Source organism: Cyprinus carpio, chromosome B22 (genome assembly GCF_018340385.1).
Source record: "Cyprinus carpio isolate SPL01 chromosome B22, ASM1834038v1, whole genome shotgun sequence".
In the NCBI taxonomy this organism is placed as follows: domain Eukaryota; kingdom Metazoa; phylum Chordata; class Actinopteri; order Cypriniformes; family Cyprinidae; genus Cyprinus; species Cyprinus carpio.
Window position 1 is genome coordinate 30,139,267 of NC_056618.1, and position 144,179 is coordinate 30,283,445.

Consider the following 144,179-nt stretch of genomic DNA (forward strand, 5'->3'; position numbering starts at 1 on the left):
TTATACAAGTTTAGAAAGAGAGATTTTAATTTTCTTAAGTAGCTAAAGCAAACACACAACTTTATGAGATACAAGATAAAGAACTAAAGACAGAGTATGATAAAACACACATTAAGTGCACATACATTTGTCCAGATCAGTAAGCAATTTTAAGAAAACTGTATATTAAGATATACTTCAGATCATCTCACATTTATTCGAACCAAAATCTACATTCAAACCATATGGGACCAAAGTTTTTAATGTGGGTTTTATCATGCATAACGTATGTATGTATTATTTGACAAAATACTTGAGTGAGTGTGCAGTTCAACGCTTTTTACTTAGAGACATACATGCCTATTATAAATGTGTATTTTGTGTGTTCACATCATAGACGGAAAAAAAAAAAAAAAAAAAAAAAAAAAAATTTCGCACATTTGTGATTATCCACTCTAATGTTGCTCCAGAAACCATGTAGAGTATGTTTAAATGCAAAACAGGGTCTTACCAGTAGAAGCCATGTCACGCAAGCTAAAGACAGACAACAAGATAAAAATAAAAATGTAATTAATTTTAAAAGTGAGTGAGACAATACAATCAACAACAATAACTTTAGCAGATTATTTAACATACCTCAATTCGTATCGCTTCAAGAAGGTCTGCTGCTATCATACATATAGATATGGTCTGCTGTTCTGATATACAGTATGACTAGGCTCATATACTAATATACAGCCTCCCCCTACTGGACGCATGAGGAACAACAGGGGCGTAAAACTGCTTGGGGCATATATCTGCCGGCCCCAGGTCTGCAGCCTCCCCCTACTCACAATCAGTGGCAGTTTGGTACGCTATTTGTCATTAAGACCACTAGATGGCCACATTCTACACCACCAGTAATAACCAAAGCAGCCAAAACAGGAACTAAACACAAGGAGGACGTAAAAAGATGTGATGTGGTCACATTAAATTTGTATCTGAAAATCAAATCCTTAAAATGACTTTATAATTAGGTCAAGATGAGAAAGACTCAGATTTCGTTTAAAACAATTATTATGTCAGAATTGACCAGTATAAACAACAGAAATCAGAGCATTTATATGCAAGAACAAATTATAGTCCAGTTAATACACACAGAGAGCATAATACTTTCAATGCACAAAACAATTTAAAACACTTTTTTTTTCTTTTGAGGTGAAGAAAATGTAAGAGCTGCGACTCAGTGATTAAAAGTAAGTGAGCTAATCTTGTTGGCACATCCTGCCTTGAGGTGAGACTTTTGTGGTTTTGTAGCAAACTATTCCAAACTAATTTATTAATAACTGAGCACAAAATATGCATTAAGAAAAAAAAAATAAATAAACTAAATTGCAACTCCATATTCAAGTGCTTTTATAATAATTTCAAAGAGTGGCATCACACACACAAAGCTGTCATGGTGACCAGATTACAAAGTAATTTCCTGTAAAAGCAACTCTGAATTTATTTTTGCTGCGATAACATATCAATGAACATGTCTGGTTGAAAATGCATTACAAACACTTTTATACAATCTTTTACAAAGTATGCTATTAAGTAACATGAAATAATGGCTACTCAGAAATGGCTACTCATGCCCCGTTTGTAAACAGACAGCTGTTGAGTGTTAAATTAACTACGCAAGCATTTCTTATTTAGTAAATCCAATAAAATTTGCAGTTATATTCTAAAATGTATGTTGGGCTTCTTTTCTATGTAAATTAAACCCAGTGACCCTTATAGCTGAAACTGGGACATTATTTTTTGCCATTTTGTCAGGACACTGGGACACCTCCCAAAAGGGACATCAGGTCAGCGTATTCAGGATCTATCAGTTGAAGCTGCAGAAGGTCAGTTTCTTTGTCGTTGTGGGTGTTTTATACTGTGACCAGCCCTAAGAATGCTAAGAAAAAAAAAAAAACAGAATCTCAACACATTAAGAACAACTTAATCAATGCTACTGCAGTTCATTTAATGGTAATAAGGTAGAACTCCAACTCACCTTTGAACCCAATTACCAGAACAACACTGATCAGACCAAATATGACAGTAACAGTCTGCCACAATGTCGGCTCTGTAGGCTGCACCACTACAGTGTGATTCTGACACTCTGAAGGTTGAGTTGGGACTGTAAAGAAAATAGAAATCTATACAGTCATGGCCGAAAATATCGGCACCCTTGGTAAATATGATCAAAGAAGCCAGTGAAAATGAAACTGCATTGTTAATCCTTCTGATCTTTTATTTAAAAAACAAAAACCAAACAAAAAAACACAAAAATCTAACCTTTCATTGGATAATAAGAATTTAAAATGGGGGGAAATATCATTATGAAATGAATGTATTTCTCAAATACTCGTTGGACACAATTAATTGGCACCCCTAGAAATCCTTATGAGTAAAATATTTCAGAAGTATATTCCCATTCATATTCACAATTTTGAGCACTCCAGGGTGATTATGAACATGAAATTATCCATCCAAGGCTTCCTGTTTCACAGAAATATAAATAGGAGGGAAAACAAAGCCCAAATTCTCTTAATCGTCCATCACAATGAGAAAAAAAAAAAAAAAACAAAGAATATATTTCTGATGTGTAGCAAAAGATAATTGAGCTTCACAATTTAGTGAAGTGGCTTTAAGAAAAGAGTTAGAGCAGTGAAAATTCCCATTTCCACCATCAGGGCAATAAATAAGAATTTCCAATCAACAAATTTTTTTATAAATCTGCGTGGAAGAGGACGCGTGTCTATATCGTCCTAATGTGCGGTGAGGAGGAGAGTTTGAGTAGCTAAAGACTCTCCAAGGATCACAGCTGGAGAATTGCAGAAAAAAGTTGAGTCTCTGGTTAGAAAACCTTTAAAAAAATTGTCAAACAGCACCTACATCAACACATGTTGTTTAGGAGGGTTTCAAGAAAAATTATCATAGCTCATCCTAAAACAAACTCCAGCATATTCAGTTATCAGACACGACTGGAACTTCAAATGGGACTGGCTTCTATGGTCAGAAGAAACTAAAGAAATTGCTTTTTAGCAGCAAACACTCAAGATGGGTTTGGTTTACACAGGGATAAAAAGTACCCCATGTGTACAATGAAAAATACTGCTGTATTTTTTGATGTTGTGGGCCTATATTTCTGCTGGCAGGTCCTGGACATCTTGTTTAGATACATGGCATCATGGATTCTATCAAGTACCGACAGATAAAAAAAAATAAATAATAATAAGTGACTGACTCTGTTAGAAATCTTATAATGGGCCATGTTTGGATCTTCCAACCGTACAATAATCCAAACACAAACCTCAAAAACAACACAAAAATGGGTCACTGAGCACAAAACCAAGCTTCTGCTACAGCCATTCCAGTCCTCTGACCTGAACCCTACAGAAAATGAGTGAAGTGAACTGAAGAGAAGAAGCACCAACATGGAGCTGGGAATCTGAAGGGTCTGGAGTGATTCTGGATGAAGGAATGGTCTCTGATCTCTTGTCAGGTGTTCTCTAACCTCATCAGGCATTATAGGAGAACATGCAGAGCTGTTAAACTGTCAAATGGAGGTTTCAAAAAGTATTGAATAAAAGGGTACCGTTAATTGTGGCCAATGTGTATTAGAGAAAAAAATTTATTTCATAATGATATTTCCCCCCATATTAAATTCTTATTATCCAATGAAAGGTTAGATTTTTGTGATTTTTTTAAAATAAAAGATCAGAAGGATTAACAATGCAGATTAATTTTCACAGCCTTCTTTGATCATATTTACCAAGGGTGCCAATATTTTCGGCCATGACTGTACAAATGCAGGTGTATTTGTATATTAGTGTAAGCAATTGCTTTTTTGAGGAAATGGCTGAAGTATCACTCACCAAGGATCTGTGTGGTCCAGTCAAGTCTAGTGCTGTTGCTGAAATGTTTAGTTCTGTCTATGTTTGTATTGTAATAAACTCCTAACTCATCAATACTGACATTATTTATGAACAGATTATGTTTAGGCTGCACTGAATATTTCTGTCTGAATCTATTATTGAAGTAAAATGTTGCTGGTGGGTTTGAAAGGAGCGTAATATCAGAACCGGAGGATCTGGTAAATTTAGTACAAACCATGTCACCTCCTTTAAGTCAAGACCACAGTTTATGGTCACACTTTGACCCAAATCTGTTATCTGATTTGTTAAAATCTCTGCAACTTGACACCATGTTAGTAGATCTGTGAGAAAAAGAAGTATTTCAGTTAAAATGACTAAAATGTTAACCATCAAAAATCCATTTATTCATAACACATATGCATATGAATTTTTTTTTGTAAATACCACTCACAGAGCTGAAGCGGTAAGATCTTCAACATGATGCAGTCTTGCTTCACACTGCTTTTGGGTTAAAACCGATAAGAGAGGTCTTTTAGCCACAACAAGCAGAGGAAGTCAAAGACAGCAGTATAAAAATAACTATTCCTGGCAGCATGGCTCTCTAAAGAACTTTTCAGTTATTTTTGTGAAGTGACGAGCCAAACAAGAAACTTCTGTGCAGTGGAAAAGTTTTCACTGGGGTGGTACATGTAACATAGTGATATCAAGATAGTAAGAGGAAGACGAGGATGAGGAAGCACAGTTGTCTCAGATAAGATTAGAGTGGGACAGAACATTATTCCTGCCTGTTATAGGGTCAGTTTTCTGATGGGGGTCAACATTTAACACTGTCAATTCAAAAATAAATGGTATGTTTATCATTACAGTGTGGGTGTATAGCTGACAGATGTGGGTTTGAGGTCAGTTTTGCCTTTTTCCAATACAAACAGCATCTGGAGGAAATACAAAATCTGTTCCAATCATCCCAAACGTACTTAGCCACTGTCCACCACTGGAAAGATGTAGTCACTGAATGCATGTTCTGCCAAAGAAGCAATAAATGATCCACAGTTTAGCCCAGACCAGACATATAAAGTAACACAAAAGATTGATTCTTATCTCCATTTCCTTTGCTGATCCCGCTCCCTTCTCTCCACCCAGTGCTTTCCTGTCATCTCTCTACTGTCCTGTCTCAATAAAAAGCCTATAAAAATAACGTAAAAATAAAAGATATTAATATTTTACTAACTATTGAGGAAATATCATAACATCACCCAGGTGCATCATATGATTTATACATAAATGTATAAAGTGCTTTTAAAAAACACACACAATGCAATCCATATATACACATATATCATTTCATACCTGTATTTATTTGTTTTTAATTTCAGATTTTTCATAATTGTTATTTAACAACAGTAGGTATTTCAATTGTAAGTAGGCTAACATATAATGGCTAATAAGGCACACATCTTTGTCACTCTTAAGCAAAGAGCTACACAAAACAGAAGTTTTAACACTCCACAGTGATTGAGACCCAAGTAAACAGTATGTTTTAACGTGTTCTGTGAGTAGTGCAAAAACCAAACATATCTGTACACAAGTATCTCCATATACTGCAGCAGAAGCATTCCCTCTACAGGGGTGTTGAAAAGTTCAATCTGCTCAAAACAGGAAATATAAAATTGCAAACCCAATATAAATTGTATAAAACAAATAACTCCATGAATGAAACCAAGGTACACGGTAAAATTAGAGTCCACTTCTCTGTCACATACACATTCAGTAAAAAACAAGTGTTGATTCTTGAGCACTGCAGACAGAAGACAAGATTCAGCCTGAGACTCATGATCTCCACAGCAATGCACCCATCATGTGTTATTTATCTACAGATCATTCAAAAACTGTAAGTTGTTGTATATGTAAAAATTATAAATGGTTTAATATTAAATTACATATAATACTATAAAACATGCAAATTAACATAAAATATATTAAATCAATCTATATAATACTCGTACGTAAGGTCTTACTGGACCTAAGTCTTTATCACCTTTTTGTGATACATCCAAAATACTCATTCTTCTGCCAGCCAAAAGATACAGGCCACTGTCATTTCTAGGCTGGACTGTTGCACTGCTCTTCTGGCTTCCAACATGTGCTATTTAACCTCTAACAAATGATCCAGAATGCATCAGTGCGACTGGGCTTCAACAAGCCCAAAATGACTACACCTCTCTTAAATCTCTATGCACCCTCCTGCTTCCATTCGCTCTTACGAGTTTACAAGCCCTCCAGATGTGAACAAGAGGCCAGAGAGGCACAAAATCATTTGTAAGTCACACGCTATTTCTGTTTCTTTTCTTTTAGTGTGTGTGTGTGTGTGTGTGTGTGTGTGTGTGTGTGATTTAATGGTCATCTATAGATGAGTTCTGGCAATGTTGTCTGGACAGTAGTTCCTGAAGTGGTTTTCTAATTTAGCACCTCTATTATCATGATGGTTATCAGCACAATTCACATTACATAGTTGTCGTCGTTGTTGTTGTTGTTTTAATTGCTAAGACCAGTTTCTCAATACATAGGTCACTTTCCCAAAACTCTTCACACAGTGAGTGCAGTCCATGTGGCCTAAACTTTGCATTATTTATCATTGCTTTGGCACAGAGAAAACATTCAGCGACTACAACTTTCCAATTACAAGAATTCCTTTCTGATACAAAATCAGAGCAACTTGCATGTTTACATATTCATTTTACAGTAAAACTTAAGGTCAAAACTTAACATATTTGAATAAAACAGCAATCTGACAGCAATAAAAAAAATCTATAATAGAGAAAATGTTGTATAATGTTTTTAGATCATTATTTTATGAGGTGGCAAACTTTGCTAGTGCTATGAAAAAAGGATTTGATTTGAAACAAGAAGTATGAAGTGTTTTTGTAGTTTTAGTGAATCTGAATGTGAAATTAGCTGCTGTGCCAAACTGAAATGTTTTGTTGCTTAGGAGAAGTGTCTGGGGAATTTTGAAAAAGTGTCTCAAGTATTGTGAAATGTGTCCTAGGAGTGGTAAAATATTTTTTTTACTTTCCACATCACATCACATGAGGCCTGGGACTGGTTCACATTAAAACAATTTCACAGGCTTTTGTATACTTTTGTACACCTCAAAATACTGTAACACAAGTAGCAGAACTCATCATTGGCTTCTACCTCCACCACAGTAGGTCACCTATAAGAGAGAGCTTTTACTTGTCAGTGCTTGCTGGCATTTGTAAGACTGTGGATATAGTTTTGATGGGTTCAGTAGATTAATGAGAGTGAGCACAACAATAAATTAATATGTTAGGGTGCTTTTAATTGTTTATGATTGATGTGTTCAGATGATGTCGAGTACAGGAACTGGGAAGTTAATGATGACAGTAACCCCTTAAAAACACGCTGTGGCAGAGTTCTGTAAAACAGAACAGCATTTAATTAGAGGCTGTCACTTAATTAAAATATGAAGTACATGTTAATTAAGACTGTTGAATGAACTTACAACCAATGAAAATATAATGCCAATACACAGAACAGAAATGATCATAACAGTCACATCTGGTCTTGGTTTTGTTCCTCCATTTAATCTTTCTAATCTCTCTGGAAGACAAAAAAAAAATTAAAGATGGGAGAAAAAAACAATAAAACATGAGTGTATCCCTTTAAAATGTCTAAAATATAATAATAAAAAATAAATAAAACATGAATGCATCCCTTTAAAATGTCTATGCAAAACAACAAAGGTTTTCTCTCTTGATTACTGATTCCTCCATGATGTAACACTTGTATTTTCCATTATCAGTGTGTTGAAGATTGTTGAGTTTGATGGAGAAGTTTCCGCTCAGATACTCCTCAGGAAAGCTTTCAGTTCCGTTCTTGTACTCTGGATCCTGTCCTTCCACAGAGACTTGACCATTAATAATCTCATACACATTCTTGCCGTTGTGTCTCCACAGCACTTCTATGTCTTGAATTTTAATCGGATGTTCTTCAGAAGAACAAGGTAAAACAGCAGATTCTCCAATAAATCCCTCAATAGTCTCCTGCAAAGACACTGAAAACAGAAGTTATAAAAAAAAAGAAAAGAAAAGAAAAAGAAAAGCAGTTTAGCAAACTCAAAAGGTAAAAAGTCTCCTGCAAAGACACTGAATAATTTTAGCACTCACCTTCATTTGTTAAAAGAAACACAGGCAGGAAATAAAATAACCACCACCTGTAAACAAAGAAATAGTTGACATTTCCTTTAGCAACAAGAAATTTCTCCTACTGAGCTTCATCATAAACATATGCAGCGAAGTACACGCACTTTTTCTCAAACTCTCTATAGGTGCAGTCACATAAGCAAAATTTCACAGGCAAAAACTGATTAATTTCCCCTTATAATGTAGCGATGCATGAAGTACAGCGCACAATGAAGTAACTTTCAAACCAAGCAGCTTTCAACTGATCGGCGAGGTTACTCCCAGAGGTGGATATAGTACAAAAATATTTTACTCAAGTAAAAGTACCATTACATTAATGAAATTTTACTTAAGTACAAGTAAAAGTACCAGTCTAAAAATCTACTCAAGTAAAAATAAAAAGTAACTCATTTAAAATTTACTCAGTTCCATTTTAACAGTGGGAGGTAGGAAAAAATGGGACAGGCCAAGGGTGTCACACTCAGTTCCTGGAGGGCCACAGCCACACACAGTTTAGATATAACCCTAATTAAACACATCTGATCCAGCTAATCTAATCATTTAGGCTTATTTGAAAACTATATGGTATGTTGATTAATTCAGGGACACAACACAATCATGTTGCTCAGAGACGCAAAACTGTGCTAGGGTGGCTGTGTTTGGAATTATTTTTGTTGTCGAAATAGAGCAAAAACAGGCAATATGGTGTCTAAAATGAAGTCTCTTACTTAACTTCCTGTTTATTGAACTGTAGTTATTAAAAAAAAAAAAAAAATTGTAATCATGCTGATTTTTGGAGAAAAAATGGCACTCTTCGTATGATATCGATTTACTATATGAAATTATATAAATATATACATTTTCTTTTTTTGTGTATATATAATGATATTGACATATTGATATTGTGTATATATATTGATATTGATTTACTATATGGAATGATATAAATATATACATTTTCTGCCCCTATATGAAATTTTGTGATCATTCTGAATGCATTTTAACAGACTGAATCACGCAGTGAAAGAACGCTCTAAATGCACGCACACTAGTCTGATCTACTAGACTTCAGGCACTCTGTAGAAGTGTTTTGTTTGGTTTTTGGCAAAATGCTGATAATGTCAAATTGATATATATCACAAAAGACAATATATATATATATCACAAACCCTGCACCACTGTCTTTTTGGCTAATTTGTGCAAAACCTTTTGCTAAACTGTCAAAGCTTCATTTTAACCACCAATTCAACGATGCAAGTATTTTCTTTACCTATACATGCTTGTGAAGGGTTGATGTCAAGTTTTTATAAGCTGCTAGTTTGGTCTCCCTAGGCAAACACAGCTTACACTGCCTAATAGAGCATTGGCTGTTGATTTAATTTATTTCGTTTTAGTTTTAAGCAGAATACAAGGGGGTTTTGTTTTCAGCTGGGTCTGCACCATAATGCCTGTCTTGTCCGTCTGCATCTTTCTTGTGATTTTAGCACCAGTTTGCTCTCCTACCCATTATTTAGTAGTTTCCAGGGATGTTATTATTATTTATTTTTTTTATATTTATTTTTTTTTTAAAAGTTTTTATTTTAATTTTAGAAATTACTTTAAAAAGTAGAAGGACACAAAAAAGCTACTCAGTTACAGTAACGCAAGTAGATGTAATTCGTTACTTTCCACCTCTGGTGACTCCACATGACAAATTTTAACATAAGTAAAATTTGCATGTGGAAGAAACATACTCTGTTAGTGATGTAACCTCAGTTCCCTGAGATACTGGAATGAGTTCTGCGTCTTGGTAAAAGACACTATGGGAAAAAGCCTTTTTTCTCCTTAACTGAAACCTTTTTTCAATCGCGCAGTGTAACTGCATGGCCATTGGTTCATACAATGTATTAAAAACAAACCAATGGCTCAGCAGCAGAGCTGCACGAGCCTATGGGGAGGAAGCCCGCCAGAATGAGCGAGGCCATCTGGATATATAAGCGGGCACTTTGCCAGGATCCTCAGGTTACTTTGACTGAAGTGACGACTGAGTTGTGCAGCTACATAGCACAGCTAGCAACACAGTACGTGTTCCCATATCTCAGGGAACCAAGGTTACATTAGTGACTGAGTATCTTCCCTATCGATACTTCACTCATACTGCGTCTTGCTAAAAGATGCTATGGGAATCCAGTACAATCACACCGTGCTATGGTAGAGGAATGACTTCATAATAAAACCTCTTTGAGCATCTAATGCCCATAGGGAAGTATAACTATATTCTCCAAGGCTAAAATGGGCTAAACTCACAGAGGTCACGCCTGAAGAGCATGAGTGTGTTACGGTCAAGGACTCTCTGTCAGATAGGGGTGTAATGATTCATCGATATGGATCTATACATCGATACGATGTCTGACGATACGATGCATCGATGCCACACGTAAAATATCGATATCTGTAATATATTTTCACATACACACATTTCACATAATGTCTGTCTATGCATTACAGCCAACGAGTGCATTCTCGCTGAAACTCAGGGATCAAGACTCTGTATTAGGACTGCTCAAATGCACAAGAAGCTCGGGATTGTTTGTGGAACAGTCGAGCACTGTGTGAGAAGTTTTCAGCGCACACATCTGAAGCGCGTGCACGCACACAGACAGCCGCACCACGCAAATACTAAATTGAGCTCTCTTCTGCTTTTTTGTGCATGGATGAAGAAATACAGACAAAATTACATCAAAATGTGCATTTTGACGAATATCCTAGTAAACACAGTCGTTTAGTCATATGTCTAAGTGTAAACAGTTCAGAAAGAAAAGGCATGTGTATATTAAATCCGTGCTTGGTTCTTAAAGTGAAAGCAAACTAATAAAATCTAATGCTGTCAAAGAAAAATACAAGTGCTCACTGCTCCTGACTAAACCTTTTTAAAATCAAAAATGATTAATCTATATTTAATTTGAAGACTATGCAGTTATTTTACATTTGATTACTACATTACTGTACTATACCTTAAAATTTATTTTAGACTGAGCTGAAAACCTGAAAAGCAGTTTATTTAACTGTTTTAAAGTGTATTGTATTGTATTTATTTTCTGCTATTGCTCTTATTTTGGTTACCTGTAGGAAAGATTTTTATGACTGAGCCCATAGTAGCAGCCAGAATTGTTTTTCCAATTATTTATTTTCTGTATTATAAAAAAAAAAATAAAAAAAAATGTGTAGGCCTATTTTTTTGTTGTGAATGTCCCAATTGAGGTACACAATGTGAAAATTTCAGATAAATGTTCATGTTATATATTTTGGTTGCATTTGTGAGTTAATAAAATGTAGATGGTTGTTTAAAATAGATGTATATTATCAAAATATAGATATATCAATCGATATACTTCTGTATCGAATCGAATCGTAATCATATTGTAGAATTTTTTGAGGTATCGCAAGTATCGTATCGCTGGGTATGAGAATTGCTATTGAATCGTATTGTGACAAACCCTCCGATTTACACCCCTACTGTCAGAACTGTTTTGCATAACGCAAGTGTGTACACACTTAAGCAGAAAGGAACCTGGCCTGCAAGGCCGGGATGTCCAGGTTATAAAACCTAGCAAATGCGGACGGCAAGGCCCACTGCACAGATTTCTGTAATGGACACACCGCTAGACCATGCCCAAGACGAGGCAATGCCTCTGGTGGAATTGGTTTCAGGATGACCTTGGAGTCATTGGGGCCCAAATTCCAAGTAGACAGGGCTAACGGAAAGCGCCTGCAGGTCTCCTATTCGCTTTACCGATACTAGTGCTAAAAGCAGAGCAGACTTTAGCAACAGTGACCGAAGGTTAGTAGACTGTAGCCGCTCGTAGTGGGCAGATCCCATGCAGGGACAGTAAGGGGGCAAGGCAGATTCAACCTCCTGTCCCCTCTCAAGAAGCGGACAACCAAATTGTTCCTGCCCACCGATTGGCCCGCTATGTGTGAGAGGCTGTTTTGGCTGCTATAGACCTTGAGCATGGAAGGCGAATGACCCTTGCTCTTGCAGGAAGGACAATATCAGAGATATGTCTCAGGACGTTGGGTCTGCGCCACGGGCTGTACACCAGGCGGAGAAGACAGACCATTTAAGGCCATAGAGTTGTCTCGTAGATGGTGCTTTAGCCTGAGAGATTGTATTAAGTATGCTCTCGGGGAGGTCCACAGACTCCCAATGAGAGGCCAAAGGTGCAGAGCCCACAGCTCTGGCTGGGGGTGACATATCGTTCTGTTCGCCTGACAGAGGAAGTCCCATCTCAGGTGAATGGGCCACGGGTCTGCTGAGAGCAAAGGAGTTAGTTGGTCCAGTAAAGGAGCCAGTCATGGGCCAACGCATGAGAGTTGTCTTCTGAGGCGAAGAGGTCGATCTCTGCCTTGCCGAAGATCTCCCAGATTCCTTGAACCGTTTGTGGGAGGAGCATCCACTCTTCTGAGGGGACCTTGCTCCAAGATAGCATGACTCCTTCTTGGGTCAACCTGCCCAGCACAGTGGAGATGTTATGGCTGGTTATTTGGACTTTTTACCAGAAGGTCGCAGGTTCAAGTCTCGGTGCTGGCAGGAGTTGTAGGTGGGAGGGAGTGAATGAACAGCGCTCTCTTCCACCCTCATTACCCATGGCTGAAGTGCCCTTGAGCAAGGCACTGAACCCCCAGTTGCGCTCCCCGGGCGCTGGACCTATAGCTGCCCACTGCTCCGGGTGTGTGTTCACGGTGTGTTCACTTCTCACTGCTGTGTGTGTGCACTTGGATGGGTTAAATGCAGAGCACCAATTTCGAGTATGGGTTACCATACTTGACAAATGTCACGACTTTCACTTTTCATGTCTAGTTTTTGTTTCAACCTGCCCGGCACATGCCATGGCAACAAGATGCAGTAAGAGTGAAGTATTGATAGGGAACTGAAACTTCTGATCACACAAATTCCTTTTGAAATTATAAGAATTCACTCATGGAATTTTGCAAGCAATAAGAAAGCAAACTTAATAATAAGTAGCATTCACAATCCATGTTTTGTAACACCAATTGCTTTGCAATCATGTTTTGTAATACCTTTAGATTTGTCCAGTAATTGCCAACCTGGTTGGTAAATGCCTACACAGATTTCATGAAATATGGCAACACAAACCTTAAATGTCACGAAGTTTGGTCATGTGAAGTGCAAGAAAAAACATATATTTTATGTTATTTGATGTTTTAGGTTTGTGTTGATTTGATGCAGTATGTTAAGGAGTATGCTTATCAATATTAAGGCTTGATTGACAGGTTGATTTCATGCTAATTTTAGTGTGCTTTTTAGAGAGCCTTCCTTATTAAAACTTCTTAAGTATTTAATAATATCATATGATACAAGTGATATTATAAAGTAAATATATTTTTTTTTCTCAAATTGAATAATTGACATTTATATGTGCATACATACATTTGTTAAAATATGCTTTGTAAAATGTACATTAGCTGGCCTATGTAGAAACATCAAACTTTACCTTCTGAGATTTCCAGAAGTCCATGTTGACAGTGAATTACTGTTTTTAACACCAGATGTACACGTTCAACTTCCAAAACCAGATGACGTGGTTTATTTAGAAGCAATCACCTATAGTTTTATAAAAGTAAAACAAATTCATTACACATTCTTCCAAAACAATGAATGAAGCAGCTCACAGCAACAAATACATGGATGTAAAATTAAGCTTTTTGTATTAAATCAAGGTTACTCACCACAAACAAGCCAAGTATGTACAGTAAAAGATGTTAGCATTAATATTGATCTCATCATGCACAGCTATTATGTTGGGGACAGCAAACAGGTTCTGATCCAGTTAGTTTTTCTAAATAAAAGCATCAAGTATTACAAATATAACACTGCATTTAGCCAATGCAAGCAACACAATGAACAATGAACAATGAACTTTTTTTTTCACTTTTCACTTTCACTTTCAAATACATTACACAATTATATTATGCTTTGTAAGTTCACAGTAAATACATTTACATGCATATCCTGTGTTAGTTAAAATTTAATGCACAACTGTCTGCATGTGTTTTCTGCATCTATATAGTACCCACTTTTATTTTGAAAAACGTTTTACACATTCAATTTCACTTTCCCTAGCAACACAACATGAAATATAAATGCCTTGCTTGTGCTAAGGATAAAATTCACTCTTCTGACATTTACAAGACAGGGGTTATCTGCCAGGGTTATTATCCAATTTAGATAAATGTATAGAGTGGTCAGCGGGGTAGAGTTGAAATCAGTTGTAAACAATGAAGAATCCTATTGTATCAGATGCTGTCAAACTCAATGCCACATGTGACATTAATTTTGGGTAAATTATTTTCAGGTGTGTCTTGTTTCATATCTTTAAATGTTCCACTACAGAATAGAAAATTATCAGTAGTGTGTAACAAAGAACAGGAATTATATAGGAGCATATATTTTAAAACATTTTAACATTTGAAATTAGCTGGTTAGGCTACTTTACAGCATTAAAGAAGAGTGTTTATGTTTCATCTGTAGCTACTAAGGTACATGACATGGGTTAAACAAATCTACTTTTTGTCTTTATAAACGAATTGTGAAAAAAAATAGCCTACATTTCTACATGACTGTTTTTTTGTGTGGCAGCCTAATATAAAGCAAAGTGTTCCAAGCGTAGGACTGGCCTACCTTTCATTATCTATATCAAGCATTTAAAATATATACAGCATATACAATATATTAAATTAAAACATATTTAGCCTATTATAAAAAAAAAGCAAGGAATTACAATTGTTCAACTTGGTATTTAAAAAATCGCCATTTTGAAAACAAGACGTTTCGCACAGATCCAAGACTTTTCGGGGGCTGAAGGGCGTCATCTGTTTAAACAGAACGCCCCAAAGATGATGTGACGTCGTTAAGTTAGTTGAACCGATAATATTAACCTGTGAAAAAAGCTTAGTATTCTTCAGGTCGTCTTGGTCGTTTAAAAGATATCTTTTGCACGTGTAGGTTACTATATCATTCGCTTCATAAAACAAAGGGCATGCACAATGATCTCTTCCTTTTCCTATGCATAATTTATGCTTCATATGAGAATAAAATACAAATCCCAGCAATGATATAAAGAATGCGACAAACCTTGAAACGAGATGAGTTATCCACTTCTCAAAAGTGAAAGTAGTTTCTCCTCAGCCGCTCCCGAAGTTCACATGCCTTGATGTGGGATTTTCCAGTGAGCATTTATATAAATAGCATATACACGCAATCGTGCCCAGGGTATTGTGTTTTATTTATTTATTTTTTATATATATTTTTTCCGGCCAATCCCCTCCTCATTTTCATGTGAATGTTCAACGCAGAAACCTAGATTTTTCTATCCGTTGCCCATGTGTAGTCTGTGTAGGCTGTCAGTTTATCACTTATTATATGTATCTACATATCCATACATATTCATACACTTTTTTAAAACACACAATTCAATACTTCAGTCACTTCTTAGGAGCTCAGCTTGGTATAATAGTTGTAACAGTTGCAACATGGCTTTCTTCAATCAACAATGAGATAGAGTGATGACATTTATAATGCACATACCCAAGATGGTGATTTTAGTTACATTGTTCCGCCATTAGATGGCGACAAGAGTCAGCACTTCAGTAAAGACTTTTACATTGAGAAATAAACGCTTTTGTAAATGGAAGTTATTTTTACTTTCAACAACAATTGACGCAGCTAACAAATGCACCGAGCAGCGCTGTCGTCAGAAATCATCCTTAATGAATGGATATTTGACGATACATCAAAGATAACGCTTTCCTCAGTGGACATTCAAACTTATGTTTATTGTATGCATGTAGGAGACTGAGATGCTTTATCAGATGCAGGTAATCACAGTCGTTCAGTCGATCTCTCTCTTATAATACAGTGTTTTATTACTCTACATAATACAGCAAGCTTTTTACTACACTAATTTTATAAGATTTTTTTGAAGCAGGTATACGTTAATTTTTTAATGGTTCTACTCAGATGTTTTGGAATTAGTAACAAAGGCTTGGGGTCAGCTTTTTAACTGCGAACTTTAGATTTGAATCTGTGGCAGAAGGAAGTAGTTTTGCACAAAAGAGGGCTTTTAAAGACACTCCGTTGTTGTTTCTAATTTATTTACACACTCGTGCCGTCGAACTGATGTATAAATGCAATATCACACTACACACTCGTGATGTGGAAATTTTGTAAATCAGCCTGCGGCCTCGAATCACAGCCGTGCCAATATAGATTGATGCAAAAAAACAAGGAGTGTAATATTGCTCATATATACATATATATATATTAGGGGTTGAAAGAATTCTGATTTTTTTAAAGTCAACTTTTATGTGATGAAATTAGAGTCAAAGTCGACTATTGCTGATGATGTCATTAATGAACAAAGTCTGGAGCTGTGACAAATACCTTGTGCACAGCTATAGCATATGACACGGCACTGCCCACATTGCTATTGCTCTAACAGCTCATTTTTAACAGTTCTTTTGTCTTTGAGTCATTATATTTGTCACAGATTTCAGCTCGTTCTAAATCAGATACAGATAAATTAGCACAGTAGAGATTACATTCATATAAATGCATTAGTGAGAACGATTACGTGTGTGAATTAATTCTACCTCTCTACTAGTAGTGAAGCTGTGGGATTTAGTAAAGCAATATTTTCTAGAACTTTTCAGTTTCTAAGCTATTTTATTGAGAATTTACAGACCAGTGTTTGACAATGCATTTCCGCACTGAATGATTCTGTGCGCGCAGTCTTCGCGTGATGTACGAGCTACTGTCTGTAATGTGTGTGTGTTACAGTGCAGCAGCGCATTAGATTAGAACGGTGATTAATTTACCTTACAATAAGCTGTTTAAAATGTGCATTCTCCCATAGAACGGCGATTAATTTACCTTATAATCTCACATGTCTTGTGGAGCGCTTTCATTTAGTTGTCATTTTAACTGTTTGGAAACGGAGCGTAAATGGCGAAGTCCTTCAAAGATTTCTTATCCTGTTGCGCCCTCTATAGGACCAGCAAGTCCAAGTGAAGCTTAAAGCATCATGGCAGAGCACTGAAGTCGACTAGTCGGTGCAACCCCTAATATATGAAGAGTTTATTTGCAAAAACAGATAAACGCCACTTTCAAAAAATAAAAAAGAGCTGATTGCCATGCATGCGTGATTTGAACCCTAAACGCTTTGTCAAAAAAGCCGGTTTTGTCCACTTTCAAGGCATCGTTTTACTGCAGAAGCCGACAAGTGCCCTTGTTGTTTTTGAACAGAAGCCGACATGTCTATTTTAGCAAATCAACACACTGTATTCAGGTCAGGTGACAAGGCTACTTTCACTTTGAAAAGACGTGCTAGCTGAGAGGAGTTTCATCAAACCTGACTAAAAGTGATCGAGGATGGGCGTAATAGGATAATAAAAGCTGCTATGTTTTCACAGAACTTTGCGAAAGCAGTGTGTTACAGTGGTGAGGAAAAAGCTCTGTGTATTACGTGAAATCAGAACCATACAGTCTATGATCACAACAACTTTTGTCAGGCATCTACATTGTCATGTGAGGAGATTACAAAGATTAAATGTTTTTCTTTTTTACTCTGAAACATGAAATGTGGAGTTATCTGCTTTTGCAAAAAAAATAATTACTGTTGGAGTTACAGCCCCCGCCCCCCCCAAATCCAGAATCCAGAAGAAATTCAGAAACCAAGAGGTCACAAAAGAAAACATGAAATGTGGAGTTATCTGCTTTTGCCAAAATGAATTAGTTTAGTTAATTTTGGTGTTAAAGAAACGCTGGGTTGTTTTTTCAACCCAAATGCTGGGTTGAGACCACTGGGTAGCACATTGGGTTATTTTAACCCAAGTTTGGGTTGAAAATTGGTCTCGATTATAACCCAGCGGCTCTGGGTTGGGAACGCGGACGTGAAAGAGAGCATGCACGTCACGTTAAAATCGTACGTCTCCAGTGCGAGAAGCCGCCATTTTCTCAGCGTGAAAGAAGCGAGAAGCCAGTGAAAGACATTATGGTAAGTAAAGATTCAAAATGTAAAATTATCGTTTGGTAAGTAAAGATTCAAATATTTTGAGGTTTCATGAAAGGCGGAAATAAAAGAGCTTATATTGAAAAATATGCGGACACGGTTTTCGCCTCAGAAACGGAGGTCTTAACGGCTTCTTTTACTGAACGGAAGAGGTAACGTTACTTTTAATATAACGTCCGTGAGTGTCTTATGTCATTTACATTAGATTTTACAATATCTGCACTTTTTGAGGTGTTAATAGATGGTTATGGTTATGGTTACACTCATGGTAATTTGTTATCTTATTTTTTGTGGTTAAACTGAATGTACTTTAGTTTCCTAAAAGAAACGGTGTTATGTAATAAAAAAATATATTATTATATAGGCTGTTGAAGTGGTAATTGTTAAAAGTATGTTTTACATGTAATATTTCAGACTTGTTGAACTTGTGTCTTCATTGTGTCCGTGCCGGTAGTTAAGGACACAGAAGCCTGCTTGTGTGAGGAGGAGGTGGTGTTCTCAGCTTCTTCTGAGGAGAGGGAAAGACCGGTTTAAGGCAAGTAACATTAAACCTCATTATTCCACCATGTTATCATGATGTCATGTTATGTTTTTTTTTTACTAAGGCTAAAAGAATGTTTGTATTTGTAGATGCTGAAAGCCAGAGACAAGATGACTTCATTCTTTTGAGACTGTTGTGAGTTATTTTTAGAAAATAAATGTTTCCGTTGTTTCCTGCCTGTTTGCTTCACATTTTGATGCAACTATATTATGATTACATGGTCATATTTTTAACTATAGATGTCCCTTTTTTCTTTGCAGAACTCAAACTAACTTTGGAGTTAAGGACACAGAAGCCTGCTTGTGTGAGGAGGAAGCGATTTTCTCAGCTTCTTCAGAAGAGAGGGAAAGTTAAAGGCAAGTGAACTTCATAATTTCATGTTATCAGTTTTTTTTTATTATTATTTTAAAGAGTAAAATTAATTATTTTAAAGAGTAAAATAATGTTTGTTTTTTGTTTTTGTAGATGTTGAAAGCCAGAGACATAGGTGAGCATCATTCTTTTGAGATTTATGAAAGTTATTTTTAGAAAATAAATGTTTCTGTTGTCTCCTGCCTGTTTACTTCACATTTTGATGCAACAACAGTGTGATTACGTGGTCATATTTCATGAAAACCATTGATGTCTGTGTTTTTCATTGCAGAACTCAAACCAACTTTGGAGTTGTCTGATTTGGAGAGTCATCATTCTTGGTCTTCCCTCTTAAAGGAATAGTTCACACAAAAAAATTATTTACATGCCCTCATGTTATTCCAAACCTATACGACTTTTGTCTGTCTTTACAACACATGGATATATTTTTCATTTTCTCATAATTTTTTGTTAATCCATTGAGAGTCTAGATACATAATCGGTATTTTCAAGCCTCATAAATGCAGAGTTATTGTAGAAGTAATCCATTCCGATATTTATATATGATTAAATCTTAATTATATGATAGTGAACATGTATGTTCAAAAGAAAATATTGGTCTCCCAGACTTACAATGAAAGACAAAAATTAAGAGAATATTAAATATATTTATTTGTGTTCCAAAAATTAGCAGAGTTTGTATGGGTCTGGAACAACATGGGGAGAGTAAATTATGACCATTTATATTTTTTGGTGAACTAACCCTTTGAAGAGCAGCCCTCCACGTACATGAAAATGTGTGAGGTATGTGAATGTCATGTCTGTTTTAATGTTTCAGTAAAGAAGTAGCTTTCTAAAAGCAATATATTTATTCAAACAATATCACATGCCCTCACACTAGTGCTGCCATTATACCATTCTAGAGCACTGTGGTAGACAGAGACATTAAACAACCACACAAAGTGTTGAAACTTTAAAACAGATTATTTACTGATCCTTACTGATGTGAATACACCTCTACCTGAAAATGGATAATTTAATTAAATCAAATGTTTTTCTTTTTTTAGGCCACTGATGAAGAGCAGGCGGTGACTGGGATGAATGCTGGTCAAAGAGGAGAATGTCCTTTCCCCCAAACTGATGCAACAGTGGTTTTAAAGGAGGACGCTGCCCTGGATGATGTAGAAGATGTCACATGCTGTGCTGATGGGGCTTCTTCATGACTACATCAATTATGCTAAAGAGATCATGAAAGTTGACAGTGATGCGTGATCTATTTTCATGGACTATGAAACAAACTGTAAGTGTATTATTTGTAAAAACAAAATGTTAAATGCTTGTTCTGTGTTGATGAGTAGTAATCGAGTTTACACTGTCATTCATACACATGCTCACATTAGTTCACACACTTGCGTCTGTTAAATGTTATAATATCAGTGTTAATGTTGTGGTTTATTTGTGTACTGTACTGTCATGCCAGAATAGTTTGTAAAGAACTTAACTAATTGTACAATTATTGTATAGTGTTTTTGTATATTTTTATACAATATAAAAAAAAATTACCAAAAAAGGCAAATTTGATCTTAAAAGATATATTCAACAAATGTTCAATGCTTTATCAACTTTGTAGCAGTTAATGCCATCATTTTCTGCATTTCTTCTTACATGCATGTTACATTTTGACTGTTTTTAATAAATATTTACCTTTTGATAGTTATTATTTGTGTGTAAATGTGATTTTTAAACTGAACAAGATTTGTAGGTTTAATGCCTAGCTTAATTTGGGTTAATTTTAGCCTAGCAATGTAGTAATTTTAAACCATTAAAAAAGCAACTCAGCATGCTGGGTTAAACATAATAACCCAACTGGGTTTGTCCCTTTTTGACCCAGTGAACATCAAGGCTCGTCTCAGTTTTGCCAGAAAACATCTTGACGATCCCCAAGACTTTTGGGAAAATACTATGTGTACTGACGAGACAAAAGTTGAACTTTTTGGAAGGTGTGTGTCCCATTATGTCAGGCGTAAAAGTAACACCGCATTTTTAGAAAAAGAACATCATCCCATCAGTAAAATATGGTGATGGTAGTGTGATGGTCTGGGGCTGTTTTGCTGCTTCAGGACCTGGAAGACTTGCTGTGATAAATGGAAACCATGAATTCTGCTGTTTACCAAAAAATCCTGAAGGAGAATGTCCGGCCATCTGATCGTGACCTCAAGCTGAAGCAAACTTGGGTTCTGCAGCAGGACAACGATCCAAAACACACCAGCAATCCACCTCTGAATGTCTGAAGAAAAACAAAATGAAGAATTTGGAGTGGCCTAGTCAAAGTCCTGACCTGAATCCTATTGAGATGCTGTGGCATGACCTTAAAAAGGCGGTTCATGCTCGAAAACCCTCCAATGTGCCTGAATTACAACAATTCTGCATAGATGAGTGGACCAAAATTCCTCCACAGCGCTGTAACAGGCTCATTGCAAGTTATCGCAAATGCTTGATTGCAGTTGTTGCTGCTAAGGGTGGCTCAACCAGTTATTAGGTTTAGGGGGTAAACACTTCTTCACACAGGGGCATGTAGTTTTGGATTTTTTTTTACCTTAATTATAAAAACCTTCATTTAAAAACTGCATGTTGTGTTTACTTGTGTTATATTTTACTAGTATTTGAATTTGTTTGATGATCTGAAACATTAAAGTGTAACAAACATGCAAAAAATATAAGAAATCAGGAAGGGGGCCTACACTTTTTCACACCACTGTATCTGCTTTTGCTATAAAACAAACTTTTAATATGTAAAAAATATATACTTTGAATGAATTTTAATTTTGTAAGTTACCTGTATTTAAGTTATTATTACTTAATCAAAACAATCCAACGGCAGTTTGATTGATATTACTTGGAATGCGCAATAAAAAAAAAAATGATTTCTGAAAAACAAATTTAAAAAAGCACTTCTTCCCTTCTATTTCTCCCTCCCTGTTTACAGTTTATACACCTATATCTCCTTGAATATTACAGAACTAATTTGTTATTCATTTGACTTCTTTCCTTGCAAATGCACCTGACTTTCTTCTTGAAAGAATTGCTTCTTCTTCTTCTTCTTCTTCTTCTTCTTCCTTCTTCTTCTTCTTCTTCTTTGACCGTTTGCAATATTGCCATCTGCTGGACTGTTGTCCAACTTACTTAAAAATTGATTTACTTGACAATTTAGTCTTGATTTTGACTTCCTCTGCTTGGTGTGGCTAAGAGTCCTCCTAAAAAAGACCCGAGGTCTGCTTTCATCTAAACAGCAGCGTGAACCAAGCCCGCATCATGTTGAAGATCTTAGAGCTCCACCTCTGTGAGTTTATTAATGAAAATCTTTTCATACATTTGTTATAATGAATAAATATATTTTTTGTTCTTGTTTGAATGAAAATTCTAAGCAAAATACTCCTAATTATTTTTCTCGTAGATCTGCTTATATGGTGTCAAACTGCAGAGACTTTAACAGATCAACTAACAGATTTGGGTCAAAATGTGACTATAAACTGTGATACTGATGCAAAGGAGGTCACATGGTTTTTGCTGAATTTACCAGATCCTCCAGTTGTGATATTACAATCATTCTTAAACCCACCAAAAACATTTTACTACAAAAAAACCTTCAGGCTCAAATATTCAGTGCAACCTAAACATTGTCTTTTCATAAATAACATCACTATTAATGAGTTAGGAGTTTATTATTGCATGAACACAGAAACAGATGAAAAATTCAGCAACGGCACCAGACTTGTGGTGGGTGTTTACTATTACACCACGAGGTAGGGATTAGATGTTAATAGTGTTTAAGTTGTTTAGTGATGCTTATTCTGTTTTTTTATATGCTGAGCACATGTTTTTACAGACCCTAAACCTGCAGAGTTAACACAGTGCCGGAATCGCACTGTAGTGTTGCAAACTGAGCAGAAAACATGGATGATTCTTCTTGCTCTAATATTTTGCATGATCAGTGTATTTCTGATCATTGGGATGATAGGTGAGTTGCTTTCTGAACTTATTAAATGTACAGTAGCATAACTCCTTCTTTAAAAATATGATGCTATTTTTCAGAAGGTCAATTAAGTTCTTATTTTATAATTTTTTTAAGCAATCCCGAGACTGTTAAAAGTTTCATCCGATGGAAGCGACCAAAATCCACAATGACATATGGACCTACAGTAGTTTCAAGTTACAGATCTTAGGGTGACCAGTGTCCCAACTCTCTTAAAATTGTAAATGGCCTGCTCTGGTCTTTTCCCTTTAACCTTTTTATATCCTCGTTGTCCCATGTCTTGTATTAGGAAAAAAGGTGCTTCTCTGCCATTAAATTTAGAGGCATTAAGTGCCATAAAGTTTGCGCATAGAAAGCACAGGCTACTGGTTTCTAGGTAACTCTCTGTGTTAAGTATTTCCTTTAATAATGAGCTTAAATGATAAAATGTTTATCGATAGTTTTAAGAAATGACGAACGTGATGTATTGTAATGTTTTTTTTTTTACCAGTCATATATAATTTATATAATATATATAATTGAGTTAATTAGTCAAAGAAAGTCTCTGAGCAGCTTTTGGGAATCCTCAAATTTGGTTGTCATGAAACTTAATGCATCTGTCGTCATAATAAAATTACTTGCATATATGGAGTTGCATTTTATTTTATGTTTCATCATGGAAATTTTGTTCAATTATTTGTTGAAATAACTAAACTATGTATGTCTGCACTTTCACTATGTCCGTACTTGCATTTTGTCTGTACTTTCTTCTGCACTGGTAGCTCCTGTCATCAAGTCAGATTCCTTGTGTGTAAACAAACATGGTAATAAAGCTCCTTCTGACTAAACGTCTAAATTCACTTGTAAATTTGCAGTTGAAATTTCAAGCAAGACTCATCATTTCCTGTGGTTTTAGACCAACATAGTAATTCAGAGACTTTATGGATTGTTTACTTCATTTTTATTACACCACATGAATATGTACAGGTCTAGTTCAAGTGGTGAAAATATATCTTTTGCTGTGTATCTTAAACTTAACAGTGCCTGTGTAACAATATATGAACTGTTTTTTGTGCTTAACTACAATGCTGGATTTTCACAAATGTTTCTTTGTGGCCACTGATGGTATATATACTCTGGGTTGGAAATCATATTATAGATCAACACAACAAATATTATGGGCCCTATCATACACCTCGCGCAATGCGGGCGATGCATGTGTTTTTTTGCTAGTTTCAGCCGATGCAGTTGCCTTTTATGTATTGTATAAATAGCAAATGCATTTGACTCTATTTGTGCACCCATGGGCGTGCTGGTCTGAAAACGAGATGTGTTCAGGCGCATTGCTGGTGCATTGCTATATTGAGGCAACTGAAATAGACTGCACCATAGACCAACAAAAACCTGCTGCTCCGGGTGTGTGTTCACTGCTGTGTGTGTGCACTTTGGATGGGTTAAATGCAGAGCACGAATTCTGAGTATGGGTCACCATACTTGGCTGTATGTCACATCACTTTCACTTTTTACTTTCCCATGGGTTAGCACAGGCATTACTTCCTAAGGTAATCTGGAAGTGATACGGGAGGACTACGTAACTTCCTTCATTGAGAAACTTAACTCCATATGTGCTGACGTTTCTCTGTGTCTCCCTCTCCCCTCAGAAAAGCCTACTCACCCCTTTGTTTCAGGACAGAGTATGTTGATAAAAAGCCTGAAGCCGACGAAGGTGGGAGAACCGAGATATCTTGGACCAGTCATTGTGATCACAGTAACCAGGACAGGAGTTCTGATAGATGATCAACCCCAGTGGATACACGCCTCAAGTCTGAAGCATTATCCTACAGGAGAGCAGGCAAGCTCCAATTCAAAATAGAATCTTGAACGGGGATTCACCTTACTGCCTAGCAGGGAGGAAAAGGCACTGATTAAGCTGAGGAAGGAACTACCTCTGATAGTGAGGTGGGGGTTATCCAAGGCAAAGAAGATAGATGGCCCATTGAGTTTTACTCAGTGTACGATTGCTGAAGCAGTTGCAGACTTCAGTGGAAACATTGTATGTTTGGCTCAGACTTGGTTGGAAGAAAAACCAAACCTGCAGCATATAATACTGCAAAGGGTATACCCAAATGGAACTACATTTTGGCTGTTCACTATAAAATACAGGGTTTTCTAAGCATACAGAAGTGAAATATATTGGGATCCCAAAAACGAAATGATCTAATGAAAAGCATTAGCCAGTCTGGGATTACCGGCTAAAAACTTTGTTTTTGGGAAAGCTTCTAAAATATAGACAGACCCACCAGAAAATGTGATAGATGCGTGGGCATTTTTCCAAACTAGAATAGCGCGAAGACCTCCAAATACTGCTTTAGTAAATATAGTAAATCCCAAGGAGGCACACCAAAAAGGAGCATTAATTATATATAGAATAGATAGAGTCAAAAAATCAATAGTTGAAGCGCACTATAAGTTCTTATGCCAAGAAGAATAGAAGGGAATCAGAAGCCATGGCATCCATTTAGATGATGTTGTGGTTGTAATTTTCTAAAGGGAAGTGGAAAAAGTGAGCCAGAATGACACAACACCTCAAAAAAGGGAATTATCCGAGTCAGAGAGAAGTGAAGAAAAAAAAGATAATTGAAAAGGTCAGCTTCCTCAGTTTAATCAGTGCCTTTTCCTCCCTGCTAGGCAGTAAGGTGAATCAGATGTCTAAAAACTCAGCATCCTAAACAATATACCTGTTATGACAGTCATAGTCATGTGTCATTTGGGCACAAACTATTTTTCATCTCAAGTCAGTGATTAAAGTAAGTGTGTAATGGAAAATTACAGGTAAAAATCGAAAAAGCTTACAATGGATCAAATTTATGATGTGGAAAAGCATATACATTGCGTGCATAATTTTTAGGCTAGTCAATATTCTGATCATATTTTTTAAGCACTTTTACCAATTCCCAACCCGCATCAATCACTATTAATTTTGTTTACAATCAAATATCTTATAATTACAGTATATAATAAACAAGAACTGGAAGTGAAAAACACTCACTGTTGCTCCAGAAGGAAACAATGCATTAAGGGGGTGAAAACCTTTGACCAGAATGAAGATGTGTACATTTATAATATTTTGCCAAAAAAAAGGTGTATGTAAACTTTTGACCTTGCGCGTGTGTGTGTGTGTGTGTGTGTGTGTGTGTGTATATGTGTGTGTGTATATATATGTGTGTGTGTATATACAGTATGTGTGTGTTATGTATGTATGTCTGTCCACATTTATTTTATTTTTATTTTATTTTTTAGAGACAATGAAAGGAGGGAACTGTCTTTAAGCTGTGGAGTCAGACAGAAGGCTCGCATTTACCTCAAAAACGGCATTGCAGAGGACTCTATTACAACTAGAACCAATTCAAGCACAAAATGGTGATGCACATTTATAAGAACTTTCCCTGTGATATAAAATTTTCCTGTGGTAACTTTTCAGATTATTCTCATTTTCATTCATTCACTTTCATTAGTGAATTTTATGTTTATTCTCATTTTCATTGTGTAGCACTGGTTTAAGCTTAGTGATTATGTACCGTAAGCATAAATTTGCTTGTTTGGCAAAAATTATCAAAAGGAAATAAAAAAAATGCACAGTGGCACATCTTTGTAGCTTGTTTATTGAGGATGCAGGACAACCAGCTAGCAGTTCTATTATGAATATTGTTTTAATACAGTGTTTAGTACTAGGGATGGGTAAAAAACATTGATATCTCGATATTAATTGATTCTCATTTTTACTACAAACAAAGTCTCAGATTTCAAATTCTCTCTATTGTATTGCAGTATTCAAACAATAAATGCTGTTTTGGCACTGTTAAATGTGGAGTGACAGATCGCTGTAGCACCTCAGTTCAACAGACACGCAGCGCAAAGCGCTATATATATTCAAAAGAATCGATATTGAATCGAATCGAATCACAAACTTGTGAATACGAATTGAATCGAATCGTAAAATTTGTCAAAACCCAGCCCTATTCAGTACAGTAACTGTCTATACATCTAAATCAGTACTTTAAACTTTTTGTTGTCTAAGAACTTTGTATATCAACTATTTAATTGTGATATTTAATTATGCATTATGTAAGATTCTCGCAATCATTGCTTTAGTGGTATTCATCATTTCTGCTTAAATACAGTCATATTCTACTTATATGATTTGTATTATCTGGGAAATGTACAAATACTGTGGAATATGGACATTACTCTTTTTATTTGTAACAAATATACATGCATTTTCTGTAAAGCTGTTCTGAAATATGTATTGTGAAAAGCACTATACAAATAAACTAATTGTATTTGAATTCTAGATATGTATACAACTTATTTGTGAGTGTGTGTGTGTGTGTGTGTGTGTGTGAAAAGCCCGTACAAGCCATAATTCATTCTGGCATTTTTACACACTTACATTCTCCTTACACATACATATATTCTTGCTTTCACACACATACATTCTCCTTTCACATACATATATTTCTACTCTCTCACACGCACATACATTCTCCTTTCACATACATACATTAGTACTCGCACAAACATACATTCTACTTTCACTTACATGCATTTCTACTCTCTCACACACACTTACATTCTCCTTTCACATACATACATTTTTTTGCTTTCACACACATGCATTCTACTTTTACATACATATATTTCTACCTTTTTTTTGGTATCCATTACTTCCTGTTTAAGCAGGAAGTCACTCTCAGACCAGGAAATACATGTGCAAGACTTGCTCAGCTCTTCCTCACAATTTTACAGTGATGCTATTCAAAGTCATCCTGTTTTTTTTCAAGTACATATTTTTACAAGTTTTTAACTTTAACTTACAGTTGTGTAACCTTTGTGTTCTACAGATCTGTGTTATGATACTGATTTTGTTCGTATTGACAGGGCTTAACGCTAAGGAAGTTTTCTACTGGTCTGGTTCGGCCAGTGGTTTAAATCTTTTACTTGCCCAGGCAAAACTTTCACAGGCCTTGCCACAATCAAATCAATCAATAAATCAATAAATATATAATTTTTTAGTATTGTTTTAATTGTTGACTGTAACATTGTATTGTAATAAATAATAAGCATTTTGCACAAATAGGTACAATAGTTCAAAGATAAAACTGAAATGAACCATGCTTTTTCAGGTCTTTCAGGTAGGTCTAACTCTATTCTAGTTAAGGATGCACTGATCAGGATTTTTCGAGACCGATTCCAATTGCCGACTTTATTTATTTGTTTTACAATCAAATGAGCCGATTCCCATACTTGTTGCCAATTTATTTAGTTCTTATTACTTTTATTATTATTATTACATTTATTAAATGTTTATTTTGCTCTGTTACTGGCCAAACTAACCTTGAACAAACAAACAAACCAAAAATATATGCAACATGAAACAACTGCACAAAACAAAAACATCAGACAGGCTGAATGAATATTTTATTATTACTCTTTATTATTATTAGTTTTATATTACCTTAATTACATGTATGTCTGCACTATGTTTGTACTTTCTGTACTGGAAGGTCCTGACACCAAGACGAATTCCTTCTGTGTGTAAACACACTTGGCAATAAAGCTCTTTCTGATTCTGATGAAAATCCAAATTCAGTCTCTGACAGCAGGTGGCGCTTATAGAACACTAGCGTTACCTGAGTTATTGCTGAACGCAGCGATGCGATAATTAACACTCCTTTAATGTGTATTTAACGACGGTAGGAGGGAAAAGGAAATTGCCATCGAAGCTTTTCGGAAGACTTTCAGTTCTCATCAGAAATACATCCATATTCACCCCACCCTTATTCCATAATTATGATTGTCTTTTAGTATTTCTATGAATTTGTTCTGTCTGGTAGGCTATAGTATTTTCTCTGCTTGCGCGACTATTCTCTCCTCTTTGTGTCCGTCTTCAGTGCAAAGATAAATATATCATGATGATCACTAAGTTTGTGTTAGCAAATTGCATCCTGTCAGGAATAACCTGCCAGCGCTGTTTTTTAACCTGGTCATTTTTGATTACAGGTCAGTTATGCTGGCGTTGCCAGATATTGAAAAAAAAAAAAAAATTTAAAAATTTATAAAAATAAATAAACCGCAATGAGTCCAAATCTTGAGTTATGAAATTAATATAAAGACTATCGCTGTCCCTAACTTGCAAAGTCCCACTTTATTCACTTCCCAAATTAAGTGAAAAAAAAAAAAAAACATAGACGCTTATGATGCGTATATCTGGCAACACGACTGAGGCTGAGCCCGCGTCCTCAATCACAACTCGCGCAAGGGACGAGGCCATGTAACCTTTTCACGGTGATAATGTTTATTTATTTTTAAAAACCCAGATAGCTTGCTGCAATACTTCTGCGGCCGCCTCATCTACCTCAGCCATGTTGATCAAGATCCCGGTGACCCTTGATCGCGCCTAACCTGCCTTCTGTTTCCACTGTACTCTCTCTCACACATACATACATTCTTCTCTTACATACATATATTTTCTTCAGACATACATACATACATACATTCTATATATGTATGTATATATATATATATATATATATATATGTGTGTGTGTGTGTGTGTGTGTGTGTGTGTAAAAGTTAATGTATGTGTGTGAAAGCAAAAATATATGTATGTGAAAGGAGAATGTGATAGGAGATAAGAGTAGAAATGTATACAGGTGTAAGGAGAATGTAAGTGTGTCAAAGCAAAAAATATATGAATGTGAAAGGAGAATGTAAGTGTGTGTGTGAGAGTGCCAGAATGAATTATGGCTTGTACGGCCCCTCATACAGGTGTGATGTCCTTTCTTTAAAACAGCATCCACAATCCATATACAGTAGTACCATTACTTTATGCAATTAGAAATAATTGTCTTTATGATTGCTTTATATATCTTTATATATCTTTATATATCTGTTTTATTTTTGTTTTCAACTGTATGTGTTGTTTTGAATTAAAATGCTTCAAATGAAAGAGGAATGAAATGCCTCAAATGTTTTGGTTATGCAGTGTGCGAGAATGATGAGATCTGATGTTAGCTGAAGTTTCAGTAGGTCAACACATGCATACACAGACGATATTTAATATGGTGACACCATCCTCAAATGTTGTGTAGTTTGGTCATGCAATGCACAAGAACTTTGAGATTTAATGTTAGTTGATATTTCAGGTTTGTGTCAACATATTTGATGTATGCTGTGTATGCATGCACTGACCAATGTTTTGGTTTGATTCAAGAGTGAATCTTTAATCTGTTCAATTTAAATATAAACTAAATATGCAAGGTCCCTTACAACAGGAACATCATATTTTTGGGGTCCCTGAGCATAAAATTATTTGAATTATTATGTACAGTAAACATTTTTTTTTTAAATAACGGAAATATATATATATATATATATATATATTATATATATATATATATATATATATTATATATATATACATCATTCCACAAATCTGACTTGTGATGTAGACTAGAATCATAAATCACACCATGTTTGTTTATTTAGGGCAGAGGAGAACTGGGCCCAAAATGAGCCTGCTTTATCTCCATAGACTGTAGTCATTTACTCACCCTCAAGTTGCTCCAGGTTTGGAATTTTCATTTTTGGGTGAACCATTCCTTTAGCGAAGGTTTTATTTATTTTTAGTAGTTTTTTAAATATGATTAATAGTTTTTCCCCAATGTGGTTTTTGTTGTTGTAAATAGTTGTTTATTGTGCTAATTACGTTGTCATAGCTCTAAACAGTTTCTCTTTTCCTTCTTTCCCTAAGACCAGACCTCTGCAGGATAAAGCTGAATGTGGCAGCACTGAACAGTTTTTTAATGGTTTTGGGCTGAGCAGGGAGGCCCTGACAGTGCTGCAGGATCTTCTGAGAAGTGAACGGCAACAGTGATGGGTGCCACGATCCAGACCCTGCTGTTTCTCTTCTGTCTGCCAGCGGTACATCATACAGAGGGTTTGACATGTGCCTCGTTCCACTGTCCACCGCATTGTCCTTCGAGTCTCTGAGGGGGTGCTGGCCATTCACCAAGAGATTGACCTCCTGAAGACCCCAGAACACATGGAGGCAGGGCCGGGCTCAGAACTGATGTTTTTCTGATGTTAAACCTAAGCTATGTTGTAAATGGTTGTAAAAAGTACTTTCAGTAATGTATTTAACTGTTTGTTTTAATGTGTAAAAAAAATATTTACAGGACAAAAACAATATTTATATTTTGTTTTTGTGATTATAATTTTAATTTGAATTAATAAAAATTTAAATATGTACATAATTACTATTTGCACATGTGAATATGGAAAACAAAAATACAAAATGTACAGAAAGTAATGGAAAACAAAAATAAATAAATTACACACACAAAAAAGAATAATGTATACAACTTATGCATTTAATTTTTAACTTGCATCACAAAAATAAACTACAGAAATTAGGTTGTTTCATTGACAAGATGATATTTTAAAAATATATTGAAAAACTGTAAGGGAAGGGAAAGACCATTGCATTATATAGGGTTGTCTTATTGTCTGTGGGCTTAATGTTAAAAAAAAACCCTGGCTTTTAACACTTTCACTAGGTATTTGAGTAAATGAAAATACTTATATTTCAATGTGATTTCATCCACAGAACTCTCACCCACCATGTGTTCTTTGAATATAAACACCGTAGTCTTCTGTGCGCAAGTGATTCTGGGATATGGTAGGGTGCGAAGTGTCCATAAGATGGGTAATGGGAAATGAAGGGCGCATTTGAAGTCACTTTCGAAATTCATCAGACTTCGTCGCGCCGCGGTGACACATTTGGACTTCAAATGCGGTCTTTGGAGTGCGCATTCTGAGGCCCTGTCCCAAATGGCACACTCCGGACTTCCTCAGAGTCCACACTTTGGTGACGTCATGTAGTGCAGACCTATAGGGCCCTTGGCGTGAGTCCACGAGAGCACATTGAGAGGTATTTTTGGGACAGACTCGATCGTCACGCTGGAAATAACGGTCTGGTTGTTTTTTGACAGGAGCTGCAGGTTCGGGGAATATGCTGCCTATGTTCCATTTGAAGTAAGATTACAATTTTAACACATAACAAACATGTGCGTGAGTTTCAGATGAATTTACAGGTTTAAATATAAATACTAGGTTTACATATGACTCAGTAAAGCCCTGACATTCGGTTCTATTTATTTAACGAATCATAATGCGATCGTATTATTATATTTGAGATATCAACCACTGATCAATGACCATAATGTTTGTATAAACTGTAGGTAACAACTGGTAAAATGTACACCTAGGTCATAAAAACCGTAATGATACCTACACTTAAATATTTTCTTCTCAGCCATGTCATCAATTGCTCTTGAGCAAAATCTCCTCCCATCTGTTGTCTGATTGGCATTTCGCAAGGATTCCTGGGCCCTCATTTATCAATGGTGCGTACGGACAGATTTGTGCGTAGTGAGTGCGTAAGAACAGTTTCACGCAAAGTGTGGGATTCACCAAGTTGTACTTATACGTAGAAATGTGTGTAAATATAAGCACACCTCTGAGCATGCTTACGCAGATAATCTAGTGGTAGAATAGCGACACTACACATAAAAAGCATTTAAGAGTGTCACAGTAAGCATTAAGCAATCCACATATGTCCTGTGTTTCCTTTAAAACACTCAATTTATAATTTGTTTAGTTTTAAACACGATGCTTAATTGGTGTCAAACCCTATAAAAGACAGATGTGAAATATATTTGTCTCAGTGCAATGGCTTATCTTGCGTTATTGGAAGACTTGGCAAACAATGTGCTCCGCAGAGAGCGCGTTTTCCAAGATCGCGCTGATCTGCTTGGCGAGAGCACAGAGTGGCTTCTAAGTAGGTACCGCTTTCCCAAAAATGTACTGCTGGATTTGTGTCGTGATTTAGGACCAGTGTTGGAGAGAGAAACAAATCGCATGAAAGCCATTACCGTGCACATCCAACTCCTGTTCACCCTTGGATTTTTAGCTACTGGCACATTTCAGCGTGAGGTTGGAGACATATGTGGTATATCCCAGCCATCAGTGAGTAGGATCATGCCGGCAGTGTTGGATGCAATTATTTCCTTGGCCCCAACCTACATCCAGTTCCCTTATCGAAATCCTCAACAAGCCGCAATAAAACGTGACTTTCATGCCATTGCTAGATTCCCAAACATAATTGGAGCTATAGACTGCACCCACATCGCCATAAAAGCACCATCAACCAACGAATTTAATTATGTAAATAGAAAAGGGTTTCATTCTGTTAACGTGCAAATAATTTGTGATGCAAATTTGTTGTTATTAAACGTCGTTGCGTGGTGGCCTGGAGGAACACACGACTCGTTCGTTCTGCAGAATAGCTCTGTGGGTGTGCGTCTCCAAGAAGGCGCTGTTGAGGATGGCTGGCTCATTGGTGAACCGTTTGATTTGAATCAATACATTCGTTATGTTGCTGAGTTGATCCTTTAGGTCATTAATGGATTTTGTTGTTTCCTCTTGATTTTGTAGCACCGCCTCACTCAGCACTCTTGGCGCACGGCACATGGAAGGGGCAATGGATGGGCCCGGCTCCTCAAGTTCCTCAGGCACAACGGGTGTCGCTATTAAGGAAACACATGTTCACATTAATTTAATTGAGTTTTTATCCTATGAATGATTTCATTAAAAGTTTACAAATTGAAATAAAAATGTATGCAAACACAATATCCTATTCCAGTTGGTTTATTTTACCTTCACTTTGGGTGTTAGATGGCCCGGTTTGTTCTGTCGCAAGAGCATCAGTGTCACCGTCCTTAGTAATCCCGGACAGAGCCGTGTCTCCAATGATGCAGGCTATGCGGTTGTCCAATGGGGAAAGTTCCGTTGTTGTCTGTCCTCCTCCAGTTGCGGACATTTCTCGTCTGTGTGCTGTGACATGTTTTTAGCCAATACTTTAATATCAAACCATTTTTTTTTAATTTCTGGGACAGTTCTCTCCTCAGACCCAACGGAATTAACTGCATTGGTGACATTCTCCCATGCAGCATTTTTTCTTTTATTTGTAATTCCTCCTGCAGTGAATGAACTAAACCATATCTGTTGGTTGGATTCAACTTCATTTACAAGTATCTCTAACTCTGTGTTTGTGAAGTTCCTCTTCTTTGCTCTCTTTGCCATTATTGCAGTGAGGAAAAAAAAAACACAATCACGTAATTTTTAAAGGGAAGTGTTGTCACCATATATGGTTAATTGGAGGCGTTTCCGAATGCTAATGACCATGAATGTGAATGAGCATGGTACTTACGCACATGTGGTATTTATCAACAATGATTGCTTACTCATGTGCGTAAGAACTGCGTGCGCACGTTTGATAAATGCGGATTTTCTTGTACTTAGGCACATTCTAAATTTCATTCGTTGGACAAAATATAGAACCTTTTCTACGCACTGTTGATAAATGAGGGCCCTGGGTAGTTAAAGTGTGCGGAGCCTGCATCTATGTGGGCTTCGCGGAAGACCGCTTCAAGGGTACAAAGGGGGCTGAGCACACTTCAGAGTGTTAAAATGCTGAATGGGACGGCCTACGGACTCGTAGACTCGGTGAGCACGAGCAATTTAAGTCCACAAGACCGAAACTCCACATGAAGTGTGCCATTTGGGACTGGGCCTGACTTTGGGACAGCTTAGGTCATGACGCTGTGACGCAATCGCACTTCACATCTGCACTTCGGAGTCCACACACTTCAGTTTGGGACAGCCTTCGTCGCGCCGCTGTAACGCATTCGCACTTCAAATGCGCCCTCCAGAGTCCATGCACTTAACTTTGGGACACAGCTAATGTGTGCAGAGCGTGCCGTCGCCATCTTGGCAGCGCATCACCGCGCGTCAATCCCGGATAATCGAAAATGGGCAAAAAGTTGGGAGCTAGTTGCTGAAGCCACGCCCACCTAGCTCGATGGCGGTGACAGCAGCAGCAATCCACCTGTCACTCAAGTGGCCACACCATTAATTATGCAGAACTTTAAGGCTTAAAATAATTTATACAGATGAGTTATTAAAAAAAATTAACCCTCTCACAGTTTTCATGAAAGCAAAATTAGCTATATAGACCAAAATCATTTTTTTTGTACCAGGCTGTAAAAAGGTTTTTTTTTTTTTTTTTTTTTTTTTTTTTTGCTGTAAAATTGGGCATTTTAACATGGAGAGTCTATGGGATTGACTGCCTTTTGGAGCCAGCCTCTACTCGATTAATTGCAGTTTTAGTCACTTCCTTGTTGGCTTCAGAGAGAGAGCGGGAGGTTGCTGCTTGTTTATCTCGAGGCTTTTTCTAGAAGTTTTCCTCTCAACTCTTTTCAATACAGTGTACAATGTGGCCATCTAGTGTTCATGATAATGTATAGCACGTACAGTACCAAACTGCCTTTGGTTTCACTTTCACTTTCGAGACACTTTCAGTATTCAGTAATATTCAATTTGAGGCAAAGCTACTTTTAAACAATCTGCATTGTATAAAGCACGAGCTATATAAATAAAGCTGACTCAGCTTGTTTTTAATTACTTCTATAGTCATTTTGTTTAGTAAATCAAAAATGTTTGTGAAATTTTTTTCAATATTGTACAAAAGCACTGTATTATAATTTATAATTCAATCAAAAATGTTTGTGAAATGATTTCCAGTATTGTACAAAAGCACTGTATTCTAATTTCTAATGTACCTCATAAAAGGGTTGGATATGCCTGATATTTATTTTCCTTTTACCAGGATATAAATGCTTATTAAATATATGCCGAATTGTAAAGTGCACATGAGTTAGCCTATATTGAAACAAAAAAAAAGTTACCTGAAATGAGATTTCCAGATGAGATTCTTTTGTAGTCTGCCATGCTGACAACAACAAAGTACTTTTTGTAACAGCAGCTGTACATTCCCAGACAAATCTTCAATCTCTCAAATAGTCCATCTGCTAGCAATCCTCTTCTGTAAAAGTAAATGCATGCACATCATGAAAACATTTTATTCATTACTCACTCTTACCAAACAAACTTTTCACAAACACAAAGTGATATTCATTTTCAAAATCTGAGAATTCCCAGCGAGACTATGCTCTCATGGCCTCAGACATGGATGTAGATGGAAACTCTGTACTTCCCCTGCATTTTTTCACTGGAAAAGTGTGTTTGTTATTGTAATGAATCAATCAAATCAATGTAACACCATGGTTTTACAACTATTCAGCCCTAGAATTTGTTGTATTATGTTTTGACTTTAGATATTCAGACATATTTTTTTTTTTTTTTTTTTGTCAAAGCGATTTGTCTTTTCTTTTGTTTTGTGGCTCAACTACAGTAATCTCGCTCTTTCTGACTTTTATTTTCACCGATATGTTATTAAAACTCTTCAAATTAGAGTAGATTATTAAAGAAAATGTTATAAACAGTTTGAAAAGGAAGTAAAAATGTTTCTCAAACCTAAACGACACTCAAATAAATTACATTAAATGTTTACTACATGTTATTGTTCTACTGATATAAGATCTTCTTACCATGAAATGCTTGTCAGTTCAGTTTGCAATAGTTTGAGTGACGTCATTTTTTACCTAAACCATTGATTTTTGAATGGAATATTGTATGATGGATTGGATAGAATAGAATGAAATTTAGTTTGGATGTTCTTTCTGCTTCACTTATTTATTGAATTAAGAAGACTTTGAAATGTAACGAAATAGTAGTTATACTATTTTTCCTTTTTGGAGCTTGACAGCTCTGCTCACAGCCCAAAAATTGATCTGTTATGTCATATGAAATATCGGGCCACATTTCAGGTTTGGAATGAGACACTGGGTGTATAATGTATACAAGTTTTCATTTTAGGTGAACTGGCTCTTTAACTGTCTGCCTCTGTTTAAGCACAGACCTGACAAGAACACAACGAAATGGTTGCAGTTCATGGACACTGGTCCTGTCTTGTCGAAAACAACAAATTAAAGTTGTAAATTATTAAAGAACACTATATATTGTAAATAAATAAATAAATAAATAAATGGATGATGGTAATGTTAATTTGAAATGTATTAATTAAAGTTTTAAGTTTTTAATAGAATGCAAAAAAATCACTTTTATAAGGTGTTTGAACACAGTTGTGTGACCGCAGTGTGTGAAAACAACCAGCCTATAATGGTAAAAATCCACCCACTCATTGTTTTATCATTTGAAAAAAAATCATAGTCTCTCCACACGAGCAGTTCCAGGTTTCTCACAACTTTGATGACATAGTCGGTGAAAGTCCCGCCCATTTGTGACGCTCTCTGCCCTATTAGCATATACACAGCCCTGAGTGAAAAGCAGCGGTCCTCCATTACTGTTCTCTTGCTGTAGCTGCTGGAGGTACAATATCAGAGCCAAAGCACCATTAAAAGTGTCTTGTGTTGGGATGCACCACCAAACATCAGTGTTGGGAAGGTTACAGGTATTCCGTAACAGAATACAGAATACATGCCCAAAAATGTAATTTGTAACGTATTGCGTTACGTTACTCAGATTGAATACTCAAATTCTGAATACTTGGATTACTTCCACATTGAATTGCATTTTAGAAGTGTAGGAATGCGGCCATCAAATCCTGCTTACTAAACAGGCCTATTTCTGGTGTGTTTTTCTGTTCCAACTGGCTGAATGTTTTAGGCCCAAGTCTCCCTGAAAGTGCAACATTTTTAAATTTGCTGTAGAGGAACAAAGACTATGAGGGTGTTTATGCAAAAGATGAACATAACATAGGGTGAAAAACTTTTTTTCTAACATTTGCAGTAGGCATTGTAAGGTGTTGATTTTATATGAATGTCAGGTGAAAAAAAGACAACTGGTTTTACAATAATGAGATTGCCAATTTACATGCTTTAAAAAAGCCTGTGAACCTAAAGACCAATATGTTTTGAGCCACCTACCTACATATTTGACCCACCTACTCTACACTCCAGTAAAGTCGGTTGTATCGCAGCAGGAGAGCCTGCTCAAAGTTTTTATCTGTCATTTTGTTACAATGTGGAGTGAAAATAAGTCCTACCTGGCTAAAAAGCCGCTCGACAGGAGCACTTGATGGCAGAGTAGTATTGTACTTTAAGAAGAGGTCTCTGATCATTGGATACATCTTCAATGAAGCCAATGACTTGTCTGGATCCTGGAGATACCTCTGCACCTCTTCCTCCGCTGATGAACTTGTCATCTGTGTTGTCTCAAAAGTGAAGAAGTTTTCATCATCTTCTGGATCACCTCCAACTGCGGCATTTCCAGTGGTGCCGGCATCCTCAGAAGGCTCTTTATGAAGAAGACAAGACTCTTGGACCATTGCTGTTTTCATGGCTCCCCTCTCTTCATCAGCAAGCCACCACAGTCGAAACTTTGGGATGGTGGAAGCCGCCATCCTTGCCTCATGGGAGGCCAACACCTGCCCAAATCGAGTGTCAATGGCTTTTATAACAGCTGAGAGGATGTGGGCTGAGAACTGCACTTGGGTCAACTTTTCAGCTAACTTGGCTTTTAGGCTGAGAATGGTGGGAACTATGTATCCAAAGTAACAGTTCTTTTCTCCCTGGAGCAGGTTGATTGAGGGTTTCAGTATGGCTGTGTACTCTTTTAGAAACATTGTTTCTTGAGGATGCAGTTTGGCCAATTTCAGCTGGTCACAGATTCCATTGAGCTGACTCTCAGTGAGACTCATCAACTTCTCGATTGCATGATACTCTGAGCTCCACCTAGTCACTGAAGGTACCAAACATCTCATTTGGGCAATTTCCTCAATTGAATCAGCAGCACCTGATGAGCGATGAGCCTTATTCCAGATTGCAGCACATTTAGACATTGCACTTCTGTATAATTTTCGAGAAACACCCTGTGAGGCAGCTTTGTCAAGATCAGTTGTGGCAATAAGATTCAAGGTATGCGCGGCACATCGATGGTGAGGTGGCAAAAAAAAGTTTAGCTCCTCTTCCTCTTGCTCTTCCTGAAGAACTGCAGAGACATCAGCAAACTGCACATCATCTGTGCTATCCATCTCATCATCCTTTTCACAGCCTCCATATTCATTGAATGCCTTAACGAAATTGCTACCATTGTCAGTGACTGTGGCACTGACTTTGCCTTGGATCTGGAATTCTGCATGAATCTGACTAACTTTGGCAGCAATGACATCATAGGTATGACGGCCCCTTATCCTTTCACATGCCAACGCAGCAGACTTTCGATCTAATGTCTCTGGCTCAATCCAATGACACGTGATTCCCATGAAACTCCTATGATGAGCCGTCCATATATCTGCTGTTGTGCACACGGTTTGAACATCCTGAAGAGTTTCAGTAATTGCCTTCTTCATATTTTGAGATCCCCTTTCAATGCGCTGCATCAATGTTTTTTTGCACATGTGTGTCCTACCCCCACTAATTCCTGCAATCATCTCACGGAATGAGGCATTCTCCACTAAAGAAAAGGGCTGCACATCTGCAATTATGAACTCAAGAACCAAGGAGTTTACTTTACTTTGGGTGATTACTGAGGTGCTGCTGAGTGTTGCTTGTTTGAGAGGAGGTGGGGTGGGCATGGCACTTCCTTCACCACCATCATCTGATGCCATTTCTGCTCTAGACTGCAAGACACTGGAATGCTTCCTCTAAAATAAAGAAAGACACAAAGAGCACAAATTAATAACACTGAAATTGTTTTAGCACTATCCTGAACCCATGTTGCTAGCCAAGTGGTATGAGTATGCTATATTTACTTATTTATTAAATCCATGATTTTTTTTGATGAAACGTTGATTAAAATTAAGATAAAATTAATAGAAAACGAAATTCACTTTACAGAAAGCCTTTGTGCTTTCTGTTTGAGGTCTCTGTGAAAATTTTAAAGCAGTCTTTTACTGCTGAAACACCTCATATGTGCCACTCACAAGTATAATAAGGGTCGTTCCTTACCATTAATGCTTGGAAAACACACACACATTTCCATCAATTAATAATAATTAATTGCAGTGGCGCAGCGCAGTGGCTGGGATAAAGTACATAAACCTACCAACGTCCGTTGCCATGGTTTTTGGAATGATTTTACTTATCGCGAGAGGAAAAAAATGAAGTTTTAGTCGGTTAATGGAAACACCGTCATTTCAAAATAGTTTTTTGTCGACATTTAGAAAAAAAAAATCGCAAAAGTTTTGCGCAAATCTGTAATGGACACGCAGTTCGTCGATATGAGTGTCATCGTGATTTCGGTTTCATATCACATTGCATATCGTTACAGACCTGGTAGCTACCTGATACAACTATAAAATAGCAATGTGACCAGTAAAACTACAGCAGACGACTAAACCTGGCTAATTTAAAGAAAAAAATTACTTACTTTAAGATGCTTCTTCAGGTTGGAAGTGGAGTCTTTGGACGCTGAAAGGAGGTTGGTTGCTGGTAAGCAGAGGTTGCATTGCACAGATATATTTCGTTCTCCCTCTTTTTTTAGTGTGAAATGCTGTTTAAATTTCCAAGATATAAATGCATTCTTGCCCTGGCTCTGTTGTTTCGGCTCCATCTCTACCTGTGGCTGAGCTCCCGCTGCTCCTCTTCCGACTCCATGTGACTGATCACGCAAACCGCACATTTTTTCGTTTTTATATTGGGGCTTCTGGGAAATGCATGAAGTTGCCTTAATTTATTTTAATTTTTTTTTATATATATATAAACGTTATTTAGAGATTGTGAAACAGAGAAGTATCCTCATGTAATCCATTGATTTCAACAATGTAACTGTATTCTAAATACCAACTATTTAAATTGTAACTGTAACGGAATACAGTTACTCATAATTTGTATTCTGAATACGTAACGCCGGTACATGTATTCCGTTACTCCCCAACACTGTTCACGAAATGCCTTTCTCAGCCTCTGCAAATCCCCTCTAAGGATTGCTATTTCCTTCACACATCTGTTTTCTTTTGGCTGAGCATATGTTTTAACCTTCAGCTCTATCTTTCCATAGCAATCAGCACCCATGCTCCAAATAATGGAAGCCATAGCCTTGAGCTTCTTCCCCACATCTCCTGCCAAAGATATTTCCAGCACCTCATCCACATCATGATCAAACTTCTCCCACTCCATCCTTCCCCCTGCAGCAGGCCAATTCACCAGTTCCTTTTGGACCACTCCTACTCCTATATCCTGTCCAGGTTGTCTAATGCCATGTGTACCCTCCGCTTCTGCTTGGTGCTTCATGTCCTCTGACATATCAATGATGCTGTTCCTGCTCCCATCTTCATCATGTGCCTGGAGATTCTGGGGACTGTGGTTTGCCTCCTGCCCCGGCCTCTCCTCCGTCTCAGCAGGTTTCCCTGTGTGTTGCACATTATGTTCAGGTTGCAAGCACTTCATCTTTTTGTGCCTATCATTTTTATGTATACTCCCACATCTGCAGACCCGAGATAAATCTTTAGCTGTTCCATAGTCGATTGTTCATCATAAGTGGTCATAACAGTAGTCTGTCATATAGGCCGATCATCCTCCCTCACTCTCGCTCGGCCCTGGGGGTATCTTGTAATGTACCTTTCCATAGCGATTAGCAATGGGTTCTTCCTCGCGGAGGTTGTGCTTCAACCTGCCAAGCATCCACACCCCAGCTTTGGGCTTTGTGATTAGCAGTGGGTTCCTCCTCGCGGTCAACCATTATTCCTCGGTCGCCAACTTGTCTTTCCAAGTAGTCACTGGGTCAACCCAGAAAAAAAGATATTGTGATGAGTCGGCTGCCTCCCCCTAATTATTATTGTCACCCCGTCCCTTAATCACCACCCTTCACCAGGCTCCCGACAGGAGGGGGTGTGTGAGAGAGGAGGGGCGATGGAACAGCCAGGGCTGGCGGCATGTGAGGAGGCACACCTGATGCAAATGGAGCCTTATCACCGCTGCACTTTAAATGCCGAGCGCGCCTCTCCTCGGGAGACCGGTCTCTTAAGCCGAGCGCGCCTCTCCTCGGGAGACCGGTCTAGGAAGGGTGCAAAGAGGGACTCCCACACACCGGAGACGTGAGCTGCCGGCCCCGCAGTCCGGACAAGAACTGCACCCGTAACACGGCCGTCGGGCCAGGATGCCAGACCATCTAGTCCCTTCAAGCGCCGCAGCCAGCGAGATGGATGCAGCCGCTGGAAGAAGCCGCCGCCCCTCACGCCCCGGACCGAAGAGGGGGCGCGTACGGCCGCCGGACTCCGCCCCTTACCTGTACCCTTCCTTCCAGAACACTACCTGCCCGTCACATACCCCGCAGCACGACGAGGACACCAGATACCCTGTTTATTTTGGACACTTTTATTTACTCTTTTGGGTATATTTGTTTATAAAAGCCTCACCGAGGCCTGACGCCACACCCACTGTGTCTGTCATTTGCTCCTCCCGCCACAATATGCAAAATACGATGAGGCCATTGCAACTGACCCACCTTTACAGGTACTTAGCCCTGCACCAACTGTGAGCCAGTTGCATCGCTTCTCTTCTCCTTCTCTCTTCCTTTTAAGCACCAGGTCAAAGAGTTGGTAGTTACAGCTGGTCATCAGATGGGCACCCCCCTTCATTGTTTCACCGATTTAAGCCCAAGACACCTCGGGAAGGCTCGACAGCAGATTCAGCATCCTGGATCTACCCCTGCTGACCACCACCAACTCTATGTATTTGTTCGCCCTTCAATAGGTTGGCTGTGCCACAGCACTTCGCGCTGCATCCAGATCCACTGAGTTGCTGTTTCAGCCTGTTCGGTAACCTTGCCTATAAGCTGTTTCCTGGCCATCCCTTCAATACCCAGCTGCCCAAGGGTTCTCCAGAGTGACTGCCCAGCAAAACCTCTGCAGCCAAACTCTACTGGTAAATTCCAGGCCTTCCATTATTTTTGTTGGCTCTCAAGGATATGTCTTGATATTTCTTGCGCTTATCCTCATGAGCCTCCTCCATCCTTTCTTCCCATGGTATTGTTAACTCTATAAGCACCACCTGTTTTGTGCCTCTAGACCAGAGGACAATATCTGGTCTGAGGCTGGTGTGTGCTATCTTCTCTGGGAATTTTAGCCACTTCTTCAGATCGGTCTGCATCTCCCAGTAATTTGCTGAGGCCAAGACCCCTCTACTCCTCCATCCTGCTGCAGTGCTCTCTCCTGTCCTGACGAACTGAATAAAGTGGTGCCCACTGGAGAGTTTATCCTTCTTCCTTTCCTGTTCCACAACATCTGCCTACTGAGACAGGATCTTATCATTACGCCACTTGCTTGTCTTCCTTGAGTGCCTGGTCTGTGTTGGCTTGAGTGGGTATGTTAATGAGGAGTGTTTTCGTTAATTAAAGGTTCTTATTTTTAATCACACTGGAAGTTTTCACACTTTTTCAAGGTCATATTGAAAATTCACGTTAAACATTTCAATGGCAACATACAGCTTGGTTGTGCTATGGGCGTCCCGAGTTCGAATCCTGGCTGGAGGACCCTTCCCAATCCAGCCCTCGTCTCTCTTCCGCTCTCTTCCTGTCAGCTCTAAACTATCCTATCACAACAAATAAATGCAAAAATAAATAAAAAAAGAAAAACGATAAAAAAGAAAGAAATAATAAAAATTCAAAGCTTGAAAACATTTAATGGTTACAATCAAGCATTTGTATTAATTTGTATTTGTATTGTGTTTATTTAGAGTAGGGGTTGGCACACAACAAACAAACAGAAGCACGTATGGCATGTGTTTTATCACGGGTGACTGAAGACAAAGAGAAGAGTTACATTCAACACTTAATGCCAAAGCTTATTAATTTATGCCAAAGCTTAACTTTAAAGCACAGGAGTTTTTTTTTTTTTTTTTTGATCAAGTAAATAAGAAAAATCCAGGGTGCCATATATTCATATTTAAAAGGACATAGGTTGCAGATTTAATTATATTATTTATATATTATTAAATCTATTATTTCAAATAATTTCAAATAATAATAATAACAACAATCAGCTATATGGGGAGGCTGCAGACCTGGAGCCGGTAGATATAGCCCCAAGCACTTTTACACCCCAAGCAGTTTTACGCCCCGTTGTAAATAATGCGTCCAGTAGGGGGAGAAGGAAATATGGCAAAAAAACACTATATGGGGAGGCTGCAGACCTATGACCTACTGTAAAATGTATTATTTATATTTATTTATAAACTGTTTTTATATACAGGAGACTGACTGATATATGATGTTGTGAATTTATATTAAGTCACAAGCATTTGTTTCTTACCAGAGGCACCCCAAATCTTTTCGAATACTTTGTCATAAGTCTGTTTAGATTTCATCTCAGATGAAAGCCTCTCTAGGAGGTCACTTTTTGAGCCAATGGCATCAATACTACATTCCTTGCACAGTTTCCTTATCACCGATACCTAAAATCAAATCAAAATACAGTTGCAACAAAAATACTTACATGCTACTTAGCCAAAGAAACACTTCACACTAGTCACAAAAATTAGGAATGAAATCAATTTGACCTTTTTCTCATTTTTAAGGTTATCTTCAGAGACAGTTATTTTGCAAAGCTCAGCTTCTTTGGGTTGGTGGATTTTTTGGAACTCTGAGTTAAGGCATTGACTGGACTTGCCTGTATTTCTTCCAATCCATGGTGCCCAATAGTGGTAATTGAGGTGGACAGTGAAGGGACTGTCAATCTGTTCTCAAATAACAACAGAAAAAGCAAAATGTTGAAAAAAGATTGTAAATAGCATACCAAATGTCAACAAGAAGAGGCACATTAAAGCAAGAGAATTACTTTTTACAAAGCCACAACCAATCATTTGCAGGGCCAGTTTATCCCAAAAGTCATCCATATCCATGTGTCCATTGAAATCCTTTGGTGGTAGTTTGATGTCACTCACTAACAACATACAGAAAGGAAAAATATTAATAAGACGACCTGTATAATAGAGAAAATTAGGTGCAAGCCTCCTGTGGCTAAATATGCACAAGCATGGTCTAATCACCCAGAATTATTTGTATTATTTGCTCAAAGCACATAATTTCAATTTGGTCTATGCCAACACACTTACTTGACATGTTGAATACTCCTTTTCTGTGGAGATCCATGATGACAATGGGTGGATGATCCCCACATGTCACACAAGAGTATTCATACTCGTGACCTGTGAGTGCCTCAAAATCTGGAGATGGCATGGAGCACTGTTTTGGCTGGAGGAAACTGTTCCCCTATAGTGACCTCCAGACACTGAACCACTCTCCCGACAGCAGTGTGGGCCTATGATTTAAGATAACACAAACAATAATTGCTATCCACTTCTTGAAAAACCTTGCAAAGCATTACTTTTACTAGAGGTAATGGTAAATTATTTAAGATAGCCTAACCTGTAGCATGTTTCGAAGATGTAGGCATAAAGGGAGGTCAAGAATGACACTGTCATTAAAATTATGCAGGCCATCTTTCCACTCTTGATACCTGTAATGGATTCCAAATTGGTGGCAACGTCTGAAAAGTACCATGTTAAAAAACTAAGCCATACTACAATACCATTTAGGACATATTCAGAACTGATGTCATTATGTATTTTATAGATCCTATTGGAACAAAATTACTTACCATGGATAATTCTTGTATTTTTTATTTAAGAATTTTGGCCTTTGATGTGATGAGCAGAGGGTCTGATAAAGGTACATTTCACGCACATCTGTGGCAGAACATCTCATCGGGAATGAGGCTGGTTGGGTATGTGCTTGACCTGGCACAAGGACAATGCTAGGAGTTCTGCTTTACATCATATGTGACCATTATTCTTCCAAGTTGGATATAATATGATGCATGTGGCTCATACACTGAAATGCAACTCTTTAAAGATGGCATTGTCGCCTTTGTAGCTACAGACAAGGGTTTGTTGTCTTGAGTGGCCAAGCTTTGTCTTTGTAGGCAATCTCTCTTTCTTTCACTGCCGAACCATTTTAGCCTGACCATTTCTGTCAGGGTACTTTCTGAAAGAGAAGGATCATCAGCAAAAGGACCCACAATAGTCTAGTGACCTGACCCGCTGGATGGCATTTGTAATGGCTTAGTCCACTCCTCCTGGCTAAGTCGATCTCAACTTGACAGGATGGCAACTCACATCTTACATTCTGCTCCGCTCCCCAGATTTTGTACACCAACATGGATCAGAACACTCGAAGAAAGAAAAAATGTTTCTGGACTGCATAGACAACCGAGCCAAATCAGGAATGGTGGGTAATTTTCGGGCAGTCTTGCAGCCCTTTCAAGGTGGGCCACAAAGTTGTCACGTCAGATTTTTATTGAGGAACAATATACACAATGGTAGTGTAATTATGACACACAACCTAGACCACACCGGTAGGTTGTATAATTTGAAAGAAAAAAGAAAAACAAAACAAAAATCACTCATTTTCTTGCATTCCTACTTCATGTGATCAGCTTAATGTTTCAGAAAAAGACAATGCACAACTTATTTGTTAAACTTTTTATGCAACGTGCCCTGACAATGTTGACATTGCTTTATTTGAGTAAACTAAAAACATCATCAAATCATGCATCCATTTAACATTAACATTCATTACACAACATTTTTAGAAAAAAAAAAATCAATTCATAAATGATGCTACCTTCATGGACGACTGCCCTAGAGAAAAGTGAAGCTGAAGATGAGTTTGTACTTTATTTTTCTTTGAGGACTTGAAAAAATCAGAAGTACAGAAAGGACAGTGAAATAGGGAACAGCAGGAGCTGCATCTGTTAAGCGCAGGTAAGTTGCAACCCTTTCTGTATAGATATTATTTTCCCCTGAAGAGAGAACGAGATGGGTGTTTTTAATTTATACAAGTTTAGAAAGAGAAGTTTTAATTTTTTTTAAGTAGCTAAAGCAAACACACAACTTTATGAGATACAAGATAAAGAACTAAAGACAGAGTATGATAAAACACACATTAAGTGCACATACATTTGTCCCAGATCAGTAAGCTATTTTAAAGAAAACCTGTATATTAAGATATACTTTAGATCATCTCACAACAACTCAAACCAAAATCTACATTCAAACCATATGGGACCAAAGTTTTTAATGTGGGTTTTATCATGCATAACGTATGTATGTATTATTTTTGAAAAATTGAGGTGAGTGAGTGTGCAGTTCAACGCTTTTTACTTAGAGACATACATGCCTATTATAAATGTGTATTTTTGTGTGTTCACATCATAGACTGTCCTGTAAAAAAATAAAAATAAAAATCACACATTTGTGATTATCCACTCTAATGTTGCTCCAGAAACCATGTGGAGTATGTTTAAATGCAAAACAGGGTCTTACCAGAAGAAGCCATGTCACGCAAGCTAAAGACAGACAACAAGAGATAAAAATAAAAATGTAATTAATTTTAAAAGTGAGTGAGACAATACAATCAACAACAATAACTTTAGCAGATTATTTAACATACCTCAATTCGTATCGCTTCAAGAAGGTCTGCTGCTATCATACATATAGATATGGTCTGCTGTTCTGATATATGACTAGGATCATATACTAATATACAGCCTCCCCCTACTGGACGCATGAGGAACAACAGGGGCGTAAAATTGCTTGGGGCGTATATCTACTGGCTCCAGGTCTGCAGCCTCCCCCTACTCACAATCAGTGACAGTTTGGTACGCTATATGTCATTAAGACCACTAGATGGCCACATTCTACACCACCAGTAATAACCAAAGCAGCCAAAACAGGAACTAAAAACAAGAAGGACGTTAAAAAGATGTGTGTGGTCACATTAAATTTGTATCTGATAATCAAATCCTTAAAATGACTTTATAATTAGGTCAAGATGAGAAAGAAGACTTAATACTTTAAGAGAGTCGTTTAAAACTATTATTTTGTCAGAATTGACCTGTATAAACAACAGAAATCAGAGCATTTATATGCAAGAACAAATTATAGTCCAGTTAATACACACAGAGAGCATAATACTTTCAATCAATTTAAAACACTTTTTTTTTTCTTTTGGGGTGAAGAAAATGTAAGAGCTGCGACTCAGTGATTAAAAGTAAGTGAGCTAATCTTGTTGGCACATCGTGCCTTGAGGTGAGACTTTTGTGGTTTTGTGGCAAACTATTCCAAACTAATTTATTAATAACTGAGCACAAAATATGCATTAAGAAAAAATAAATAAATAAACTAAATTGCAACTCCATATTCAAGTGCTTTTATTATAATTTCAAAGAGTGGCATCACACACACAAAGCTGTCATGGTGACCAGATTACAAAGTAATTTCCTGTAAAAGCAGCTCTGAATTTATTTTTGCTGCGATAACATAACAATGAACACGACTGGTTGAAAATGCATTACAAACACTTTTATACAATCTTTTACAAAGTATGCTATTAAGTAACATGAAATAATGGCTACTCAGAAATGGCTACACTGTTCGTAAACAGACAGCTGTTGAGTGTTAAGTTAACTAAGCAAGCATTTCTTATTCAGTAAATCCAATAAAATTTGCAGTTATATTCTAAAATGTATGTTGGGCTTCTGTTCCATGTAAATTAAACCCAGTGACCCTTATAGCTGAAACTGGGACATTATTTTTTGCCATTTTGTCAGGACACTGGGACACTTCCCAAAAGGGACATCAGGTCAGCGTATTCAGGATCTATCAGTTGAAGCTGCAGAAGGTCAGTTTCTTTGTCGTTGTGGGTGTTTGATACTGTGACCAGCAAAAAACAGGCCTAAGAATGCTAAGAAAAAAAAAAAAAAGAATCTCAACACATTAAGAACAACTTAATCAATGCTACTGCAGTTCATTTAATGGTATAAGGTAGAACTACAACTCACCTTTGAACCCAATTACCAGAACAACAACACTGATCAGACCAAATATGACAGTAACAGTCTGCCACAATGTCGGCTCTGTAGGCTGCACCACTACAGTGTGATTCTGACACTCTGAAGGTTGAGTTGGGTCTGTAAAGAAAATAGAAATATATACAGTCATGGCCGAAAATATCGGCACCCTTGGTAAATATGATCAAAGAAGGCTGTGAAAATGAAACTGCATTGTTAATCCTTCTGATCTTTTATTTAAAAAAAAAAAAGTTAATCCTACCTTTCATTGGATAATTAGAATTTTAAAATGGGGGGAAATATCATTATGAAATGAATGTATTTCTCAAATACTCGTTGGACACAATTAATTGGCACCCCTAGAAATCCTTATGAGTAAAATATCTCAGAAGTATATTCCCATTCATATTCACAATTTTGAGCACTCCAGACATGACTGGAACTTCAAATGGGACTGGCTTCTATGGTCGGATTGAAACTAAAAAAATTAGCTTTTTAGCAGCAAACACTAAAGATGGGTTTGGTGAACACAGGGACAAAAAGTACCCCATGTGTACAATGAAATATACTGCTGTATTTTTGATGTTGTGGGCCTATATTTCTGCTGGAGGTCCTGGACATCTTGTTTAGATACATGGCATCATGGATTCTATCAAGTACCAACAGATAAAAATAAATAAATAAGTGACTGACTCTGTTAGAAATCTTATAATGGGCCACGTTTGGATCTCCCAACCGTACAATAATCCAAACACAAACCTCAAAAACAACACAAAAATGGGTCACTGAGCACAAAACCAAGCTTCTGCTATAGCCATTCCAGTCCTCTGACCTGAATGCTACAGAAAATGAGTGTTGAACTGAAGAGAAGAAGCACCAACATGGAGCTGGGAATCTAAAGAGTCTGGAGTGATTCTGGATGAAGGCATGGTCTCTGATCTCTTGTCAGGTGTTCTCTAACCTCATCAGGCATTATAGGAGAACATGCAGAGCTGTTAACCTGGCAAATGGAGGTTTCAAAAAGTATTGAATTAAAGGGTGCCGTTAATTGTGGCCAATGTGTATTAAAGAAAAACATTTATTTCATAATGATATTTCCCCCCATTTTAAATTCTTATTATCCAATGAAAGGTTAGATTTTTGTGATTTTTTTTTTAAATAAAAGATCAGAAGGATTAACAATGCAGATTAATTTTCACAGCCTTCTTTGATCATATTTACCAAGGGTGCTATATTTTCGGCCATGACTGTACAAATGCAGGTGTATTTGTATATTAGTGTAAGCAATTGCTTTTTTGAGGAAATGGCTGAAGTATCACTCACCAAGGATCCGTGTGGTCCGATCAAGTCTGGTGCTGTTGCTGAATTGTGCAGTTCTGTCTATGTTGGTACAGTAATAAACTCCTAACTCATCAATACTGACATTATTTATGAAACAGATTATGTTTAGGCTGCACTGAATATTTCTGTCTGAATCTATTATTGAAGTAAAATGTTGCTGGTGGGTTTGAAAAGGAGCGTAATATCAGAACCGGAGGATCTGGTAAATTTAGGTACAAACCATGTCACCTCCTTTAAGTCAAGACCACAGTTTATGGTCACACTTTGACCCAAATCTGTTATCTGATTTGTTAAAATCTCTGCAACTTGACACCATGTTAGTAGATCTGTGAGAAAAAGAAGTATTTCAATTAAAATGACTAAAATGTTAACCATCAAAAATCCATTTATTCATAACACATACAGGTCCTTCTCAAAAAATTAGCATATTGTGATAAAAGTTCATTATTTTACATAATGTAATGATAAAAATTAAACTTTCATATATTTTAGATTCATTGCACACCACCTGAAATATTTCAGGTCTTTTATTGTTTTAATACTGATGATTTTGGAATACAGCTCATGAAAACCCAAAATTCCTATCTCAAAAATATATTTCATTCGACCAATAAAAGAAAAGTGTTTTTTAATACAAAAAAAGTCAACCTTCAAATAATTATGTTCAGTTATGCACTCAATACTTGGTTGGGAATCCTTTTGCAGTAATGACTGCTTCAATGCGGCGTGGCATGGAGGCAATCAGCCTGTGTGCACTGCTGAGGTGTTATGGAGGCCCAGGATGCTTCGATAGCAGCCTTAAGCTCATCCAGAGTGTTGGGTCTTGCGTCTCTCAACTTTCTCTTCACAATATCCCACAGATTCTCTATGGGGTTCAGGTCAGGAGAGTTGGCAGTTCAATTGAGCACAGTAATACCATGGTCAGTAAACCATTTACCAGTGGTTTTGGCACTGTGAGCAGGTGCCAGGTCGTGCTGAAAAACGAAATCTTCATCTCCATAAAGCTTTTCAGCAGATGGAAGCATGAAGTGCTCCAAAATCTCCTGATAGCTAGCTGCATTGACCCTACCCTTGATAAAACACAGTGGACCAACACCAGCAGCTGACATGGCACCCCAGACCATCACTGACTGTGGGTACTTGACACTGGACTTCAGGCATTTTGGCATTTCCTTCTCCCCAGTCTTCCTCCAGACTCTGGCACCTTGATTTCCGAATGACATGCAAAATTGCTTTCATCCGAAAAAAAGTACTTTTGGACCACTGAGCAACAGTCCAGTGCTGCTTCTCTGTAGCCCAGGTCAGGCGCTTCTGCTGCTGTTTCTGCTTCTGGTTCAAAAGCACACGCCTGTGCACGGTGGCTCTGGATGTTTCTACTCCAGACTCAGGTCCACTGCTTCCGCAGGTCCCCCAAGGTCTGGAATCGGTCCTTCTCCACAATCTTCCTCAGGGTCCGGTCACCTCTTCTCGCTGTGCAGCATTTTTTGCCACACTTTTTCCTTCCCACAGACTTCCGCACTGAGGTGCCTTGATACAGCACTCTGGGAACAGCCTATTCATTCAGAAATTTCTTTCTGTGTCTTACCCTCTCGCTTGAGGGTGTCAATGATGGCCTTCTGGACAGCAGTCAGGTCGGCAGTCTTACCCATGATTGCGGTTTTTGAGTAGTGAACCAGGCTGGGAGTTTTAAAAGCCTCAGGAATCTTTTGCAGGTGTTTAGAGTTAATTAGTTGATTCAGATGATTAGGTTAATAGCTCGTTTAGAGAACCTTTTTTATGATATGCTAATTTTTTGAGATAGGAATTTTGGGTTTTCATGAGCTGTATTCCAAAATCATCAGTGTTAAAACAATAAAAGACCTGAAATATTTCAGTTGGTGTGCAATGAATCTAAAATATATGAAAGTTTAATTTTTATCATTACATTATGGAAAATAATGAACTTTTTCACAATATGCTAATTTTTTGAGAAGGACCTGTATGCATATGAAAAGATTTTTGTAATTTAATTTTTATGATTTGAATATGTAAGATATTGAACATGATGCAGTTTTGCTTCACACTGCTTTTGGGTTAAAACCGATAAGAGAGGTCTTTTAGCCACAACAAGCAGAGGAAGTCAAAGGACAGCAGTATGTAAATGACAGTTGTTGGCAGCATGGCTCTCTAAAGAACCTTTCAGTTATTTTTGAGATGAGCCAAACAAGAAACTAAAGAAACTTTTGTGCAGTGGAAAAGCTTTCACTGGGGTGGTACATGTAACACAGCGATATCAAAATAGTAAGAGGAAGACGAGGATGAGGAAGCACAGTTGTCTCAGATAAGATTAGAGTGGGACAGAACATTATTCCTGCCTGTTATATGGTCAGTTCTTTTATGGGGTCAACATTTAACACTGTCAATTCAAAAATAAATGGTATGTTTATCATTACAGTGTGGGTGTACAGCTGACAGATGTGGGTTTAAGGTCAGTTTTGCCTTTTTCCAATAGAAAAAGCATCTGGAGGAAATACAAAATCTGTTGCAATCATCCCAAACATACTTAGCCACTGTCCACCACTGGAAAGATGTAGTCACTGAATGCATGTTCTGCCAAAGAAGCAATAAATGATCCACAGTTTAGCCCAGACCAGATATATAAAGTAACACAAAAGTTTGATTCTTATCTCCATTTCCTTTGCTGATCCCGCTCCCTTCTCTCCACCCAGTGCTTTCCTGTCATCTCTTTACTGTCCTGTCTCAATAAAAAGCCTATGAAAATAATGTAAAAATAAAAGATATTAATATTTTACTAACTATTGAGGCAATATCATAACATCTCCCAGATGCATCATATGATTAATACATAAATTTATAAAGTGCTTTTAAAAACACACACAATGCAATCCATATATACACAGATGTCATTTCATACCTGTATTTATTTGTTTTTAATTTCAGATTTTTCATAATTGTTATTTAACAACAGTAGGTATTTCAATTGTTAGTAACATAATGGCTAATAAGGCACACATCTTTGTCACTCTTTAGCAAAGAGCTACACACAAAACAGAAGTTTTAACACTCCACAGTGATTGAGACCCAAGTAAATAGTGTGTTTTAACGTGTGTTCTGTGAGTAGTGCAAAAACCAAACATATCTGTACACAAGCATCTCCATTTACTGCAGCATAAGCATTCCCTCTACAGGGGCGTTGAAAAGTTCACTCTGCTCAAAACAGGAAATATAAAATTGCAAACCCAATATAAATTTGATAAAAATGAATAACACCATGAATGAAACCAAGGTACACGGTAAAATTAGAGTCCACTTCTCTGTCACATACACATTCAGTAAAAAACAAGTGTTGATTCTTGAGCACTGCAGACAGAAGACAAGATTCAGCCTGAGACTCATGATCTCCACAGCAATGCACCCATTATGTGTTATTTATCAACAGATCATTCAAAAACTGTAAGTTGTTGTATATGTAAACATTTTAAATATTTAATATCAAATTACATATAATACTGTAAAACATGCAAATTACCATAAAATATATTGTTTAAAAAAATCTGTATAATACTCTTATATAAAGTCTTATTGGACCAAAGTCTTAATCACCAAAATACTCATTCTTCTGCCAGCCAAAAGATACAGGCCACTGTCATTTCTAGGCTGGACTATTGCACTGCTCTTCTGGCTTCCAACATGTGCTATTTAACCTCTAACAAATGATCCAGAATGCATCAGTGCGACTGGGCTTCAACGAGCCCAAAACGACCACACTTGGAATAAAACAGCAATTTGACAGCAGAGAAATTTTACAAAAGAAAATTATATAATGATTTAAGATCATTATTTTATGAGGTGACAATCTTTGCTAGTGTTATGGAAGAACGATTTGATTTGAGACAAGAAAATATGAAGTGTTTTATAGTTTTTTAGTGCAATTTTGAATGTGAAATTGGCTGTTGTGCCAAGATGAAAATGTTGATTAGGAGAAATGGTGGAGAGGTTTGGGAAATGGGTCCTAGCAAAATAATTTTTACTTTCTACAGCACATCACATGAGGCCTGGGACTGGTTCACATTAAAACATTTTCACAGTCTTTCCTATGATTAAACTGTATAATTTTGTTATTTTAAAATTATAAAACAAATCTCACAATACTTCTCATCATACCTCCACCACAGTAGGTCCTCTATAGAGAGAGCTTTTACATTGTCAATGCATGCTTGTATTTGCACCACTGTCAAAAAAGTTTAGATGGGCTCAGTAGATTAATGAGGGTGAAGACAAGAAGATGACGTCAAGTCATAGGAAGTGATGTCAAAAACTCCTTAGAAAGACACTGTGGCAGAGGTTTGTAAAACAATGTTTCAACATTTAACTAGAGGCTGTTACTTAATATGAAATAAATGTTGATTATACTGTTATGTTGATGAATGAACTTACAGCCAATGAAAATATAATGCCAGTGCATAGAACGGAAATGAACATTACAATCATCTCTGGTTTTGGTTTTGTTCCTTCGCTGGGGATTTGTATTGCTTGTCTCTCTGGAAGACAAGAGGATTTACAAAAGATGGGGAAAAAATAAAACATGAGTGCATCCCTTTATTAAGTCTATGCTAAAGAACACAGGCTGGAATGTAAACATTCTGGTCATTCATTTGGTTTTACACACCTTGAGTCGAAAGCTCAACACTCTTGATTACTGATTCCTCCATGATGTAGCACTTGTATAGTCCTGCATCAGTGTGTTGAAGATTGTTGAGCTTGATGGAGAAGTTCCCTCTCAGATACTCCTCGGGGAAGCTTTCAGTTCTGTCCCTGTACTCGGGATCTTGTTTTTCCACAGAGACTTGACCTTTAATAATCTCATACACATTCTGGTCTTTGTGACTCCAGCGCACTCTGATGTCTTGAATTTTAATCAGAGGTTCTTTAGAAGAACAATTTAAAACAGCAGAACCTCCAATAAAACCCACAACAGTCTCCTGCAGAGACACTGAAAAAAAAAAAATAATAAATAAATAAATAATAATAATAATAAATAATTATATATATATATATATATAGTTCACAAAATGTAGAAATTTGCTTCTGAAATAACATTTATTTTAGCATTTACCTTCATTTGTTAAGAGAAACACAGGCAGGAAATAAAATAACCACCACCTTTAAACAGAAATAATTGAAATATTCCTTTAGAAACAAGAAATGTCTCCTACTAAGCTGCATCACAAAAATATGCAGTGAGGTACATGCATTATTTCTCATCCTCTCTAAAGGTTTCACAGGCAAAAAAAAAATAATCTTCCCTTCTGAATAATGTAGCGATGTATGAAGTACAGCTCAGAGAGAAGTACATTTCAAACCAAGCAGCTTTCAACTGATCGGAAATGTGTTTCTACATGACAAACTTTAACATAAGTGAAATTTGCATGTAGAAGAAACTGAAACTTCAGATGGCACAAATCCCTTCTGAAATGATGGGAATTCACTCATGGAATTTTGCAAGCAAAGGCGAATATGAAAGTAAACTTAATAATAAGTAGCATTCACAATCCATGTTTTGTAACAGTTGTTTTGTCCAGGCTCAGCAAATGCATACACAGATTTCATGAAACATGGCAACACAAACCTTAAATGTCATGAACATGTGAAGTGCAAGAAATTGTATGTTATTTGATGTTTTAGGTTTGTGTTGATTTGATGTAGTATGTTAATGAGTGCACTGATTTATATTAAGGCTTAAACTTCAATTATTCATACAAAGGAAGGAATCATGTTGCTTCAGAAATATACAAGTTGAGTTTTATGAAATAATTCCATGCTACTAGTAGTGTGCTTTTTAGAGACCCTTTCTAGTTTTGTTGACTTCTTAATAAGGATTTAATCATAATAAATATCATATGATACAACTTGATATTATGAAGTAAATATATTTTGTCTCAAATTGAATAATTGACATTTATATTTGCATAAATACATTTGTTAAAATATGCTTTGTAAAATGTACATTAGCTGGCCTATGTAGAAACATCAAACTTTACCTTCTGAGATTTCCAGATTCACATAAGTCCATGTTGACAGTGAATTACTGTTTTTAACACCAGATGTACACGTTCAACTTCCAAAACCAGATGACGTGGTTTATTTAGAAGCAATCACCTATAGTTTTATAAAAGTAAATGCTGGAATAATAAAAAGCAAATTCATTACACATTCTTTCAATACAATGAAGCAACTCGCAGCAACAAATACATGGATGTAAAATTAAGCTTTTTGTATTAAATCAAGGTTACTCACCACAAACAAGCCAAGTATGTACAGTAAAACATGTTATCATTCATATTGATCTCATCATGCACAGCTATTATGTTGGGGACAGCAAATAGCTTCTGTTCCAGTTAGTTTTTCTAAATAAAAGCATCAAGTATTACAAATATAACACTGCATTTAGCCAATGCAAGCAACACAATGAACAAATACATTACACAATTATATTATGCTTTGTAAGTTCACAGTACATACATTTACATGCATATCCTGTGTTAGTTAAAATTTAATGCACAACTGTCTGCATGTGTTTTCTTCATCTATATAGTACCCACTTTTATTTTGAAAAACGTTTCACACATTCAATTTCACTTTCCCCAGCAACACAACATGAAATATAAATGCCTTGCTTGTACTAAGGATAAAATTCACTCTTCTGACTTTTACAAGACAGGGGTTATCTGCCAGGGTTATCATCCAATTTAGATAAATGTATAGAGTGGTCAGCGGGGTAGAGTTGAAATCAGTTGTAAATAATGAAGAATCCTATTGTATCAGATGCTGTCAAACTCAATGTGACATTAATTTTGGGTTTAAAGTGTTAATAACTTTCAGGAGTGTCTTGTTTCGTGTCTTTAAATGTTCTGCTACGGAATAGAAAATTATCAGTAGTGTGTAACAAAGAACAGGAATTATATAGGAGCATATATTTTAAAACATTTTAACATTTGAAATTAGCTGGTTAGGCTACTTACAGCATTAAAGAAGAGTGTTTATGTTTCATCTGTAGCTACTAAGGTACATGACATGGGTTAAACAAATCTACTTTTTGCCTTTATAAACTAATTGTGAAAAAAAAATAGCCCACATTTCTACATCACTGGTTTTTTTTTTGTGTGGCAGCCTAATATAAAGCAAAGTGTTCCAAGTGTAGGACTGGCCTACCTTTCATGATCTAAATCAAGCATTTAAAATATATACAGCATATACAATATATTAAGTTAAAACATATTTAGCCTATTATAAAAAAAGCAAGGAATTACAATTGTTCAACTTTGTATTTAAAAAATCGCCATTTTGAAAACAAGACATGTCACGTTTCGCACAGATCCAAGACTTTTCGGGGGCTGAAGGGCATCATCTGTTTAAACAGAACGCCCCAAAGATGATGTGATGTCGTTAAGTTAGTTGAACCGATAATATTAACCTGTGAAAAAAAGCTGCCTTAGTATTCTTCAGGTCGTCTTGGTCGTTTAAAAGATATCATTTGCACGTGTAGGTTAGTATATCATTCGCTTCATAAAACAAAGGGCATGCACAATGATCTCTTCCTTTTCCTATGCATAATTTATGCTTCATATGAGAATAAAATACAAATCCCAGCAATGATATAAAGAATGCGACAAACCTTCAGTGAAACGAGATGAGTTATCCGCTTCTCAAAAGTGAAAGTAGTTTCTCCTCAGCCGCTCCCGAAGTTCACATGCCTTGATGTGGGATTTTCCAGTGAGCATTTATATAAATAGCATATACACGCAATCGTGCCAAGGGTATTATGTTTTATTTTTTTATTTTGTTTTTTGTTTTGTTTTTTTCGGCCAATCCCCTCCTCATTTTCATGTGAATGTTCAACGCAGAAACCTAGATTCTTCTATCCTTTGCCCATGTGTAGGCTGTGTAGGCTGTCAGTTTATCACTTATAAATATATCAAATATTATATGTATCTACATATCCATACATATAAAAAAAATGTAAAACACACAATTCAATACTTCAATCGCTTCTTAGGAGCTCAGCTTGGTATAATAGTTGTAACAGTTGCAACACGGCTTTCTTCAATCAACAATGAGATAGAGTGATGATATTTATACTGCACATACCCAAGATGATTTTAGTTAGGTGACAAATAAAAACTTGACACTTGAAAAATGGTGTCACAACACTTAAAATATAGTTTTATTATTTTAGTATTTTTAAAGAAAAAAAGTTTAGCTCACCTACATTGTTCTGCTATTATATGGCGACAAGAGACTGTTTTTTTAAGAATCAGCACTTCAGTAAAGACTTTTACATTGAGAAATAAACGCTTTTGTAAATGGACAATTGGCGCAGCTAACAAATGCACTGAGCAGTGCTGTCATCAGAAATCAGCCTTGATGAAACAAAGATACATCAAAGATAACGCTGTCCTCAGTGGACATTCAAACTTATGTTTATTGTATGCATGTAGGAGACTGAGATGCTTTATTAGATGCAGGTAATCACAGTCGCTCAGTCCATCTCTCTCTCATAATACTTTATTACTCTATAATACAGCAAGCTTTTACTACACTAATACAATAAGCTTTTAATGAAGCAACTCAACGTTCCATTGTTACTAGTTCTAAAGTGACGTATTGGAATTAGTAACAAAGGCTTGGGCTCTGCCAAACTTTAGATTTGAATCTATGGCGGAAGGAAGTACTGTAGTTTTGCACAAAAGAGAGCTTTTAAAGACACTCGGTTGTTGTTTCTAATTTATTTACACACTCGTGCCATCGAACTGATGTATAAACACAATATGACACTTGTAGATGTGAGATATGGCTGTATATCGGCACGATGTGATTACCTATGGAACTCAGTCTGCGGCCTCGGATCACAGCTGTGCCTATATATATATATATATATATATATATATATATATATATATATATATATATATAAGATTTTTTTAACGTCATCTTTTATGTGATGAAATTAGAGTCAAAGTCAACTAGTTGCTGATGACGTCATTAATGAACAAGTAAGTCTGGAGCAGTGACAAACACCTTGTGCACAGCTATAGTATATGACACAGCACTGCCCACATTGCTATTGCTCCTATAACAGCTCATTTTTAACAGTTCTTTTGTCTTTGAGTCATTATATTTGTCACAGATTTCAGCTCGTTCTAAATCAGATACAGATAAACTATCACAGTAGAGATTACATTCATATAAATGCATTAGTGAGAGCGATTGCGTGTGTGAATTAATTCTACCTCTCTACTAGTAGTGAAGCTGTGGGATTTAGTTAAGCAATATTTTCTAGAACTTTTCAGTTTCTAAGCTATTTTATTGAGAAATCACAGAACAGTGCTGACAATACATTTCCGCACTGAATGATTCTTTTGTGGCAGTCTTCAGTTTGTGTGTGTGTTTGTGTCAGTAATATGTGTGTGTTACAGTGCAGCAGTGCATTTGATTAAAACAGCAATTAACTTACCTTACAATAAGCTGTTTAAAATGTGCATTCTCCCGTTCAATTTCGAGCATCCAGTAATATAATCTCACATGTCTTGTGGAGCGCTTTCAGTGTATGCATTTATTTGTCATTTTAACTGTTTGGAAACGGAGCGTAAATGGGGAAGTCCTTCAAAGATTTCTTATCCTGTTGCGCCCTCTATAGGCCCAGCAACTAGTCGACGTGAAGCTTAAAACGTCATGGCAGAGCATTGAAGTCGACTAGTCGATTAGTCGGCGCAACCCCAAATATTATATATATATATATATATATATGAAGAGTTTATTTGCAAAAACCGATAAACGCCACTTTCAAAAAATAAAAATAAGCTGATTGCCATGCATGCGCGATTTGAACCCTGAACATGTATTGTCAAAAAAGCCGGTTTTGTCCACTTTCAAGGCATCGCTTTACTGCAGAAGCCGACAAGTGCCCTTGTTGTTTTTGAACAGAAGCCGACATGTCTATTTTAGCAAATCAATGCGCTGTATTCAGGTCAGGTGACAAGGCTACTTTCACTTTGAAAAGACGTGCTAGCTGAGAGGCATTTTATCAGAGCTGACTAAAAGTGATTAAGGACAGATAATTTCAATGAACCTGTCTTCTACGGGGCGTAATAGGAAAATAGAAACTGCTATGTTTTCACGGAACTTTGCGAAAGCAGTGTGTTACAGTGGTGAGGAAAAAGCTCTGTGGGTCGCGTGAAATCACAACCATACAGTCTATGATCACAACAACAACTTTTGTCAGGCATCTACATTGTCATCTGAGGAGATTACAAAGATTAAATGTGTTTTTGTTTTTTTATTAACTCTGAAACATGAAATGTGGAGTTATCTGCTTTTGCTATAAAACAAACGTTTAATATGTAAAAAATATATACTTTAAATGAACTTTAATTTTGTAAATTACCTGTATTTAAGTTATTATTACTTAATCAAAACAATCCATCTGCAGTTTGATTGATATTACTTGGAATGCGCAATAAAAAATTGTTAGCGGTTTTTGCAAATTAACTCTTCATATATATTAAAATGGGTTAATGAAATGTTCAAAATGCACTAAAGAGCACTTCATCTCTTCTATTTCTCCCTCCCTCTTTACAGTTTACATCTCCTTGAATATTACAGAACTCATTTGTTGTTCATTTGACTTCTTTCCTTGCAAATGCACCTGACTTCCTTCTTCTTCTTCTTCTTCTTTGACCGTTTGCAATATTGCCATCTGCTGGACTGTTGTCCAACTTACTTGAAAATTGATTTACTTGACAATTTAGTCTTGACTTTGACTTCCTCTGCTTGGTGTGGCTAAGAGTCCTCCTAAAAAAGACCCGAGGTCTGGTTTCATCTAAAAAGCAGCGTGAACCAAGCGCGCATCATGTTGAAGATCGTAGAGCTCCACCTCTGTGAGTTTATTAATGAAAATCTTTTCTTACATGTGTTATAATGAATATTTTTTTTGTTTTTGTTTTTGTTTTTTTGTTCGTTTGAATGAAAATTCTAAGCAAAATACTCCTAATTATTTTTCTCTTAGATCTGCTTATATGGTGTCAAACTGCAGAGACTTTAACAGATCAACTAACAGATTTGGGTCAAAATGTGACTATAAACTGTGATATTGATGCAAAGGAGGTCACATGGTTTTTGCTGAATTTACCAGATCCTCCGGTTGTGATATTGCACTCATTCTTAAACCCACCAACAACATTTTACTACAAAAAAACCTTCAGGCTCAAATATTCAGTGCAACCTAAACATTGTCTTTTAATAAATAACACCACTATTAATGATTTAGGAGTTTATTATTGCATGAACGCAAAAACAGATGTAAAATTCAGCAACGGCACCAGACTTCACATCAGCGTACACACTGGTGAGTGATACTACTTCAGTTATGTGTTTATATTAATGTATACACTGCCTATATATATATATATATATATATATATATATAACTGTATATATATATACACACACACAGAGATATATATTTGAGCACATGTTTTTACAGACCCTAAACCTGCAGATCGCACTGTAGTGTTGCAAACTGAGCAGAAAACATGGATGATTCTTCTTGCTCTAATATTTTGCATGATCAGTGTATTTCTGATCATTGGGATGATAGGTGAGTTGCTTTCAGAACTTATTAAATGTACAGTAGCATAACTCCTTCTTTAAAATATGATGCTATTTTTCAGAAGGTCAATTAAGTTCTTATTTTATAATTTTTTTTAAGCAATCCTGAGACTGTTTAAAGTTTCATCCGATGGAAGTGACCAAGATCCACAATGACATATGGACCTACAGTAGTTTCAAGTTACAGATCTTGGGGTGAATAGTGTATGAAATATCTTAAAATTGTAAATGGCCTGCTCTGGTCTTTTCCCTTTAACCTTTTTATATCCTCATTGTCCCATGTCTTGTATTGGGGGAAAAAAGGTGCTTCTCTGCCATTAAATTTAGAGGCATTAAGTGCCATAAAGTTTGCGCATAGAAAGCACAGGCTACTGGTTTCTAGGTAACTCTCTGTGTTGAGTATTTCTTTTAATAATGAGCTTAAATGATAAAATGTTTATCGATAGTTTTAAGAAATGAGGAACGTGATGTATTGTAACGTTTTTTAACCAGTCATATATAATATATATAATATATATAATTGAGTTAATTAGTCAAAGAAAGTCTCTGAGCAGCTTTTGGGAATCCTCAAATTTGGTTGTCATGAAACTTAATGCATCTGTCATCATAATAAATTTACTTGCATATATGGAGTTGCATTTTATTTTATGTTTCATCATGGAAATTTTGTTCAATTATTTGTTGAAATAACTAAACTATGTATGTCTGCACTTTCACTATGTCCGTAATTGCATTTTGTCTGTACTTTCTTCTGCACTGGAAGCTCCTGTCATCAAGTCAGATTCCTTGTGTGTAAACAAACATGGTAATAAAGCTCCTTCTGACTAAACGTCTAAATTCACTTGTAAATTTGCAGTTGAAATTTCCTGTGGTTTTAGACCAACATAGTAATTCAGAGACTTTATGGATTGTTTACTTCATTTTTATTACACCACATGAATATGTACAGGTCTAGTTCAAGTGGTGAAAATTTATCTTTTGTGTATCTTAAACTTAACAGTGCCTGTGTAACAATATATGAACTGTTTTTTGTGCTTAACTACAATGCTGGATTTTCACAAATGTTTCTTTCTGGCCACAGATGGGATATATACACCTGGGTTGGAAATCATATTATAGATCAACACAACAAATATTATGGGCCTTATCATACACCTCGCGCAATGCGGGCGATGCATGTGTTTTTTGCTAGTTTCAGCCGATGCAGTTGTCATTTACATGTTGTATAAATAGCAAATGCATTTGACTCTATTTGTGCGCCCATGGGCGTGCTGGTCTGAAAACGAGATGTGTTCAGGCGCATTGCTGGTGCGTTGCTATATTGAGGCAACTGAAATAGACTGCACCATAGACCAACAAAAACCTGGTCTAAAGTCAGTGGCGCAGTAGTTTTATTTATTTTTTGTTGTTGTTGTTATTTAAAGTGCGCGTTAGTATAGGCGGTGTCCACAGCGTGCGTACACTCTGCTTATTACACAAACAGGGGTGCACAGCAGCACACAGACATGCCAAATATTACAAATTAAAGGATTGCAATGTAAAAGATTATTATTGTCTAGGCTACATTTATATAAAAATGCCTACATGTCATAATGTATAGTCATTGCATGTATCAGAATTAGGCTATTATCTCTGGAGACACGCTCTGTCTCTGTGCTTGCAAATTCCGCCGTGTAAATAACAAATGCGCCATGGCACGAGTGCAACTGGCTCTTAAAGGGAACAGGAGATGAGACTTTGATTGGTTTATTGCACGTTATGCCCAAAACACCCATTACTCATTAAGAATCGAGACAACCCTTTTAGACCATGCGCGCCGACTGTGTTTCCCATCATTAAAATAGCAAAAGTGGATTTGGATAATTTAGACAATTTGGACAATTCAGTTTAGTGGGAAAAAAAAAATAAAAATCTATGCCTATATAGCCAAAGCGCTTAGAACAGGGGTGTCAAACTCAGTTATTGGAGGGCCAGAGCCCTGCAGAGTTTAGATTCAACCCTAATTAATCAAGTCCTTCAGGCTCATTTGAAAACTACATGGTATGTTTGTTGAAGCAGGGTTGGAACAAAACTCTGCAGGGCTCCGGCCCTCCAGGAATTGAGTTGGCACCCCTGGCTTAGAAGTTCCACTTAAAGCAACACTATGTAAATTTTGGCACTCTAGCGTTAATAAACAGAACTGCATGCAGTCCGCGGAAGAAGATTCAAGTTTATGTCTATGGCGATTTGGGCAGGTAACCATATTTTTTTTAGTTATTAGTGGTGGTTTGTGTTAATATGCTGTAGTGGTGAAAAGATAATGGCTTATTTTGTATGTAAATTATTGATTTTTGTTGATGTAAAGTGGTGGTTTGGTAGATGAATTTATGATGTACTCACATTATATGCATTTTGCAAATTTTGAACACAAATTCTTTAAAGAAGAGCACAGAATACAGTAGGTGGACAACCAGAATGGGTTATACCGCTGCGGCGTCAACTGCAAGTCAGTCATGTGTTAAAATCATTCACGAAACTGCCGCCAGGTGGCGCAAAGACGGATTCCAAACTGGTTTGTAAACGGAGATGAAAGAATGAAGTAAAACAACAATAACATTATAAAATAACATTGTAACATCCTTAAAAACCATTAGAAAATTTTCAGTGAGTTAATTTCAAGATGTGGGACAGTCTTAGGCTACAGTAAAAGCATCAGAAATTAAAAGAAAGACCTTTACACAAAGGCTCTCATGTATGCTATTGTTATTTAACAGTCATTACATATATATATTTATATACATATACACACATATGGATTAAAAGCTAAATGTTTTAATTTCGGTTCATTCTTGGTAAAAAATAAATATGCAGAGCTAAACGAGAACGGCCCAGCATTTAGAAATAATTCTTATTAACTCTGCTATTATTCTTGATTTTTTCAAACTGCTAACACTTTGCATTTTTGAATTATGCCTTTACTGTGTGACCAAAAATTGAGTATCATCTGTTACAGCTCTTTGACCACGCTGGAGCCTCACGCGCACAGATTCACTGGAAACAGCAGTCATTCACCGAGCCATCCGGCGAGAGCAGCGGTCCACTTTGGCATATTTTTGCTAATTATGATTTTTTTTCGTCAATATTGAAACACGCGTGAACTACAAAGCCTATAGTTAAGCTTCAAATGGGCAACATCACGAATATGGAAACGTTTGGATTTGTCCCAAATGAAAGAGCTAAGCCCAACCTTACCTTATGTTTCCTTTAAATTATTATATATTTCTTTATTTTATTTTTATAGCTAAGCCTATATTATTATTACTATACTGCAATTATATTTATCCATTAGAATTATATATTTTTAATTCTTGTTCTGTCCTGATAATTAAATTTAAAGGATTTGTTGTAAAGTGAAGGGAACTAAAAATATCCTGCTGGTACATTATAACATTATTAGGCCTGCCATTATTATTTCTGAATGTAATAAAATGGGGGTTGTTTTAATAAATCTCTTTTGCATTAAATAATAAAGATATAAAGCAGGTTAAGTTAAATATTATTGTACAAATAATTATAAAATGCTATAGACAGCGAATAAAATTGGAAGTTTCACATTTTGCATGTGCATTACAAAGTAATTTTTTTTTTTTTTACATGCAATTATCCAAAATAAAACCAAACAAGATTTGTAATGAAGATAGAATATGTAGACAAATAAGAATAAATGCTGCGCATCGCACCCAGCATCATGCGCGCCACGCAAATCTTGCACTGATATTTTAAGGAATATGATATACACCTGCATTTAAAAGCGGCTGCATTTAAAATTGTATGAAAGCAAGTAAAGAAGGCTCCCTTTAAAATCGCTGAAGTTGTCAATTAATGAAGTTGTTTTTTTACATCGTGTGCATTTTGTTGATTATAATGAGAGAACTTGAGTTTAAATGTGAGGACGTTTTATTAATCAGTCCATTCTTTAGAGTTTCAATGATTTAGTGTAACAGGGACAACAGAATAAGAGTTTAGTGTATTTTACCCAGCAGAGGTTAAATAAGGCCTAGGTTTGGCTCTAGGAGGATTTAAATGAGAAGTTTGGGCCAAATTTAAATTCAAGCAATTAACAGTTGGCAATTTTATTGCAAAGACTCAAAAAACTTTGAGTGAACAATTCTTCACAATGTACATGAAATCACAATTGTCTGGTTTCCACTCAACAAGAATGTGAAGTCAAGGAATAAAATAAAACAAAACAAAGTCTCAATAGTCTTTCTGGATCCCTTGTGTGTATGTGTATGTGTAAAATACTCAAATGTCCATTGTTTATAAAGGCCTCTTTGTGTTTTCTGTGTATGTGCTTAGCTCCCAGTTCGGATCCGTGTTGAATCACAATGATTCTTTTGAATCGTAGATCAGGGTCTGGCTCGCCGTTCAAAGGTCAATCACTCAAACAGACTCAGCATGCAAAAAAAAAACATTCTGCACAAAACAATGCAGTCACATTAAACATTTCTAAATGTCAACAATTTCTACACCGACATTTACTATCAGCTGCACAAAATGTCTGTGAGTACAATTGTTTATCTAACATGTAAACACACAAGTGCACATAAGCACTCTTAAACACATAAAAGTGCTTAAATATACAAAATATATTGCTGTACAACACCTTTTTTTTCCATTTGTTGCATTTACATACTTGTTTAACCAATACAGTTAAACTAACGTTGTACACAAATTAATTAACTCTATGCCAATTTGACCTTTTAAACATACAAAAATACTTTCTAAAACATCATATATAACTCTGGTTGGTTTTTTAGGACATATAAAGAGAAAGACGAATGTCAATTTGAATGTCAAAGTAATGCATAAACAAGCAAAACTCACCAGAGTTCTCATAAAAGAAAAACCAGTAATCAAAAGCATTGACCGGTGTTTTTTTCCTCAGTAACAGGATGAATTAGCAACCTAAATGATTAATAACATTCTTTATAAAAAAAAAAATACCCATAAAAACGAAGAAAAATATCGAAATTGAATCATTTGTGCAATCTCATGTTAACCTCGTGCGTGCATGTTCATCTGGCTTCTTCGTCTGAATTCAATATCAATCAACTCTCAACATGCCGCGGAGTTAACCTCTAGTGGTTAATCACAGTACTGCACCAAAGATACCAGTTTATTTTTGTAGTATACGAATCAAAAGTAGTTAAAAATAAATTTACTGTAGAACTAAAAAATAAAGAAAATATGAATGTACAATTCAAAGGGGTTACATCCTCCCCTCCTGAACCTGCAAGTGTCTCTGCATGCAGTGTACCTATAAAATCACTGAACTATCAGGGGTCAGAATCCTAACCTCAGGGAAATCATCTGACTGAAGGGCTTGTGTGAAGGCTTTGTTTAAACCACTTAACAGGGATTACATAACTAACACTAAGGGGTTTCCTAATTATGTGTAACTTAGCTCCCTGATTCTGGTAGAACGTCTGGACTCTGGCTCAGGTATTTCCTGCACAGGGGTATTTCCATTTCTTTCCACATTCTCCTCAATCAGTATTTAACTGTCATCGTCCTCTTTCCTCATTCCATCTCTTTTTCCCTCAACAGGTTCCATCCTATTCATGATCAAATCCTCAGTACACTCATCATCATTGACATCAACAACCTCGGGATCCAGTTCCTTGACAGGTGAGTTTCCCACATTCTCTTCCAAGATGTCCTCTGGTAAGTTTGTTTCTCCCTTTTCAGATAAAGCTGCTTCTTCCTAGTCTTCTTTATACCCAGTTTGATCACAGCAGATTCGAAACCTCGACCCTGATCGCTGTGCAGGCATTAGTTACTCCAAAGTGCTTTAGCAACTGTCCTTGCTTTTTGATCAGCTGTTGGAATTGCTACAGCATATAATGATCAGTGATCACTAAAATGTTCTTAGTACCTTTACCATCTGGCTCAAGAGAAAGTTAGTCCATGCAGACTAGTTCTAAAGGTCAACTGGTCTCGATGTTAACAAGGGGAGATGTTTTTTCCGCTTTTGCCTTCCTTCTGATACACCTCTCACAGGTACTGACCTTGGTTTCGACATCCAATGACATCCTTGGCCAATAGAAACGTGTATGAACTAAATCCAAAGTCCACTCCACTCCCATATGACCTACTGAGTCATGCAAAGCCTCTAAGACAACTGCTTTATACTTCTGTGGTAGAACTAACTGATAGAAGGGCTCTCCTCTATTCATATGCTTCCTGTAAAGGACTCCATCAAGAACTACAAGTTGGTCAATCAGTCAAAGCATAAGTTGGACTTCTCGGGTTTCTTCCTGTCTGACACGGTAAGAAAGAAATTTTCCAGTGTTCAAGAGGTGAGTCACTCTGCTATTGACAGGATAATTTGCTTGCTCTGCAGCCCAATCATGCTGCGACATCCTGGGAAGGGTGCTGGAACCAGGAAGAAATTCAGCTTGGGAGAATTCAACTGGGATGGCGTTAGCATCAATGGCAAGACATTCCAGAGCAACAGGTAAATTGGCATCTTTGTCTGCCACAGTGCTTCTGTACAGTTGATGCTTTTGACAAACCGCTCCCACTGCTTCCTCAGGAAAATAAATTATATTTTCTTCATCCAGAAACCGGGAGATGAACTGACTAATGCAGTCATCTTCAACCTGGGAACTGTTATCGGTGTCTACTTGATTATGTGTCGCCTGGAGAGACCATCAGCATCTTGATTTTTCTTTCCAGCTCTGTATTGGATGCTGAAGTTGAAAGTAGACAGGGCCGCAAGCCACCGGTGTCCTGCAGCGTCAAACTTGGCAGATGTTAAGGTATATGTGAGGGGGTTATTATCAGTCATGATGGTGTGTTAGGGGGTTTTTGTATGTTATTAAGACTTATCCGTCACTAGTCATAGAATTTGTCTGTTATAGTGATTGTGTTTGTGTTTTCGTTTTTCACAGTTTGACAACCCTCTGCTGGCAAATGAAATCACCCTCATGTGACCATCTTATTCCTGGTACAAGGCAGCGCCAAGACCATGGAGACTAGCATCTGTATGTAAGATGTACAGCAGTTTTGGATTTGCAAATCCCAACACCGGGGCTGTGGTCAACTTCTGAATTAGTGCCTGGAATGCGGTGTCACACTCAGGCGTCCATCTACCACCAAAAGGTTTCTTGAAATCAGAATTGGAGACAGGCTTAAAACCCTTTGCATTCCTTCGAGGTGGACAATGGCCAACTGTTAGTGCATTTAATGGTTTGGCAATTTTGGAGTAGTCTCTTGCAAACCTCCTATAATACCCAGTGAAACCCAAAAAGGACTTCAGCTCACTGATATTTGTCAGCTTTGGCCAGGTGGTGAGTGCAGAGATTTTCTCAGGGTCTGTTTCTATGCCTTTCTCCGAAATATGTCCCAGATAATTCACAGAATTCATGAAAAAGTGGCATTTCCTTGGAGATAGTTTTAGACCAAACTCTTTCAGCTGGTTCAGGACTTTCATGAGGCGCTCTTCGTGTTACTCCAGGCTTTTCGAGAAAATGATGAGATTGTCGAGGAAGACATGGATTTCTTTAAGATGCAAGGTGCCCATGCACTTTTCCATGACACTCTGAAATTTACTAGGCGCATTAGTCACTCCCTGCGGCATCCTATTAAATTCCCAGAATCCCATAGGTGTTACGAATGCCGTCTTAAACTTATCTTCCTCTTCAACCTCCACCTGACAGTAACCTGACTTAAGATCCATGACAGAAAACCATTTGGATCCTGTCAATGCAGAAAACTTTCCTCAGTGTTAGGCAGTGCGTAGGCATCCTTGATTGTCTGATTATTTAGTTTTCTGTAGTCTATGCACAGGTGGATAGCACCGTTCTTCTTCTTTACGATGACTACTGGCGAAGCGAATGGGCTTTCCGACTCACAAATTATGTTTGCATCTTTAAGCTCCTGGAGATGAAGCCTGACAGCTTCATAATCTGAGGGATGGATGGGCCTCACTCTCTGTTTAAAAGGAGTTGGATCTGAAAGCCGAATTCTGTGCTTGACAGCTGAAGTGTGCCCATAGTCAAGGTCACCCATTGCAAATACTTCAGAAATGGAGTTGAGCTTTGTTGTAATTCTATCTGTCCACTCTTCAGAAAGAGAGGAGTCTGTGAAGTCAAATGTGATCTTATTTTCAGGATTTGTAGAACATACTGCATTGCAGCCGACTTTAGTAGTGGAAGACACAACACTTGGCTTTTCCTATTTAGCTGAGGTATTCCTTAATGAGGACAGAGTTGATGGAACATAGAGCTCAGCTAAACAACAGTTAGCTGGAAGTGTGATTTCGTGTGTTGTTTCATTCTGGAGGATAATGGGGACTTTAAATGAGGTCCATCTGGGACTGGTCAGGACGTAGCTGCACAAAAGCAGACCACCAGGGAGCCTGGAGTGAGTGGATGGCTCTACTACAAGTGGAGCATCAGCAACCGTTGCCACATTCCTAGCATACCCATCCAGGACCATCTTTTGACCTGCTGGAATGGTGACACATTTCTGACCCTGTAGTTTGACTTGGCCCACTTTACCATTGCTTTGTCCCAGGATATATCTGCGCAACAAAATTTTCAAAAGGGGTACATGTTGGAATTTGTCCTTGGGAGCAGCATAACTGTTGTCATTTGCAACACAAGATTTAAACAATGTGTCAAGGGTGTTTGTACCAACCAGTACTGGGACTTCAGCATTGAACTTGTAGTCAGGTATGACAAGGTCAAGGGTGGAAACAGTTTCCGCTTTTCCAGCAATTTTCTCTGGGAAATGTATCCTAACTTCACACATGTGCTTAAATATACACAAAAACACCTTTTTTCCCATTTGTTGCATTTGCATACTCATAGATGATGCAATCATTTAACCAACTCCAACTCTATGCCAATTTGACCTTTTAAACATACAAAAATACTTTCTAAAACATAATATATAACTCTGCTTGGTTTTTTAGGACATATAAAGAGAAAGATGAATGTCAATTTGAATGTCAAAGTAATGCATAAACAAGCAAAACTCACATAAACACGAGTTCTCGTAAAAGAAAAACCAGTAATCAAAAGCATTGACCGGTGTTTTTTTCCTCAGTAACAGGATGAATTAGCAACCTAAACGATTAATAACATTCTTTATAAAAGAATATACACATAAAAATGAAGAAAAATATCGACATTGAATCATTTGTGCAATCTCATGCTAACCTCGTGCGTGCATGTTCAGCTGGCTTCGTCTGAATTCAATATAAATCGACTCTCAACATGCCGCGGAGTTAACCTCTAGTGGTTAATCACAATACTGCACCAAAGATACCAGTTTCTTTTTGTATTATGCGGATAATTTTTAGTTTTAAATTATTTTTGTGTTTGTCTAAAATTTTGAGAAAATATGAATCTACAATTCAAAGGGGTTACATTAGCTAAATCGTGCAGGTTTAATTTATTCGTTTCTTGTTTTACTTAGGCCTAAATAATGGGAGAGAAATTATACAGTGCATTACATTTGACTAAAATAAAGGAAATAATTCATATAACATGCAACAATTTCTTAATCAGTGTACAGACAGATATCTTTTTCCCAAGAAGTTATCTGTCAAAATAAAGGACAGGTAACAAAATAACAAAGTAGTGCGTTACAAAAATGCCTGCTGTTTTATTAAAGAAATTTTTAAATATAAATTAAAAATGTATTTGTGACAAATATAGGCCTAATATGTGAGAATATTGACATTTTGCATATAAATCCATGTAGCTTAGCTCACTAAAATAGGCTACCACTTTTAATGTTTCGATGCAAAGTAAACCACCATTTCTTTAGGATAATGTAACACATAATTCATATTATATAAATAATACTGCACACCTATTAAATGTGTCAAATCTAAAATATGGTGTAATACTTTGTAGCTTAGAGAAAATATAAGCACAGGTGCTTGACATTTATCCTGCTTAAATTTGTTCTAAGAAATGCACATAACTTCATAAGTACTAAAATTTCATCTGTGAATATTCAATAGTGTTTTTCTTTCATTTTCCCCGACTGCAGGCGTCAAATGTAACACATTGGTGAGGCAAAGCTGATGGCTATTTGCGAAAATGTGGTTTGATGCGCTTGTTTGATAACTTGTGGCTAAAGCGCCACTCAGCGGACAAATGCTGCAAATGCACTTTGCAGACGCGGCAGCGGCGGCACTCGCGGCGGCAAAAAGCTCATTTTGGTTGGTCACCTACTGTAGTTCTCAAGTTGTGTTGCCTCTGACTTACTGAAATTAATATTGTAGGCCAGAAAACTGCTGAAACTAACAATTCCAGCTCAGACAATAGCATATAGTTGCCATGTAAGTGACAGGATATGATTAGTTTCTCTAGTTTGAATGCCCTTTAATTTGTTGACCCTTTCTAAATACTGCCAAAGGTTCCAGTGCCACCCTTCAGATCAAATCGAGAAAAATAATCCATTTGTGAGGACATTTTCATGTGATCCACAGTTTTACAGTTTCAGTAATTTGACTAGTCAATCATTTGGTTTTTATATACCTTCAGTCTGAAAATCAAAAAAGTAACAGATTTGCTATAGTGGTACAAAGATAATAGCGGACTACCAAAGACTGAAACAAAGGTCTAATTATACACAGAGGAACAGAATAAAAAACACGTGATGGCAAGAAAACAAACTCTAACAAAATTTAGAAACCAAGGAAACCAATGCAGAATTTGAAACTGCATGCTAGAATACCACATGGCAGAAATAGTAAGAATATGCTAATATCCAACTAAACCACAGGAGATGTGACAATAGAAAAGAATAATAGGCTGTCAAGATAAGGCCTTAAAGTGATAGGCATTCCAAAAAGCTGCTTCATGAGTCTTTAATATATATATATATATATATATATATATATATATATATATATATATATTCACTTTCCAAGTCATGTGATTTCAGGAAACGGGGTTGTTACCATTTCAAACATTTAGTTTTTGGAACATTTAAAAATTCAGAGGATAGCCGGTAGATGTCATTTATGGTGCCTAGGAGGTGACATTTGTATATATAAATATATACACTCACCGGCCACTTTATTAGGTACACCTATTCAATCGCTTGGTAACACAAATTGCTAATCAGCCAATCACATGGCAGCAACTCAATGCATTTAGGCATCTAGACGTGGTGAAGACGACTTGCTGAAGTTCAAACCGAGCATCAGAATGGGGAAGAAAGGGGATTTGAAGTGACTTTAAACGTTGAACAGTTGTTGGTGCCAGATGGGCTGGTCTGAGTATTTCAAAAACTGCTGATCTACTGGGATTTTCACACACAACCATCTCTAGGATGCAGTGTGCAGTGTTGTATGCTGCTTATTTAGACAAGTGTATAAGACTATTATTATGTAGAGTCTTAGGTGTTTTAGGTGTTGCAGTCAAGCCACAATAGGGCAGACAGAGTTATATTGTTGTTGTCATTTAGTTTCTCTGGCACTCCGCTTTCCAAAACATGAAATATGAGATTAATACTTATACCAGGCAGGAGATTATCTATTGGCTGTTGGCCAAATTATTTTAAGCAGGCAGAATAAAGCAAGCAACTTGACTTCCTCTTCATTTGGTTAAAATTAGCTTAAATGGTCTGAGGTTAAGTTTTATCTCCAAATAGGTGTGAAATAAACAAAACTGCATCATGCAGCTCTGTGAGTTTATTATTTCATGATATCTTTTTAAACTTCAAATCATTTATGATGTTGTAAAATCAGAAAGCTCTATAATTTTGTTAGATGCATGATTTTTTTCTTCTTGTAGATATGCTCATATGCTGTCAAGCTGCAAGGACTTTTTACAAATCAGCTAACAGATTTAGACTGTGAACTTGACCTAAAAATGGTGACATGGCGGTTGAATCCATCAGATCCTCCAGTTCTGATATTACACTTATTCTCAAACCCACCAACAGCGTTTTACTTTAATAACATTTTCAATCAGTTTTCAAACAGAAGTATTCAGTGCCGTCTAAACATCATCTGTTCATAAATAATGTCACTATCGATGAGTTAGTAGTTTATTACTGTACAAACATAGACAGAACTGCACAATTCAGAAGCGGCACCAGAATACACATCATTGGTGAGTGAACCTTTAGTTATTGCTTCATAAGAATGTCATACTTCAGAAATTTGGAGTAGAAGAGATTTCTTAATGCTTTTGAAATAAGTTATTTTAAATTGCAATAAGAATTCATAATATTACTGTTTCCTTGTATTTTGGTAAGCATAAGACACATTTCAAAACTTTAAAAAATCTTAATTATTTATTAATTTTTAAAATGTTTTGTGTTTTTAACGTCACACATATTTGTTTATTTGCTAATTTTGTTTTGTTATTCTGTTGTGTTTTTTTATGAATGTTTAAATTCAGTACTGTCTGTCACTGCAATTACAGTAACAGCTATCACTGCATTTCATTTACAGCTCTAATGCAGACCACATGGCCAGATCTTATAGTAATATTGTGTCTGATGAGTGCTCTTATGCTCATTGCTGTGATATGTGAGTTGGTTTTCTTAAAACCAAAAAAAAATATTTTGTTCCTTTCCAGTAAGTTAAATTGTTCTTAAATTAATTTTATTTGATAATTTTGTTGATTTTTCCTTAGCATTCTTGGGCCTATAAAAGTTTTTTGCTAATGGAAGTAACAAACACCTCGACCTTATGAGCCTTGAATAACCCGAAGACTCGACACCAGCACTGATACATTATGTGCAAGTGTGATTAATGTGAGTTATTCATTTCTAAATGAGTTTTGCCGCTTTCTTAACTCTTAACCACAATGTGTGAAGCCAATGTGTTAATAGTTAAGTGTTAGTAATTAATGCTAATTCTGGTTGGCCCATCGCTCTTTCATTATATTGAGGTAAAAGTTTTCACATTGGGTAAATATATACATTTTCCTGAATCATACAACTGCAACCAGATATAATAAATACATTTGATGTATGTTTTTTGTTTTTTTTTCTAAAAACTTGTTAAATTATGCAGTATCTCTTTCAACAAATATTCAATACAAAAATATGTGACACCTTTCTTTATAAATAAAACTGAGACAAGCTCAGTAAAATGTTTAACAAATAATATATGTGACTCCTTTCTTTATAAATAAAACTTTTTATGGTTAAGTGATGTATGAATTAATATTCTATGTTTTAATTTCTTTTATAACCAACAAGGGGTTACATGAATGAATTGTTTAAAAGTCTAATTGACGTAGGTACAAAATATTTCCTAAAGGGGACCTATTATGCCCCTTTTCACAAGATGTAAAATAAGTCTTTTCACCCCTTTGAACACTTTTGTTTTCCTCCTTGAAAAAAGCCATCATGGCAGCCAAGGAGATCATGATTGCACTGATAAGTCTACCGTGCAAAAACGCAAAACAGGTTTTTTATTTATTTATTTATATTTAATTTAATGATCTTCAGTCTTCACGGACCTTCACAGGGTTTAACCAGACAGTTACACGAGTTCCACCAATCAGATGCATCACTGTGGGATTGTTCAGGATTGAGGGTAATGAAGTACTTATCCAAGACATCGCGAATAAAAGGCATTTATCTCAAAATAAGGTCAGTGCCCCATGAACTTTTGGCGTTTATATGAGCATATACAATCACTTAGTACAGCCGTAGCTGGATTTAAGTCTGCCATGTATGGTTAAATTTTTATGGCTTTTAGGTCAGTTGTCAATGGAGAAATTGTATTGAATTCTTACTTCCAGAAATTTTGTTGCTAAATTTAGCAACTTTTCAGACTACCCTAGCAACTTTTTCTTCCAAAAGCACCTAGCAACAAATTTAGCTATTTTTTTTTTTATTTATTTGGCAACTTTTAGCAACTTTTGATAAGTGACTCAAATGATAAAAAGGCACAATTTACTATTTAAATTACACAAAAAGAGGAAACCAAAGATGTCTAGCAGTACACACATCACAGGAATTAAGTTAGCTGCTATTTGTAATTGTTTAATTTAATAGTAATAATAATAATAGTTGAATACTGTTATTGTTCATTTATGAGACACTTTGGTAGTAGCTTGTACCTGCAACTGTTGATGAGTTAGTTACTAAGTCATCAACAATCGCAGAATGTTTTTCAATTCACCACCTAACCGTTAGTACACTGTAAGAAAAATATGTAGAAAAATGGAAAAGGTGGCAGTAATTTTTCAGGACATTATCCATTGTCCGTTGTAACCCTGTAACTCGAAAACACAAAATACAATGGGTAATTAAGAATGCAGGTAAACAAAAAAAAAAAAAAAAAAAACTGTGAAAAAATCAACACAGAAAATTCCTTCATATTAACATAGTAGATTTTGCATTATTTTTAACAGACTTTTCTTAGAGTGTAGCATACTAACTAACTAACACACTGTTTAAAAGTATAATTGTTCAGAATGTGTAGTTTTACTTGTTTACTAGCTAATAATAAAAAAAACCTTAAATTGTAATTGTTCAAAAATGTGTATGTTTTCGATAATTCAATGTATTTAAAAATAGTTCTTTATATTTTAATATTATATTGTGCATTTATATTGTTACGAACTAATCTAAATTAACACATTTTAATATTATATTGTGGTTTTTGCTGAGATTTGGATTACATAATGACGTCATCCCGCAATGACATCACAACATCATTTAGCAACTTTTAGCAACAAATCAACCTTCCTTTAGAAACTTCCCCTGAAAATTAGTTGGCAGCACTGGCCTTTGCATTGCCAACAAAACAGATGTTTGATGCAGTTTCGTTTACCGTCTGCAGTTCTGAATCATGACCGGAATCTTTTATATCTGGGACCGCTCCATCTTTCAGTATCAAATGATGTGCAAATACAGCGTCGAACTGGGCCTTGTTTAACGTTCATTAACAAACACAAAATTCTGTTGCTGCCCCAGGAAAAAAACAAACTGTATCCCGTTTACATAACGCTGCATTCTTTAGGAAGCTGAACAAAGTTATCTTTCCCTTACAACCAAAAACACACTTCTTTGGACACATTCTTCCCAAGCAAGTCCCGGGAAGCGCTGCCGCCGGATGTAGCACGTTGATCATGGGAGCGATCTCGCTCTGGTCGATGCGTGCGCGGGCGTGTTTTTCCGGGAGAAATGCCCATATAAGGAGTTCCACCCTCGTCTACGTCATGAAGAACCACGACTGAAAAAAACTCTGAAACTTGTACAAACCCAGAAGTAAGATTTTTGGCACAGAAATACTCCGTCATATGTCCAAATAGTTTTTTTTTACACTTTGTCCATGCTTAGCATGAGAATACAACTCTTTAAACAGTGTAAACAACTCTGAATCCATGAAACAGCATTGACCCTTTAACTATTATTCCAGCATGTCTTGATCTATACAATATTCATTATTTCTATAAAGATATCTTATCTAACATTGTGTCGAATCAGTGGCTCGGAGCTTGTTTCAAACTCACCAAAAGTCTCATGATTTTAGCAAATGATGATGTCACAATATTTAGAGGGTTAGTTTGCTTTGATCTGGGAACCCAAACAGGTGTGTAATAGTTTTAACTGATCTCAGGCCAGTTTTCTAGCTTAAATTCATTTAAAATTAATTTAATTCATTTTATTACTTATGTGTATATAATACAAATAGGTGAAGGATAATTGCTTAACCGACCTATTTTGTCAAGCCCTGCTTAATACGCAATACATTTAGAGAACCTTCATATTTAATATTATGTAGGCTAATTATTTCTAATGATTATTACTTATTATTATAATCATTTAATTATTTAGCTAGTTGTATTATTATTTGACTACATCATATATTTTTTGCAGCGTTTATTTGTAAAAGTGTCATTACACATGTAGGGATTGAGTTTTCAGTGCAGTACATCACTTTGAGCAGCAGCTGCCGCCAGCATCGATATAGTTTCGAGAGATTCGAAACAGTGAATCATTTTGAGAAGCAATTGATTCATTTGATTAGTGGTTTAGAATGGATTAATTTTTTTAATTAAGTTTAATTTCTTTTTTTTTTATTGTGTGTTTATTCATTTAGTGTGTGGATCTTTTAAAACTGTATTCTCCATTAAAAAAATAAAAAAATAAATAAAAAATCATAAAAATTCTACAGATAGGGTGCTTTTTATTTCATTTCACAGAGTGAGTGCGTTTTGATTTTTATGAAGTTGAACTACACTGTAAAAAATGCTGGGTTAAATTCAACCCAACACTGGGTAAATGTGGTGAAACCCAGCGATTGAGTTGTTTTTGACCCAGCAGTTAAACATTTAACTCAACCGTTTGTTGAAAAGAACACAATGGCTGCGTTTGTCCATATTTAACCCAGCATTGTAAGAGTGTAATTTATTTATTTATAAGTTATTGAGGTGACAATTTGGGGAAAATCTTCAGGCTAGATCAAGGCTATTTCTATTTTTGTTATTGTGATGTAATATATATGTGTGTTATGGTTCTGATTATGATCAAATGGAATAAAACACTAGCCTGCACGTGTGGAGCAAGCCTGTCTTTTACTTCCTCTTGATTGTGGTAAAAATCACTACATTTCTAGGTAAAGTTTCATCTCTGAATCCTGTGAAACAAACAAGACTGAATCATGCTTCATGATATCATCAAGTTTTTTAATATCATGAAGATCATGTTCCTTCTTTTCAGTAAGTTTACTGTCCATTGTAATTTTCTTATAATGACAGAAATGAGGATTTATGATGTGTTCACAGCACAAAAGTTTCAAATCTGTATTGTTTTTTTTCCTGACAGATCTGCTCATATTAGATTTGAGTAAAAATGTCACCATATTGTTTTTTTTTGTTGTAGATGTGCTGATGTTTGTTTTTGGTTAAAATGTATCCTCCAGTTGTGTTATTTCTTGTTGTTAAGGAGCTGATGTTTGGTGTTTTACTTAATAATAATTCAAACAGAAATATTCAGTGCAGTCTAAACATAATCTGTTCATAAATAATGTCAGTATTGATGAGTTAGGAGTTTATTACTGTACAAACATAGACAGAACTGCACAATTCAGCAGTGGCACCAGAATACACATCATTGGTGAGTGAAACTTTAGTTATTGATTCATAAGAATATAATACTATATACATATTTACACTATCAATCAAATGTTTGGAATAGAAGAGATTTCTTAATGCTTTTGAAAAAAGTTTTTTTTTAATTGAAATAATTCATAATATTACTGTTTTCCTGTATTTTTGCATTTCAGAATCTTAGTTATTAATCAATTTTGTTGATTTCTTAGCATTCTTGGGCCTCAATTACCACCATTTTAAAAATAGTTTCTGTATGGAGTAGATCATAAATGATGTGACTGTAGATATTAGTTGCTGATAACTGTCTGTGTCCCATATTAAAAACTATCTACTTAACATGAAGCCGTCACTGACATTGTACAATATATAATCATAAGTGTTTCCTCTCGCTGTATTTTCAGTTATATTCAGTACATAGACTGACACATCGAGCCATTTTATGATTCAGGGATGAATGAGGGAAGATGTGATATTTCATTTAAAATATTGAATGAGTGTTGTTGTGATATTTTATTTTTTTTATAAATTATATTATTTTTAAAAATTAGGTTTTTTTTTAAGACAATAACCCTCAGTTTCACAGACAAGGCTTAAGTCTAGTCCCAGACTAAAATATAAATCTGAGCTGTTTGAACTGAAAGAAACTTGCACTGACGGATCTTAAAACATATCAGTGCCTAAAAATTACTTAAATGTCCTAATTGAACTATTGCCTAATCCTGGCTTAGTCTAAACCCTGTCTGTGAAACCAGGCCTAAGATTTGTTTTAAAGATTTTGTGATCCTGTCTTTTCAAATATTTTATTGTTCTTTCACTTTAATTTGTCAGTGATGTGATTTACTTTTGAGTTGTTTAATGTTGACGATTTTCATCAGATTTAATTTTTCTTCTTTTGATATTTTCGCATCTTTTTTTTTGTTTTTCATATTTTTTAATATTTGTTTGGGGAAAATAAATACAATATTATTTTATAATTTATATTATATTTTATTCATGTTTTTATTTTTTATTTTTGAATCTGATTTCAATTATATAATAAAATTATATTTCTATATATCCAACTCTTTTTGTTTCTTTTGAAATGTTTTATATATTTCCGGCTCTAACATATAGTTCTGCTGCGCTGCTGGCATCCCGAATTTGAATCCCGGCTCATGGATCTTTCCTGATCCCTCCCTCCCTCCCTCCCTCCCTAAAATCTCTCCCTCTCTCTCTCTCTCTCTCTCTCTCTCTCGAATCTGCTTCAATTCAAACACAAACCAGCTGACATTCATTTATGACGACATCAGGTGACGAGAAGCACCTGCTGGGTTGATATTGCAGTGAATATATAGAGTAGTTCTCCAGCTCCTCCTCCTTTATCCAGGCTTGGGATGCTGTGATTTATGTAGAAACCCCTGTGACAGAGTTCTGTAACACATTCATCATTACAATGTTTCATTTGAGGCTGTTACTTAATTACAATGTGAAGTACATGTTTATTATGACTGATGAATGAACTTACAGCCAATGAAGATATAATACCAATAAACAGAATGGAAATGATCATAACAGTCATCTCTGGTCTTGGTTTTGTGCCTTCGCTGGGGATTTGCTTTTCTGATTTCTCTGGAAGACAAAAGATTTACAGTTTTGGAGGAAAAACACAAGAAAACATAAGTGCATCCTTTCATAATGTCTACGCAAAAGAAAACAGGCTGAAATATAAACTGTTTTAGTCGTGTGGTTTTACTCACCTTTAATTAAAAGCTCAACACTCCTGAATACAACTGATTCCTTCTTCATGAAGATGTAGCATCCGTATAGTCCTGCATCAGTGTGTTGAAGATTGTAGAGTTTGATGGAGAAGTTTCCTCTCTTATACTCCTCGGGGAAGCTTTCAACTCTGTTCTTGTACTGTTGATCCTGTTCTTCCACAGAGCCATTACCATTAATAATCTCATACACATTCAGGCTGTACTTGTTTCTCCAGAGCACTCTGATGTCTTGAATTGTAATCAGAGGTTCTTCAGAAGAACAGTTTAAAACAGCAGATCCTCCAATAAATCCCTCAACAGTCTCCTGCAGAGACACTGAAAACAGAGAGAAGTTATGAAAAAAATAAAAATAAAATAAAAGTATGCTCTACAAATAATTGTTCATTTTAGTACTTACCTTCACTTGCTGTTACAAACACAGGCAGAAAAAAAAAAATACTCCATCTGTGTAAACAGAAACAAATGATTTTATCAACAGAAACATCCACTGAAATAAATGCATAATATCTCTGAGATTAACGCTTTAGTTTAGTGAGGACGTCATGAGATTAAAAACAAAACTTTGTCACAGGTGTAGCACCGCCACATAAGGAGATGTTTGTTTATTTATTTATTTATTTTTATTTATAGCTGCAGTTACCAACTGCAATGTTCTGTCAGTTATTTGTTGATTGTTTTCTCCCTGTGTACTGTGTTCTCCCCAGAACTATAGTATCGCGAGATTCAACTCGCGTCCCGTGGTCACGTGATGTGTCGTCATCCAAACCGGAAGTGGGAAGTTTGTTTTTCTTTAGAATGCCGGTGTTCTACAAGTATGTGGGTAGTTTTTTTTTATTTATGTTTATTTTTTTATACTTTTTGATATCGGCGTCGCTCACAAGTCTTTTTCTTTCCGATGATTGGTTTTCTGTCGTCTTGGCTGTGTTTTCCCTGTGGGCTATTATGACATCTTCTTGGGGAGTATTTATATTTTTTCCCTTTTTGATTTTTTTGTATGGAATACTTGCCTGAAGATCATTAGGGATGGTTTAGGCTTTTTTTTGATCAAGACATTTTAATTACCACAATAAATTCATGCGCTAATTGAAATGTCCATGTTTTCTGTTAGTGTTGTTACATTTATACAGTCTGCCTGGTTCTGGGACGAGGTGTTTATAACAAGAGCACTAGTCAACACGATATTTAATATGGTGACACGATCCTCAGATGTTGTGAAGTTTGGTCATGCAGTGTGTGAGAACTATGAGATTTGATCTTAGTTGATGTTTCAGGTTTGTGTCACCATGTCTGATCTCGTCAGTGTATGCAGGCCAGGATTGGCTAATTGGGAGCACCGGGAGAAGTTTTTGAGAACCCCACTGGCATGACAAGATACTATAGAAGAACCATTTTTGGCTCCGCAAAGAACCATTCAGTCCATCTGAACCATCTCTTTCTTACCTTTTTATAATCTGAAGAACCTTCTTTCGCCAGAAACCACCTTTTGTGAAACAGAAAGGTTCTTCAGATGTTAAAGGTTCTTTATGGAACCATTTAGACAAAAAGGTTCTTCTATGACATCATGAAGCACCAATATTTTTAAGAGTGTACCTGAGGGAAGACGTCTTTCACTATTGTAAGTTAATGCTGTTAAATAGAGAGAGAGAAATAAATAAATAAATAACTTCTACTGTATTCTTAAATTTCGACCTCATTATATTGAAGTACAAATCCAAGCACCAGAGGTAGCCCACACTCTCTAAGTTTTCTAGAAAGCAGAAAGACAGAGTGCTGAAAAGGCCAGTATATAAAAACACAATGAATTACAAGTCTGTAGAGAGCAGTGCACTACTGCAGACTTATATACTGAGGGTGTAATTACATTATTTTAATAGCCACAGTCAGTCGTGACCTAAAGTGGGCCGGTGTAAGGCATGAAGCACCAGGGCTGTGTGTATGCATGCATTGATCAATGCGTCGGTTTGATTCAAGAGTGAAAAAGGTTTACACTTCAGTCTGTTCATCTTACATATAAACTAAACATGTACTGTATTAAGTAAAGGTCTCTTACAACAAGATCATCAAATTATTTGAAAACTATTCATGTACAGTAAACAAAGAATATTTTTGAAATATCTGAAATATAAATAATAATAATATCATAACACAAATCTGTCTTGTGATGTAGACTGGAATCATAAATCACAGCATGTTTGTTTATTTAGGCCAGAGGAGAACTCCATCCAGAATAAGGCTGGTTTATCTCAGGCTTTTCTGGAAGTTTCCTCTCATCTGTTTGATACAGTGTGTCATCTAGTGTTCATAACAATGTACAGCACGTACCAGACTGCCACTGGTTTCACTTTCATATTCAGTATTCAGTCATATTCTGTTTGACGGCAAAGCTGCTTTTAAACAATCAGCATCGTATATAGCACTATAAATAAACGTGACTTTAATTGCTTCTACAGTCATTAACTTTGGTCAATAAAAAATTATTTGAAATTATTTCCAGGATTATACAAAAGCACTGTATTCCAATTGTACCTAATAAAAAGCTTGGCTACGCCCGACATGCCAGAATATAAATGCTCATCCTCTAAAAAAATATATGTAAAAGTCGTAAAGTGTACATGAGTTAGCCTACTGTTTATAAATATATATACATATATATACCTGATGAGATTTCCAGATGAGATTCTTTTGTAGATTTCCATGAGGACAACATCAAATTACTGTTTGTAATATCAGACGTTCATTCCCAGACTAATCTTCAAACTCTCAAAGCAGTAAAGTCCACCTGCTAGCAATCCTCTTCAGTTCTGTGGAAGTAAATACATGATGAGTACATCATGAAAATTATCTGATTCTTTGCTCACTCTTACCAAACAATTAAACTATTCACAAATACAAAGAGAAATTCATTTTCAAAAGCTGCCAATTCCCAGAGACACAATGCTCTCATGACCTCAGATATGGACATAGACAAAAACTCATCCCCTGCACTTTTTCATTGTACAAGTGTGATCACATAGAGCTTTTCATGGAACGATGAGTATATATATAAATCTAGATTTAAAATTCAATCTATACATAATCTGTCTATACAGTATGTGCTCATACCCAAGCTTTATTCAACATCCAGAGATGTCACAATGAGTTAAAGAGATAGCTCACCCAAAAATGAAAATTACCCCATGATTTCACCCTCAAGCCATCCTAGGTCTATATGATATGAGCTATATTAAAAAAATATCCTGGCTCTTCCAAGCTTTGTAATGGCAGTGAATGAGGGTAGAGATTTTGAAGCCCAAAAAAGTGTATCTATCCATCATAAAAAGTGCTCCACACAGCTCTGGGGAGTTAACAAAGCCTCGTTTACACTGCCAGTTAAATGTGACCCAATTACGATTTTTTGCTCATATGTGACACAGATCGGATCTGTTCTATGACAGTGTAAACGGGAAAAATCACATGCATTTGGTTATTTTGGATATTTCAATGTCGTTTTTAGTATTTGTTAATATGTTGGATTTAAATTTGGTTTTTGATAATGTGTGTGTGTATTTTAATGTGGTAGTGCGTTCTGTACGTCATTAAAACTGCAACAATTTGGTACTTCTTCGCAGTTTAATGACGTCTATGTGACCTGTGCTGGCAAAATGAGTGAAAATTCACACGGGCTATTTTGAGCTACAGGGGGAAAAAAAAGATAAATTATTATCTTTATTTGTACATTTTCTGAGAGGATTACATTTCTCCCTTAGCTTCTCGCGCTGACTGTCATCCGAAGTGCGTGCATATAACGGCGCTTCTGATGGCGCGCAGTCCAGATAAATACACACATATACAGAATTACAATTCAAATGTTGATCACACTGCAAACTGTGAAATGGTCTTAAATTGTAGCTTTTTACTTCTTAAAGTTCATAAATGTGTGAATTTCTGTCATGATGGTTCTTTTCCATAACACTGAATGCTGTAACAAAGGAAATAAAGAGTTGGTTATTATTAAAGGGATAGTTCACCCAAAAATTTAAATTTGATGTTTATCTGTTTATCTAGGTGACTTTGTTTCTTCAGTAGAACACAAACCAAGATTTTTAACTCAAACTGTTGTAGTCTATCAGTCTTATAATGGAAGTGGATGGGAATCACTGCTAAAACATACAATAAAACTAAAACAAAACCAAATTAAACCCTGCGGCTCGTGACGATACATGTCACACAGCTACAGATACAGATCGCAGACTTAAGTGCATTACGGCCACCTGTCTCTCAAGTGGACAATTGACACTCTATCTGCAGTCTCAATTAGGAGTGTCAATGGTCTCTTTCAGGCTCAGACAGCATAGGTTAAGCTTATGGGTCTGTCACGTGACTCGAAAAACCCGAAGACTCGAAACAGGTGAACCGATTCCAGTACAGAACCTGTAGGATGTTGCGTATGCGCAACTCAACGAATTACTTCCTGAGAAGACTCGTTCTTCCCAAGTCACAGTAAAGATTTGTTCAAAGTGGGGTGGGATTTTTTTTTTGTGTTATCAGGCTATAGTTATAAAGTTAGTTTTTTGAGATATCTTATTGTGCATTTTTAAAAAGTAAAGCCTGTGTTATACTTTCCGCATGAGCAATCCGGACGCGTACACAGACAGTGCAGACGCGGACTGCTTGTATTTATACTACCGAAAGCGTACACTGATGGTCCGCTCCGCAACAATTCAAATCATTATTTTTCATTAGTTTAAATCATTTTAGAAATCAAACTCTACTAATTACAGTTTTTCCGCATTCTTTGTTGAAAATGGGGTGTAACTATTGTCTTTATTTTTTCCTCTGATAGTCCATAGTTTTTCTGGTCAATAGTTTCTTCATGAATCAAATTTATTTTGCGTTCTCACTCTCTGTGCTATAATTGACAAGAGTATCACGCGACCTGATGGAATTTACCGCTGATTAGAGAACCGGCTTTACTGACGAGATGCGCATTAATGATCGGCCGATCTTTATCGTGCACCCCTAATATTTTTTATACCATATAAAAATAAAAAGAAGAAAAACAATCCTGTCAGTCGGGGTTCGCTATACCCGATAGACCCGTTATCCCGGGTTATACTGGGTTTTTACAGTTAATCCCATGTCCAACACACACACGGTCGGGGACAAGGCACATTAACACAAGGATGACCATCTCTATTTTCTCTCTCTCTCAAGATTCAAAATTCAAGTAGCTTTATTGGCATGGTAAAAAAGTATCTTTCCACTGCCAAAGCATAGAAACATTTTAAAAGACATTTAACACAAATATACATAAGAATAGAAGTATATAGCATATAGAGTCTGTATATCTGTATTCAGTAAAAATGAAAGTACTAATAAAAATTAAAATAAAGAGAAAGGAGAAGGACTGGATCCTGTCATGTCAGTTTGTGTGTGTTGTATAGTGTTTTCTTCCGGCTGTGACTTGTGGTTCTGTTCCTGCTGCTTGTCCTTTTATCGTGGCAGGACTTGACGTACCGGTGCAGCCAAGTTAGAGCTTGTTGAGGTTTCTCCCAGAATGTACGGGCAGTTTGTCCTTTTGTTGTATCTGGTTTGGAAGTCTTTGTGCTGGTTTGTGAATTGGGGGAAGAATGTTTCCCTAATTTGTGTATAATTAGGGCATGTTGTTAAAAAAGTGCAGTTCTGTTTCCACTTCATGTTGTGTGCAGAAATCTGTCTTCTTTTGGCAGCCAGGTCTGTCTGTGTCTGTCTGTCTCTATAGTGAGGTTATGGTCACTGAGTCTGTACATGGTCAGGACTTTTCTTAGTTTAGGATCTGCCACTGTGTGTAGGTATTCTGCCAATTTATATTCTCTGTTTAAAGACAGATAGCATTCTAATTCACTTTGTTGAGCTGTTGCTTCTGTCCAGTGTTTCAGATATTTCTCTTTCTGTATTTTAATGATTTGATTTAGTCTAGCTGGGGTTTTAGGATTGTAAAGTCTGTTCTGAGACCAGCTGGCTGAGGGGGCTTTTCTCTGGGTTCAGTTCTTGGTAGTTTAAGGCTTTATGGTCTCAGTATGACTGCTTTTTAGGTGCCAATGGAATTTAATTTAATTATTAGTGGGTACAGCCCTAATTCTGCTTTGTCCCTATTGGATGTTTGTCCCATTTGGTGAAGTCTTGGTTTGTGAGTGTACCCCAGACCTCACATCCATAGAGTGCAATTGGTTCTATAACTGATTGGATTATTTTTAGCCAGATTCCAATTGGGATGTCAAGTTTATATTTTTCTTGATTGCGTAAAAAGCTCTTCATGCCTTGTCTCTCAGGTCGTTCACAGCCTTGTTAAAGGAGATTAAGTGTTACTGATGTCTATTCTGAGGTATGTGTAATTTTTAGTGTGTTCTAAGGGCATGTTGTTTAATGTTGTTTAACTGACAAGGCCCATGTCTGACAAAAGGTGTGCAGGAGGTCCAGGTGCTGCTGTAGACCCTCTTTTGTGGGTGACAGAAGCACTAGATCATCCGCAAACAGAAGACATTTACCTTCAGTGTCTAGTAGGGTAAGACCGGGTGCTGGGGACTGTTCTAGGGCTCTTGCTAATTCATTGATGTAGATATTGAATGGTGTAGGGCTTAAGCTACAGCCCTGTCTCATGTCATGACTCTGGGGGAGGAAATCTGTGTGTTTGTTGCCAATTTTAACTGCAAATCTGTTATTAGTGTACATGGATTTAATGATGTCATATGTTTTTCTTCCGATGCCTCATTGGATTAATTGAAGTAAAAGCCCTTCATGCCAGATGGAGTCAAAAGCTTTTCTGAAGTCAACAAAGCATGAAAAGATTTTTCTTTATTTTTTGTTTGGTTTCTTTGTCAGTCAGGGTACATGTAGAGTGTATATATGGTCTGATGTGTGGTATGTTGGTTTCTTTCTACATGGTTTAACAGGAATATAATTGGAGTTCTTTAAATTTTTGATAAATCAGGTCAACTAACAATCCAGTAAATCTAATTATTAATTTTTTTTTTTTTTTTTTTTTTTTTTTATTTTTTATTTATTCATAAGCAAAAAAGGAGTTGAAATTGATGCATTTCTCAAATCTCTTAGGTTGATTAAAAACCAGAAATCTTATGATGATTTGTTTTGTAATGCCTCTGATACATAATGTTTCCTCTGTATGTCTTTATTATTTTATTTTTATTTAATTAATTTTTTTCTCTTATTTTGTTTGTGGAACTTTACACGAAGAGTTTATTTAATTTCATTCCTGTAGAAGTTCTGTCTGTTTTGTTATTTGTCTGTTCATTGTTTGATGCAATATAATAATAATAATAATAATAATAATAATAATAATAATAAAAGGCATGTGGATGTCCGCTCAGAGCCTCCGCGCGCACTCTCCGATGACGATTGTCGATGATTTTTACGTCATGCATACCATAACAGACAATGTAGCGAAAGTATAACACAGGCTTAACCCATTTGTGGCCAAATTTTTCAGAATGGTTTCATGCATATAGTCATGTTAATAGTGTCCTATGTGAACATGTTCTGCATTTATTTTCCCCAGGTTTTAGTTTACTTTCTTGAAAATCTTATTAGAATGTGCAGCAACTATAGTTGCCGGTGGGCAAATATGTTGTATTCACCCCTTCAATGTCAAATTTGAATAGGAGGAGAGCATTTGGCATCTAACTCAAAATAACTGTTTTCAATAGATCAGTCTTTATTCATAAACAAATTAATTATGCATAAGAGTCGAAGAACATTCGATGCAAACCCCCCAAAAAGTTGCGTCTATCTTATAATGTCTTGAATATGAAAACACAATAAATCCGTTTGTCTTAAAATGATGGAACATAGTGCAGAACAAAGTGCAGCCATTAAGGTGACCCAACAGGGTATTGTGTATCAATAAGTTAAATAAAAATATATAAATAAAAATAAATAGAATTAAGAAAATATTGCATCTATATAATAAAAAGGGTAAACCTGAAAGAAAATTATGCATTTAAATGTTTGGTTACCAACATTCTTCAAAATATCTTCTTTTGTGCTCAACAGAAGAAAGAATCTTAAGATTGCAACTTGAAGATGACACAATGATGACACAATTTCCATTTTTGGGTGAACTTTCCCTTATGTAAGCAGTTTTAGTATAAGTAGCCTACAAGGAGTACTGCAGTGAAGGTACACATAGTTTTATAAATTCACATAAAACATATGCATACTATACTTTGTGATGTAAATATGTAAAATATCACATATTTTATGAATAGGCACATATTGATTAGGTCAAATGGATTAACCCTGACAAAAGTCCTTGAAAAAGATAATCTTCATCAATTAATCCCTTGTGTAAGCTCTTTATCTTTTCATACTTCCATACTTCCTTTTGTGTGACTGACTGAAGTTAGTAACCCCCCATCCCCCCCTCCCCGCCCCCACATGCCAAAAGCAGACACAGAAGTGGGGCAGTAGAGCTGTGGAAAGACACTATACACCATTTCCCCCATGAAATGTACTTACAAGTTATTTGCCCACCGGCAACTACTGTTGCCGTTTGGACATTTGACAAAGTATACACAAAACTATAGATCTCCTGGAAGATTTTTGTTTGGATGTTCAGATATCATTCACAATAGACTCACATTCACTTTTTATCTTATGTCTGATATGCTAAAATCCGATACGTTAATGTCTTTCTCTTTCCACACTAGAGAAACATGGGACAAAGAACGAAAATGACATTCGAAACAGGGATTTAACTTCTATTCAAACTCACCTTGTTGATCTGCTCAAATCTTTCCTCGTGTTCGGAATTCCCCTTTTTGCTTTGCGTGAGCACGAGAAAACATATAGCACAAGATTTCCCACCCGCCTCAACTGAGTTTTGTCGAAAAGGAAAAGAAAAGAAAAAAGCGATTTGAGCTGCACGTCCTCCAAAGCCCATTTGTTGGCTCCGCAACCCATCCTTTAAATAGTCCCACATCTGCATATTGCTCAACAATGCTGTGACGTTCCGAAGGGAGAAGGGTGGAGCAGTTTTATGCTGAACAGTAGAGCCATCAGAACAGACCATAGACTGTAAAAAACAGTTTTTGAAGAAGCCTCTTCTGCTCATCAAGCCTGCATTTAGTTGATCTAAAGTGCAAAAACAGTACAATTTTCTAATATTTTTACTATTTCAAATAACTGTTTTCTATTTGAATATATTTTAAAATGTAATTTATTCCTGTGATCAAAGCTAAATTTTCAGCATCATTACTCTTCAGTGCCAAATGATCCTTGGGAAATCATTCTAATATGATTTGCTGTTCAGTAAACATTTATTATTATTATTATTATTATTATTATTATCAATATTTAAAACAGTTGAGTAGAATTTTTTCAGGATCCTTTGATGAATAATAATATTTAAAGATCAGCATTAATACACTATAACCATTCAAAAGCAATTGGAGTTAGTACAGAGAGAGAGAGAGAGAGATTTTAGAAATTAATACTTTTATTTGGCAAGGATGCTTTAAAATTGATCAAAAGTTATGATAAATACATTTAAAATGTTACAAAATGTTTCCATTTCAGATCAATGCTGTTCTTAGAAACTATAGAAAAACAGATCTTTTAAATATTAAAAATATTTCAGAATTTTACTGTTTTTGCTGTACTGTGGATCAAATAAATGCAAGCTTGGGGAGCATAAGAGGCTTATTAAAAAAAAAAATCATTAAAATCTTCAAAATCTTCTTTTGACTGGTAGTGTACAAATAAAAAAGACAGCACACTGTAATAATTCCACATTTATTGTGAATGTTTAAGCTCTCCCTCACTCTCTGAGCCTCATATGCAATGGAAGTATACGTATTAGACATTTAATTTAATATTATACAGCACAAATCTATATTATATACTAATAAAAAGGTCATTTAGAACATTTATATTGACTTTTTAACTATTATAGGCCTATTAATATGGTTTTAATAAAATATAATAGAAATGTGTTCGGCTATAGAATAGATTACATATGAACTAAGACAAGCGATTATAATGGGAAATATACTTAACAGCAAGAATTACAGTGTGACAAACTGCTAAATATTCTATATGATGATGATTTACCTGCTGGCTTGCTGGAGCTTTGTATTCATGTTTGCAATGTTGACCTGCCTTTAGCAGCCTCCCTTCTCTCTCTCTCTCTCTCTCTCTCTCTCTCTCTCTCTCTCTGTGTGTGTGTGTGTGTGTGTGTTTTTTACAAAGTGCAACAGCAAATGTGGTGTTATTTGTATTAGATCTGGTCGGGCACACCAATTTTATTAGACAATCTAAGGACGTGGATATTCTGTACAAGTTGTTGTAAGAACTTTTAGAAGACATCATTACCGACAGAAATACAAAATCAAGCTTCCAAATGACTAATTCAGCGTACTCACTGTACAACTCACTGTAATGTGGATTGTAATGCATCTACCTGTTAATGCAACGACCTTCGGGAACACAGATTGTGAGTGCACATCCTGATTGCTCAACAGATTTTGCTGACCCTGGAACAACATTTTAATCCAAAAATTGTGTCTTGACCATATCCCTACACCTAAACCTAACCTAAACCATGAATAATCCCTAAAATCAGAGGAAATGATAGATGAATGACACTGATGTACAAGCAAACACTGATTGTAGGCCTAAACTTCAAACTATGGTTCTTCAAGTCTGATTGGTTAATCACAATGTTGTTCCAGGGTCAACAATGATGTTTATCCAGGAACATGTGGCACTTGATAAAATCAGATTGGGAATGATTCTGTGGAGCAGGCGGGAAAACACTGAGTGTATTAGTGGAATCAGTGGATCTTTAGCGGAGCGGTAACAGACAGCTTTGAGCCGGGGTGATAGCGGGGGTGTGTTTGGTGAGAGGGGCACCTCAGCCAATGAGGGCAGAGGGGCAGTGGCTCTAGCCACCGGGCCACCCCCCTGTGCACGGCCCTGACTCTATGGTGCTGCCACATGGAAAAACAGTGAACAATGACCATTAACTCATACTATTTAACATCTACCATAAGTCAGAAGTACAATAAAAAGTGTTTCTTATTGGTGTTATTCATGCATTTTTAGGATAATACTGACATGAAGGATGCCCTTGTGTTTTCTGCATGGACACAAGCCACCGGCCCAGACCATTAACTGTTATATGTAAGATTTTACAAGCCATGGTGAAGCTCATAAGAATATTTGAGATTCTTTGTATCATGTTTTATACAGCTTTGACTACTTTGTGGGTTGGAGAGATTGTTCTTTTATGCTGGTTTTACAGTGTTGTTTTTACCCCAAAATCATAAGGCAAAGCTAATGCAAATGTGACATGGATTGTCATAACACTTTCTATACTCCCTGACCACAATACTCCGATGCCAGCACCAGCAGCCACTTTCACACCGAAGACTTTCACCGCTGATGCAAACTTTGCTGCTTTGAGTAAAGCCACAACAGCTGCCACTGTGATTCCGATGCCCAGGAAAGCACCGATCAGTGTCCCTGTGGTCACTCCGGCAAGCCTAATGAGAAGTTTTTTATAAACATTTTCTTTAGCTTTTCCTTTTTTTCTCTTCTGCATGCAAATTGTCCTCTATATTTTCAATCTCTTCTTGAATTTCTTTCTCCACCATCTGAAGCAGCTCATTGTTAAAGCAGCCTTTCTCACTTCCCTTCAGATTCTTCTCAAAGGCCCTCAACAGCTTTTTCACCTGAACTCTGTTGCTCCTGTAACCCCAGCAGCGTTTTCTCCTCCAGTGTTTGTTGTCAATAACATGACAGCGACCTCCACAGTTTTCAACAAGCTGCTGTAGTTTTGGACTCTACTTCACAAATTCCTCAATGGTTTGACCTTCTAGATCTTCACCGTGAGTGAATAAACCTGATATGTGTTTAAGGATATCACCACACTGCACAAAATATGAATTCATAATATCCACAGTCTCCACTTCTTGTTTGGTGTACCTTGAAACCTTTAGAATCATTATTATCATGTCAGGACTTGGGCCCATTTCAGTGATGGATTTAATGATTTCAGCTCTGATGGCATCCTCAGTAACAACTGTCAAAAATCCCAGGTGTGTCAATAACAGTGATTTTTCTCCCAAAAACCATCCCATTTCCACTCACACAGTCTGCAGTCATCGATGTAGGTGAAGCTTTACTCTTGAATATTCGCTTTCTAAGGATTGTATTCCCAGCGCTGCTCTTGCCAACTCCTGTCTTCCCAAAAAGGACAATTCTTCTCTCAGGTCTAGATTCTTTACCTTTTGGAAGAAAACACAAGTGTTTTGCTACGAAACTGTTTTTTACCTCATAAAAAAATAAGTTGTTGCCTTAAATATTTAAGTACAATAAAATAAATTTAAACTTAAATTACATTAAACTGACTTTAAAAATGAGTTGTATCTTGTACAACTGATACACTGTTTTACAGTGTAATGCTTTCAAGACAATATGTATACTGCATTACTATTTATTGTATCCCAAACTACCTGTTGAAACATTTGTGTCAAGCAAATATGAATTCTGTTAACTTAATCACTTTTCATGTAATTTACATGGCAAAAGTTATTTTATGCCAACAATTCTTACCTCCCATTATTCTTGTCCTTTAAAGCTCTGTAATCTGTGAAACAAGGTGTGTTGCATTAATTAAATTGTTCTTTCGTTTTAAACAAGCATTGCTCTGGATACGAAACTACAAATATTATTGTTTCTCATTATCTTAAAAACATTTTGATTTCAAAGACTATTGCTAAAATTCTTCAAAATTAGTTTTGTAGACAAAAATAAACAGAATTTATTTAAAGAAACAAAAAGTACATGTTCCTCCTATAAAATGTTTATAAAATGCAGCTGTTGAAGTTGAATGAATGAATCCCAGTGAGAATGAGTAAAGCTGAAATCTAGACAAAGAAGAAGCTTAAATATGTTGTCACGTGTTTTACTCACCACATTACCATACTTCCTTAAGTGTTAATTTGACTTTAATAAGTAGATTTGTTCAATACTTTGGCTGTTATAACTGATATATTGTTTGCAAACACATATCGAATAATAAAATACCATACTTGCAGATGTCTTCTAGTGAAGAGAAGCTGGATTGTAATTGTATTAGTTTGGCAACAACAATATCAGTGTAAGCACAGAAAATATTGTAAAAACTGATTTTTTTTTCCCACTGCTGGAACTGTAGTTACAGAATCATCCATACATTTTTGATCTGCACTGATAATAGCTGGAGAGAACTGCGTTAGAGAACTGCGTCAACAATGAATTTGAAAATCTCAATAATTAAGGTTTAGTTGCTTCTGGAAGTGTATGCTTAAGTTTAATTTCTTATAAAGGTTACTTTCATCACATTTCTTGTATAAGAATTTCACAACAAAAAATATATTACTAAGGTATTACTTTAAAACAAACCAGTAAGTTTATAGAAAAGTGGTATATACAGTAAATGATACATAAAATCACTTATAAACTTCCTAAAAATCACTTTTTTTCCCATATAAGTTCTGAACTTCCCCACTAATGTTCTGCTTTCAGTTGTGGATATAGTTCTCAAAAATCAGTTTTCATGTATATTTTGGGTTTGTATTACACTGTTCCCCTTGTTTTCACTTCTCGCGTGTTTGATAGGCCTGTCTGCTATTTTTGACACAGGCATATTACAGTGAACAAAGATGCATTATGTTCTGAAATTTTAACCTGAATCATTTTCTCAACCAATTCATTCAGAAGAATTGGTTCATTTACCAAATAAGTCTATTTTTAGATTAGATTAGATTAGATTCAACTTTATTGTCATTGCACATGTAAGGTACAAGGCAACGAAATGCAGTTAGCATCTAACCAGAAGTGCAATAAGCAGTAAGTACAGAATATATAGTGTCTACAATATGTTACAAATGTACAATAAATATACAAATAAGGCAGTTTTATGGACATAATTGACAGATTTTAAATACTATCAGCATGATATACAGATAGGTGTACTATGAACATATGTAGAATATTTTTATTAATAAGATTTTTTTTTTATCAGTCAAGTATAATCAATGTGAATTTAGCCACATATGTCAATAGTTATTATTCCATTATAATCCTATGGTTTAAGTATAGGAAGAAAGATGCCTACGTGGCCAGGATGTCCAGACCCAGATGAGAAACATCTGGGAAAAGGGTCTTTCTCTTTATCAAAACAAGTAGGGGGCCCCATCTCTCTAGGGAAGAATCAAATTGTAAACATAGGGAAAATTCTGAAATATTTGGAACGCCCTGTATACATTATATAATGAGATGCCACCTAGCATTCGGGAGATCTTCTCGCAGAGAACATCTCGGCTTCCTTTCTCTCTGAAATAAAGTCTATCTTCTGGAAACAAAACCCCAAGACTGAGTGTGATCCCTCAGATCCATGGCAGCAGATACGACACTACATTTGGCGCCCGAACAGGGACTGGAAAGGAGCAGCAGAGTGGACGACCGCAGCTTTTGAGCTGGCTGATGAGCAACAAAGGTTTTTTGGTTCGGTCACACAGTGGTGGGCACTTTTTGATTATGTAATTATTTTTTGTTGTTTAATTGTTGTTTGTTGTTGGTAAGTTAGTTTTGAGTGTTATGTTCAATTTTTAGAATTAAATAAATAATTTAAAATGGGGGGTTTTGTTTCCAGAAGAAAAACTGCATACACATATTTGGTATAATGTTAGGAAGGCCTTGATAGGTGACCTAAATTAAGACTAAATGGTGTAGGCAGAAATTCATTGCATGTAAGGGTCTGTGTTTATTGAAGACTGGTCTAAAGAAGGACAGCAATAAACGGGAAACAGATGTAGAATCGCGCGGAAAAGTCCTTTGGATTCCGCTCTGTAGAGGTCGTTAGGGAGATACAGAGGGCAGCAGGGAAAGGCATAAATTCCTGCAGGGTACTGCTTTTTTACTGTGTTGAGGAACTGCATCAGTGAAAGAGCGAGTAGAACTGACAGGTCACTCTAGGGAAGAGTGTTATGTTTTGTTGTGTGTGTGAAACTGTGTCCGGACGAATGTCTGTGTAAGTGATGATGAATGTTTGAATAAATAAATTCCGTATCGGGTGGGTAAAACCTGCGCACCGTTCCTGGACCATCACTTAGGTGTGGCCGTGCAGGATTGGACGGGGTTGGTGCCGCATCCGAGAGGGATGATTGAATGATGAGCCCTATTAAATTAAGGGACAAAAGTATGAGAGAATGAGCCCTATAGGATGAAGGGACAAAGGATGAAATGGTTTAGAAGGAGTGAATGTGTTTAGGAAAATAGAATCAATAAAATTTGAATCAAGATTTTTTACAGGCTTTTGCATTTGGGATGTCTGTGTGAAAGAGAAGGAGAAATTTTGTGAGACCAGAGCAGTAGAAGTGAGAGCAAGGCATTAAGTTAAATAAGTATATTAAAAAATAATATAAGTGCCGATGAAACAATAAAGAGAAGTAAAGATAAATAAAGAATTATCTTTAGAAATGTTATACATACTGAGTGATAGTAACATAGAGTTGAGATTATCAAAAAGTGTAAATGCATCAGACAGAATTAATAACTAAATACAAAGAGGCATGAATAAAGACTAAGGAATAAAGGGGAAAAAAATGGAAAAACTGCTTAAAAATAGATAAGATAAGTTGATAGATTAATAAATATATAGATAAATATAGAGAATTAAATAAAAAAATATATATACAGAATTAAAAAGTATATATTGGATTGCAATATTATAAGAAAAGATATGAAAGCCACTCAGATATGGCAGGAAATAATAGGATTAAAATATCCACTGTGTAAAGAGCTAATAAACAAGATCTCAAACAAATGGCAGAAGAGAACAAAAATACAACAAAATGGCCAAAGGAAGGGACATTTAATATAGCATTGTGTGAGGAGATGGAAACTCTGGTCAAATAAAAAACTATAAAACTAAAAGCTTAAGAAAAGAGAAAAAAGAGAAGCAAAGAGGGGAAAAGAAAAATAAGTAATAGCCATATTTAAGAAGGAAGGAGAGAATATGTGGAAAAGTTTAAAAAAGGCCAGGAAAATACTAAACAGGCAGACAAAGAGACAGAGAAGAAGGGAAAAGTATTTTTTGAGCCTCCCTATTTGCCCTCAGAGGGAGAGTTCCCAATCCTCAAGGGAACAGTGGAAGTAACAGAGAACTGGAGATGGAGGGGCATATAGAGATGGATGGTAGAGAGGAATCAGCTGTGAAAACACAGAGGCAAGACAGAAAGAAAAGTAAAGGCTATTTACAGGCTGTTACAGACAGGCACGTACAGCGTTAGAAAAAATGTAAACAAACCAGGAAGATAAAACCAGGTTTGAGGAAGGATTAGAAAAAAAAGAGAAAAGATAATAAATATAAATAGAAGCACAAGTACAAGCTATGGAAGACGTGAAAATGAAAGAATCAGGAAAAAAGATACAAGAGGAAAAAAAAATTTGAAAGAGGGATAAGTAAGTTGTTTGACAGTAATGAGGATGTACATGAAGGAAATGAGTTATTTGATAACAGAAAATGGGAAAAGGGCAGAGAAAAGGAGACATTCAGACCACTGGCTGCACAACTCCCAATTTTAATCAAGGGTGAGCAGGGACAGAATGTCCCCTGGGCTTCACAGGACCTCGAGGGGATGGTCACGTCGCCTTCCAGATATTCATGAGGGGGCTGGAAAGTGGATCAGGGTGTTTGAGAAAGGAACTATGGACAAACTTTTGGCTGTGAGAGACATTAAAGCTTTGCTGGCTAAAATTATAGGAGGGGCAAGGATGGATGAAATTCTTCAAACAACTTCTCTAAACAGAGCAGTGAACTCTCACAATATGGATGTAATTGTTTTTTGTTGCATTCCGACCAGCAGTGTGGCAGGCACTGCGTGCAGAGTATCCGATCAGACTGAATCCTAAATCATTAAAGGGAGAAGAGCTGGGAAACACAGAAAGTCCAACCACATATGTTCAGAAACAGCTGAAAAGGTGGAAGCAAGAAACTGAAGGGGATCCAGAAAGATACTAACAGCCCGGACATAATAAAAATGACTATGCCACCTATCCACCTTAAAAGTACCCTCAGTGTGGAAGGGAGAGAGCTGGCGACAGCCTAACCAAGGTCCAGTACAGGGCCCAGTAAACCCTTGGGGAGGACCCAATTCAGGCTATTAGGGGTGAGAATCCTACAGGGGAGAGTCAGCTTCCAATTTGAATAACTAAAGCTGATCAAGAGCCTATTATGCAGATTAAAATAAAATAAAACACCACACCCATGATTTTAAACACAGGTGTTTTTTATACCTGTTTAAATTTAAAATATGCCTCACATCTCCCCTTGTCTGGAAAAAATTGCAAAGACAATAGGATTCTCAGGGAAAAATGCAATTAATTCCAATAACAGCTCCAGTGTGTCTACAAAAAAAAGATCAAAGTATAACAATGCCCATTCTGGTATCAAGTCTGACTCCTATCAATTTGTTAGGAAGAGATGCATTATGCAAATTAGGGCTACAAATTAGGTGTTCTACAGAAGGAATATATGTTGCTGCAATAGGAACAAAAACACAAATGGTAGTTGCAGAGTCAAATGCAAATGTCTATTGGATAGGACAGATAGAACAAGATGTGAGTCAATAAATGGGGAAAATTTATTGAAACACAGATTCCGGAAGCACAGCTACTAAAATCAGAATTGCAATGCACAATGATAAATGATTAACAGAGAGATGAGAAAATAGAACAAAAATGGCAGAAAGAAACAAAAGGACAGCAAATTGTGTCTCCAAGTACATCATAACAGGTAAACGGAGCAGCTATAAATACCAGATGGTGAATTTGTTAAAATTAATATTTTTAATAACTAATTCTGTCCGACATATTGCAGAATATGTAGAAAAAATTGAGAGAAAAAAAAATGTAGGACGAATGTTGAAAAAGACTTATAAATAATAAATGAAATAATAGAACATTTGCCAGCTGAAGTTCCAGACCCGCACACATTACTGATGAATGTCCCTACTGATGCCAAATATTTTATCGTAACTGATCTTTATTCAGTTTACTACAGTGTGCCGCTTGCAGAAGAGAGTAGGTATTTGTTTACATATGCAGGTAAACAGTGTCATTAAGGGAAACATTACAGTGGATTTTGAAGATAAAAAAGCTTTAGGTGTCAGGTAGCCATATTAGCACCTGTAGTACATATTGAACCTCAACCTCAATTGGATTATATATTTCGAATTAAACAACAAGCAGGCCCCTATGAACAATAAATGTGTAACAGAAGGGAAGCTAAAAAAGACTGACAAGAGATCTGGCGTACACATGAAGGAAACATTGTACCCATCCAGTGTTTGTTGTATTTTTTTGTTGAAGTTGTTAGTTGTTTTTACAATTTAGTTTGGGGGGAAGTGATAAGGAAAATTATAAGGAAAATTAAACAAATGAAACAGAACAAAGTGATAAGAAAAATTAAACAGAACTATCAAGGCCAAAGTAAACAAAATATGTGAAAGTACTAAATTTAATTGGATTAATGCTTTACCTCTTGCACTAATGAGCTATCGCATGCAAACTAACAGGAGCATGCACTTAACAACGCATGAAATGCTTACGGGTCGACCCATGCATGTGCCATATTGTAAAGGTCCCTACAAAGGATTGCCTCTAGAGCAATTATAAATGAAACTTCGATATAATATGAAGAAATTAACTGCTATGCATAAAGTTATCTATTTATAGGGAAAAAAAATAAAAGAGCCCAGAGAGAAATTGGAGACTGCCTGTCCAGTTGTTCCAGGGAACCAAGTATATCTGAGGGTATTCCGGAGAAAGTGGAATCAGCCCAGGAGAGAAGGACCGTACAAGGTGGTGAGAGCTACTCCAACAGCAGTCCAAGTGGAGGGAAGCACAACCTGGTATCATCTAAACCACTGTACTAGAGTTCCCACGGGAAAGGCAGAAAGAAAAGAAAACAGATAATCAGACGATACAGGAGAAAGTAACGAGGAAAGACCAGAGACACATGATGAAGTGCAAACTGACGAGAGCACAAAGAAAGATCCACAAGGAGCTCCTTTCATCCTGTCAGACGAAATGGAGAGGACAGAGAATGAGTCTGACAACATGTCTGAAGACCGTCCTATGCCTAATCCATTTAATAATGCAAACCCAAACTCAACCAATGGAAAGCAAGCTGACTTCCCTTCAATTGACTTTTCACTTTGAACAAAAGTGATAATGATATCAACACAACAGAACCAATGATAATCAAAAATCGTAGAAACACTGATTATGATGTTCAAGGTGATGAAGACATTAATCATATTGATGCATTATGGGATAAAGCCCAAAATAATGAATGGTATAAATGGGCAGCCTTTACTGCTAGAGAAACAGGAAAAGAAAATTGCTTGCTGTGCTCCAAATCTCCGTTAAACAAAGTAATAGCCATATCAAATCATATGACTACCAAGAATGTGCCAAATTTGGGAGAAACTTTTGTCATTTAACAGATTTTACCAGACCATATTGTTTTGCTGAATGTCTAGGATTTTTGGGAAATCCTACATTAACAGATAATTTTTTTAGACCACTCTGGGGATCTTGGTGTCAGTACTCAGATGTCAGCCAAAATATAAAAACTGAAAAACGGAAAGTAGAAATTCCAAAATGGTATAGCATAGATTATAAACAGGAATATGAGTGTTTCCATAAACCAAAAGGAACACAAGATGTGGGCAAATTTAGAGGAAGATGTGCTATTATTTGGTACATAGATAAGAAAAATTATTGGAAATCAGGAATTCCTTCTAGAGCTCCAGAACTGTTAGCACTTGGAACAAGTAACGGAAGTAAAATAACGCCTGAAGAATGTGAAAATCAAACTATTGCATTACCTTCAATAGAATTTTATGAAGACCAATCATTAATAATAGCAGATTTCTTTTGGATCTGTGGAGGTGAGATATTACTGCCTTCTTTACCAGTAGGATGGAAAGGTATATGTGTAAGAGTACGATTACTTCAAGAAGTTAACATGGCACAATGGGGAACAGAACCAAGCAAAAGTAAGGAAGACAACAGAATTAAAAGAGGTTACAAGCCAAACCCCAATGTATATTTAGACTCAATTGGACAACCGAGAGGAATTCCTAATGAATTCAAGGCAAGAGATGAAATAAAAACAGGTTTTGAGTCAATATTTGTTTGGATCACACCACACAAAAATGCAGAGTGGATTAATTACATTTATTATAATCAACAAAGATTCATTAATTATACTGATGATGCGTTAACCTTGTTAGGAGACCAAGTAAACCTCTCTGTGTTATGTTCGGAGATCAATGTTGTACTTTTATACCAAATAATACTGCCCCTGGAGGAGCTTTTAGTGAAGTTATGACTAAAATTAAAAAATTAAGAGCTGAATTTACAGCAAATGCTGGAAGAGACAAACAAATTTGGGATTGGATTGATTTGAAATTTGGAGCATGGGTAGCATGGTTTGCTAAACTGGGAATGTTTTTGGGAGTCGCCATACTAATAGGAGGATTATTATTTTGTTGTGTATTACCTATATTAAGAACATTAATCGTCAACGCTACAGCTAAGCAAATGGAAGTGATAAAAGTCCCAAATAATCAACAAATTATCACAGAAAGGAGCCTAAAGGAATATTATGAAGGATGGCTGAACAAACTAAACTTAAATGAACAAACTTTTGATGATAGTTCAAGTGACTCTAACGAGGACGATGAAGAGGTCTAAAGATGAACCATACCTTGGGTGTAAGTGCTAGCCTAACTTCTCCCCAGGGTGGCCCTCTACAATGCATAGGGTATCTGGGCTGAAGATCAATTATTAGAATCTTGTGATATTCAATGGGTTATCTTTGTATGTATTTTTATGTCTTTTATACACAACTGTGACAACCACAGGCAATTGCTGAACCAATTACACGCTCACGCTTATAACATTGTTTTCTATTAAGAAAGGGTTTAGGGAGGCTGGATCTTTTACTCCCTCCTAGTCAAGTGTGGAAAGAGATGTTTGGTCCTGTTGCTCCCCAGAGTGAAATTGCACAATCTAGTCATTGGTGATTGATACAGTGTGACTTATTTAGTCACTAGGTAGTGTTAACTAATAAGACTGGATTATGGAGTAGCACTCTGAATAAAAATGATCAAATATGAGACTTACTAAGTCTCAAAGGGGGGAAATGTAGAAGATTTTTATTAATAAGATTTTTTTATCAATCAAGTATAATCAAGGTGAATTTAGCCACATATGTCAATAGTTATTATTCCATTATAATCCTATGGTTTTAGTATAGGAAGAAAGATGCCTACGTGGCCAGGATGTCCAGACCCAGATGAGAAACATCTGGGAAAAGGGTCTTTCTCTTTATCAAAACAAGTAGGAGGCCCCATCTCTCTAGGGAAGAATCAAATTGTAAACATAGGGAAAATTGTGAAATATTTGGAACGCCCTGTATACATAATATAATGAGATGCCACCTAGCATTCGGGAGATCTTCTCGCAGAGAACATCTCGGCTTCGTTTCTCTCTGAAATAAAGTCTATCTTCTGGAAACAAAACCCCAAGACTGAGTGTGATCCCTCAGATCCATGGCAGCAATACACGACACTACACATACTATACAGATGGATTATGTATAAGTGTATGTACACTATAAGCAGAAACTATGAACATATGAACATCATTTACACTAGTGCAATGGACAGTAAAAGTGCATAGAAAAAAATTTCAGTGTGGAATGGATTACCCAGTATTCTGGATGAACAGACAGTCGTGCAAGTAATAACAAGTTTACTGTTTTTTGCTTGTTTGTAAATAATCAGCTGTAGTGATGAGGAGGGGTGAGGAGTCTGTGTGTGTGGTGTGGTGGGGGGGGGGGGGGGGGGGGGGGGTGTTGGGGGTGTCAGAGGGCAGAGTTCAGGTAGTAAAAGTGAAGTGAAAGTGGTGATAAACTCACAATTGCGTATACAGTCAAAATTGTGAGATATAAACTACCAATTGCGTATAGAGTCAGAATTGTGAGGTATAAACTCGCAATTGCGTATACAGTCAGAATTGTGAGATATAAACTCGCAATTGCGTATAGAGTCAGAATTGTGAGATATAAACTCTCAATTGCGTATAGAGTCAGATAACATAAATAAGATAAAGATATTCTATTTTGCTATGCCATTCTGCTTGTTGCATCCAATTGCTCTCCTAGAAGTGTTAAGGCCTATTCAGTATTAATAAATCTTTGCTGATTGTACTTTATGTAATTTAATTAATCCTTTTTTGTAATTTTATTTATTTACTGATTATTATTTTGTATTTAGAATTAATATTGATTCAAACCCTAATTGAACTTCATCTCTTGTATTAAATTTGTAAGGTATGCCTTAAGGTTGACCAATTGAATTTATATAATCTGCAGGGCCTTTTTCATCTGCTCTCTTGGTTCCTTTTTTTTTTCATTTTTTTTTTTTCATTTGTTGTTTCCTCTTCTGGAGAGATATGATTCATTTTATGTGTTAGCCTAACCCTAGATCACAATCCTGACCAATTTTCTGGTAATGTTGGCAAGAGGCCTTATTCTAATCCATATCCACCATATGTCTGCCAATGCAATATCAATTTCATCAAATATAGGCGGTGGGCCTTCCTTTTTCACTAACTAATCTTTTCATTGTGGTATTTTCAATATTTGGTTGCATTTCCTTTAATTTTCCAATGTCAACCGTTCCTATCTTTTTATAACATTCAATCCTTGATCTGCCCTTAATTTTATTTTTTCCTTGTGGTTTTTGTATTTTTCCCATATTATTGGCCATTTACGGGTTCGTATGCAGTATAATTCAGTTGCTTCTCTGTAGCCTGTTGTAGATTAGAGAAACTAGCACCAGTACAAGCATAATGCCATTTTTTTGGGTACAGTTTCTAAAGACATTTATTTTCCTACCTCTTCTATTCTTCTATTAAGCATGTATCTCCCAGTTTTATATAATCCCATTTCACTAGATAGTCCTGGACATTTCTTAAACCATTGCAAAAGTTAATTTCTGGTTAAAATTAATTTGTCATCTTGGTTTGTTTTGTTATATTTTTGATGATGTTAATTTGTTTCCAGTTCACACATGGACGGATCATTAAAGTATTTTCCGCGCTAAACCCTGTGATGAGTTTAACAACACTTGCAGCACGGATTACAGTTAATATCTGCACCAGAGTGAGCGTGAGTTTTTATGGACATATTTCATAGACCTATTAACATATGTAAATGAAAAAAATTAAACATAAATATTATTAGTGAATAATATTATAAATAATACTATAAAATAAAATGTTTATTTTTATTAAATACTTAATTTCTGGCATATTAAACTTTTTATTAAGTTTAATCTTACAATAATGTCAATTGTTTTTTTTTATCTCAAATATTTTGGTATGTCTTGAAATATTATACTTATAAAGGAGGGTCTTGGAATGGACAAGTTTGAGAACCCTTGTCTTAAACCAGAATAATACAAGGGTCAGACAAGGGTCAGGGTAAATTATATGTGTAATTTACCCATTTATACCAATTATTGTCTTTTGCCTTTTCCCATAATATATCTGACTTGCCAATTTTCTTACAACTGATTTTACGGTTGTCATTTACAATCTGTCTATTTTGTTAAGATACTTTTCCTCCTTTTCTAGTTCTTGTTCTTTTTGGATTAAGTCAAAGCCACTGCTGGATTCAACTGAGGGGGTGAAAGTTGATTCTGAAGTTTGGGTGATGTTGGCTACAGCTTGAGCTTGTAGAATTACATGTATTAGGCATGTGATGATCATCAGATATTTTTTCACTTTTCTGCTTCTGTGAGCTCCTTGCTTATCACTTTTTGAGTTGTCATCAGTTTGCACCTCATCTTGCATCTCTGGTCTCTCCACGTCACTTTCTCCTGAGTTGTCTGCTTTTCTGTTTCCTTCTCTTTTCCACATCCTCTTTTCCATTTGTTGGCCCATGTCTGCTCCCAAGTATTTTGATCATCTTGTTAGCTGTTCAATCACTGCAATGGTCTTTCCCTCGTAATTTCCTTGGCCTATCTTGCTCAGTAGCATAGACCTTTTGACCTGGAAAACACTCAACCCACTTTTTTTTATGTTAACAGTCAGAAAGACAATATTTTATAATTTTAACACAGAATCATCTCCATCATGATATGCTGAAAAGAAAGTTATACGCTGCGCAAGTGTGGCACTGCTTTTCTTTCTGCCACAGCAATAACCTAGGTACTGACCAGGAAACTTAACCAAATTCATCCATGGTCATTATTTACTGGACATAATTTGCCCTGTGGGCCCACATATTAAAATTTGTATACAGCTGTTTTGACAAATTGATTTTGCCTCAGTGTCTCGTCAGACACCCTCTTTCACTCCATACAACACCATCTTTCATAATTTTTCACACCCTTTCACACCCACTTTTGGCCAAAAACATGTTATTTTTTCTTAAGATTTCAACTGATTATGAGCTAAATGATTTTAGCTGTGGAATGGCACAGATTCTGAGTAGGATAACATGAACCTCTTTTCGTTAGACTCTACTGAGCGTAGACGTGTTATCATTCCACATAGATTCTAGATGTCATGCAACTGGGCAACGTCAGTCACCATAAAGTTTAGTTTAACACCACTGTATAAAGCTCTTTTTTCTTTTCTTTTGCTTCTTTTAAAAAAAAAAAAAAAATTATTAAAATCTAATATATTAATTTGTTTAGAAAAGTAGGCCTAGGCATTGTGCACTTGAGAGAGCCAATTATAATTTTCAAATGTCACTTATTTGTCTAATTTAAATCTTAGTCAAATACTTTTTGTTAGTGCTCATGAGCTACTTTGAGAAGAGGATTGGAGATTTCTGCATAATCTAGGATCCATGGCTATCAACATTTCCATCTTGTTATCCTCAGTGATGACAGCATATCTGATTTCATGATTTTGGATCTTTGGAGTAATTTTTAGTATTATTTTATTTAAGCTAGCCCTAGAAAATTTACCTTTAAACAAAATGGAGTGACCAATATTTTTATTTTATCAGCCATATATTTTTTTCCTATCAGACATTTTGTCTACACTTTTTTTTTTTCTTTTTCCCAAAGATTTCCTCATTGTTGTCAATAATTCAGTTGTGCATTTTCCCCCTAGTTGGTTAATGAAATTGCCCTCACTATGCCAAATCCAGCTCTATTTTTATCTGATTGGTGAGTCAAGCACTCACTTCTGTCTGTTTTTCTTTAAGACATAAGGCTGGACTGGTACCTATTAAAAAGCAGATTAAGAATGTTAGTTAAAACAGAATTCAAAGAAGTGCTGTGAGACCAGTGAATAATCAAGATTAATATAGTTAATTAACAAAATTTGAAGCAGTGATAGTGAGTGATCATTAAATATGCAGCACCTGTGCACGCAATGGGAAGGGATGGAAGTCCTTCTGGTTAGATCATCCGTCTGTTGAAGCTGTTTGGATGTTGCACTAGGATGTCAGTCTGTGATAGCACTCAAAAGCCTGATGTTGTGGTGTATGGTCTCCATTGTTTCTCTGCCTCTCCTCAATCTGGCTTTTGATTGCTCTTGCCAGAGTTTGGCATTTCAGGATGTTATCTTCATCCTTGCAAGTCCATCAGCCCCTCCCTCTTGTTTTCTCTCTGGCTGTGTCTTCTTCGCCACTTTGTTAGACTGACTCCAGTTCATTGCTTCTCTTTGTCAAGGCACTGTTCCAGAAGTTATCTGAAATTTTAACACTCAGAGACTGCATTAATCAAATAGAACCCGTAAACTCTTGACCAAATTGTGTCTGAGCAATCAGCTCTTTATCTAATTTTCACTTTTCAACCATCTCTTTCAGTGGTCTCTTAAAAAAAAAAAAAATCTCATCTGGTTGAAAACAGCAGGTCCCTTATTCTATGTTAGTAAAGCAAGTTCTTCATTGCAGAATAACAGCAAGCGTTTTTTTTTTCTTTGCAAAATGCATAAAGCAGCTACCTTTATTATCTAAGCATACTACAATAAAACAAAATAATTGTTTTCTTTTACAACCACATGACATGTGTATGGTATAATAAAGACTTCAATCATATTTTTTCTTCTATATTTGCATACACGATTGACAGTAATATGGTGATGGCGAAATAATTTTCCTAACCAACATATAATAATAACTTTTATTTATATTTATATTTAATCAACACGTTCCATTCCTATTGTAAAATGTCTATGGCTTTTGAATCATAATTCCTATTAACTTGGTGACCCAATCGCTCTCATTCAACATTGCACTATACATGTTACTTTGTATTGGAATAACTTTTATACTGTTTCCCAGGGATAACAAGATAAAAATTGAAGAAGTCTTCACATATTGAATCTTTTTATTGAGACCAGTCATTAAATTATAAATGTATATCTTATTTTAAGTAATCTGTTATTATTTCAATATTCTGCAAAGTCCATTTATTGGAACACTTTTTTTTCTTGATAAAACAACATTCATACAAGTCGCTTTATTGTTTTTAGGGCATACACTCATCCTTTGTCCCTTTATTAGATAGGGCTTATGCACTCATTCACTCTTCTCTAGCGTAACACCAGCTGGGTAAGTTTCCGTGACCTAATCACACTCAAGTGACTGTCCAGAAGAGGCACACACCCATTACCCCACCAGATATAGATTTTATTTTCTCATCCAACCACAAATTACAAATAGACTCAGCATTTTTGAGTGTTTATACCACCATCGGCTGACTCTGGCAAACAACATCAATTATATGAGCAAAAAACTGCCTACCATATTGTTTAGTGGCCACTATAAATGTTTTTCGTCAAGTCACCATGAAGTGGTCTTTCACCCTCTGCTCCTTTCCAATCCCATCCTCATCACCAAAATGTGGTGGCTTCTGCCGGTGTTGTAAGGAATCATTCTCAGAGTCTTAGGGTTTTGATGCCAGAAGATAGACTTTATTCTACAAATGAAATAAAGCAGAGAAATACTCTGTAGAGTAATCCTCCCGAATCTTTTTTTTTTTTTTTTTTGTATTATATTATGTTTTTTTTTTTATGTGTGTTTGTTAAATTTATTTCATTATTTGTTTTTTGTTGGATATGGATTCATTAGTGATTAATGTTATGTTCTGTGAAAATAAGGGCCCATTGTGTGCCATCATTTACTTCACCATATGTCTGCACATTTCATTCTCATACAGATATCCATACATGCAGGCGAATACACAGGATTACAATAGTAGAATAATGTAACACATAAATGGCTATATTCCCATTGATTATACTTGAATAATTTATATTTTTGATTAATAAAAATCTACCACACTAGAACCAAAAGGGCAAAAGAGGGCAGAACCAGGGAATAAATTCACCTCTGCATCCACAAGGAATGCTGCTAGTGCTCCATCTGCAGTTTTTGCAGAAAAACTGCATCAGGAGAATGAGCTTGATGTATTTTAAAGTCCATGGCTACCTCCATGTGAAAGATGTCAGATCACACAAAAGGAAAGCTAAAATTTACTACACATGAGCTAGTCCATAGAGTAGAAATGGAAACAATGCATGCAGCCAGTGGATCCTCTTTGGCCAGTGAATATGAGCACACATTCTTATAAGCTTCCACTTACTGTTACTTAACAAATTTAAAGGGGTCATCAGACATGCGCTTTTACAAGCTGTTTGAACTGAAATGTGTGTTGGCAGTGTGTGTACACAGCCACCCTATAATGATAAAGACCCACCCAGGGTTTTTTTTATTTTTTTAATCTCCTTAAATCATTTCCCCTTTCTCAAATCGATCAGATCTCAGATGCCTGTCTGTGTGATGTCACACAGAGAGGCCTCTCCCACGATAGTTTGACTGACACTAGAGTTTCAGCACAGACCGGACTGGTGCCTTACCCTAGACCTGCCCTGAATGATCTGTCATCAGTTCGTCATTGTTTCACCACTGGAGCAGATGTAGACAAGAATGTCATTTAAGCGATCGAGGTGTTTTGTTGTTGGATGTAATAATGAACATAGCAGTCGTCATTTACTCCCGACATCTGAGCTGCTGAAGACGCAGTGGATTACTTTTGTTTTGATAGGGAATGCACCGCCGCTCTACCTAAATGCGTCTATGTTCACGCAAATCATTCGTGATCCATCTTCGCCTCCAGAAGAAGTGAGTGTAAAAATTTTTAATGAATCTTTGCCAATCGCCTTTCCTAATAATGTTTTAATTAACGAGTTTTACGATGAATGCGGCTAAAGTTTACCATCTCTCAGAGAGCAGCTCGGAAGAGAGGGGCGGGGTCAGCAGAGCTCATTAGCATTTAAAGCTGAATGCAATAAAACAGCGTGCTATAGACAGAGCTGTTTTTGACGGGGTAAAAATGGTGTTGTTTGGTTGGGTAAAATTGTTGTTTTATTTGGTAGACTAATTTTAAAAAGTAAGTAAACAACTCACACGTAGATATAACCATGTTGTTACATCAAAAAAAGACTTGAAATGGCCTGAAAACATAATCTGTGGCAGTTTCAGACAGCAATCATAGTGTTAGCCCAGATCCTGACCACATCAGAAGGACTGGGCCCGATCTGGGCTGACACTGGTTGCTGTCAGCTTGGTAAAATTTTTAGTAAATCTTTGTGTCTGTGACCAATAGTCTATTTCCCGAGCTTTGATGACTGATGATCTGAAAAATGCATAAATAGTTAAAAGTTAATTATTAAAAAGAATAGCTGTACACAAATAAAATATATTACTTACTGCCTTGAGTTATTATTTTGGAATAAATGTAAATTTCTTAAAAACACTAGCTTGATGTGATTCATGCATAGCTTTAAATAGAATATTCATTATACTGTTAATTTACAAAAAAAAATATATGTACAAATATATAAAAAATCTATGTATTTTTTTCTTTTTCTGATAGAGTAAGTAATGTTTATTTAACCAAGAACATGTCACTGGGACATTACATTACATCTGATTTAAAAAAAAAGAAAAAAAAAAAGACTTTGCTTCATTTTCAGAACACCACTGATTCTCACATACTGTAGCCTCTGATGAGATTCTCGAAACTCGAAACATTTGCTGAAGATGGGTGTCTAAAATACATGATTGTAGTTTTCTTTGGTATGGGAACAATTGTGTATCTTTAAAAGCATGAGTGAACCACAGACAGAAGAAGGGAAAGATTGAAGATGTGTGTGAAAACCCTGGCTCGCTGGTCGCACAAACTCAGAGTACATGGCCTGTGATTACATCTGGACTGCAGCCGTCGGAAGGATCAGGTTACATCCAGGACACAAACGGAGAGTGAACTACCCGCTTCTATATCAGCTCTCTCTGTGTGGGTGGTGTTGTGAGCCTCAAAAAATCATGAAAATGATTCAGCTAATCCGGGAGAGGGCCAACAATGGGGCGGGGGTCTGAAGACATCCCGGAAAGGAGAGTAGCAGTCCAAAACACCCACTACGTGTGTTAATGGTGATGTGCAAGTATTTTGGAGCTAAGTCCCCTGTTACCATAAACACTGCATCAGTGACATGACATACAGCCAAGTATGGTGAATTCGGGATATGTGGTTTCCTTCTCGCTTGTCTTCCTTGAGTGCCTGGTCTGTGTTGGCTTGAGAGAGAATGTTAACACTGTAAATTCCCTCAGTAGCCGAAATGGCTAAAAGTTAGGAGATACACGACTACAGTTTGTAGTCCAGTGACTGAATGTTAGTCAGCAGAATGGCTGGGGAGAGGTCAGAGGGGACAGCATCTGACGAGATCCTCTCTTCCTCCTTTTCCGCCTTTTCCAGCTGAGTTTCCTTTGGTCATGGCTGTGCAGCTAAGAAAGGGCTCTGATGCAGTGTGTGTAAACAAAGGGCCAGGGTTCAATAACTCAAATGTCTGGTTTGTGGTGTGCTACGAAGGAGCCAGTTTTTAACTCTTTCCCCACCAGCATTTTTTGAAAAAGCTTGTTCCCACGTCTAGCCCAGAAAAAAATTCCTGTTCCTACGTCCAGCCCAAAGTGACAGACACACAAGAGCCAATAGCATTTCACAACCAAGTCTGACGTACAGTAAGTCTTCTTATGGCTGCATTTTTTTAATTTGCGCACAGAGATGAGCTCACGGTGGACAGAGACCGCATCTATTCCTCTCACAAATCAATTATTTTGCCTCGGAAGACTTGGAATATTAATATTATTATTATTTTTTTTTATAAATTATGACTTTAATTGTATCTGCCTGTTATATCTTGTGTCTTATTGACAAATGGTAGGTTTAGGGGCAGGGGTTGGGTTCCGTGCCCAGAAATGTGTAAATAGTGTAATGTAAATTAAACTGTTGTGACTGTTAATATTGAAAAATCACACCCCAACATATATTATTACCCAATATATAATTTAATCATGACGATAAAATTCCCAGTGCCTTTCGTGTCAGCATATTGAAGAGTTTCCTATTTAAAGCAATGGAGGACCCTGAACATTGAAAAATTATTCTAAAAGGGTACCCTGTGCATCAAAAAAATGGAGGCCAAAGGGTCCTGAACAGTCAAATTGGGAGTGATAATGTGTTGCCAAAACTTGTACAGTCCTTTACCACTTCCTGGATCGACATTTCACTCCTAACATTAGACAGTTTTCATTTATATGTATGTAGTGGTGATGATCGCTTTATTTTTCTTACATATGCGATCACTTGTTTCTGTGTCTCCCTCATTTGTGATTTTGATCAACAGATTCTAGACTGATTCAGTAGATGCGTAATAGTGCCCCTGAGCGTATGACAGCGAGAATGTGGTAACCCAGAAAATCCTGTGTTTGGCAGGTAAAGAGTTAAAAGCACGTGCCTATTGTATATTGTTATACTAACAACAAAATTACAAGTAAAATAGATTTAAAAAATGCAAAGTTTGGTTGGAGCTCGCAACACTGCTGCAATCTTCGGCGCCATCATGAATCACACCGGATGGGACACACTAATTGTGTTGTAAAAATGCATGCACACAGAGCTTTTAATTTTTTTTTAAACTTCTAAATGTTTGTTCAGTAATCTCTATAACAGATGACACAATTTAGTAATTGTCCTAACTAAGAGATAAAAAGCAGCTACAAATGTTGTACAAAATAAACATACTCATCTTTGCACCAATAAAACCCTTGTGAAAATTAACCATCAAGTGAAGTAACCATGTTTATTGGCATATTGATTTCCATTTGTGTAACCACAGTTTACACAAATACTATGGTTAAACTATGGTTAATGTAGCAAAACCATAATTAATTTGGGGTTACGATGGTTTAACTTTAGTAACCATGGTTTTTTTGGTTTCATTTGTAGTAAATACATGGCTAATTTTCATAAGGGAATGTGCAACACTTTATGATTTGCTACAAAATGAAATGCATAATTTAATGTCTTGCTGGATCTTGACAAAAACTCTCATGATTTATTGCATGACTCTTAGCCTTGAATACCACTCCAGAGCTGTTTTCCAGATAGTTTGGATTCAGTGTGTGTTAAGGGCACTGCACTTTTGACGTTTTAAAAGCTGCCAGGGCCAAGGCCGAGCATATCCGCAAACTAATAGAATAAAACAAAAAAAATCCAAGCTTTTTATTTAGCACAGTGGCTAGGGCTAGATTAACAAATAACCAGATGCCACCTGATCTAAATATTCCGTCACCGCGGCGTGATGAAGGCTGACGTATTTCACAAGTGCGACATCCAATGTGCCCTCCGTTTCCTGGGAAAATGAAGTGTACAACTGATGGACACTTCCCACCCTACCATATCCCAGAATCACTTGCGCGGACGACTGTGTTTATATTCAAAGAACAGGGCAGGTGAGAGTTCTGTGAGGGAATTCACATTGAAATGTAAGTATTGTGTTTTCATTTACTCAAATGCCTAGTGAAACAAGTGTTAAAAGCCAGGGGTTTGTTTAACATAAAGCCCACAAACAATAAGACAACCACTGTATAAGGCAAAAGTATTTCCCTTTGTTGTGTTTTTGTGGTGCTGTAATTCAAGATATGTCTAACCAAACTTTAGCACTTCAGTATTTTGTATGCATGTCCTGCTGTGTTGTATTTTCTAATGTCTTTATATTTTTCATAAGTGTTTCCATTTTCTCTTGTTTTAGTACTATTCTGGAGAAAATTAGCCTGCTGGGGAAAGACTTAAAAAATACAAAGTTATCAAGTTAACAGACACATTTTTGCTGAAATTCATTGTGCTGTTGTTGTTAACAGGCATGTTTTTTTTTCCTCTGCCTTAGGATTGCAAGTGTCCTGGGACAGGTAAGGGAGTGAGTGGAAGCTGGTGGAGCTGCTCAGGGTGGATATCAAACTCCAGAGAGAGAGAGGAGAGAAGAGCAGGGAGAGAATGGAGAGACTGTTTTGTGTTCTTGAGAGAATGCTTAACAAATGCATTGTATATTAGCCATTCTCTATTAGCCAAGAGAAAGCAGTGGAAAAAATGGGTAATGTTACATTACCATTTTTCAATATCTTTTAAATGTCACATTGTCAGTGAAACAACCTAATTTCTGTAGTTTATTTTTGTGATGCAAGTTAAAAATGAAATAAGTTGTATATATTATTCACTTTTGTAGTGTAACTTATTTGTAAATGAGCCAGAATACTTTCTGTACATTTTAATTTGCATATTCACGTGTAAATAAAAGAAAAGTAAATATGTACTTTTTTTTTTTAATGCAGCTTATAATTTTCACAAAACATTTTAGGTTTATTTATTTTTTATTACACACACACACACACACACACACACACACACATTAAACAAATTGTTCTATACATTGCTATAAGTACTTTTTTACAATTATTTACAACATAGCTTTGGTTTAACATCAGAAAAACAACATCAGTTTTGAGCCCGGCCCTGCCTCTATGTGTTCTTGGGTCTTCAGGAGGTCAATCTCTTGGTGATCATTTGGCCAGCACCTCCTCAGCAACTCGGAGGACAGTGTGGTGACAGTGGAATGAGGCACATGTCAAACACTCTGGAGACCACTCTGTATGATGTACCACTGGCCAGACAGAAGAGAAACACCAGCTTCTGGATTTCTCAGAAGAATCCAGCTTCAAGGCCCCCCTGCTCAGCCGAAAACCATTAAAAACCTGTCCAGTGCTGGCACATTCAGCTTTATCCTGCAGTACAGGGGTCTGGTCTGATTTAGGGAAAGAAGGAAAAGAAATTGTTTAGAGCTATGACAAACTAATTAGTAGAATAAATATTAAGATACTTAAACTACTTTTAGTAACTACTAATACCACATTGGGGAAAAACTACTAGTCATATTTAAAACCTTAGCTAAAGGGATAGTTCACCCAAAGATGAAAATTCCAAATGTGGAAAAACTTAAGGGTGAGTAAAAGATTACAGAAATTTCATTTTTCTCACTAAACTATCCTTAAAACTATCCTTTTAAGTAAAGGTATTATCTTGCATACTCTAATATACTTAAGGTATTGAGAGTAAAAGTAAAGGTATACAGTATTGTTCTAAAAAAAATGAATTTGTCAGGATGTTTTTTTTTACATTAATATATATTACTGCTGCACTGTGTATGTTGCAGTCAGCAATATATACAATGAGAAGATGACACAATGAACAAGAGAACCAATCAGAACACACAGACAAGGGAATCACATGACAAGACAATAACCAATGAGAACGTAACACAATGAACAAGAGGAACCAATAGCATGAAAACAAGAGGGCAAGGGAAGCATGACAAAAACAGCATAAATCAAACTACAAAATAAAAGACATGAAAACAAGAACATGAAACAAAACCCCAAAACAGACATTACACTTTAAAGCACAGGAGCTTGATTTGTTGTGCCAAAAGTCAAGTCACCTTTATTTATATAGTGCTTTATACAAAACAGATTGTGTCAAAACAACTGAACAACATTAATTAGGAAAACAGTGTGTCAATAATGCAAAATGACAGTTGAAGCAGTTCATCATTGAATTCAGTGATATCATCATTCAGCTCAGTTCAGTTTAAATAGTATCTGTGCAATCATTTGCAATCAAGTCAACGATATCGCTGTAAATGAAGTGTCCCCAACTAAGCAAGCCAGAGGAACCAAAACTCCATCTGTGACAGAATGGAGAAAAAACCTTGGGAGAAACCAGACTCAGTTGAGGGACCAGTTCTGCTCTGGCCAGACGAAACCAGCAGTTCAATTCCAGGCTGCAGCAAAGTCAGATTGTGCAGAAGAATCATCTGTTTCCTGTGGTCTTGTCCCGGTGGCCGTCTGAGACAAGGTCTTTACAGGGGATCTGGGGCTCTAGTTGTCCTGGACTCCACTGTCTTTCAGGGCTGTAGAGGTCCCTTCTAGGTGCTGATCCACCATCTGGTCTGGATACGTACTGGATCCCGGTGACTGCAGTGACCATCTGATCTGGATACAGACTGGATCTGGTGGCTACAGTGACCTCGGAATAAGAGAGAAACAGACTAAAATTAGCGTAGATGCCATTCTTCTAATGATGTAGCAAGTACATCGGGTGTTATGGGAAGTGTTCCCGGTTCCGGTTGACCTAATTAATGCAGCCTAAAAATCCTTTAACGGATTTGGATATTAGAAGTGTATTAGTATGTTATGTGTAAGCCAGGTTAAAGAGATGGGTCTTTAATGTAGATTTAAACTGCAAGAGGATGTCTGCCTCCCAAACAATGTTAGGTAGGTTATTCCAGAGTTTAGGCGCTAAATAGGAAAAGGATCTGCCGCCCGCAGTTGACTTTGATATTCTAGGTATTATCAAATTGCCAGAGTTTTGAGAACGCAGCGGAGGAGGATGATAATGTAACAAGAGCTCGTTCAAATACTGAGGTGCTAAACCATTCAGGGCTTTATAAGTAATAAGCAAGATTTTGAAATCTATACAATGTTTGATAGGGAACCAGTGCAGTGTTGACAGAACTGGGCTACTATGGTCATACTTCCTGGTTCTAGTAAGAACTCTAGTTGCTGCATTTTGGATTAGCTGGAGTTTGTTTATTAAGCATGCAGAACAACCACCAAATAAAGCATTACAATAATCTCACCTTGAGGTCATAAATGCATGGATTAACATTTCTGCATTTGACATTGAGAGCATAGGCTGTAATTTAGATATATTTTTGAGATGGAAAAATCCAGGGTGCCATATATTCATATTTAAAAGGACATAGATTTAATTACATTATTTACCTCTTATTAAATCTATTATTTCAAATAATAATAATAACAATCAGTGGCAGTTTGGTACGCTATTTGTCATTAAGACCACTAGATGGCCACATTCTAAACCACCAGTTATAACCAAAACAACCAAAACAGGAACTTAACACAAGGAGGATGTAAAAAGATGTGATGTGGTCACATTAAATTTGTCTCTGACAATCAAATCCTTAAATTGACTTTATAAGTTGGTCAAGATGAGAAAGAAGACTTTAAGAGAGTCGTTTAAAACAATTATTATGTCAAAATTGACCAGTATAAACAACAGAAATCAGAGCATTTAAAAATATATGCAAGAACGAATTATAGTCCAGTTAATACACAGAGAGAGCATAATACTCTCAATGCACAAAACAATTAAAAAAATATTTTTTTAGGTGAAGAAAATGTAAGAAATATAATCTTGTTAGCACATCCTGCCTTGAGGTGAGACTTTTGTGGTTTCTTATTTGCACAAAGTGGAAAGCAAGTAAACCATTTCAGAGCTTGTCTCAACACTTTATTTTGAGGCAAACTATTCAAAACTAATTAATTAATAACTGAGCACAAAATATGCATTAAGAAAAAAATAAAAATAATAAATAAACTAAAATGCAACTCCATATTCAAGTGTTTTTATTGTAATAAGTGGCATCAAACACACAAAGCTGTCATGGTGACCAGATTACAAAGTAATTTCCTGTAAAAGCAGCTCTGAATTTATTTTTGCTGCGATAACAAAGCAATGAACACGTCAGGTTGAAAATGCATTACAAACACGTTTATACAATCTTTTACAAAGTATGCTATTAAGCAACAAGAAATAATGGCTACTCAAAAATGGCTACTCATGCCCCGTTTGTAAACAGACAGCTGTTGAGTGTTAAGTTAACTAAGCAAGCATTTCTTATTCAGTAAATCCAAGAAAATGGTCAGTTGTATTCTAAAATTTATGTTGGGCTTCTGTTCCATGTAAATTAAACCCAGTGACCCTTATAGCTGAAACTGGGACATGTTATCATTTTTTGCCAGTTGTCTGGACACTGGGACACACCTTGTGAAAAAGGGACATTAGGTCAGCGTATTCAGGATCTATCAGTTGAAGCTGCAGAAGGTCAGTTTCTTCGTTGTTGTGGGTGTTTGTTACTGCGACCAGCAAAAAACTTACATAGGCCTATGAATGCTAAGAAAAAAAACAGAATCTGAACACATTAAGAACAACTTAATCAATGCTACTGCAGTTCATTTAATGTTAATAAGGTAGAACTCCGACTCACCTATGAACCCAAATAGCAGAACAACACTGATCAGACCAAATATGACAGTAACAGTCCGCCACAATGTCAGCTCTTTAGGCTGCACCACTACAGTGTGATTCTGACACTCTGAAGGTTGAGTTGGGACTGTAAAGAAATAAGAAATATATATAAATGCTGGTGTATTTGTATATTAGTGTAAGCAATTGCTTTTTTGAGCAACATATTGTTATGAGGAAACAGGTGAAGTATCACTCACCAAGGATCCGTGTGGTCTGGTCAAGTCTGATGCCGTTGCTGAATTGTGCAGTTCTGTCTATGTTGGTACAGTAATAAACTCCTAACTCATCAATACTGACATTGTTTATGAACAGATTATGTTTAGGCTGCACTGAATATTTCTGTCTGAATCTATTATTGAAGTAAAATGTTGCTGGTGGGTTTGAAAAGGAGCGTAATATCAGAACCGGAGGATCTGGTATATTTAGTACAAACCATGTCACCTCCTTTAAGTCAAGACCACAGTTTATGGTCACACTTTCACCCAAATCTGTTATCTGATTTGTTAAAATCTCTGCAACTTGACACCATGTTAGTAGATCTGTGAGAAAAAGAATTAGGAGTATTTCAGTTAAAATTACTAAAATGTTAACCATCAAAAATCCATTTATTCATAACACATATGCATAAGAAAAGATTTTTTGTAAATACCACTCACAGAGCTGAAGCAGTAAGATCTTCAACATGATGCAGTCTTGCTTTAAACTGCTCTTGAGATGAAACCTTGAGATTAAGCAGAGGAAGTCAAAGACAGCAGTATAAAAATAACTATTCCTGGCAGCATGGCTCTCTAAAGAACCTTTCAGTTATTTTTGTGAAGTGACGAGCCAAACAAGACACTAAACACAAGTCTGTGCAATGGAAACTGGGGTGGTACATGTAACATTTAAGTACTCATAATTACACTTTAGTTACTAATATGTACTTTTAATGTTCTGATATGCAGCCTTCAGGGGTAAATATGGTGACATTGACAGCTTTTGTACCTTTTTTGCTCAGAGTGTACTAAGAAGTCTCATTGATTTTTGCACCTTTTGCAAGTGGTCAGCATTAAATACACAAGAAAAAGGGATCTATTTTTTTTTTTTTTTTTGTCAAAACCACATATGGAGGTACTGCCCTTTAGATCCCATATTGCATATAACATGCTGTCTGTCCTGTGGCCTGTAGCACAAAGCGAGATTAACAAACTCAGAGTTTCAGAGTAGGTTTAGAGTTGACAAAACCAAACAAATCTAACCTAGATTAGATCAGGATCAGCGGTCTCACAAAACTCGATAAAAACATTCTCTGTCAACTCACAAAATGTGTGAAGAGCATCAGCAAAGCATCAGTTTGATTAACTTCTCATGAGAGTCATCACAATTCACTTTTCTATTGAAGATTAAAGGGGTCATATGATGCAATTTCAAATTTTCCTTTCTCTTTGGAGTGTTACAAGCTCTTGGTGCATAAAGAAGATCTGTAAAGTTGCAAAGACTAAAGTCTCAAATCCAAAGAGATATTCTTCATAAAAGTTCAGCCACGCCCCCCTAAAACGTCTCGATCTAATGCCACCACATATCTACATAATTATGTGGGAAGATTTGCATAACGCCGCTCAGATGTTCATGCAAAGAAAGAAGGCGTACCTTTTATTCTTGTTGTAGTATTGTTGTTGCCTCCGCCATGTCGTATAGATGTTGTGTGTTTCAATGTGAAAGCAAAACTACTTTGTTTGGCCTTCCAAAAGAGGATGATATCACTCTAGACCGCGGCTCACTTTAGGCCTCTTGCAGTGTGTGACGCTGTTTCGTTTTTGCCTTCCAAAAGAAGACACGACTAGAAATCATGTTTATATCATGTTTATAATGTTTTTTTTTTGTTTATGTCTCGTCGCTCCGGCCGGACAAGGCACCCCAATATGTTAAGGGGCGTAACATTTCTTTCACACGCTTGAGGCATTCGGCCAATCACAATGCACTGGATATGCACAGAGCGATGAGCCTTCTAAAAATCGACGCGTTTCAGAAAAGCGGAGCAACAATAATGTACAATATGTGGAAAATAATGTGTTTTGTTTAACCTTAAACCACATAAATACGTTGCATTACATCAAATACACAAAATAATGTTCTTTTTTTAGCAATGTCATATGAGCCCTTTAATTTTTGAGCTAGAGATATGGGGAGTGGCTTCATTGCATCAAATATGTGACTTTGCTCACAGCTGATGGGTCCAGTTTCGGTTTGCAATCTCTAACCCGGAGTAAAACGTGCTCCAGAGCAGGGTACTGTAGCTGTGTAGTGAGTAACCATGGTGATGAAACTCACTCAAAATTATCAACCCATCTTCTTGAGCCTGAAAACTCAGTTTGCTCAAACTAAACGCAAACTTACCTGGGTAAAAACTGAAACCAGCTTTGTGCTACAGGCCAGTGAAGCACCACCTACTGCTGCCCAGTCACTTAACATGTGATCATTATGGGATGTATTATGAGTAAGTTCACCAAGAGCATTCTCTGGATTCCGATTTTGATTACTAAATTTGGAATCCTATCACAGTTTTTGAATGTGGATGGAGTGCATGGGTTTTCCATAGATTTCCAAACTTCTCATTGAAGAAATTACTCAATGACCATTTATTCATTGCATCTTAAATTAATAAATGAAAAAAAGCCTTGGAAAGTGAACTAATCATCCCCTGAGATGGGAAACAAGACGCTGCATCATGGAGTTGACACTATCCACCTTATCCTTCAACACTGAAGTAAGCCTGTGGGTGAGACTTCCGGTTCATTAGCCACAATTGGGAAATAACAAGAAGAATAACAACATGCAGTAAACAAACCATTGTGTTCATAATTAAGATAATACTTTAAAATAATATGGTAAGACACACCAATTTTCAATATCAAGCAGCAAAATGAGTTGTTTTGTACAGCTAAAAATAGCTGGATGTAGATGTGACCGGAAGCTAAAACCATAAAATTTATAAATGCCTGCACTCGTTCTTACGGGAAGAAAAAGGTGGACAGAGAAAGCCATCAGCGTGACTGGTGTCTGAAGCATGTGTAAACAAATGGTAATAATCAATGGCAGATGGCAGTCCAGAGTATAAAGCAAAGGGTACCTGCAATACACATCATCAACTCTTTTGTCTGAAGCAGATGTGCAGGCAAGCCCTAGGCAAGGCAAATAAGGTACAGTGTCTTGTTCCACTTCTCATGAAACCAGTGTTACATACGTAACCTGAGACATTTTCTTTCGAAGTGGAACTTCGAGAGTAGGCTACCCACAAACTATAACCACTATTCCATTCTGAGAAAATTCTGACTCACTAAGCTGTGTATATGCACAAAAATAGTGAGCACAGCATAGATTGACCCTACAGATTACTCAATCAGAGTTTGAAGCACATCAACCCCATGGGCACATCCCATTTGAATCATATAGTGGAGCTACTCCCTATGCCAATACTTCTACTAGAAAAGATGCCCAAGCTTCGATGCTGTACAACAGTGAAAGTACAGGCTATTACATCTGCCTCTCACCCTTGTGGGACCGGCTTTCTCACCCTATACTAAACTAACCCAATAAACTGTTCCGTGTAATATGTATTTTGGTAAAATTAACTATTTGTTATTTATGTAATGAAGTATGAGCGATCCCTGCCGTTAAGATGCATCTTTAATTTTTAATTTTGAGACCTTTGCCGCGAATTGGTCTGTTTATAAAACTAAACCACAGAAAACAGAAGTCTGCTCATGGTGAGAGATAAGCAGATGTATGTGTGTGAGAAAATATCATATATGGTGTTAAAACAATAAATGACACTGTGGATAATAAGAGTTCCATGCGAGAGGGGCGGGGCCGAGAGCCATGGGAATGAAGAGAGGCCGGTGGAGTACATGCTAATTCGCGACACCTGCGCCACTCACTGCTCTCGAGTCCCACAGAGGTGCTCCAGAAGGATAAAAGGAGGAGTGGCAACAGTGTAAGACAAGAGAGGACCAGGCCAGGACTTTATTTTATGTTTTGGTTCTGTTTGTGTAACATGCCTCATCTAATGGAGCTCAAGTAAAAACAGAAAATAGGAACTTGTAACACAGTTCGTAGGTCGGGAAGAAGGAGGTGGGAACCAGCGAACATTTAAACAAAACTTTAATAAAATAAACAAAACTGAAAATAGCGCGACAGCCCCTCCTGGACAAATGTTGCTCTATTTTCAGTATATAAGGCATGTTAAATTGGAACATTCTCTTGCCCTTTACTGTTGTTGTCAGGAGGTACTTTTTAGTGGAAGGACAGCATTTGACAAACTTGCTTCAAAAAAGTAACATATAGTTGTTTATGAGTCCCTTGTTGATCCTAAGAAGTTCAACTGCCTGCTGTTCTTTAGAAAAATCTTTGATTTTCCAGCATCTTCTGCATATTTGAGCCCTTTACAACATTGATGATTTTGAGATCCATCTTTTGACACTGAGGGCAATTGAGGGACTCATACACAGCTATTACAAAAAGTGGAAATATTTACAGATGCTCAAGAAGGCAACACAATGCATTAAGAGACAGGGGTGTAAACTTTTGAACAGGATGATAATGTGTACATTTTTCTTATTTTGTTTAAAGATCATATATGGACATATATATATATATATATATATATATATATATATATATATATATATTTCATTTGGTACTAAACTAAAGCTACATAAATACTTAAAGGGGTCATATGATGCTGTCAAAAACAACATTATTTTGTGTATTTGGTGTAATGCAATGTGTTTATGTGGTTTAAGGTTAAAAAAAAACTTATTTTCTATATAATGTACATTATTGTTTCTCCTCTATGCACCACCTTTCTGAAACGTAGATTTTTACAAAGCTCGAGGTGTTCTCTGATTGGCCAGCTATTCTATGCATTGTGATTGGCCGAATGCCTCAAGCATGTGACAGAAATATTATGCCCCTTAAAAGTGCTGTATGTAGGATCAACATCGAGTGGTTGAACTAGGTATTGCAGTCCAAATTCAAAATATTGGAGAGGGTTTTTTCACCCAACCCCTCCTCCTCTTACTTGACAGTTTGCCAAATTGATGACACAAACAGGAATGAGCACACTTGATGATGAAAGAAATGAAATGCATTGTGTCTTCCGCAAACTGGCAACCCAGGGTGCTGAAATACAATTGTGTAATCTGGCAGTGGGCGGGTTTCACAAACCAAAATAAAGATTGAAAACAAAAATTTTCAAAGGAGAATAATTGACTGTAGCATTGTTTTTCACATAAACAAGTATGTTAACTTAGCATGTTTATTAAATATCTGCAAACATATTATGGTATTGTTATGCTTTAGTAGAGTCAAAATCTTACATACAGCACCTTTAACATACTATGCTGTCTTCCAGATCAGCAGCATGAGACTCAGTCCAGCTGCTCATTGTGCACATCCAATCATCGGTACCCTTTTAGCAGTTCAGTCAATGTACTGTTTGGAGTAACTGAATAACTCGGGATTTTTGATTATTTTGCGTCGGAGGGAGTGTAAGGCAAGTTTATAACTGAATAACTTAACTAATTTGTGGATTAGTGTGTACTGGAGACACGAACCTTTTCAAACGATTCAGATAGATTTGGTGAACTGGTTCGACCGGTTCACTAAAAAGGTCTGGTTAAATAGAAAGATTCGTTTGCGATCCGGGCATCACTAGACAAGACAAAAACAATAAAACCCATTACAAACGAGGCATTTGTTGCATCCAGTGGGGACATAATTACTGATTATAATGACTTATACTGTCTTTTTATGCGTTGCGTATTGCGCTGTGTAAACGTAAAACCATGTCTGCATTTGTGATCTGAGAAACAACAAGCCTACTCTACTGCTCAAAACTCACGTTTGAATCATCATTGGCAAATTATTTAAAAATAAAAATGCGTACTTACAGGCTGTGAGTACGAAGTGCCAGACTGTCCTTACAAAGTTTGAACTGCCCAACTTTATAGAAACAGCTATTGTGCCACAGACACATTGTAGGCCTCTGTTTCAGGAAACAGTCCTCATCATCCATAAAATGTGCAGCACACATCTGAATATTTGGGTTGGACTGTTCTGGAACAGTGTTGAAATACAACTTAACCACCGATTTCTGGTCGTGTCCTCTTTTGGAAGGCCAAAGAAAGTAGTTTTGCTTTCACAAAGAAACACACAGCGACTCCACAACATGGCAGCAGCGGCAACAGAGAGAATTATGCAAATCTTCCCACATAGTGACGTAGAGATGCGGGGGCGTGTTAGAACGAGCCTTTTTAGGGGGGTGTGGTTGACTCTTAACTTTTATAAAGAAGATCTCTTTGGATTTGAGACTTTAGTCTTTGCAACTTTACAGATCTTCTTTATGCACCAAGAGCTTGTAACACTCCAAAGAGAAAGGAAAAATTTAAATCACATCATATGACCCCTTTAAATGTTTCCCAGAAGACAAAATAAGTACAATTTACCCTGATCATCCAATTCAAGTTTACACCACCCAGCTCTTAATGCATTGTGCTGACTTCTTGAGCATCAGTTAATGTTTAGTCATGTTTGAGTCCCAGAGTTGTCCTCCATGTGAACAGATTGATCTTAAACAGTCACTGTTGGAAAGGGCTCAAACTGCTCAGGACAAACAAGGGACTCATGAACAACTATCACAAAATAGAAAGACAGTTGTCGATCATCCAGGAAATGACACACAACATTGATTCATTAAGAAGGTATGTAAACTTTTAAACAGGGTCATTTTTATAAATTCAGTTATTATTTTGTCTTGTGGAGAATATATAAACATATGTTTTGTGAAATAGCTTATTCAGGACAGATGCTCAAACTGCTTACATTCCTGCCTCCAGGAGCGCTCACCAGCCAGTTTCACCCCACATTATCGCCGTGTAGAAACCCAGAATCCTACTGAGACAGACCAGGAACCTATGCAAACCGACACCTATCGTCTAACCCCAGCTGAACGGCAGAGGAGGCTGACCCAGGGTCTCTGCCTATATTGTGGCACGAATGGACATCAGATCCTGGCCCGCCCACTTCGCCTTCCATGCCCGGTGGTGAGTTGCATTAAACCATCTCCCATAAAGATGAATCCACTCACTACTACTGTTCAAGTTACTGCTGCCAATGTCACTCTTCCAGTTACTGCCCTTCTCGACTCTAGGTCAGCCGGGAACTTCATCTCTGGTAACCTCTGCCGCCAGCTCCAGCTACTGACCACCGCCACCAAGACCCTCTACCAAGAAGTGACAATAACTAGAAAACCGCTCAATCGTTGGCATGTAAGACACAGCGTAGGCCCCATACAGCTGACCCTGGAACTATTACATCATGAATCCATCAGTTTCTTAGTCCTCGAGGGTTCTACAGCAGACATCATTTTGGGTTGTCCTTGGCTGGTGCAGCACAACCCAATCATCTCCTGGTCGACAGGAGAAATCCAGTGGGGCGATCAGTGTTTCCATAAAGTGCTTCCCCAGTCGTCCATCTCCACCAGAACGAACCCGTGAGATCCTAGCCATCAACACAATTTCAATAGAAAGTCCCCTTGAGAAGAGCTCAGTAGAGATACCTACCTGTTATGAGGAGTTTCACAATGTATTCTGTCCACAAAAGGCATCCCAATTACCACCTCACCGTCCTTGTGATTGTGCGACTGATCTGATTCTGGGTGAGCCAGTGCCCCTTGGTAAAATATATCCCCTTTCATTACCCGAACAGAAGGCCATGGAGGAATATGTGGAGGAAGTCCTCAAGCAAGGATATATCATCCCATCCACCTCCCCTGCCACATCAAGTTTCTTCTTCGTGGTGAAGGACGGAGGCTTGCGGCCCTGTACAGACTATTGGGTGCTGAACCAGATCACTGTTAAGTTCCGGTACCCTCTTCCCCTCGTCCCAGCTGCCCTGGAACAACTCCATGGAGCCACCATCTTCACCAATCTAGATCTTCGTAGTATGTATAACCTCATCCGAATCTGTAAGGGAGATGAATGGAAGACAGCGTTTGTGACCCCTACTGGCCACTATGAATACAGGGTGATGCCATATGGCCTTGTCAACGCCCCCCTCTCTTTCATGAAGACATGAAGTCTTTCAAGACTTCATGCATGAGGTGCTCCGGGAATACCTTCACCACTTTATCATCGTCTATATTGACGACATCCTCATACTCCCAGAGCCTGGCCGAACATCGCCAGCATGTCAGAGCAGTCTTAGAACGATTGAGACAGTTCCAACTCTTCCTCAAAGCCGAAAAATGTACCTTCCACCAGTCCTCTTTTCACTTCCTAGGGTATATAATTGACCACACTGGAATCCACATGGACGAGGGGAAGATCGAGGCAATCACTTCTTGGCCAGTACCTACCACCATAAAAGAACTCCAATGCTTTCTAGGCTTCGCCAATTTCTACCACCGTTTTATACGGAATTACAGCATAACCAGCCGATTACAAACCTCCTGCGAAATGAGCCCAAGTCTCTGTTGTGAACCCCAGCTGCCAATGAAGCCTTTGCCACACTTAAGAGAGCATTCATCAGCGCTCCCCTTTTGGTCCACCCTGATCTGGAGCTCTCTTTCATGGTCGAAGTGGAAGCCTCAACAACAGGTGTAGGAGCAGTCCTCTCACAGCGGCAGGGGACACCTCCTCGACTCCATCCATGCGCCTTCTTTTCCCAGAAGCTCAGCCCGGTGGAGAAAAATTATGACATCAGTAACCATGAACTTCTGGCGATCAAACTGGCCTTAGAGGAGTGGCAACACTGGTTAGAGGGAGCGGCTCAGCCGTACGGCTCACCGTACTAACTGATCACAAGAACTTACAATACCTTAGAGAAGCGAAACGCCTAAATCCCTGCCAAGCTAGATGGGCACTATTCTTCACCAGGTTTGAATTCACCATCTCCTATAGACCCGGTCCCCGAAACATCAAAGTCGATGCCTTGTCCTGTATCTATACTTCCGAGGAAAATGTGGAAGAACCCGAGAAAATCATACCCAATCACCTCATATCCAGTCCCATCCAGTGGACGTCTTCGTCAGTCACCACCGAGGATACTCCCACCGCTCCGCCGGGCTGCTCCCCTGGGCATCGTTATGTACCATGGACACAACGTACTGCTCTCATCCACACCACGCATACTTCCTTGGGCACTGGCCACCCCGGGGTTGAAGCTACTCTCTCGCTGCTAAGAGACCGCTTCTGGTGGCCCAACATGGCTAGAGATGTAAGAAGGTTGGTGCAAGGTTGCTCCGAATGTGCCATCTCCAAAAGCTCCCGTCATCTTCTTGCTGGCAAATTGTACCCTTTACCCTTTCCCAACCGTCCCTGGTCACACCTAGGAGTTGATTTCATCACAGACCTACCTCCTTCTGACGGTAACACCTGTATCCTTGTCATAGTCGATAGATTCTCCAAATTCTGCCGCCTCATCCCCCTCAAGGGGTTACCCACCGCCCTAGAAACAGCAGAACTATAATTTAATTGGGTCTTTAGACAGTTTGGCCTACCAGAAGACATTGTGTTAGATTGGTCCACAATTTATATCCCGGATATGGAAGTCTTTCTTCAAGCTCCTAGTTGTGACCGTATGTCTCTCCTCAGGCTATCACTCTCAGTAAAGGATCTTCTCACCTTTCATCTCTCCCTCTGCCTCATACTTCATTATCAATAAATACTACTGAGTTTACTAACCTTCTGTCTCTGAGTCCACCTGTTACAATATATTTATATATTTTAGCAAGGAAAGGTCCCTTACAACAGGAACATCATATTTGGGGTCCCTGAGCATAAAATTATTTGAAAATATTTGATGTACAGTAAACAAAGTTTTTTTTTTTTTTTTTAATAACGGAAATATATATATATATATATATATCATTCCACAAATCTGACTTGTGATGTAGACTGGAATCATAAATCACACCATGTTTGTTTATTTAGGCCAGAGGAGAACTGGGCCCAAAATGAGCCTGGTTTATCTCCATAGACTGTAGTCATTTACTCACCCTCAAGTTGCTCCAGGTTTGGAATTTTCATTTTTTAAATATGAATAATAGTTTTTACCCAATGTGGTATTAGTAGTTACTAAAAGTAGTTTACTAAAGTACCTCAATATTTTTTGTACTAATTATGTTGTCATAGCGCTAAACAATTTCTCTTTTCCTTCTTTCCTTAAATCAGACCAGACCTCTGCAGGATAAAGCTGAATCTGCCAGCGCTGGACAGGTTTTTAATGGTTTTGGGCTGAGCAGGGATGCCCTGACAGTGCTGCAGGATCTTCTGAGAAGTGAACGGCAACAGTGATGGGTGCCACAATCCAGACCCTGGTGTTTCTCTTCTGTCTGCCAGTGGTACATCATACAGAGTGTTTGACATGTGTCTCATTCCACTGTCCACCGCATTGTCTTCTGAGTCTCTGAGGGGGTGCTGGCCATTCACCAAGAGATTGACCTCCTGAAGACCCTGAGGCTTATTTACAAATAAATTACACAAAAAAATGGTCTGTGATGTGTTGCAAGCCTTTTACTACTAAGAAACAATCAACAAGTGCAACCTAATTCACATGTGACGTGAGTATTAATAGGCACCTCTCTCCAAGTCTAGCCAACGTGCGCATCGGCTAGTTTTTCAATACTTTTTTTATTCGCGTGATTAAGAGGAAATGCATGTGTTTTTAAACCTAATAACCTTAAAGTTGCAACTTTAAAAAAAAAAAAAAAAAAAAAAAAAAACCCTGCTGCAGTTCTCGCTCCCGCAGGAGCCTCTATCTATATCTCTCCAATGCCGCTGCAGTTCTCGCTCCCGCAGGAGCCTCTATCTATATCTCTCCACTGCCGCTGCAGTTCTCACTCCCGCAGGAGCCTCTATCTATATCTCTCCACTGCCACTGCAGTTCTCGCTCCCGCAGGAGCCTCTATCTATATCTCTCCGCTCCCTCAGGAGCTTTTCCCTATTTTCTCCACTGCCACTGCAGTGTCTGCTCCCCCAGGAGCCTCTATATTTCTCCACTGCTGCAGCAGCGAACGCTTTCACAGAAGCCAAGGAAAGGGGGGAGAGAGAGAGAGAGAGAGAGAGAGAGAGAGAGAAGAAAAAACAAAACAAAAAAAACCTGGCCCTTATCAAACAATAGCCTTTAAAATTACCTGAAATACATATATAATAGCAATGAGGCCTTGGTGTTCGGGTTAAATGAGGTATGAAAAGCAATTAACGATACCGTTCTATTGAACAAACTTTACGTACTTTAAACGATATAATATACATGCATTGTCAAAAGCCTTCAAAGGGCACCAACTTCCTGATGATTGTTTCTCCATGTCACTGTGCAATTTAATCCTCGTTTGGCTAAACATTTAATTCAAATGTACACTTAATCTTGAATTTTTTAACAATTCTTTACAACAGAGGTGCTACGGCAATCATAAATCCTTGAATGTGGACATAAAAAGTTGCCATTTTTCATCCGAGCCCTCTTGATGTAAAAAAATAAAAAAATAAAAAAATAATAATAATAATTTTTGACTTACTGTAGCAGGCAGATCACTCACTGTTCATAATGCACGAACCATTGGAGGAAAATCCCCAATACTGATTTGGGTTTTTATATGAACGTGTTTTTGAGGGGAGCTGACTGTCTAATAAAAAGTTTACGTGGTATAATTTCACAAAGCTTGTGAGAACATTCTGGTTTTGCTTCAAATTGGGTTATTTAATCAGATTATGTGTATGATTATTGTTATATAACTAAATGATATGAAATGATATGTACATGAATTATATAACTAAAATTAACTGTAATTACATATTTAGGTTAAATAAAGATGTCAGTCTTCATTTATTTATTTTTCCTTCTCCTTTTTAGGAAACAAATCAAAGAAACAAACCAAATGACTTACCCAGTCATTTATATATATAATAATAATAAAAAAATACTGTAAAACAGTGATATTTTTGGCTTAAGGCTATCATACCGGTCTATACCCATTAACGATCAGCCCTTTTGATGCCCCGCCTTCTCAGTTTTGCATTAGCCACTGGAGTGGCTATTTGGAAAATTCTGGGGTAAGAAACTCCTAATCGATCCGTCAGCTCCGTATAACTTGCCGTTTTGAAACATAATCACCTCGATTACTCTTGATGATTTCTGAAATTCTGGGAGAAAAAAAAAACATTTATATATGTCATGGGTCTTAGCACTTGGCTGGCAAAAGTCGACATCACCTCATATTTCAGAGTTATGCCTATGCATCCAGATCCATAGCACTTATTTTGGGTACACTGGCACAGGAAATTCTATTTATTTAATTTTTTGTACGCTTAACTTTCGAATGCAAGACAGCACCAAGATTTTCTGACACGTTATCGGAAGCACCTCATCGGATTTTTAAACAGTTACACAAAGTAATCCTCATAGCATCTACCCATTTAGACAACCCAAATTGTTCTTAGTATTGAACTCCCTGGCAGGTGCTGCAAGAGCTTTCCTGGTCGAGTGAATGTTTTTCTTTCAACTATCGTTGTTGCTTAGCCGTCCGCGCAGTGAGTATTGAACTCCCGTCGAAGGCTGCAAGAGCCCTCTCGGTCAAGCGATCTTGGCCTTTCCATCCGACTACCGGCGAACCTGAACAGTCCGTGTCGTGAGTATTGAGCTCCCACTAGATGCCGTCAAGAGCCTCCTGGCTACACTCCCTTACTTTAAAAAAATAAGTAAATAAATAAATAAATAAATAATAAAGCTTCACTGTCTGGCCAAATACTGGCCAGTCAACTTTACCTTTCTGTCTTATGTTCGGAGAGGCTTACCCATTTGATGTCGCGAGTATTTACCTCCCATCAGATGTCGGCGAGAGCCTCCTGTCTAGACAACATTACTTTTCCTTTCTACGGTCGGCGAGGCTTACCCGTTCGGTGCTGCGAGTATTGAGCTCCCGTCGGATGTCGGCGAGAGTCTCCCGGCTAGACAACTTTTTTCATCCTTTGGTCAACAAAGGCTTACCCGTCCGATGCTGTGAGTATTGAGTTCCCAGCGGACGTCGGCGAGAGCCTCCCGGCCACACACCCTTACCTTTTCCTCCTTCGGTCAGCGAGGCTTACCCGTTCGATGCCTTGAGTATTGAGCTCCCATCAGACGCGGGCGAGAGCCTCCTGGCAACACAACTTTACCTTTCCATCTTGCGTCCGGAGAGGCTTATCCGTTCGATGCCTTGAGTATTGAGCTCCCATCGGATGTCGGCGAGAGCCTCCCAGCTAGACAACCTTACCTTTTCCTTTCTACGGTCGGCGAGGCTTACCCGTTCGATGCCTTGAGTATTGAGCTCCCATCGGACGTCAGCGAGAGTCTCCGAGCCACATAAACTTTACGTTCTCCATGCTACGGTCAGAGAGGCTTACCCGTTCGATGCCTTGAGTATTGAGCTCCCATAGGACGTCGGCGAGAGTCTCACGGCCACCTAACTTTTCATTCCTGTTTGACGGGTGGCGATGCTCAGCCATACGACGTTAATAGTCTCGGCCTCCTGCCAAACGCTGTCCAAATCTTTTCCCCCCGCCTGGTGAGGCTTACCCGTTCAATGCCCTGAGTCCTGATCTCCCATCGGATGCCGCGAAAGCCCCCGCAGTTGGGTTTTCCTTTTCCTGCTCCCCGGCCGGTGAGGCTTACCCATCTGATGCCGTTGAGTATTGTGCTCATGTCAGATGTCGGTGAGAGTGCTCCCGGTTGGGTTTCTTTACTTGATGCCCACAAACAGGTCTTATCCATCTGATGCCGTGAGTATTGATCTCCCGTCGGATGTCGCTAGAGTCCTCTTTGCCGACGGCCCAAAGCCTGTTTATCTGCTCAACTGAGAGGACCTACACATCCGTCGTCCTGAGTCTCAATCTCCAGTCGGAGGCTTCATGGGCCCTCTCGGTCAGTTATCTGCCCTGTTTGCCCGCTGATTAGCAGGGGCTCATCAGCCAGTAGGGCCCGTATGCCAACACTGTGACCTATTCCAGTCGAGGCAACTCGGGCCCTCCTGGTTGGGCTATTCAATCAGCTCGAGCCCTCCCGACCGGGCGCCCTAAATCACGTAGTCCGATACCAGCAGCCGGTAGGGCCTACTTTTCCAAATGTATAAGTCACTCCCACTGGAGTACGTAGGCTCTTCCGGCCTGCCAACCAGCTGACTTTCCAAATATCAGCCCCCGCCAGATCTCAGTGCTATTGTGGGGGGGTCCTTAGTCTGGCGGCTGTCCTTTTGCTATTGCCTTTTTGGGGGGTACTCTAGGTTCGGGCCATTCCTGAGCTCGAGCCCTTCCCCGGACAGCACGCCAAATATGCATTATATACTTCAGCTAATTATATGTAAGTGTGAACTCGTGAAATGATGTTTTATTAACAAGGTTCGGGTGGAGCACATCAGATACTTAGCCTAATTAGCACAGGTGGAGTTCACTTAAGATAATCAACACTAGAGTATAAATACAGCTGACTTACCCCTATCCATTGACGGTTTATCAGCATCCCCCCTCCACCCCATCTCCTCCACTAGAGTTCATTTTACACTTATGTGGGGGGGGGGGGGTACTCTAGGTTCGGGCCATTCCGGAGCTCGGAGCCCTTCCCTGGACAGCACGCCAAATATGCATTATATACTTCAGCTAATTATATGTAAGCAGTGTTGGGGGTAACGCATTACAAGTAACTCGAGTTACGTAATCAGATTACTTTTTTCAAGTAACTAGTAAAGTAACGCATTACTTTTTAATTTACAAGGAAATATCTGAGTTACTTTTTTTAAATTGTAAAAAGTAACGTTATTTGTTTTTTTTTTTATTTTATTGAATGTCTAGTGTCCAGTTACTGTGATGAGTGAGATGTGAAGTGGAGTTGTGTTGTGTGTGTTGTGTTGATGTGGTTTTGTACTAAATGTGAATGTGCATTAATTCATCCTACTCACAAACAATTTAGAGTTAGTATTCATCAAAATTAATTAAAACAGTGAAATGCAAACTTAGAATATGACACAAACCTGCAAATAATTAAATGTTAAATAACACAAATGTATCTAATCCCATTTTATTAACTAGTGTCTTTGCTGCTGACCTTTGATGATCCAGTTCAACCATACTAATGAGCAAAAATGACTTTAGATAAACTAACAATTGTGCTTCATTGTTTTTTTTTATTGCTGAAGAGTGTTGAATCTTCTTCTCCTGTGTGATACTGTACAGACTTGAATTTACTTTTCCTTCAGCCTGAGGTTTATTCATCACACTTCTTGGTGTGAAAGGGCTTTTACATTTGCTATAAATAGAACTTCTTATATTAAAAACAATCAAGCCCTGCTCATATTTAAAAAGGAACGCAAAAAGTAACTTAATGCATTACTTTCCATAAAAAGTAACTAAGTAACGTAATTAGTTACTTTTTTGGGGAGTAACGCAATATTGTAATGCATTACTTTTAAAAGTAACTTTCCCCAACACTGTATGTAAGTGTGAACTAGTGAAGTCCTCCCTGAGCAGCTCTACCAGCTTCCACTCACTCCCTCACCTGTCCCAGCATACTTAGTAAATAAACCATGAATGTAAACAACAACAGCAAAATGAATTTGAGCAAAAATGTGTCTATTAACTTGATAACTTTGTATCTTTTAAGTCTTTCCCCAGCAGGCTCACTTTCTTGAGAATAGTACTAAAACAAGAGAAAATGAAAACACTTATGAAAAATATAAAGACAGGTTTGCAATCTTAACATTAGAAAATATGATGCATCAGGACATAAATACTGAAGTGCTTAAAACATGTGTAGACATCTCTTGCATGGCAGCACTTCAAAAACACAACAAAGGGAAAGACCATTGCCTTATATAGGGTTGTCTTATTGTTTGTGGGCTTTATGTTAAAAAAGCATGGCTTTTAACACTTTCACTAGGTATTTGAGTAAATGAAAATACTTATATTTCAATGTGAATTCCTCCACAGAACTCTCAACCACCGTGTGTTCTTTGCATTTAAACACCGTCATCATCTGCACGCAAGTGATTCTGGGATATGGTAGGGTGTGAAGTGTCCATAAGATGTACACTTCATTTTCACGGGAAATGAAGGGCGCATTTGAAGTCGCTTTCAAAATTCGATAGATTCGTCACACCGCTGTGACGCATTCGCACTTCAGTGCACCCTCCGGAGTCCATGCACTTAAAGGCCCCGATATACTTCAAACGAAGTTCGTTTTCGTTCTTCGTTTCGGGGCAAAAAGAAGTTCAAAAAGGCTGAGCAACGGTATACTGTTAACAAACTTTCCAACACCCCTGTGCTGCTGGAGGCGGGGTGTAGATTAATGTAAACGTGTCACAATGCTCGCGTTTATCCCCTAAACAAAACAACGATGAAATGAAGTGTAGGCAATCTAGGTGTGAGACGGGCACCAATGGTCAAAATATTATAGACAAAAGAATATTGTTTAGCAGCAGTTCAGAGTCAAGTATCATGTTTGCAATACAAAAGAACCATTCCATAATCAGTTCTTTTATGGGAAGTGTGAATGTCTCATAGTCTGTAAAACTTTAGCATGATGTGGGAAAAAAATATTGGAATCAGTTTGTTGCTTTATTTTATTAGTGTTCATTTATTTTATTAAACTTGATAAATTGTTCTGATAAAAACAAAGGTTTATTATTGTATATTCGTTTGGCATTTCATTAACTGTATACCCTTTAAATTCGCTTATTGAAAGAACAACAGCAGCAGTATGGTGTAACATTTATTTGAAACATGTATTTGGTACTTGCTACCTTATATCTTTACTCTTTCCTTTCATTCTTTTCATGGTTTTGGAAAACTTGTCTCGGATTTTTCTCTGCTTCGCTTTTTGCATAACTCCGGGTCATCGACACCAAGCTTCGTTGCTATTTCTTTCTAGGAATGAAATACTGTCTCTATATCTTTAAAGTCTGTCCGTGTGAAGCACGAGAGAGAGCGGGAGGTTGCTGCTTGTTTATCTCGAGGCTTTTTCTAGAAGTTTTCCTCTCAACTCTTTTCAATACAGTGTACAATGTGGCCATCTATAGTTCATAATGTATAGCACATACCAAACTGCGGATATATTTGTGCAGCTCAGCTATTCGACACTCCAGTGTATTCAGGAGATGTTGCTCTCCTGAATGACCTCCGCAGAATGAGGAACGAACCGAGAAAAAAAATTGTGCGTCAAAGAAGGTGGAGTTTCAGAACACACCCACTGATTGGGTAACCACCACGGACCAATAGAAACTCAAAGGTGTTTAGGAGCCGAAACGCACTCCCCCAGAAAGTTCGCTTTGGTGAGCCGTTTCTTCGTTTCCGAACTTCGTTTTGGCCTGATGTTGTTCGAAATGACATCATAACAGTTCGTTCTTTGATTTTGTTTGAAAAATATCGGGGCCTTAAGTTTGGGACACAGCTAATGTGTGCAGAGCGTGCCGTCGCCATCTTGGCAGCACGTCAATGCGCGTCAATCCCAGATAATCGAAAATGGGCAAAAGGCGGGAGCTAGTTGCTGAAGCCACGCCCACCTAGCTCGATGGCGGTGACAGCAGCTGCAATCCACCTGTCACTCAAGTGGCCACACCATTAATTATGCAGAACTTTAAGGCTTAAAATAATTTAAACAGATGAGTTATAAAAAAAAAATCACCCCCTCACAGTTGTCATGAAAGGCAAAATTAGCTATATAGACCAAAATAACTTTTTGTACTAGGCTCTAAACTTTTTTTTTTTTTTTTTTTTTTTTTTTTTTTTTGGTTTGTTTGTTTGTTTGTTTGTTTTTTTCTGCTGTAAAATTGGGCATTTTAACATGGAGAGTCTATGGGATTGACTGCCTTTTGGAGCCAGCCTTTAGCGGCCAGTCGATGAATTGCAGTTTTAGTCACTTCCTTGTTGGCTTCACAAAACAGAGCGGGAGGTTGCTGCTTGTTTATCTCGAGGCTTTTTCTAGAAGTTTTCCTCGCAACTCTTTTCAATACAGTGTACAATGTGGCCATCTATAGTTCATAATGTATAGCACATACCAAACTGCGGATATATTTGTGCAGCTCAGCTATTCGACACTCCAGTGTATTCAGGAGATGTTGCTCTCCTGAATGACCAGTGGTTTCACTTTCACTTTCGAGACACTTTCAGTATTCAGTAATATTCAATTTGAGGCAAAGCTAAAGCACAAGCTATATAAATAAAGGTGACTCAACTTGTTTTTAATTACTTCTGTAGTCATTATGTTTAGTAAATCAAAAATGTTTGTGAAATTATTTCCAGTATTGTACAAAAGCACTGTATTCTAATTTCTAATGTACCTTACAAAAGGGTTGGATATGCCTGATATTTATTTTCCTTTTGCCAGGATATAAATGCTCATCAAATATATGCAAAATTATAAAGTGCACATGAGTTAGCTATATTAAAACAAAAAAGTTACCTGAAATGAGATTTCCAGATGAGATTCTTTTGTAGTCTGCCATGCTGACAACAACAAAGTACTTTTTGTAACAGCAGCTGTACATTCCCAGACAAATCTTCAATCTCTCAAATAGTCCATCTGCTAGCAATCCTCTTCTGTAAAAGTAAATGCATGCACATCATGAAAACATTTTATTCATTACTCACTCTTACCAAACAAACTTTTCACACCACCACAACACCAGCAATTCAGCGCAGAGAACAGAAAATGTCCCTTTGCCCGCATGAACCAATACTGATTAACAGAGCCCCAAAGGAATAGAGGGCCCTTGAAAAGTCTGGAATATATTTTATTTTACCTGTATATTTTGGGGGGGGGGGGGGGGGGGTTTTGCATGGGTGCCCATCAGGACACATAGGGCCCGGGATCTTGTGCAATGCACAAAGCTGTCTGTTCCCGCTCTTCTAATCTGCTCCATGTTTCCCGCCCGCTGCGCAGCATCCCTCACAATCTGATTCCGCTAATCTGCTCCATGTTTCCCGCCCTATGCACAGCCCCTGAAGGTCGTTGCATTACCAGGTAATTGATCCACATTAGTCAGTCCGCTGAAATAGTAGCTTAATTAGTTGGTAGTTTTTTTGTTTTTACAAAATATTACAAAATATCCATGTTTTTAGAATTAGAATGTCTAATCAAATTATTGTACCTGATCAGATCTAATATAGATAATACCAAATTTGCTGTTGTTGGCACACTTTGTAGACCAAAATAAATAAATGACAGAGAGAGAGAGAGAGAGAGAGAGAGAGAGCAAAGGGGGGCTGCTAAAGACAGTTCAACATTGCAAACATGAATACAAAGCTCCAGCAAGCCAGCAGGTCAAGCATCATATAGAATATTTAGCAGTTAGTCATACTTTAATTCTTGTAATTAAGTATATTTCCTATTATAATCACTTGTCTTGATACTAGTAATCTATAACACATCATATTTTATTAAAACCATATTTATAGTAGGCCTATAAATAGTTAATAATATAGTATAAATGTTCTAAGTTAGTTGTTTATTAGTATATAATATAGATTTATGCTGTAAAATATTAAATCAAATGTCTAATACTTACAGGGGAGAGTGGGGTAAGATTAGCCACTTTTTACTATTGTGGTCCTCAAGATAAGAGAAAATGATGCAGAAGTACAAAGAAAGTAGCTATATCCTATCTAAATGAAAGTACTCCTATCAATTTAAATGATCAGAATGACAAAGGTTTCTAAAAATATGTCTTTTTATTTAAAAAAAAAAGTGTTCCCATGGCTCAGTTTGCCCCGGGTTTTAGTCGAGTCAGTGGGTAAGATGCACCATCTGGGTGTAAAATGGCCATCTGACCGAATCTGATTCAAACCCATGTGAAATAAATAATAATTTAAAAAGAAATTCAGTAATTTCCTTTTACAGACAGTTATATTTCTTTTCTTAAAAATAATTTTAACAACATAAAACCTACCAAAATAAATTAATTTCATATAAATTTCAGTATTTAATTGTTTGCATTTCTGAAACAATGTTGAATACAAAATTGTAGCCTTCCTAAAAACAGACTAAACAAAGAGTTTGTTGGCCATTAGTGACTACAGGTGGAAAGATATTTTTATTTATTTATTTTTATTTGTTTTCATAGCAATATCTGGCAACACTGTCAGAACTTAAACTGATAGTAATCAAAAGTGCCCACAGACATGTTATTGCTGACAGGGTACCACATACAGTAAGGCAAATGCAAATGAAAAAAACAAACAAACATCATGATATTATCTGTCAGAAATGTTATCAACGCTATCAAAACAGTAGCGTATAACACTAGTGCAGAGATCTGTAGAACAAGTATGTTACGTCTATGCAATTTCTTATTGTAGTTACATTTTCACAAAGTCGTGCCAACAACATTCATAAGGGCACTAGACAAAGTTATAATCTATATAGCAATGGTTATTAATGAAAACTATAACAGTAATAGAACTATGTATTGCTGAATTAATAATAAACAACTGATAAAATTATATACCCCTAACCTAAAGTAATGGTGCAATGTGATATAATTTAACAATGCTCATTCCTCCAAAACAGAGAAAACATCTTTTACAAACATCTACATATCTGTCTCTTTTAAAGTGTTTAGTGTATATAATGAGTGGGTTATTATAGTGCAATTCCCACCCAGACCACACTCATTTTCAAACCCTGGCTACGGCCGTGGTGCCTTCCATTCCCCCGTGTGTTTCTCCTTTTCACAGTCAGGCAGAAATGATATGTGGTTCCAAAATACATGGTCACATGACAGTAAAAGTGTACAGTTGCTAAGATGCAGGGGGTGGGTCAACTTACCCACTGGCTCAACTTACCCCACTCTCCCTACTGGCTCAACTTACCCCACTCTCTCCTGAGAAGGGAGAAGGGTTGCCAGGTTTTTCGCAACAAAACCCTCCCGCGGACATGAAACGCAACCCGCAGCAACAGTGTTTAAGTAGCTCATTGTCATCCACAGTTGGGAAACATGAATAACGTAAATTTCATTCAAAACATAACTTTTTCGTAAAACAGCAAATATCGCTGGATTCAAATTCACTATGTTCATCTGCTTAAATCTTACCTTGTGTTTGGAATACCTTTTTTTTTTCTTTTGCTTTTTACTTTGCATGAACAGCGCGCCTTCTTACAGAAAGAAAGCTCTACTAGCAGAAATATTTCCCACGTGTGCGTTTTGTCGAGAATGTTTTATCTCGCAAAGAAAAACGTGCTTTGAGCAAACAATGTTCATGTGACTGTGTGCACGTCTTCCAAAGTATCATTTCATGATGATGGAACCTCTCCATGAAGTACCCAGCACTGCACATTTTGTATGTCTCGCTGTATCTGACACTTCACCCACTTCAGTTGGGCCTCAATAAATAAATCACTGATAACTGATTTTGGACAGGCTTCTGAGGCAGAGTAATGGTTTAATGATCTACAGCAAAATATAGAGAGCTTGGTGATAACTAAGTGGATATTTAATTACTGCAATATTAATTTCTCGCTATCTATGCTGTCTTCAAAAATCGGCGATAGAAGAGGGATGTGCAGGGCTGGGGGTACTCCAGGACACGTTTGAGAACCACTGCTTTAAATAAACCCTGATTTCCCTCACACTTATTGCTCAACACTGCTGTGACGTTTCAAACGTGGAGTTTCATTCTATTTATGAGGTAATCTACAGCTGGCACTGTAACCATTTATACAGTAGCCTGTTGTAGCTTCATTTGCACACATGCAGTTATGTTTCAGTCTATTCTACTGTACAGACATAAAGGATGCAGCCATGTTTTCATGTCTTGACCCTCTTAACTTCTGTTGTTTGTCTTTCCGAGGGACCAAGTGTAGGTATTAGCTACAAATAATAATAATAATAATAAATAAATAAAATAAAACAGGAACAAAACAAAACCAGAGAGGTAAAGATAAATCGCTGGTCTTGTGATTACAGTGTAATGCGTCTTTAAAGTAATTCATGTGACTCCAGTGGTTTAACCTAAACTTTTTTTAATGGCTTATTATATATATATATGAACAAATAAAGCACTTGCATCACTTCATAAAATTGAGGTTAAACCATTGGAGTCACATGGATTCATTTAATGATGTCTTTATACATATCTGAACTTTGAAAGTGTTAGTTGCAGTATGCTGTCAGTGGAAGGACAGAAAGCTCTTGGATTTCATTAAAAAGATCTTAATTTCTGTTCCAAAGATTAACTAAGGTCTTACTAGTATGGAATGACACAAGGGTGAGTAATTAATGACAGAATTTATTTATTTTGTGCAGAACTAACTTTTTAAGATCATTTTAGTTAAATGATGATGAATGTAGTAAAATGAACTCAAATTAAAAGTTTCATGAAATATTATTCTTCAAGACATTTTTTAGCATTTTATTCACAAATGTCTTTTATTGTGTTTAAAATGTATGAGAGTTCTGCCATTTCAACAATGGTGTTTGCATTCTCACAGCTTGCTCTTGCTGCCTTTATTATAGCATCTCCCACAGAATCAGATTCTTCTGCCACTTGATATCCAGTGATTGCTCCTCCAACACATCCTGAGAGAGCCGCAGCTCCGAGAACACCGGCAGTGATTCCTGAACCCACTGCTGCTCCGATGCCAGCACCAGCAGCCACTTCCACCCCAAAGACTTTCACCGCTGATGCAAACTTTGCTGCTTTGAGTAAAGCCACAACAGTTACCACTGCGATGCCGATGCCCAGGAAAGCACCGATCAGTGTCCCTGTGGTCACTCCGGCAAGCCTAGTGAGAAGTTTTTTATAAACATTTTCTTTAGCTTTTCCTTTTTTCTCTTCTGCATGCAAATTGTCCTCTATATTTTCAGTCTCTTCTTGAATTTCTTCCTCCACCATCTGAAGCAGCTCATTGTTAAAGCAACCTTTCTCACTTCCCTTCAGATTCTTCTCAAAGGTCCTCAACAGCTTTTTCACCTGAACTCTGTTGCTCCTGTAACCCCAGCAGCGTTTTCTCCAGTGTTTGTTGTCAATAACATGACAGCGACCTCCACAGTTTTCAACAAGCTGCTGTAGTTTTGGACTCTACTTCACAAATTCCTCAATGGTTTGACCTTCTAGATCTTCACCGTGAGTGAATAAAACTGATATGTGTTTAAGGATATCACCACACTGCTCAAAATATGAATTCATAATATCCACAATCTCCATTTCTTGTTTGGTGTATCTTGAAACCTTTAGAATCATTATTATCATGTCAGGACTTGGACCCATTTCAGTGATGGATTTAATGATTTCAGCTCTGATGGCATCCTCAGTAACAACTGTGTCAAAAATCCCAGGTGTGTCAATAACAGTGATTTTTCTCCCAAAAACCATCGTATTTCCACTCACACAGTCTGCAGTTGCAGTCATTGATGTAGGTGAAGCTTTACTCTTGAATATTCGCTTTCTAAGGATTGTATTCCCAGCGCTGCTCTTGCCAACTCCTGTCTTCCCAAAAAGGACAATCCTTCTCTCAGGTCTAGATTCTTTACCTTTTGGAAGAAAACACAAGTATTTTGTTACGAAACTGTTGTTTACCTCATAAAAAAATAAGTTGCTGCCTTAAATATTTAAGTACAATCAACTTAAAATAAATGTATATAATAAATAAATTTCAACTTAAATTACATTAAACTGAATTTAAAAATGAGTTGTATCTTGTATAACTGATAAAAAAAGTGAAAGTAATGGAAAACATGTTGCCATAACTTGTTTTACAATGTAATGGTTTCAAGGCATTATGTATACTGCATTTTATTGTATCCCAAACTACCTGTTGAAACATTTGTGTCAAGCAAATATGAATTCTATTAACTTAATCACTTTTCATGTAATTTACAGTGCAAAACAGGCACAAATGTATTTTAGAGTTATTTCATGCCATTATTTCTTACCTCCCATTATTCTTGTCCTTTAAAGAAGCTCTGTAATCTGTGAAACAAGGTGTGTTGCATTTATTAAATTGTCATTTCTTTTTAAATAAGCATTGCTCTGAATACAAAACAAAAACTGGACCAAACAGTTTTGAGATGCATGAAAGATTTTAAAAACATTTTGATTTCAAAGACTATTGCTAAAACTCTTAAAATTAGTTTTGTAGACAAAAATCAACAGAATTTCTTTAAAAAACAAAAAGTACATGATCCTCCTTCAGTAATGTTTATAAAATGCACCTGATGTTGAATGAATGAATCCCGGTGAATTCAGAATGAGCAAAGCTGAAATCTAGACAAAGAAGAAGCTTAAATATGTTGTCACGTGTTTTACTCACCACATTACCATACTTCCTTAAGTGTTTATATGACTTTAATAAGTAGATTTGTTCAAACCTTTGGCTGTTATAACTGATATAATATTATTTGCAAATAAAGCCAGAATCGAAACATATTGAAAAATAAAACATACCATGCAGATGACTTCTAGTGAAGACAAGCTGGATTGTAATTGTATAGTTTGGCAACAAACAATATCAGTGTAAGCACAGAAATCCATCAGTTTTTGATCTGCACTGATAATAGCTGGAGAGAACTGCATTCAGTCTCCAATCAACAATGAATTTGAAAATCTCAATAAGGTTTAGTTGCTTCTGGAAGAGTATGCTGAAGTTTAATTTCTTATAAAAGTTCATTTATAAAATCACATTTCATGTATAAGAATTTCACAACAAAAAAATTATTACTAAGGTATTACTTTAAAACAAAGCATCGAGTTTATTCAAAAGTGGTATAATACAGTAAATGATACATAAAAACACTTATTTGTTATAATAATTGTAGAACTTCCTCATTAAAAACCACTTATTTTTGTCATGTAAGTTCTGAACTTCCTCACTAATGTTCTGCTTTCAGTTGTGGATATAGTTCTCAAAAATATCAGTTTTCGTGTATATTTTTGGTTTGTATTACACTGTACCCCTTGTTTTCACTTCTCGCGTGTTTGATAGGCCTGTCTGCTGTTTTTGACAGTCATATTATAGTGAACAAAGATGCATTATGTTCTGCCATTCTAACCTGAATCATTTTTTCAACCAATTCATTCAGAAGAATTGATTCATTTACCAAATAAATCTATTTATGAGTGAGTTCTTCAATCATACACTACAGAGATTCATTCAAATACAATGATTCTTTCAGAGAAGAAACACTAATTTGTGATTTTTGGAGACCACATCTTATAGCATAGTTCACATCACAACTACTCTGAACAAGTTATAAACACAACACTTTTGCTTTTGCCCCCATTTTTCATGAGCTGAACTCAATGATCTAAGACTTTATGTACACAAAAGGCCTATTTCTCTCAAAAATTGTTCACAAATCTGTCTAAATCTGTGTTAGTGAGCACTTCTCCTTTGCCGAGATAATCCATTCACCTCACAGGTGTGGCATATCAAGAGTTTATTTTACTTGCAATTGCAAGTTTATATCTAACAATTGTGAGAAAAAAAAGTCAGAATCGGAGATAAAAACTCACAATTATCTTTTCTTATTTATTTATTTATTCAGAGGCGGAAACGGGCTTCCATAGATGACGTATAGTAGATTTTTATTTAAATATATAATATATACATATTTAAATAAATAAAAACCATGTGCAATTGTTTTGTATTGTCATGTTTTTGCTGTTCTGGTTGCATTTAAGCATTCCTGTGGCTCAGTGGTAGAGCATTGCATTAGCAGCGCAAGAGGTCATGGGTTCAATTACCAAGTAACACACATACTGGTAAAATAATAAAAATAAAATAAAAATGTATAGGCTGAATGGACTGTAAGCTGCTTTGGATAAAAGCGTCTGCTAAATGCATAAATTTAACTTAACCTCAGCATGCTGTTTCTATTATATCCAATCTTACTAGTGTAATCTATCTGATTTAACAGTATGTTTAGCTAACACAGTCACTGTAGTGGAGTAAAAAAAAAAAACACACATAGCTTTTTTCACTGCAACTTCAAAGGAGGCAAGACAATGTTGTCGAAACTAGCGCTTGATACACAAGGTAATTTTGTTAATACTGTTTGCTAGCCTGGGATAATTATCTGTTCTCTGTTAATACTTCTCACCATTCATTCCGAGGGTATGGCCAATTCTTTTTCATATAAACATTTTTTTAAATATCCTGGAAAAGAGGGTTTGACTTGTCAGATAGTGGTAGGTTTTTCTGGACCTCTATGATTAGCTTCGCCACAATGTCTTCTGCCATTTTAAATGTGCAAACCCTTTAAGTTCAAATGGATTCTGATTGGCTGTCAGTTTTTTTTTTTTTTCATTCATCAGCTGGAAACAAAAAGTGATCACAGTGATATCGTTCCTCTGTATCATTACCGTTATACACTGAACAAAATTATAAATGCTTACAATTATAAACACTTTTGCCCCCATTTTTCATGAGCTGAACTTAAAGATCTAAGACTTTTCTATGTACACAAAAGGCCTATTTCTCTCTAATACTGTTCACAAATCTGTCTAAATCTGTGTTAGTGAGCACTCCTCCTTTGCCGAGATAATCCATCCACCTCACAGGTGTGGCATTTCAAGATGCTGATTAGAATGCATGATTATTGCACAGGTGTGCCTTAGGCTGGCCACAATAAAAGGCCACTCTAAAATGTGCAGTTTTATCACACAGCACAATGCCACAGATGTCACAAGTTTTGAGGTAGTGTGTAATTGGCATGCTGACTGCAGGAATGTCCACCAGAGCTGTTGCCCATGAATTGAATGT

The 144,179-nt window shown here is 36.9% G+C and overlaps 2 protein-coding genes, 4 long non-coding RNA genes and 2 pseudogenes across 13 annotated transcripts; all 8 read right to left on the minus strand.

Moving 5' to 3' along the window:
• Positions 1-4,538: 4,538 nt before the first annotated feature.
• LOC109083705 (V-set domain-containing T-cell activation inhibitor 1-like) lies at positions 4,539-58,082 on the minus strand. 5 transcript variants are annotated; one of them, XM_042749959.1, is made up of 7 exons: positions 57,949-58,051; positions 56,571-56,680; positions 56,315-56,455; positions 55,390-55,436; positions 54,943-55,266; positions 54,711-54,814; positions 4,539-5,052 (listed from the first exon to the last, which is right to left on the minus strand). In XM_042749959.1, exons 3-7 carry the CDS (start codon positions 56,344-56,346, stop codon positions 5,041-5,043), a joined length of 519 nt encoding a protein of 172 aa, XP_042605893.1. In that variant the 5' UTR covers positions 56,347-56,455; positions 56,571-56,680; positions 57,949-58,051; the 3' UTR covers positions 4,539-5,040. The 5 variants fall into 5 exon arrangements, with proteins under 5 accessions (XP_042605893.1, XP_042605892.1, XP_042605891.1 ...); XM_042749958.1 differs by lacking the exon at positions 4,539-5,052 and adding an exon at positions 52,470-53,024; XM_042749957.1 differs by lacking the exon at positions 4,539-5,052 and having other exon boundaries at positions 54,201-54,814; positions 56,315-56,432; positions 57,949-58,082.
• On the minus strand, positions 7,638-13,580 carry LOC109104473. Its single transcript, XR_006158109.1, has 3 exons — positions 13,564-13,580; positions 8,054-8,100; positions 7,638-7,941 (listed from the first exon to the last, which is right to left on the minus strand). It is a non-coding gene; the product is annotated as an uncharacterized LOC109104473 (long non-coding RNA).
• On the minus strand, positions 13,577-15,939 carry LOC109064100. Its single transcript, XR_006158111.1, has 3 exons — positions 15,204-15,939; positions 13,799-13,908; positions 13,577-13,673 (listed from the first exon to the last, which is right to left on the minus strand). It is a non-coding gene; the product is annotated as an uncharacterized LOC109064100 (long non-coding RNA).
• Positions 44,859-45,567, minus strand: LOC122141799. The gene is made up of 3 exons (XR_006158110.1): positions 45,449-45,567; positions 45,136-45,341; positions 44,859-44,963 (listed from the first exon to the last, which is right to left on the minus strand). It is a non-coding gene; the product is annotated as an uncharacterized LOC122141799 (long non-coding RNA).
• Positions 48,279-50,355, minus strand: LOC122141798. 2 transcript variants are annotated; one of them, XR_006158107.1, is made up of 3 exons: positions 50,256-50,355; positions 48,924-49,052; positions 48,279-48,826 (listed from the first exon to the last, which is right to left on the minus strand). It is a non-coding gene; the product is annotated as an uncharacterized LOC122141798 (long non-coding RNA). The 2 variants fall into 2 exon arrangements; XR_006158108.1 differs by lacking the exon at positions 50,256-50,355 and having other exon boundaries at positions 48,924-49,152.
• A 22,136-nt stretch (positions 58,083-80,218) lies between the features above and the next one.
• Positions 80,219-89,728, minus strand: LOC109083704 (V-set domain-containing T-cell activation inhibitor 1-like). Of its 3 annotated transcripts, XR_006158105.1 has the most exons (7): positions 89,540-89,715; positions 83,446-83,591; positions 81,188-81,234; positions 80,770-81,105; positions 80,538-80,641; positions 80,345-80,443; positions 80,219-80,266 (listed from the first exon to the last, which is right to left on the minus strand). XR_006158105.1 is itself a non-coding variant. In XM_042749954.1 (6 exons), the coding sequence occupies exons 2-6, from the start codon at positions 83,484-83,486 to the stop codon at positions 80,458-80,460; spliced, it is 531 nt and encodes a 176-aa protein (XP_042605888.1). In that variant the 5' UTR covers positions 83,487-83,591; positions 89,540-89,728; the 3' UTR covers positions 80,237-80,457. The 3 variants fall into 3 exon arrangements, 2 of the variants coding, with proteins under 2 accessions (XP_042605888.1, XP_042605887.1); XM_042749954.1 differs by having other exon boundaries at positions 80,237-80,460; positions 89,540-89,728; XM_042749953.1 differs by having other exon boundaries at positions 80,237-80,443; positions 89,540-89,714.
• Positions 89,729-91,440: 1,712 nt separating this feature from the next.
• LOC122141647 lies at positions 91,441-104,835 on the minus strand (annotated as a pseudogene).
• Positions 104,836-139,526: 34,691 nt separating this feature from the next.
• Positions 139,527-141,496, minus strand: LOC122134357 (annotated as a pseudogene).
• Between the last annotated feature and the right edge of the window lie 2,683 nt (positions 141,497-144,179).

What these genes read in the sequence shown, in the direction of transcription:
- LOC109083705 (XM_042749957.1), bottom strand. Translation starts at nt 56,346, where the DNA reads ATGGACTTATGTGAATCTGGAAATCTCAGAAG. An exon ending in GAATCTGGAAATCTCAGAAG is followed by an intron (nt 55,437 to 56,314) that starts GTAAAGTTTGAT and finishes TTCTGTTTAAAG; the next exon opens with GTGGTGGTTATTTTATTTCC. An exon ending in GTTTCTCTTAACAAATGAAG is followed by an intron (nt 55,267 to 55,389) that starts GTAAATGCTAAA and finishes TTTTTTTTTCAG; the next exon opens with TGTCTCTGCAGGAGACTGTT.
- LOC109083704 (XM_042749953.1), bottom strand. Translation starts at nt 83,486, where the DNA reads ATGGAAATCTACAAAAGAATCTCATCTGGAAATCTCATCAG. An exon ending in TCATCTGGAAATCTCATCAG is followed by an intron (nt 81,235 to 83,445) that starts GTATATATATGT and finishes CTGTTTACACAG; the next exon opens with ATGGAGTATTTTTTTTTTTC. An exon ending in TGTTGAGCTTTTAATTAAAG is followed by an intron (nt 80,642 to 80,769) that starts GTGAGTAAAACC and finishes TTTGTCTTCCAG; the next exon opens with AGAAATCAGAAAAGCAAATC.